The sequence below is a fragment of the Pogona vitticeps genome, chromosome 2 (genome assembly GCF_051106095.1).
Source record: "Pogona vitticeps strain Pit_001003342236 chromosome 2, PviZW2.1, whole genome shotgun sequence".
NCBI classification, from domain to species: Eukaryota; Metazoa; Chordata; class Lepidosauria; order Squamata; family Agamidae; genus Pogona; species Pogona vitticeps.
Window position 1 is genome coordinate 162,376,141 of NC_135784.1, and position 144,179 is coordinate 162,520,319.

At 42.5% G+C, this 144,179-nt stretch overlaps 4 protein-coding genes across 6 annotated transcripts; all 4 read left to right on the forward strand.

Annotated features, from left to right (window-relative positions):
• The first annotated feature begins 31,791 nt into the window (after positions 1-31,791).
• LOC110090298 (keratin, type II cytoskeletal 5) lies at positions 31,792-53,826 on the forward strand. The gene is made up of 9 exons (XM_020813921.3): positions 31,792-37,179; positions 39,684-39,895; positions 42,041-42,101; positions 43,422-43,517; positions 44,977-45,141; positions 45,601-45,726; positions 46,598-46,818; positions 47,877-47,911; positions 50,808-53,826. The coding sequence occupies exons 1-9, from the start codon at positions 36,661-36,663 to the stop codon at positions 51,008-51,010; spliced, it is 1,638 nt and encodes a 545-aa protein (XP_020669580.3). The 5' UTR covers positions 31,792-36,660; the 3' UTR covers positions 51,011-53,826.
• A 2,172-nt stretch (positions 53,827-55,998) lies between these two features.
• LOC110090297 (keratin, type II cytoskeletal cochleal) lies at positions 55,999-77,758 on the forward strand. Its single transcript, XM_020813920.3, has 9 exons — positions 55,999-65,722; positions 68,051-68,268; positions 69,036-69,096; positions 70,246-70,341; positions 71,270-71,434; positions 72,632-72,757; positions 74,131-74,351; positions 74,931-74,962; positions 75,059-77,758. The coding sequence occupies exons 1-9, from the start codon at positions 65,084-65,086 to the stop codon at positions 75,439-75,441; spliced, it is 1,941 nt and encodes a 646-aa protein (XP_020669579.3). The 5' UTR covers positions 55,999-65,083; the 3' UTR covers positions 75,442-77,758.
• On the forward strand, positions 76,478-94,455 carry LOC110090300 (keratin, type II cytoskeletal 75). The gene is made up of 9 exons (XM_020813926.3): positions 76,478-81,739; positions 84,598-84,812; positions 85,149-85,209; positions 86,026-86,121; positions 87,407-87,571; positions 89,096-89,221; positions 90,095-90,315; positions 92,619-92,653; positions 94,194-94,455. Exons 1-9 carry the CDS (start codon positions 81,092-81,094, stop codon positions 94,388-94,390), a joined length of 1,764 nt encoding a protein of 587 aa, XP_020669585.3. The 5' UTR covers positions 76,478-81,091; the 3' UTR covers positions 94,391-94,455.
• Positions 94,456-102,564: 8,109 nt separating this feature from the next.
• On the forward strand, positions 102,565-123,224 carry LOC110090299 (keratin, type II cytoskeletal 75). 3 transcript variants are annotated; one of them, XM_072991041.2, is made up of 10 exons: positions 102,565-103,161; positions 105,206-105,420; positions 108,131-108,191; positions 112,918-113,013; positions 113,322-113,486; positions 114,681-114,806; positions 116,034-116,254; positions 120,791-120,825; positions 121,982-122,131; positions 122,177-123,224. In XM_072991041.2, the coding sequence occupies exons 1-10, from the start codon at positions 102,604-102,606 to the stop codon at positions 122,359-122,361; spliced, it is 1,812 nt and encodes a 603-aa protein (XP_072847142.2). In that variant the 5' UTR covers positions 102,565-102,603; the 3' UTR covers positions 122,362-123,224. The 3 variants fall into 3 exon arrangements, with proteins under 3 accessions (XP_072847142.2, XP_078240731.1, XP_020669581.3); XM_078384605.1 differs by having other exon boundaries at positions 120,791-120,829; positions 122,115-123,224; XM_020813922.3 differs by having other exon boundaries at positions 121,982-123,224.
• The last annotated feature ends 20,955 nt before the right edge of the window (positions 123,225-144,179 follow it).

Below are 144,179 nucleotides of genomic sequence, written 5' to 3' on the forward strand. Positions count from 1 at the left end.
CCAGTCATCAACATTAATAGGTACAAGACTTTGAGGAACAAAACTTTCTGATGATTTTTCTTGTTTCGGTTTAAAACTTCAAACTGTAAGATTTAAAATTTGGACCTAGTCAACTGTATGTTTTATTCTCTTATGTTTTGTTCCTGTGTGGTTACACTTATTGTGTTTTTTCCCAGCCATATGACCATATAGCCATTATGATCTTGCTTGCCAGAGCAATATTGTGGAGGTAGAAAAGGAACTACCGTATTTGCCGGCATATAAGACAACTGGGCATATTAGATGACCCCCCCCAACATTTCCAATCAAAATATAGAGTTTGTTATATACTTGCTGTATAAGACTACCCCCTCTTCCACACATCTTCCACACACCAAATAAAAGGTGCTATTCATTGTCACCATTGTACGGCCACAGCACGACTGCAGCGCCTCTGGCCCGCCCCTGCATTTCCCTGTGACCAGCACTAGTGTGCAAGTGTGCATGTGTGAGCTCTGCGTAGACAAGGGGTGGGTCAGAGTGCCGCTGCTTCCTGCCAAGCAGAACGGGCCGGTCACGTCGAAAAGGCTGGCACCCCTGTCTCGCTGCTGATGCTTGCTGCGGCTGCGCTGGATACCGCCCAATACTGGACGGTATGTAGAATGAGGTGGGCAGGCATCAGGAGGCTACTATGGGCACTGGGCGAGCATTGGAAGGCCACTATGGGCAGCTATGTATTTCCCAACTGAAGTGCACCCAGCATATAAGATGACCCCCCCACTTGAAGGCATGTTTTTCAGGGCAAAAAAGTAGTCTTATACACCAGCAAATACAGTACTTTTTCCTAAGTCATGCTGGACTTACTTTAGCCAGGACATAATTAAAGGAAGATTTATTTTTTCCTCCTCTTTTCCCTTCTTTTTGGTTTTGAAAATGTCCATTCCTGTGTGCTGAATTATAAAGTGTGATGAGATGCAACAGGCAGAGGTAAAAAAACATTGGTGCACTGTTAACAGTCATGCAGGCAGAGGAACAGTCCAGCAGATATAAAATGAAATATTTGGATTTAATTCCAAATGGAAGCTAATGAACACGAGGATTTACATAGCACAAATCATTCATTGTATTCTCCTACCAATAATACTTGATTTGGAATAATCTTATGAAGTCATTAAAACAGAGGAGCCAATGGGATAGCATTTATCGCTCTTAATGCTTGTGTTAATGAATAGCTTAAGCCTTAAAATTATTCACTTGCCAGTGAAATGAATTTCCTTTTCATCTATCATTTTTTGCTTCTTGTTAATTTCATAATTGTTGTTCTTGTGCGCCAACAAGTTGGAACCGGCTTATAGAGACCCTAAAAGGCTTTCAAGATAAGTAAGATACTGTATTAAAGAAGTGGCTTTACCAGTACCATACCACCAGTGAGTTTCCATGCCTGAGTAGAGTGTTGAACCCAGACCTCCTGTGTCCTCACCCATCATTCAGCTCACTACACCAGACTGGGTATCACACTGGACAGTGGAGGCAATGCACGCCTCCAAGCCAACAGTATTGCCATTTTACTTTGGGGAAATAGAGAAGAGGCACATTTTCTTTCTTTCTTTCTTTCTTTCTTTCTTTCTTTCTTTCTTTCTTTCTTTCTTTCTTTCTTTCTTTCTTTCTTTCTTTCTTTCTTTCTTTCTTTCTTTCTTTCTTTCTTTCTTTCCAACTAGTTGGGCAGGACTGTCAGAGGGAAAGGACACTAGAAAGAGGATGGCTTGCTTGGATGGAGTAAACCTCCTGTTCTTTTTTACATGTCCGATTCTTGCATCCCTTTGTAGTTTGGAGAAGCCTTTAGTCATGTGTCCAAAAATTCTCTCATTCGAGGAGCTGCTTCTCAACTGTCGCACAGCTCAGGTGAACTGAGAAATGCATGCCCAAAGAACATGTTGTCAGGAGTCCTATCGACATACCAGAACTATAACTGGGTTAGTGAAAGTGGTGGGAGGATGAAACTTGCACAGAACCTACATCTGATAAACCTTTACTATATCTCTTGATGGGTATCTATTTAAAAACCAAACGAGACCTGAAGAGTCCTAGTTTTTAGCCTGCCTCTTACAGGAAAGCCATTCTATTCCTAAGGATGTAAAAATCTTGCATCGTTCGTTATGCTGCTTTTCTTGAAATCTCACTTACATTTGCTTCTCACTGTATGCATTTCTGGCACACCTCTCCCAGTGTGTACATCTGTTTATGTTTAACCTAATTTAAGCACCTCCTTAAACTGAAGTGTATTTGTATGCATTTTAGCTGTGCATATTTTAAAATGTGTACGTAGTTTTGTGTGTATATTGTATCTCTGAAACGCCTGTAAATCAGGCAGAGCTGCAAATCAAGACAGAAGATTAGTTTCTTCTCTCAATGAGTCTCAGGAGGTGCAAAAAGTCTCCTTCAGTTGAGACAAATGAATCCAACAGAATTCTTTCCTGGCTACACCTCTTACTCACCTCTACAACATCCCACAATATTAGATAGAATCATAAAATCATGGAATAATGAAATTGGAAGGGGCCTATAAGGCCATCAGATCCAAACCCCTGCTTGAATACAAATCAAAGGATATCTGCCAGTTGGTTGTCTAAATTTCTCTTGAATGCCTCCACTGTTTGAGCACTCACCACCTCTTGAGGTAATTGATTCCATTGCCGTACTGCTCTAACAGTTAGGAAGTTTTTCCTGATATTCAACTGAAATCTGGCTTCCTGTAATTTGAGCCCACTGTTGCAATCTGGGGTGATTGACAAGAGATCCTGCCCCTCCTCTGCATGACAGCCTTTCATGTAATTGAAAAGTGCTATCATATTTTTTCTCAGTCTTCTTTTTTTAAGGCTAAACACACACAGTTCTTTCAGTCTTTCCTCATCAGGCCTGGTTTCCAGCCCCCTGATCATCATTGTTACACTCCTCTCAACCTGTTGCAATTTGTCAGCATCCTTCTTGAAGTGCAGTGTCCAGAACTGAACACAGAACTCAAGATGAGGTCTAACCAGTGCTGAATAGAGGAGAACTAATACCTCACAGGAATTGGAGACTATACTTCCATTAAAGCATCCTTAAACTGCATTTGTCTTTTTTTGTAGCCACATCACACTGTTGGCTCATATTCAGCTTGTGATCTATGATAATTCCTAGGTCCTTCTTGCTTGCAATATTGCTGAGCCAGATATGTTCCATCTTGTAACTGTGTATTTGTTTTTTCCCCCAAGGTGCAGTACTTATTCCTGTTAATTTTAATTTTGTTGCTTTCAGCCCAGTGCTGAAGGCTATCAAGATCATTTTGAATTTTGTTTCTGTATTCCTGGGTATTAGCTGCTCCTTTGCATCATCTGGAAATTTGATTAGCATTCCCTGCACCCCCTGATCCGGTCATTAATAAAAACATTGAAGAGCACAGGGCCCAGGACTGAACCCTAGGGTACCCCACTTGTTTACTTCCACCATTTTGAAAAGGAGCTATTATTCATCACTCTCTGAGTACGATTTTGTAGCCAACTGTGTATCCACCAGTTGTTCTATCCAGCCCACACCTAGTTAACTTGTTAATCAGATTATCATGGGGACTTTGTCAAAAACTTTGCTTAAGTCAAGATATACTACGTCTACACCATTCCCTCTGTCTTTCAGGGAAGTTACCTGATCAAAAATTGAGATCAGGTTAGTCTGGCAGGAGTAGTTCTTGGCAAATCCATATTGGCTTCTAGTTATTACTGCATTGTTTCCTAAGTGCTTACATAGTGACCACTTTATGATCTGTTCCAGAATTTTCCCTGGGATTGATGTCAGGCTGACTGGTCTGTATTTTATTTATTTATTTATTTATTTATTTATTTATTTATTTATTTATTTATTTATTTATTTATTTTATTTCTATCCCGCCTATCTGATCATATTAGACCACTCTAGGCGGTAGTTCCCAGGTTCCTCCCTTTTGCCTTTTTTGAAGATAAGGACAACATTAGCTCTCCTCCAATCATCTGGCACCTCACCCACTTCCCATTATGCCCATTTATTACGGGCATCAGTTTCCTTGTTTGTGATCATATAACGTTAGACTTTTTTCAAATTACTTTTGCAATCACATGGGTGAAAAACCTTGCTTTAAATCTGAGAGGATTGGGGAGGAGTGGTTTTCTCAGGATCATAAGGACAAACTGTAGGGCATAGAAGGTTTCCATGTATGGAATCAATGCTGCCTAACCAAACAGCTGCTCTTAATATTGGGAAAAGCAATTTCTATTTTACAGGAGGCCACACTGCTCTCTGAGATTAGTTTATTGCTACAGTAAGTGGTTGAAATCCTGTTGCTTAGAACAGTAAGTAGCAACTAGAGTAGTCCCATGGAATCCGTGAGGTGAATCAACTCTCCATAAGATTAAATGGTTTAATGGGCCTACTCTGGTCCTGACTAGAGATGGTCACGAAGCCCAAAACAAGTCAGAAAATTTGTGAAAAATCACAATTTTGTTGCTTGGGACTATTTCAGCTTCATCCTATCCAGAGAACCCAAACTTTCCCGAAGCAATTAATTTTGGGGTGATTTATTAACTTCTTGGTTTGTTACCCCTCCACAGGGATTTGTGGCTGGGATTTCTGGGAATTGTAGTCTAAGAACACAAAGCAACAGAATTGCAGTCAATGGTATGAAAGTTTGCAGGTAGCAAACCTTTAATTGAGGAATATACATTGAAAATGTAACAAATGGGGGGAGGAGGTATGGAACTAAACTAATGCAACTAAAAATAAACTCTGTACAATCAGTAATACAGCCTATATTAACATATATATGTCAAACTCTAATAACAAGTGAAAAAGCCAATAGAGCTATATATTCTTAATTCTCAGTATGCAATGTACATAAACCATATACAGTTTATAGTTTATAGCATCAATATCACCTGTATGCTGTATATGTGTGTATATCAATATCAATATTGATATACACACATATCAATATAACAATATCAAAATTCAAATGTGTCTTCAGTGCGGCGACAGCAGAGGATATATAAACTTATCTCTAGGGAGTGCTCTAGAGTGGTGAACCAGGATTAACAGGGGAACGAAAGAGTTCCAGTTCCTTGAGATGGTTTGTAGAATTATTCAGTGGGTGGGGGTTGAGGTTATGTATTAATGCATGCAGGAAATTTTTGCTGTAATTTTTAGTTCCAGAGACCGATATATGAGAAGGATAGACTCTTGAAAAAGTGACAAACCATGAAATGAGCAAAGCGGAGTGGACCATATATTTGGAGCTCATTGAGTCTTTATTGTGTCAGGACTGACTCATGGACATTACTGACCTTACATGTTATGGCATTTTTCACCTGAACCTCTTCATGGACATTGAAAATGTAGGAAGAATATCTGAAGCACAGGAGAGGATGCATGACTGATGATTGAACCAAGAATGAAAATGCTGGTTATATCTGCGTTTTGTGCCATAACAACAGCAATAAACTAGCTTCACCCACTAGAATTTATATATTGCCCCAAGTGCCTATAAGTTATAGAGGCAATTCATAAAAGTGGTAAATGAATAATAGGAGAAAAGTACAGTAATCATTGCTTTAATGCTATGTTTTCACACATCTTAAATTGACCTGATTTACGAGTAGAAAGATGATGGCAGGAGTTAGATACTTGGACTCATGAGGATTGCTTTTATCTAACTCCTTGCATACATAACGGGCAAATGACTATTACTGAATATTTACATTTTGATGAAATTTCATTTCTCCCTGTTCATATTTTAATACAAATGTTTCTAATTTCAAATCTGGTCAGATTTTGCATATGGAGTCTCCCTTGTACATAAAATATTGGAAATAATGTTCTTATGATTGCAATTGTGGACTGCATTTTTAAGAGAAGTAACACAGTGCCAGCATATACATGAATACTTAAAAGTAAACTAAATTACTCTAAATAGGACTTACTCCCAGATAAATGTGTACTCAAGAGTCCATGGGCCAGGACTGAACTAAGGACTAGATACCACAGAATCTTTTAAGGGACACATCCCGCCCACATTTCTGAATTTTCTGCTACAGTAAAACAACTTTTTAAAATTAGCCAAAGCATGCTAATGCTGATTGCCTTCTTTTTTAAGAAGTCTTCAAGAAATACTATTCTTTAAAACAAGGTCTTCCAAGCATTCATTATTTACAATATTTAAATGTTCAGATTAGATGGTTTTGGCACTATGGCTGCGTCTACAGTAATGGTGGCAGAATCACTGCTGTTCTGTGTGTAGGCCAAGAGGCTACAGGCAGTGCCTCTTGTTCATAAGTGTCGTAGTCCAAGGACATGTGGGGACCTAATTTTGGGAACCACTGCTCTGGAGCAACAGAAAAGAAGCTCCATCTTCCATGTGGTTATGCTTCAAATGTTTGGTGATGGCTGTCTTATCACCTCTTAGTCTTCTCATCTCCAGGTTAAACATACCCAGCTCTTTATGTCAAATTTCAGAGGTGGAGTTTCATTTACTTTTAAAAAAATACTGTATATATCCAGATTTGAATTTATTCAGCTTTTGAGAGGAGCCAATAAAGCTGCTGTTCTAGCTCGCTCTGATCCTGGATCTGCTTAGGAAAAAAAAGAGATTACATATTGCTGAATAAACCTGGAAACAACATCTCAATGTATTCCCACTGCCCCAAGGAGTTCTTATGGGACAATGAGTGGCTTCACCCTTGTTGTCTTTGTCCTCTCCTTAACCTGCTTACTTGTGGGCATAATCTAATCTGTAGATTGTGTCCAAAACAGCTGCAGTCCTTCCATTTGACTTTCAGCATGATGACAACAACCTGCAGGTGGCATTGCTGGAAAATGAAGAATTCTCTTCATGCTGGCACATGTCAATTATTATACCACACTTAGCTAATAAATAAGGCTCTTTCCTTCTCCCTCTCCGCCCTCCAGACATACGCACAAGTGTAACCACATACAAATGGTCTCCAATTACAGGCCATACTCCACTCTTTGTTCCACGTACCACAGTGTAACAGCTCATGAATATTTACTCGCTTAATTTCTACCTTGGTCTGTGAGCCAGCTGATGCCTCAAGGTGGCTTACATAAACAGTAAAATAGAATTAAATGTCCATACCATTTCAGCCATCCAATTAAGACATAGTGTACATTTTTAAAAATATTTCACTCCTGCTTGATTATGTTCACAGTAAGCTCTCTGAGCATATTACAGCCACTTATACAGTTGATCTTTCCAAAAAGGTTGCTTTCTTTTCCTGATGCACTTCTCTCTTCAATCCCTATTTGGACCTTTCCTCATCTCTCTACCCACCCACCCCCACCCCCGTGGCCTTTTTTTTTTTTTGGAACCCACTTTATGTTTTACATATGTTGTCTGTGAAGAGCCCCACCTGCACATGTTAATTTACTCTCAGCTCAGCCTAGGGATGTAAGTGTAGAGGCCTGTCTTTCTGTTGTACCACCCTCAGAGGCAGGTACTGCTGCCAAGCTAGCTGTTACCCATCCAGTATTTATGCATTTGATTTTCCCTATCTAAATCTTTACATTTCCCCCCTGCTGAAACTTATTCTCTTTGTATTGGTCCAGCTTATTTGATCTGTTGAGGTCATCTTGAATCCTGATGTTATTTTCTGTAATACAGTATTAGATACTTGTCCAAGTTTGGTATCATTGGCAAATTGGATGAGCACCCCATCCAAGGCATTTATAAAGATATTGAATCACACTGGGTTGAGAACAAAACCTGGCATCTCACTTGTCACTCCTTTCCAGGACAACAGGGAGCCACAGGTAGAACCTGTCAGCCAGCTACAAATCCATGTAACAATAGCATTGTCTAGACCAGTGGTGGTGAACCTTTTTGGGCTTACATGGCCAAACTGGAAAAAGCAAAATAAACAGGGGGCGATGTGCAGTGGCAGAACTGGAAGTGGTGGTGGTGGAACCGGAAGTGGCAGCGGAAAGGGGAATCCCAGGCTCTGGATCCTGACCTGCCACCTGTCCGGGCACCAGCACTGCGGTTGCAGCTGCCTGCCCAGGTTTGGCTGCCGGGGGGGGGGAGTGGGGGAGTATGGCTAGCGTGCCAGTAGAAAGGGCTCTGCGCGCCAGCTGTGGCACATGTGCCATAGGTTTGCCATCGCTGGTCTAGACTATATATTGTTTAGAAAGGCACAAAAACCTTGTAACAAGCTCTGCTGAAATCAAGATACACTGCATACACACCATTCCCTTTATCTACCAAGCTTGTGACAGTATCAAAAGAGATATAAGATTTGTCTGGCATAGCCTGGTGAAGCATAGTTTTCCTTCTGGGAGGAGACAGAAGCAAAGTCGCCCGCTCCCCCCCAGTATTATAGCAATGGCAGAATGTACTGATTGCATGGTCCTGCTTTTGGTGCCAAAGGAAATTTCTCTTATGTGAAGTTTGAAACTGTCTTATGTGCATAGCATTTATACTCGATGTCGGAGTACATCTTCTAAACAGCTGTTTGATGACTAGAATGTCAGTTTGCTTATATTTTCTCCCTTTTCAATTTTGTTTATTGTGCTGAGTTTTACTGGTGTTCTGAACCTTCTAACTGAGAGCTAGATTTCCATTTATGTGACACTGAAATTTATAAATATCTGTGTTTTCTATATGAAAAATAACAGTGAAAGTATCTGTTTATATATAAGGAAGGTTGAAAGTTCCCTGTTTCTTTGTTGGGATCTATTAGATACCAAATAGCATGTAGTAAATCGACACCCCCATCCTTCCAGTCAGTGATCACAGATGCTTGTTGCCATTTGGAACATTGCTACTGCCATCATTTTTTCAACAGAGGGGCATGTGTTTACTGCTTCTGGTCTGCCCTTGCTTGATATTAAAGGAAGGCTCCCCAGAGCTTAGGAGACTTAATTTTAGGAGCTACAAATCCCAGCATACCGAAGACTAGAGTTGTATTTGAAGAGAGATAGAGTGCACACTTCTAGAAAAGTGTAAGCCCTGTGAATTCAGGAACATCCTTGTAATTTTCAAACTTCCTTTACTTTGTTCCTTACCTGCTGTTCTGTCCTTAACTGTTTAAGAGTGGCTTCTTCTCCCTTAGATCCTTACCGCTTTGGCTGTGCGTGTTTCTTTATTCTAAAAAATATTGGAGGGTATGGAATGTATGTGTGCATTCTGCACATGTGTAATTGATTTATGCATGCAAATTTAAGAAGGCTGATCATATCATCAAAGACTGGTTTCATCAGGTATCAGCATCACTTGGTTTAAGATAAACACCTCACCTGGCTTATCTGTTGATCTTTTTCGGTCGCAAAGTATGACAAGGTTGGGCCTGGCGTGATGTGCAATTTTGCAATTTCTCCTCTGCATTTCTTGATGTTTTGTTGTTTGAATGGTTTATTTTTCAGAGAACTAGATGTGACTTCAAACTGAGAGAGAGTGGTTTGAGGGAGAGAGCTTATTTTCATGGAAGCCTAGGAACCCTAGATAAGGATTTTTTTTTTTTGATCTGTTGCCATTTCAGACCAGTTAGTTGTAAATGGTGCTCTAAATAATCTTAATTCAGCAAAAGGAAAACTGACTTTAAACCTAATGCCTAAGGTGGTTGCACCAGAATATACAGACTGCAATGAAGGGCCTATGCTGAAGCACGTTCTGAATCATTTTCCTGCCTGCCCTCCCCCATTGTTTTCAGAAGGAGGAGCCCCTGTGCCTCTGGAACTCCATATACCTTAGGAGGGGTTATTTGAGGACATTTCGTGTCTGAAGTTTTACATAGCTTTTAAAATGTGACTACTTAGAATGTATAAGTAGTGACTGTTGATTAGTGTTAGTACTTTGTGAAATTTCTTTTCCTTCCCTAATTGTTATTGCCAGTTTAACTCATCTATTCTGGGATAGAAAATACGGTTACTGATTGTTTGGATAGCAACAGAAACCACAGCTACTTAATGATAATACCAGTAATGAACCATTAGGCAAATATGTTTAATGGCTTTTGCTATGAAGGCAAGTGCATTTTTTACAGGCAGCAGTTCTTCCGTTCTATAGCTGACGATCACTTGCAAGAGGAGGTGTCACATATTAATAATTTTAATTTTATTGTCTGGAGAAAATCCACATTCCAGGCCCAGGAGGACTCTCTTTATTGCATACAGCTATTAACAAACAATTGTCCTAGGTGGAGTCCTTATTTTAATCAGCTGTTTGCTTTGATCACCTTTTGCAATCCACCGCTTCGTGCGTCTTCATTTTGGACCAAGCCTGCAATTTACTTGCAATGTTAAGTGGCAACCTTCAGTTGTTGCTGTTTGGATGGGACATGGCTCCCTCTTCACAAAGCAGAAAGTTGTTTTTTTTTAAATGTAACCTTGCAGTTTTGCATTGTGTTTGTATCAATATGTGAACTGATAACCAAACACACAGCATCTAAGTAGCTGCTTTTTAAAATCCCACACACCACCACTGCTAAGGTTGTTTACAGATGTTGTCCAGGTGCAATGAAGGAGTAGATGGGAAAGACAACAGCCTAAATCTAATTTATTTATTTATTTATTTATTGGACTTATATACCGCCCCATAGCGCTACAAGCACTCTCCGGGCGGTTTACAATTTTAATTATAAAGGCTACACATTGCCCCCCCAGCAAGCTGGGTACTCATTTTACCGACCTCGACTAACTAATTGTTAGTTTGTGTCAGGACAAACCCATTGAATCAATGGGAACTTGATAGATCAACACTTATTTTCCTTTGCTTCAAGATATGGAAATGGTGACTGGAAGTAGGCCAAAACTATCAGGCTCTAAACTTCTGAGGGGTTATGTTTTAAGAGCTGAACAGGAGGCAGAATGCCGCTGAATAGTTTTCCCATCAGATTATTTTTATAATAAAGATATGCCATCTGGCTGGATAGCTCAGTGGTTTAGGCATCTGGCTGCGGAGCCAGAAGTTGGGAGTTCAATTCCACACTGAGCTTGCTAGGACAAGTGTCAACCTGTGTAGCCATGGGCAAGCTGCACAGACCCTATGGTGCCCCCAGAAGAAGGGAAGGGTAAACCACTTCGGAGTGTTCTCTACCTGGAAAACCCTGAAAAGCGTTGCCATAAGTCAGAATTGACTTGACAGCATATTATTATTATAAATATCCAGTATGGTGTAGTGCAGTGGTCCCCAACCTTTTTAAAGCCAGGGACCAGTTTTGTTGAAGACCATTCTTCCAAGGACCGGGGGGGGGGGCTGCCACCGCCAGTGTCCATGAATGGGGGTGGCGTGGGGGGCGTCCATGTGTAGGGGTACTTGTTATGCAGTAGTATGTTATGCCATCATTTAAAGTGCCTCTTAGGAATCCCAAATAAAGATCAGCTGTGCTAGTGGGTCTTTCCTGACATTTTTTAGTCACATCCTACACCAGAACCCATGGTCCTCAGAGAGCTTTCAAAGCATCAGAGGGATCTCATTGTTAAAAAAAAGGACCAGTCAGAAGAAGGATATAAAAGAATTTCCAAGGCATTAGATATACCATGGAACACAGTGAAGACAGTCATCATCAAGTGGAGAAAATATTGCACAACAGTGAGACTATCAAGAACTGGACCCCATGGACTGTCCCTGCAAAATTAATGAAAAGACTAGACGAAAATTGGTCAGGTCAGGGAGGCTGCCAAGAGGCCTACAGCAACATTAAAGGAGCTGCAGGAATATCTGGCAAGTACTGGCTGTGTGGTACATGTGACAACAATCTCCCGTATTCTTCATATGTCTGGGCTATGGGGTAGAGTGGCAAGATGGAAGCCTTTTCTTATGAAGAAAAACATCCAAGCCTGACTAATTTTTTCAAAAACACATCTGAAGTCTCCCAAAAGCATGTGAGAAAAAGTGATATGGTCTGATGAAACCAAGGTTGAACTTTTCGACCATAATTCCAAAAGATGTTTGGTGCAAAAACAACACTGCTCATCACCAAAAGAACAACATACCCACAGTGAAGCATGGTGGTGGCACCATTATGCTTTGGGGCTGCTTTTCTTCAGCTGGGACAGGGACCTTAGTCAAGCTGGAGGGAATTATGAACAGTTCCAAATACCAGGCAATATTGGCACAAAATCTTCAGGCTTCTGCTAGGAAGCTGAACATGAGGAGGAACTTCATCTTTCATCATGACAATGACCCAAAGCATACATCCAAATCAACAAAGGAATGGCTTCACCAGAAGAAAATTAACGTTTTGGAATGGCCCAGTCAGAGCCCAGACCTGAATCCGATTGAATATCTGTGGGGTGATCTGAAGAGGGCTGTGCACAGGAGATGTCCTTGCCATCTCACAGATTTGAAGCATGTTTGCAAAGGAGAGCGGGCAAATATTGCCAAAACAAGATGTGTCATACGGATAGACTCAAACCTAAGAAGGCTGAGTGCTGTAATAAAATCAAAAGGTGCTTCGACAAAGTATTAGTTTAAGGGTGTGCACACATATGCAACCATATTATTTCAGGTTTTTTATTTTTACTTCCCTCCACCTAAAAGATTTCAGTTTGTTGTTCAACTGAGTTGTACAGTTCATAGGTCTCATTAAAGGTGGAAAAAGTTCTGAAATGATTTATCTTTGTCTCATTTTTTTACATCACAGACAATTGCCATTTTAACAGGGGTGGATAAACTTTTTATATCCACTGTATTTGTTTGACCTTTTTTAGTATTTATGCTCACTTGGGTTAGCCTTAATTTTGTCTTTTAATGTTGTACGCTGCCTTAGTTCCTTTCAAGGAGAAAGATGTGCTAAAAATATTTTAAGTAAATAAATAAGTCCACATTAAGACTCATTAAGAACAGAAGCAGGCAACCTGATGCCCCCCCAGACATTTCAGACTACAATCTCCATCATTCCCAAATACTAGCCATGCCGTCTGGGGTACAATCTGGACCTATTAGTTTTACAAAAGACTTGCCTTGGGAGGAGAATCATCAAAGATACGTTAAAAAACCAACACCTTCACATGTTTTCAGAATGTGCACACCCATCTGCACCAGTGCCAAATTCTACATGAATGGAAGAATGCTTCCAGTAGTTTTTTATTGTGAATTCATTCTTCCTCAAACATTCAGTTTTACTAGGGAGAGGTCAGTGTTGAGGTCTCTCATTTGTAACCCTACCCTATTTTCTCACAGTTTCTTCTGTCTCATAGCCTAAAAACACTATATTTAAGAGAGAAAAATTAATACCTTGTCTTGTTGCAGGCAACCCAGAAGGCACGGGAGGTCAGGGGCAGGCAGGCAACTGGGATGGGGTGCGCACGTGTTTTGGAAAGGGAGAAGCCTGGAGTGGGGTCCCTGCCTTCCAGGCAAGCAACCTGGAAGGCAGGAAACTGGGGAGGGGGGGAGAAGGCTGGAACGGGGTCCCTGCCTTCCAGGCAAGCAACCTGGAAGGCAGGGGAAGCCAGGCAACTGGGGCAGGGAGGGTGCGCGCGCGCGCAGTTTGGAAAGGGGGAAGGCTGGAACGGGGTCCCTGCCTTCCAGGCAAGCAACCTGGAAGGCAGGGGAAGCCAGGCAACTGGGGCAGGGAGGGTGCGCGCGCGCGCAGTTTGGAAAGGGGGAAGGCTGGAACGGGGTCCCTGCCTTCCAGGCAAGCAACCTGGAAGGCAGGGGAAGCCAGGCAACTGGGGCAGGGAGGGTGCGCGCGCGCGCAGTTTGGAAAGGGGGAAGGCTGGAACGGGGTCCCTGCCTTCCAGGCAAGCAACCTGGAAGGCAGGGGAAGCCAGGCAACTGGGGCGGAGGAGAAGGCTGCAATGAAGTCCGTGCTTCCAGGCAGGCAACCCGGAAGGCACGGGAGGGCAGGGGAAGGCAGGCGATTGGGAGGGGTGCGCGCGCATGTTTGGGAAGGCGAGAAGGAGGCAATGGGGTCCATGCGAGGGAATGGAAAGCCAGGCGATTGGGCCGGCAGGTGTGTCTGTGTGTGTGTGTGTGTGTGTGTGCGCGCGCGTTTTGGAAGGGGAGAAGGCGGGCGGGCGGGTGAGGGGGGGCAGAGATCCATGTCCACGGCCCGGTTAAAGGAAGCCCAGGGACCGGCACCGGGCCGCGGACCGGGGGTTGGGGACCCCTGGTGTAGTGGACAAACTGATGAGCTAGGACTCTGGAGACCAGGGTTCAAATCCCTACTCAACCATGGAAACTCACTGGAGATGTGGAACTGGTAAAGCCACTCTTTAAATATTTCATTTACCTTGAAAGCTCTATTAAAGTCACTATACTATAAGTCAGTTCTGACTTGATGGCACATAAAAACAACAATGGCAAGATAGTACAGTCCAAACTTTGTCAGAACTTCATCTTTGTACCACCTGAGCCAACATACAGACCACAATATACTTCTGCACTGACATTTTCATTTCCCTGAATTTTTGTGACATTTTTTTTTTTAAAAAAAATGCCAATTTTAGGAAGAATTGGAAATTATACCTTAGGGAGAAACTGCTCATGAAAATATGGATATTAAGAAAAATAAATACATTTATATATTCATTAGGTGCAAACTGGAATTCGTATAGACTTTAAAATGTCTATGAAATTAGGTCACAATGAAGTACAATACAATAAATACAATTAAAAGTGTAGAAAAATATAAAAATATGGAGCATGGCAGTATGATAGAAGTTATATTACTGGGCACTATTGTATCAGAGTGTAGTTTGTTCAGGGAAGGCCTATCTAAATAGCCAGGTTTTTAGAAGCTTTTTGAATGTGTCCAGTGAAGGGGCCAAGCGGACGTAAGGCGGAAGAGATTTTCATAATTGTGGTGCTACTGCCAAGAAGGCCCAATTTCTAGTGGGTGTTTTCCGGGCCTCTCAGGGTCAGAACTCTCGTCTGCCGTGCCTGCGACAATCTTATAGGATGGGCAGATCTAACTGGAAGGAGGCACTCGGCCACATATCGAGGTCCCAATCCATTTAGGGCAGTGGTCCCCAACCTTTTCTGAACCATGGACTGGCTGGGGTGGGTGGGGGTCAATGCACAGGGGGGGTATTGTGGGGCACATTTATGAAGGGGAGGGGTATGCTTGCATGCATGTGCGGAGGGGAGGGGTGTGCTCGCACGCATGCACGGAGGGGCGGGGTGCAATCACAGAGGGGCAGGGCACGTTCATGTGCATGCATGGAGGGGAGGACCGTGCTTGCAGGTGGGTGGGGCACCCATGCATGTGGGTGGCAGGCTGTGTGGGTGGGTGCGTGGGGGAGTGTGTGTGGAGGCGGTGGCGAGAGATCTATCTCCGCGGCCCAGTCCTGCCATGGCCAAGGACCAGCATCGGGCCACGGACCAGGGGTTGGGAACCCCTGATTTAGGGCCTTATAGGTTAATACCACCACCTTGAAACTGTTACAGAAGCAGACAGGCAGCCAGTGTAAGGTGGCCAGGGTGGGGAATATATGTTGGTATTTTCTAACCCCACTCAGAGGTTTGGCCGCTGTTTTCTGGACCCGTTGCGGTCTCTGTAGCAGTCCCAAGGGCAGCCCCACGTAGGTAGAGGTTCCCCTTGACATTTACTCCGTTGTGTCCGACTCTAGGGGGCAGTGCTCATCCCCATTTCCAAGCTGTAGAGCCAGTGTTTGTCCATAGACAGTTTCCGTGGTCACATGGCCAGTGCGACTAGACACGGAATGCTATTACCTTCCCACCGTGGTGGTACCTATTTATCTACTCGCATTTACATGCTTGCAAACTGCTAGGTTGGCAGGAACTGGGACAAGCGACGGGAGCTCACTCTGTCACATGGATTCGAACTGCTGGTCTTTTGATCTTGCAGCCCAGAGGTTTTTGCGGTTTAACCTGCAGCGCCACCACATGACATTACAGTAGTCTAATTTCTAAACTACTAGCACCTGGACCAGTTTGGTGAGGGACCTGGTGTCAAGGTAGGGACATAGCTGGGTGATCCACTTTAGGTGGAAATAAGCACACTATAGTTGTGTTTTGACAGTATACTACAAGGATCACCTATTGAGCCTGTCTAAGATCAGGATTCAGCCCGGGTGCACTCCCTGTCTCCTGGAAGTCATGCCACAGCTAATTATCTGTATCATTTTCATCCCACACAGCTGCTGTAATGCATAGCCCCTTGCTTCATAATTGTCGCCTGGCTGGGATCAAAGGTGACAGTTGTGGGAAGGATCCTCTTGTGCTGCTGAGCTGTGGAGCATGGTGGCATCATTGATAAGCAGCTCCCACACTGTTGTTGTACGTAAGAAGGGTAGATGACATGGATCTCAATGTCTGGTTTCTTAATTTAGCGAAATCAGTATAGGAATTTGATATGGGAGAAAAAATAAGCACTAGTGCTTGGAAAAATATATGGCATATTAGAATTTTGAAATCCATGTCAAGAAGGTTAAAATCATTTTTTTATAAGTTAATTTGGAGATGGTAAAAGGGAACAAATGGCCTGACCGGTCCTTGTGCTTTCAATGAAATCTGATCAGCAGAAAAGATCTCAGGCTTCATAATTTGACAGAAATTTCCCACATCTATTCCATGCCCAATATTTTACTGAGCACATGACACTAACTGCTAATGGCACTAAAGTAACTGTTTAGAAGGTTACTAAACACAGAGCTGTTTAAGGAGGCCTTTGGCAACATTTAAGGCTATTTTTATGAGACCTGTGCACTATATTTGCAATTATGGCCACTGACAGTTTTTATTATGCTAACATATAGTTTGTTTATTTTGTTATGTTTTACGTAATTTGGTTTGATTCAAGGTATCAGGTAAAAATTGTAGGTCACCTTTTCTATTTCATTTGTGATATGATACTCTGCTATTTTATTATTTTAATTCATTGTATGCTTTACCTAATTATGTAAACTGCCCTGAGTCTTGTTTCCACTGAGTTGGGCAGTCTATAGATATATAAATAAAATAAATAAAATTGCTTGTGAGTTTATAACATTTTATTTCTCATCCAATTCCTATTGTGTAAAGAGAGAGTATGACTGATTGATCAAGTGAAATAAGTTTTTGAACATGAATGTATGAAAATGGCAAAATGGGCCCTATGTTTTACAAGCATTGTTGCTGCTTTCCTAGTGTTGAGTGATAAGATTTAATCGTTAGATACTAAACCAGATCGTTTTGTATAAATGTTCCAAAGATTGTTGGAAAAAAATGTAGAGGAGGGAGCAGGAATCTCCTACTAAAAGCTCGTGGCTGTCATGATTAGCTTTTAGGTGTCAAGCTAAGCCAATTCTGTTCACCAGCTGCTTCTGAAATCTATTAATTTGAACTTTTCTATCCCACTTTTCTCTTTCAAGGAGACATCTTCTTTTGTTGTCAAATCACAACAGAAAGGAAATAAGGCATAAAGCCAGGCCCCACAAATATAGCTCCCCTCAATAGAAAATAATAGCACGGCTGCAAATAGATCAGCAAAAACTCCTAGAAACCCTCAGCAAAAGGACATTTTTTTATGCTCTGGGAAACAGGACCCTGGACATCCGTACATTTTCAGTCTTATCCTGCAGGGTTCTTCTGCACTTCTTAAGGTCAAATGTTCTCTCGCTCTTTCTCTCTTTTCTATCTCATATTTCCTTTTAGCAGAGCAATAAACTAACCACAAGAAGTTAACTAGAATAAAATTAGCCAGATGTTACAACATCACTAACAGTAGCAAAAAAAAAAAGATGAAACATGGACAGCTTTCAAAGCAAGGAGAATTTCCTCTGTCAGCTGGATGTTGCACCACCACTAACAGTTAGATTAGGCATCCTTCCGTCTCGAGAGACTGTGGTAACGTGCTCTATATGGAGGACTTGGAACAACATCTAGTGTGGCTGAGAAGGCCAATTCGAGAGTGACAATCCCTTCCACACTGAAGACAAATACAAATACAATCAAAATAGAGGAAAGGTGGGCAGCTTTTAAAGCAAGGAGAATTTCCTCTACCAATGAAAACAATTCATGGTAGCAAGTTCAGACATAAATTAGTGCCAAGTCTCAATCATTTGCACCCAGAAAGGTCTCTTGAGCAGGAGGCTTTTGCCAATCAAGGGAAGGTCCTCCACGAGGACATTCCTGAGCCAGGGTGTAACACCTGAGAATGTTCTGCCCCATGTGCCCATTTGCGCTAAGCTGCAGAGCTGAGGAGCAAAGGGCTGTGTGGACGACCTGGAGGACAGGCAGGTTAAAGTTAGGCAAAGCGATTCTTGGGGACCTAAACCAGGGTTGGGGAACCCCCTCCAAATATTGTGACATTCCAGTTGCGATGATCCCCAATGTTCCAACAACATCTGGAGGATCAGAGGTTCCCCATTCCTGACTTAGGCTATTCTAGGGTCTAAAGCTTAATCACTAACACCTTGTGTTTCTGTTATGACTGACTATCATTGTCCAATTTATGTTGTTTATGTTTTTTTTTTAGCTGACTATTGCTATAGCTGGTTATTCCCCCTACTGTTTTTTAAGTCAACCGTTCTGTGGTGGAAAGGTAGGGAATCCTTTAAACTAACCAGCAAAATTCTTGGCTAACTTTTCCTGGTCCCTGTTGCTGCAAAAGTACAGTAGTCTCTTCAAAGAAGGGATGATGACCTCTAATAGTTTCCAAGATGGCTGTGCCCATGAAATCTTCTGGGTTCCTTCTGAGACTATGGGCTATGGAGTCTAATATGTATGGGCATGTATGGAATCTAACGCTTGAGCAATGGGCTTAACAATAGGCGTTGGAACAATCCTCTTCCGTCAATGGAGGTTTTGATTTGTTCTTGCATAGATTGCCAGGGACTTCCTGCGAAGGTCACGAAAGGATTAATGCAACCTGTAAATGGAATTATATTTCCTCCCTCTTTAGTTTGATTCAGGGTAATTGCACCGGAAAGAATGCAGTTTTCTGTTGCTAAGGGTTTCATGTAAATAATTATTAGAATTTTGCAAGCATGGTGCAAAAATATAAGAGACTAATTTAAAAAAATACACAAATGCTGAAGAAGCACGTCTCTGAGGCAAGGGAGGTGGATTCAGTTTCCTTGTGTGAACAGACTGTTGTTGTCATGGGCCATCAAGCTGCCTCTAACTTAAGGCAACCCTAACAACAGATTAACTTGTATAAATTGTTGACTCTTATTTGTAACTGTGAGACATTCAAAACCATTGTGATGGGGAAGTGAACCTTGCAGCTTCTCATGGTTGGCATGAAAAAGAAATCCCGTTCTTCTCCCTGATCTGAGATTTCTCTGTTTTTAGTTTTTTGTTCCTGAGAAATATTTTGCAGAAAACCTTGTCAGATTTCTTGGGAGGCTTTATGGTCATTTTCTCCCCTTGAAATAACACCAGTCTTGGCAGAATTATTGGGCGTCCTGTACAAAATGGCACCTCTCCTGTATAAGATACCCTAGAAGGGGAATTGGGTAGGACAGAATTTGGCAATTTCCTGAACAAAAGCCTGGGTGAAAATGAGGGCCCCAGGAATAGGGGAGACAGGAAAATCTTGCTGGCGCAGGGGAACAACTTGGTAAGGAGTCTCATTGTGGCAAGACTCAGAAAATAGCTGGGAATCTGAATCATTTTTTAGTACTCTACACATCCCTACTTCAGGAAAGGAGGCAAAGAGATTATTTTTTGCCTTGCGGCCACTTAGGTAAGTCCACCTGGCCCCAGATGCCCTTACCATATCTCACAATGAGTGGAGAAAAGTTTTTCTTTCTAACCTTTGTTACGAGAGAAAACTGTTTTCAGTTCTTAAGGGTCATAGGTAACTGAAACTTCTCATGTTTAGCCTGTTGTTCTACCTACCTACTGACCTATCTAGGATGCATGAAGCTACATCTTGAGAGCTCAGTGAGCTGGAGCAAGGGTTCAGGCACGTGCCTCCTTGAAAGGAGAGCTAGCCTATGTAATACTGAGCAAGCCGCACAGTCCCAGAAGTGCCCCACAGAAGAAGGGGATAGTAAACAACTTCAGAGCACTCTGTACCTAAAAAAGAGTTGCCACAAGTCAGAATTGACTTGACATTCTCTTAACAGACTGCAGACTACAGCTATCTCCATCTAAGAACAGACTGCATACTACAGCTATCACCATCACCATGCCCCTAACAGCAGCCATGAAACCTTTGGGACTTATAAACGTAATTTTGGAGCTGCTGACACAAACTTAGTGCACAACCTGAGAAAGATGAATTACAGTATTATCAAAAGCTTGCTTTATTTTTTGCTTTATTTTCTTAATCAACCAATAAAGATATCACTTATTCCTGCATTTGCATTGTTTTGAGGATCATAGGGCCTTGTCCTGATTTTTTCTTGACAGTACCTAAGCATTATAACTATATAGTTATAAACCAGCAGCTCCAAGGCAGATAGGCACTGTCTGCATATATTGAGCTTTTCTTGCAGGAGACAGTAGATCACACTGGACCAGCCCTAGTATTAGGCAGAGTGTGGCAGCTACTTCAGGGAGAAAATGCTCATGGGTGGAGCCTGGAAAAATGTGTGTATGTCAGTACTCCTTCAGTTAGACTGTTGCCTCAGGTATTGTGCAGGATACTATCCTGAAGTAAAATTCAACACTCAATCTGTCAGTGTACATGGAATAGATGGGGATGGCTCATCCTCATCTCAGGGGAAATGTTTGGGATTTGCCCTGAGATTATACTGATAAATTTCCAATATACTATATTTTTATTTATCTTGATCTTCCTCCTCCAGAGAGCTCAGGAGTCAGACATGATCCCTGCCCTCTCCCTTTCTGTGCACAATGACAGGTAAGGGATGGGATTGTTATGTTGAGACAGAGCTATAGAAACTTGAAGAAATTCCTTTCAAAAACAACATAATAATGTAATAACATACTTGTGTTTATGTGTGCCATGATGTTTAATCATTACTAATACTGTTTTACTCTTATTGCATTACTTTTACTTGCTATGCTTGGCATTTTAAGAGTACTTCTCTAAATTCTAGGCCATTTTCCAACTAAAAGGAATCAAAAACTACAAAAAACAACAAAGCAGGTAACTGAGCAATCTACTGTAATAAGTAATTGCAACAAGTCCTTTTTAATTAGAAGAAAGAAATATACTGGATGGCGGCTTCCATTCTCTAAAATAGAGAAATGACCACCAATATCAATCACCACTAGTTACAGAAATAATTAATAATATATTATTATCATCCAAGTTTGCCATTTGTTTTTAAAAGTCATGGTGGTATGAAGACAAAATCCAAAGGGGGGAAAAAACAAGACAAAAACATGTGGCACCTTAAAGGCAAACTATTATATTTTAATGTAAGCTTTCGTGGACATGTTCACTTTGGCAAACAGATTGAAAAGAATGGAATGTTGAACAAAATATCAGTTTCATAAATAGACAATTTAAAATATCCATTGGCTGTAGGAGTCTTGGGTGTATGGTGCATCTCACATGCAGTATATATGTGAAGATTCTCAGTCATCCAGGTGAGATTATCTGGAAGTTGAGTCATGGCAACTGGATTTCCTTATTAGTTTGAAATGTTTTGCTACTCATCCAAGTAGCTTCTTCAGTATGAGAATTGGTAGGAGACCCCCTGATAAATCCTCCATGTTGGTTTCACTTTCCCCAGAAAGATCAGGACCACACTCACCAGAAAGAACATTGTTAACGACTGTTAATATCCGATGACGGTGGGTGGAGGAGGACTGCAGAAGTGGGAATTTCACTCACCCCCCTTTCTTTGTCCATCTAATGAACCTATTCAGACTAGGGGGAAGTGAAATCAACATGGAGGATATATCAGGGGGTCTCCTACCAACTCTCCTCAGACTGAAGAAGCTACTTGGTGATTCGCAAAATGTTTCAACCTAATAAGAAAGAGGTCCAGTTGCTATGACTCAACTTCCAGACTCACATTTAGTAATTTATGGCCTATGGTGTTTTAGGGTACTGTTCTAAGCATTCTTCTGGAAGACAGAAAACAGACACCAGGCCTGAGCAAAGATGGGGTGGGGGGAAGAGAGAAGAGAGAGAAAGGGTATTTGCCTGTTTTTTTTGGAAGAATGGGGATTCATTTAAAACTCAAGAGAGGGGAAAATAATATATAAAAGTAAATATAAAAGTGAAAGAAGACAGTAGAGGAATAATATGTATTAATGTAGGGAACATTGACAGTTTTTACCTTTGAGCCTTTGATGAAAGATGGGGTTGGTAGTTATGAAGAAAATAACAGTGGTAGTAAATGACAGCAGATAATGACTTAAGAAACCTAGGCTTATAGTCAGTCCATTTATATGGGTGTCCAGCATGCATATAAATTTTATCTCAGGGGTTTCTCTCTGTATTCTTGATTTGTAATGATTCTGTCCTAAAATAGTGACTTTCAGATCTTTTACAGAGTGTCCCGGTAGATTGAAATGGTTTCTCTGTGATGTGGTTTCTGATGTCAAATTTGTGACGGTTGACCTGTTTCCGTAGAGGTTGTTCTGTTTGTCCTATGTAGAGTGCAGAAGGGCATTGTTGGCAAAAGATGGCATAGATCACATTAGCTGAACAACAGAAGAAGGTGCCTTTGATATTGTGTGTGGCATTGTTAGGGCCCGTAATCGTGTTGCCAGAATAGATGTGTGGGCAGAGTTGGAATCTGGGTCTGTGGCAGGGTTTAGATCCCCTGTCTGTTTTGTGGTCCATTGTGTGTTAGTATTTGCATGAGGTTGGGGGAGTTGTCTGTAGCCAAGTACAGTATAGGTCTCCCACCAAGGGTTTTGTAGAGTGAAATGTTCTTGTCAAGGATGGGCTGGAGATTGCTTAAGATATGAGAGAGTGGTCTCGGTTGTTGACTATAAGTGACTACTAACGGTGTTGTGTATTTTGTCATCTCGGTCTATCTTACTTCTGGTTGTGCTTCATGCTTTGTTCATTTGTTCCTTAATCATACCGGTGGTTCTTGTAGTCTGAAGAAGACATTTTGCAGATCCTTGAGTTTCGAATCTCTATCCTGTGGGTTGGAGCAGATACGTTTGTGTACCAAGGCTTGGCTGAACAAAATGGATTTTGCTATGGGTTCAGGATGCAAGCTGGAAGAGTGCAAGTAGGTATTTTGATCAGTGGGTTTCTGGTGCAGCGTGATGCTAAGATGCCCATGTTGTAGTCTCACAGTGGTGTCTAGAGATTGTCCTGCAAAGATTGTCCTAGGGTGAGGTTGATATTTGGGTGAACGTTATTGCAATCCTGGTGGAATTTTTCTAGGAATTCCTTTCCATGGGTCCAGATCAGAGAAATGTCATCAATGTACCTCAGATAGAGGAGTGGCTTTTGGGTGCAGCAGTTAAGAAGACATTGTTCCAGGTCACCTGTGAATATGTTTGCATATTGTGGGGCCATGTGACCACCCATTGCAGTTCTGTTGATAGGTTTTGTTGTCAAAGATGAAATAGTTGTGTGTGCATATAAAGTGACAGAGGGTGGTGATTCTATGGGCTTCTTCCTTGATTTGAATGATGTTTGTAATAGCATGTAGTCCATCTTTGTGTAGGATGTTAGTATAGGATGGTATGACGGGGGTAGTATAAACTGGTCAGGACCTGCTATAGAGCCATCTGAATGACTTGTGTTCTCTAACATAAATCTGAAAAATGGATGTAGGCATTTTATGCTGTGATGTTTTTATGTATTTCTTTAAAAATCCTCCCCTCAAATAGTCAAAGTTTATTTACCTGTAACTAGCCTATATCCAATTATCTTAATTCACAAACTTGGTTCCACTGGACTCCCACCATACAGAACGATTTTCAAAATCCATCCCATTCTGTACTAATTTTTGTTGTTTAGTTGTTAAGTCATGTCTGACTCTTTGTGGCCCCGTGGACCAGAGCACGCCTGGCCCTCCTGTTTTCCACTGCCTCCTGGAGTTGGGTCAAATACTTGGGGAAAATAACTGACCAGGAAAACAAACTAGATACAACAGAACAGAAGGAACGTGTTTCTTTGTCGATTGTAGTTGGAGTTGTTTATTCTTCTTCTGACACAAGAGGTTTGTGAAGGCAAGCAAGAAACTGGATCATGAATCTGCTGAGTAAGTTTATATTAATCTCATTCAAATTTGTCTTTCACGATGTTCCAGAAGATACCATCTCACCATGAGATTTCCCTGCTCCTTCGCTGAGGCAAACAGTATCTAACAGACTCATGCAGTGAATATTGCCATGACTAACGATTAAACAAAGTGAAGAAGTATTGGGCAACACACGGCCTATTAAAATTATGTGGCAGGTGACAGAAAATGGCAGTAAATTCATAAGTGGACACCGTGGGAACTCCCTTCTGCTATTCTTCTCATATTGGCCAACCAGGATCTAACAGGTTGATTCTGTTTCCTTTTAGACTGTGGCTTGTGCAAGAGGAGAGCTCCTTCTGCCCATCGGGAAAGGCAAATGGTAGCTCAGTGAAGAGATCACTTCCTTTTTTAGTAGTAGAATGGAATCAGCTGAGTTGGTTGTTTGCAAGGGTGTGGCTTCCATGGTTTTTTGACGACCAATTGTAGAAAACCTTTTGGCTAACTGCTACTGGGGCCATATTCCCCTCTCTTTCTGATTATACTGCTGCAAACCCATTGAACAGTAGGAGAGTTGCACAAATCAAATAATATGGCAAATATTTGTATCAGCTGGCATAGTTCAGTGGGTTGGAATATCTGGCCTCCTTAGAGTATGGAGTCAAGAAATTTAATGCCTATTGTGGCTGCTGGAAGAAGGGCCAGCTGAAATCACCTGGAGCATGTGGGGCTGATGGGGTAATATGGCCTTCCACCTTGTGGCCTTGGGCAAATTGAATAGTCTTGTAGCACCACTAGAAGGTTATAAATCAGGGCAACCCTGGCGTGTTGCCATGAATCAGAATTGACCCTATAGCACATGATTATTAATTGTTAATGTTTTTGTGCAGTCGTAGGAGTGGTTCAAGAAACCATTTATTCAAAAAAGAAAGGGGGGTGGATTTCATTTTCGTTTTAAAATTTTATCTTACTGATTTGTCCAGTAGTTCTTAGCCACTGCCCCTCTAGATGTTTTGGTCTTCCAGCACATGGCAACTTTAATCATGTTTACATTCCAGAATCACTGACCACTGAACATGCAGAGTGAGGCTTCTTGGCAGTGAAATGTCAAATATTTGGAAGTCCGAAACAGGACAAAAATATCAGGAAATTGTAAAGCAGTGGCAGGCTAATTTCAGCTTTGTGTGGTGTAGCATCCCTGTCATTCACCCATGTGTTTTTAATGCATAGAATGAATGAACAATTTTTTTTTCCAGATGATGGAGGCTGTTAACAACTGGCCTGTTGTCACCATCTGGATTTACATGGGTATGATTGGATCCATTGGGACTAATGCAGTATTGGGATATTCTAGATCAATTTCAATTGGGTTTCAGGCTGGACTTTGGTACAGAGACTGCCTTGGTCGCCCTGTATGATGACCTTTGCCGGGAGAGACACAGGGGAGTGTGACCCTATTGATACTCCTGGACCTCTCAGTGGCTTTCGACACCATCAACCATTGGTGTTCTTCTGGATAGACTGGCTGGGTTGGGAGTTGGGGGCACCGCTTTATGGTGGTTACACTCCTTCCTGGCTGACCGTGTCCAGAAGGTGGTGCTGGGGGATGGTTGCTCTGCCCCATGGCGTTTATGTCATGGGATTCCTCAGGGCTCGATACTGTCCCTCATGCTGTTTAACATCTGCATGGAACCGCTGGGAGAGGTCATCAGGAGGTTTGGGCTGAGGAGTCAGCAATATGCTGACAACACTCAGCTCTACCTCTCACTTTCCACCAATCCAGGTGAGGCAGTTTCTGTGCTGAACTCGTGTCTGGACCTGATAACAGACTGGATGAGGGTTAATAAATTGAAACTCAGTCCAGAGAAGACAGAAGTGCTCTTAGTGGGTGCTTCGCCGGACAGGCTAGAGCAGTGGTGGCAAACCTTTTTGGGCTCGCATGCCCAAACTGGGGGGGGGGGGGCGACAGCGGGCAGTGGCGGAACCGGAGGTGCCTCAAGACCCAACTCTGGATCCGCTGCCAGCACCAGCTGCTCTGTATCCGCCTGCCAAAGCACCAGCACTGTGGCTGCAGCCGCCTTCTCAGGTTTGGCTGCGTGGGGGGGGGGGAATAGCAATCTGGTGACTTATGGCTTGCGTGCCCACAGAAAGGGCTCCACATGCCAGCATGCCATAGGTTCGCCATCGCTGGCCTAGAGGGCCATTTCCCTGCCCTGAATAGGGTTGCACTCCCCCTAAGGGAAATTATACCAGCTACGGCTCTACCTGGACGAGCAGAGTCTCATGAAAGTTATGCATGCAGTGGTAACATCCCGTATAGATCACTGCAATGCACTGTACATGGGGCTGCCTTTGAAGATGGTCCAGCGACTGCAACTGGTTCAGAATCGAGCTACACAGCTGGTGAGTGGTGGGGCCGATAGGGAACACATCAGATCAATTCTGTTCAAATTATATTGGTTAGCAGTCACTGCCCGGGCCCAATTCAAAGTAAAGCCCTGAATGGCTTGGGCCCTGGAAAATGTATAGGACCGCCTCCTTCCGTATGAACCTACCTGGCAATTAAGATCTAGCCAGGGGGCCCTTTTGAAAGAGCTGTCCCTCAAGGAAGTAAGAGGGATGGATTGTAGACAAAGGGCCTTTTTGGCAGCTGCCCCCAGACTATGGAACGCCCTCCTGAGGGAGATTCGTCTGGTGCTAATGTTGATGACATTTCGGTGCCAGGTCAAAACGTCCTCCAGAAGGTTTTTAATTGAAATGATATCAACTGTGGGTCCTGATGGCAATTTTTAGAGCACTGTATTTTAAATTGCATTTTAATTGTTTTATCTTTTTATCTTTTTACTGTATTTAAATTGGTTTAAGCCACCCAGAGACCTTTGGGTAGTGTGGGCGGCATATAAGTTAAATAAATAATGCTGCTCAGTACATCTTTTATTTGCATAATATGTAAACTGATATGGATGCATTCATTTTATATAAATTAATCACATTAATGATTGGATTGTTTTTCTCCCAACATGTTTCAACCTTGCTAGCATGCATATTGTAACCACAGATCTTAAACAACTATTAGTTTAATGTAATGGTTAGGGTGATAGAAGATAAAATGAAAAAAGGAGACCCAGATTGAAATCCCTGATTAACCATAAAAATTACTTGGTATTCATGGGACAAGTTAGTACTTCTAAATCAAACCTACTTTATACTGTTATTTTTGGAATAAATAGGGATAGGATTTCCTAATCACATTTACTGAGGTATAGGATCCATTTAATTTAGTAGGATATATGTCATGGTAAGGGACGTGGTGGCGCTGCGGGCTAAACCGCAAAAGCCTGTGCTGCAGGGTCAGAAGACCAAGCAGTTGTAAGATTGAATCCACACAACGGAGTGAGCGCCCGTCGCTTGTCCCAGCTCCCGCCAACCTAGCGGTTTGAAAGCATGCAAATGCAAGTAGATCAATAGGGACCAACTCGGTGAGAAGGTAACAGCGTTCCGTGTCTAAGTTGCACTGGCCATGTGACCACGGAAGATTGTCTTTGGACAAAAAACGCTGGCTCTATGGCTTGGAAACGGGGATGAGCACCACCCCCTAGAGTCAAACACGACTGGACAAAAATTGTCAAGGGGAACCTTTACCTTTATGTCATGGTAAGTAGTGGAAAAACCCACACCAAGATATATTTATGAACAATTAGTTATTCTAAAACTATATATCTCCGTTATCATTGTCTGAAACCTCTTTCCAGAAATTTAAGACTCACAGGAACCATGAAGTCAACAACAGCAATGACAAGCAACAAGCTTTTAATAATTTACGCCCTCTTTCCATTTCCTACTTGTCTTCCTTTGTATGGCAACTTCTCCTTTCCTCCAGGCAACATCAAGCAAGGCTTCCAGAAGCCTATGGAAGATAAAATGAAACTTCTGGATAGCCGTAGAACCATAGACTTGCAGAATTGTAGAGCTTGAAGGTGCATAATATAGGATTGCTTTTGCTATTACGACTGAACATATACAGAATGTAGAAAGAGTTGTAAAGCACGGAATGGGAGTTTGGAGAAAGAATAAAGGTTAAACTCATGCTTCACAACAGAAGCAATTACATAGTCATCCTCATAAGACCGGTAAGTCCAGTTTCTAAAACCCCAGCTGCACCACAACCTAGAAGAAACCTGCCATGGGGCTCGGTAGCGTTTGGTTTACTGAGATTGTTGCATTACCAATAGCTGTATAGAATCTAAATAACTTCTCAGACAGAAACACTATACAGTGGTGCCTCGCAAGAAGAATTTAATTCGTTCCGCGGTTAATGTTATCTTGCGAAAAATTCCTCTTGCGAAATGTGTTTGCCCATAGGAATGCATTGAAATCTAATTAATGTGTTCCTATGGGCAAAAAAAGTCAGAACAAGGTCAAATTTGGCTTACGAAGGGTTTATTAAGTGCTCTTTAAAGCCATACATATTCTGCAGATGATTTTTAAAAAAATTCAGTCAAAACACTTTTTAACACCATAGAAAAACTTTTAAAAATCAGCAAACATGAGGGAGGAACAAAAAATGGAAAACATACATTTTGTGAAGCACAGCCATAGGAACATTTGTCTCGCGCGTCATCAACCCCATTGCCAAAACAATTTGTCTTGCAGGTTTTTGTCCTGCGAGGCATTTGTCTTGCGAGGCACTACTGTAGTACAATAACAGTGTGCCTCTATAAATGTCTGCTCAGATATGCCCCACTGAGTTCAGTGGAATTTGTTTGTGCGTTCTGTGCTGTCAAGTTGGAACCGACTTGTATCAACCCTAATAGGGCTATCAAGGTAGATGAGATATTTAAGGAGTGGTTTCAACAGTTCCACTTTCCCAGTCAGCTTCCATGGCCAAGTGGGGATTCAAACCCTATTCCCCAGAGTCCATCATTCCTGCTCCATCACTCTATCCACTACACCACACTGGGAATTGCCAATGGAATTCACCTTAAGCTAAATGGCTATACGATCTAGCCCATGTCCTTTAGATAGCAAGTTCTCTTTCCTCCCCCCTGCACTGCATGAAATATGTGAAGTTGCTTACTAACATTGCTGTTAACAGAATCATCATGTACAATGTTTAAGTTATTTTTTTTTTAAAAAATGAACATTCCCCATTAATCCTGTTTGTTCTTGTAATTAAAATGAATGGAAATTGAAATCCAAACGGAAAAATAACCCAAGTGAAATCTGCTTTGTTTTATTTTGTTTTGTTTTATTGCTTATTTTCAGTTGCTTTGCAGTGCAAACATTACTTTGATTTGGAAAAATAATCAGCAATATGACATATAGTTCACAGAAAGATAAAGGAATGTGAAGAAGACGGAGAGCGGTGGAATTAATAGATGGGACAAGTCTTGTTTAGGGAACTGTTGGGCTGTGTCTGTATACCTTTTAAAACTGCCTGTAAAACAAAGAACTTTTGCCCTCCTATCCTTCTGATATCTGATGCTCTGGGATGTGGCTGCGTAATAGGTAGTAATAGTAGTATTAGAAGCTACAGTTATGACTGTGGCAGTGGTAAAGTCTTTTGAAACACCATTCTTGGTTAAGTAATAGCTTTACTGGGTCATTAAAAACTTAAACAAGGTGAACTTTCAAGTGCTTCAGGTCTTCTCATTCAGCAAAGATGGGGTTAGGGGAAGCAACCTGTTAAACACGATTTTTTGCTTATGTGGTGTTACAACTGTCCTCTGAAGATGCCGGGCACAGAGGCTGGTGAAACGTTAGGAAGAACAACCTTCAGAACATGGCCAAAGAGCCCGAAAAACCCACAACAACTTCCAAAGTTTCCTTTGTACTGTGTTTAATGTTTTAAAAATTAATTTTTAATTTTAATTAATTTAAATAAATATTATTTTTTTAAAAAATTAAATGGCTTTAAAATTTGCTTTATGCTTTCTCGAAAGCATGGGGATAATTTTGATGCTTTAAAAAGGGTATTGGCCACTGAAAGTGTAAGGGGCCTTTTCAGTTTATCTGAGAATTGCAGAGCTGGAAGGGATTCTGTGGATCATCAAGTCCAGCCCATGTCAAGGATGTACAAGTGGGGAATCAAGCTCCTGACCTCTGGCTCCGCAGCCAGATGCCCAAACCACAGAGCCATTCAAAGGAATTTTAAAAATGGGGTGGGGGGACTGGAGCAGATATGGCAGTTCAAGATGCAGGAACAGAAATCCTCGGCCTCTGGAGGTTCTCCGCTCCTGCTTGCACATTAACCCTGCTGTAAAAAGCACCCACTCCGTAGACAGCCTGCCAAGGATTCACATCAACCCTCTGTGGAAGCTCCACATCCTGTGGTAAAGCAACACACTGCATAGCTCTCCCTTCATTGCTGGGTTGCAAAAACAGCACCACAGTTGGTATTTTACGAGAAGCTTATGGTAGATCTGAGAGCATGTGTAGCGATCACCCTGCTTTGGCTCAGGTAGAAGATTATTGGCATGTGCCAATAATGGGAGCTGCTGGGAGGTGGAGCCAGAGAAACTAGAAGGGAGGGGGTGAGTCAGAGTTCAGTGAGAGACAGAGTTTTGGAAAGAGTTTGGAGTTTGAGGCAGAGAGAGTGTGTGTGTGTGTGTGTTTAAGGAGTGATTAGTCAGAGTGTGACCTGTATTAATTAAGATAGAAGAGGTTAAAGTAAAATACAGAAGCTTTGTGTAACTTTAAGAATGTGCTTAAGAATTATTCCCAAAACAACTTGTAATCAATAAATCTTTTAAAAAGTTCAGTACTGGATGGACCTCAGTCTTTCATAGGAAATATAGTCAGTAAAGAGATCAACTGCTGGCAGCCAGGTAAAGGGTGTGTTGGGATACCTTTGTGAGCTCTGTATTTGGTGAAACAAGCAGGGGCCATGGGGCAAACGCCACAACATGTTTGACAAGGGGTAATTAAAATGTACATCATAAGGGAAACAAGCAATTAGTCTTTCTTTCTCTCTCTTTGCTTTTTTGAAGAATGACACAACTGCTTACTGGAGTTTGTGAACTCACCTTGAAGGCTGTCTGGAAATGTACAGAAGCCTTCGAGCACTCTTTGAAGGGTATCCAGCAGCCGGAGCCTCCAAGCTGTTGTAGGGCAGCAGTTAAGGCTCAAACTATGGGCTTTCTGCACAACTGCAACTAAATAACCGCCTCCTTTGCATTCTGGGGAACGACTTGCAGTGGAGACCCTGGTATGCATAACTCAGTCTATCTGGGTGGAAGAATGTGAGAACTTGATCCCACTAATAATAAGAAACTGTTGTACTGTGTTCTGCTTTTTCTTAAAAAACAAAACAAAAACAGTTTAAAATAAAGTGCCTCCATGATGTAAACGGAAACACAGATTACTTTTCCATGGAAGCAGGCTACCTAGTTGGAAAGTGATGTTAAACACTGTTCAGCTGGAGGGTCATTTATTTTAGTACACATTTGAAAACATGATTTATTTCAATGCTTTCCACATATCTGAACGCTTTTGTAGCTACCCAAAGAACCACTTTGGGTAACCAGCAGAAAGAGGGGGAGATGGCAGCAGCAAGAAGAGTTGCAGGGAGTGAGGAAGGAAAGAGGGGTGGATGAGCATAGGGAGTCTGAGGGTAAGGGGTGGGCACAGCCAGTCCATTGCAGGGTTGGAGAGGCAAAAAGCTGTTTTTGGGCAGGAAAAGAAAAAAAAGAAAAGAAAAAAAAAAAAAAGGGGAATCAGAGGTACAGATCTTCGTGGATCCACGTGATTTTTATGTAGGATCACATCTCCATCATAGGCACCATCTCTGCCTATTTATTTATTTATTTATTTATTTATTTATTTATTTATTTATTTATTTATTTATTTATTTATTTATTTATATCCCGCCTATCTGGTCAAGCGAGGACCACTCTAGGCGGCTAACAACCTTAAAAATAATACGATGTAAATAAACAGTTCTAAATCATAAAAACACTACATCCCATGCTTGGATCAATGTTTTTGCAAATTGTCCCTTCGGGTAAGCAGCAGAGGTGGGCAGGATTCAGCAGCAGCAGCAGCAACAAGAGCTGCAGAGGAAGGAGGGAGGGATGGGCACAGGGCGCCTAAGAGGAAGGCAAGGATGCAACTAGTCCAATGCAGGGTTGGGGAAGGGAGAGTTGTCTTTGGGCAAAAAAAAGGGGTCAGAGCCACAGATCCTCATGGATCCACATGATTTTTTTAATGTAGGATTATCCCCCAAACAATCTCAATCATAAGCACTGTCTCTGGCCACAGATTGGACATAGGTTTAGGGATGATCCCATGTTAAAATCATGTGGATCTATGAGGAACCATGCTAATAACTTTCTTATAATTAACCCATTTTTACAGTATCACCTTGTTATAATTAAGTCATTTTTTACTGTAACAAAAGGCTTGTTGAGATGGAGCATTTGCTCTTGAAACAGAACCCAATTTGTTGCTGATGGTTTTGGAATTTGTCTTGCATGTTAGCCAATGTAAGTCTAATTCTGGCTGATCTGTGATTTCCTCCATGAGCTTCTGTGCTTTTTTTTTTTGTACTTGCCCACTTTTGTTCTGAGCATCATACCAGGGAGAGGAGGCTAGCACTACAGCACTTCCAATTGTCATGTCAAAAGCTCCCAGTCAATTTTCTCCTTTAATTAGTTGCAAACATTTAAAAAAGGAAAAAAGGTCCTAAGGAAATGATCCATCAAGGAAGTAGATTTATGAAGATTATTTCTCAGGATCTGACAAACACTTCCTGAGGAGAAGCAGTTCTTAAGGGACTTCTTTCTGTGGATTCTGTGAGATCTCTTCAGCCCCTTTTAGAAGGAACCACATCCAACCACAGTCATTTGGACAAAACTTTTGTCGTGTCTGGATAAGCCTACATTGCATAACACCAATAATGTAATGACAGTAGTTCCCAGCCATGGATAACTCAAGTGTTCTTGGACTATACAACTCTCAGAAATCCCCATCAGCACAACTGATGATAAAAGCTTCTGAGAATTACAGTCCAAGAATGCCTGAGTTACCCAGGGTTGGGTACCACTGTAACAAGAAATAACTTCGTTCCTTTTATAGTGCAACTACAGTATAACTCATCATTCTGGACTACTCTCTCTCTCTCTCTCTCTCTCTCTCTCTCTCTCTCTCTCTCTCTCTCTCTCTCTGTGTGTGTGTGTGTGTGTGTGTGTGTGTGTGTGTGTGAGAGAGAGAGAGAGAGAGAGAGAGGGCAGTTGCAAGTGAGTTATCTTGTAACATTCTGATGTTCTTTTTTAAAACAATAGAAGTAATTAGTTTAGTTTGTTTGAATCATATGTAAATAAAGATGTTGTCCAGTACCTCATTGGACTTCCACTGAGCAAAAAGCCCCATTAGTGTAGTAATGTGGGATCTTACTACTTGCATAAGCATTGCAGTTGTAGAAGATGTTGGCAGCTCATCTTCAACCTGAAAATCTCCCAAGCCCTAGGAATCTTAAGACTTATTATATAAAGTTGTGTGTATGTAGCCATAGAAAGTATGTTACTGTTTCAGTGCTGTGAGACTAGTATCGAAATGGATCACAGGTTCTCATCTCAGTTTTTGTATCTCTGTTATGTGACCTATTTTATTGCTGGTAATTAACTGTTTGAGGTGGGAGGGTGTCTGTGAACAAGGACAGGCCTATCACTTAACATCTATGAGAGTGATGCATTATTATAAGCAGGATGCAATGGTCATCATGGATGAGTGAGATAATATATTAAGAGTGATTTTACTGGGTAAAACAACAAGAGATTTTTCAGTCACCATTTACAGTTCAGTTTAAGAATAAAGGCTCTACTACAACAACAATACAGTTGTGCCCCGCTTTACGATTACCTCATTAAATGACTAAATCACTTCACGATGATGTTTTTGCGATCACTATTGCGATCGCAAAACGATGTTTCAAAGGGTGATTTTCGTTTGACGATGATTGGTTCCCTCTTTGGGAATTGATTCTTCGCATTACGATGATCTAAAACAGCTGATCATTGGGTTTCAAAATGGCCACCCGCTGTGCAAAATGGCTCCACGCTGTTTTTAGGATGGATTTTTCGCTTAACAGGGATCGGAAAATGGCCACCCTATGGAGGATCTTCGCTGAACACTGACGTATTTCACCCATTGGAATGCACTGAATCGGTTTTCAATGCGTTTCAATGGTTTTTTTTCCTCGCTTGATGACGATTTCACTCTACAGCGATTTCGCTGGAACGGATTATCCTCGTCAAGTGAGGCACCACTGTAATGGAAAGCATGATCATAATTCAACATGGGCATGGATAAATTGAGATCTCTAAAGAAAGAAACTGAAGGCTTGATTCTTGCTGCACAAGAACAAGCACTCCAAACCAATGTGATGAAAGCTAAGATCCAAGGAGTTAGTTATAACAGGAAATGTCGACTCCGCCAAGAAAAAGGTGAAATGTGTCACACCTCATCTGTGAATGTCCAAAGATTGCACGAACAGATTACAAAGTCAGACATGATGGAGTGGCAAAGTTAATACACTGGTTATTATGCAATATATTTAGCCTCCAAAAACTCATGGGAACATCAGGTAGAGAAGGTGTTAGAAAATGAAGAAGTCAAGATCTTGTGGGCTTTCTGGATCCAAATTGATAGATACCTTGAACATAACACAACAGACATCGTAGCAATAGAAAGAAGAAATGTCTGGACCACTGACATTGTAATTTTAGAGGATGCCAGAGTTGAAAAATAAAGAATTGGAAAAACTAACAAAGTACAGAGACCTGGGAATCAAAACATCTCGCCTCTGGAAGAAACATACTTCAGTGGTCCCCTTAGTCATTGGGGCTTTGGGAACAATAGCAAGAAATTTCACACAGTACTACTGTGTTTCCCTGAAAATAAGACATGGTCTTATATTAAATTTTGCTCCAAAAATGCATTAGGGCTTATTTTCAGGGGATGTTTTATTTTTTTTTTTTCATGTACAACAATTTATATTTATTCAAATGCAGTCATGTCATCTTCTGGTTGCTGTGCAATGATGGAAGGTGGGGTTTCACTTAACTGGAGCTTATTTTTGGGGTAGGGCTTATATTATGAGCATCCTGAAAAATCATACTAGGGCTTATTTTCAGGTTAGGTCTTATTTTCAGGGAAACAGGGTATAAGTAGTTGCAGATCTCAGAAATCACACGATCAGAGCTACAAAAACCGTCAATATTAGGAACAGCATACATAGCATTGATATTTAACAGATACTTAGGTTTTTGGTTAAAACATGTTATCTGCTATATAATACCAGTCAATGTTTTTATAATTTTTACTGTGTCTGGGGTTTTTAAATGAATGAATGAATGAATAAATTAAATTAATACTACCATTACTATTACTATTACTTCTTCTACTACTAACAATACTACTACTACTACTACTACTACTACTACTACTACTACTGATGATGATGATGATGATGATGATGATGATGATGATGATGATGATGCAGCATTTGGGGAAAAGAATATTTGTTTGCTTTTTGAGAGTGTAGAACAGTGATTCCCAGCCTTGGGTCCCTAGATGTTCTTGGACTAAAACCCCCAGAAATCCTGGCCAGCACAGCTAGTGGCGAAGGCTTCTGGGAGTTTTAGTCCAAGAACTTCTGGGGACCCAAGGTTGGGAACTGCTAGTGTAGAGAGTGTGGGTCCCTATGGTTCAGGAGGGGGCAGAGGTCATTTCCAGACTCATAAAAGTTATCCACCTGGGACCAAGAGCCTTCCAATTTTACAATGTATGACTATAAATAGCTGTAGTGACAATAAAAGCTCTCTCTCCCCCCTCTTTCTCTGTGTGTGTTGAGATCCATGTATGCCACCTGATGTTTCTTGGAGGAAGGGCATGATAAAAATGCAATATATCCCACGCTAATCTTTCCAGTTGAGACAAACTTGAGTAGATATTGTCATGGATTTAAGAGTTAAGACTGTGCTTCTGCTGCCCCCCTTAACTTGGCCTCCACCCTAGGAAATCTAATTGTCAGATTTCATGCTGGATTTATTTCTTTTGCTCCAAGAAAGAAAAATGCTGAACTTTGTGGTGAGATGGTGGGTGTGGAGAGATACCTGTTCTTTCGTTTGAACAATGCATGTCAGAGGGTTACCTTTTGGATCCCTCTGAAAAGACCCATCTGCCAGCAACCTTTTTTAAAAAGGGAGGGATGGGGATGTACCTGAGCCAGGGGATTATTTTTCCTGGCAGGCCTGGGGAATGTCAAGAGTACTTGTCATGCAAGGCTTGTAGCAAAACCAATCAGTTGACAGAAGGGTGATGCAGGTAATCTGGGGTTGTCAAGAGTTCACTGTCATATTGCGGGTTTTTCGGCACTTCAGGGTGTGTTTCAGGGAAGGTCAGTTTCTGGCACAGAGTCAGAGGGAGGGTGCCAAGCACACCTAGGCTCAGGAATATTATAATAACAATAAAAAAGTAAGCACTTTATTTTCCACTCCCCTGTCAGCTAGCCAACCCTCCGAACGGATAAAAAGGTTGATATTTTTACCCTGCTGTCAGAGGGCCTCAGTGTCATTCATTACTGGGAACTCTTCCTTGGAAACTCCACTGCCGTCAAGACAAACTCGCTTGCAATCAGCTACCATGTCTCGTCAGTCCTATGCCCGAAGCATTGGAGGAGGGAACAGGGGCTTCAGTTCCAGTTCTGTTTCCTTAGGGGGTGGAAACAGAGTCAGTTTCAGCACCACGTCCACATCCCGTGGATGCTCCGCTCGTGGTGGAGCTATTGGTGGTTTTGGCAGCAAGAGCCTGTATAACCTAGGTGGCAGCAAGAGAATCTCCATGGGTGGATTTGGTGGCAGTGGCTTTGGTGGGGGCATTGGTTCTTGTGGCCAGGGAGGTGGCGGAGGCTTTGGAATTGGTGGTGGCTTCGGTGGAGATGTTGGTTATGGCTTTGGTGGAGGGCTCGGTGGTGGCTTTAATGGTACCGGTGGTCCCTGGTTACCAGTATGCCCACCTGGTGGGATCAAGGAAGTGACCATCAACCAGCACCTCCTGCAGCCCCTCCACATAGAGATTGACCCACAGATCCAAAAAGTACGTGAAGAAGAGCGGGCGCAGATGATGACCCTCAACAACAAATTTGCCTCCTTCATTGACAAGGTGAGATGATTGCGAGAGTATGAACTTCTAGGACTGTTTCTTTTCTCTTGTGCTATATTTTCTGTCCTTCTTGTTATGAGAATGTTTCAAGAGCACTGTGTGTAGGATCTGGACTGATTATGATTTTACAATGAATGTCAAGGCTGGTAAAGTTTGAAGTTATTGAAAAGTTTTGATTTATAGCTTTAAACTGAATCTCAAATTGAGGATCAGATGTGACTCCCAGGGAGACCAAAAGTGGTTCCCAAGAAATTTTCATAAGTAGGAAAAGAACTGAAACCTTTGGATGGGTATTGCTTACTTTACAAAATCTACGCAATTGTAACTCTCGTGGTTCTTGCAAGGAATCCTGGGAAATAATGGAGGCCCCAGACAGTCTGAAGTCCTTCTCCACTAATCTCTGCTTCCCAGAATGCCCTGGGAAAAGGCTCGAGAGTGGAACGACTTCTGTGTTATGGATTTATCCTTTGTTGATATCACATACCATTACCAGTTTCTCAGGGGGACATAGAAGGAGCCTCTCCAAAGAGTGGAAAAGGATTGCGAGTACACGCAGGTGTCTCCTGGGCAACGTTTTGCAGCCAACCAATCCTCCATTTCCAGAAGCAGTGCACTGCAAACGTGCTTCTCCTATGAATAAACAATGGCCCATTTTTCATGCTAGCAATACTAAAAATTGCAAACTGAGATATATGCTGGAAAAGGTGGACAACTCTTTCTTCTCTCAGGAAAGTCCTGTGCCCAAATCCAGAGAAATCAGGTGTGTTGGTTCTATAATGAACCTTTTCTTTGGGGCAGATAGACAAGAATAGAACCTGGTATGTTTCCCATCAGACTATGACTGTTTAATGCACACTGTGTTTAGCACACCTAATCCTTCTGTGCAGTACAGTATTATTGTCCCCAAGGAGAGTGTTTGCATTGGTGATGCAACCAATAGATCCGCCCCTTTTGGTCTACAAAGATTTTGAGGAGGAGTAAATGATGGTGGGTTTCTTAAAGATTTTGACAGTGCAGAGGGAGTTGTGGAATGAATGGCAGTGTCTGGATGGACAGAGGTACCCAAGTGGGGGTTAGAAGAAGCTCTTAGTGTAATACTATGGCTCAGAAAGAGCAGTAAGCAAAGCTGGGTTGATAGTCATATTCAGTGCCTCTTTCAGAAGCCGCTGGCCAGACTGGAGCTCTTGTTGATGTTAAATTCTCCAAAAATGGTGGTACCATTTATCATAAGACAGGCATTGGCTATGTTTTCATTTTCAGGAAACAGATTGGCTATTAACAAAACATTATTTTTACTGCAGATTGAAAGGTCAAGAAAGCAGACTGGGCAGTGTAATCAAGAGTGTCTTTGACATGGCAGCCACAACGCTGTGCATATGGAGCCCTGACCTCTGACCTTCAGAAGGCTGAAGGTCCAACTAGACAGGGGACACAGTTCACATTTAGGATTTCCTCAGGGTTGTGTGCCTTAGACTTGCAAATGAAACCTGTGCTTACATCATAATGACCAGTTGCAAAGTAACTTGCAGGAACAAAAATATCTTTCCTTACTATTTAAGCAAGCTCCATCTCTAATGGCATGCTAAGCATTTTGTCTTATTTTACCTTTAGTTTCCCAGGGCTGCCCTAACAGGAAGGGCAGCTTTGAGGCAAAAACTCAGCTGGAGGAAGGCCCTGGTGACGTCTCTGGATCCTGGTAGTGAAGGGAGGGTTCCTTGATATTTTTTTTTGCTCTGAGATACCTTAATTCTTCTCAAAAGTCTTCTACATTTTATGGATGAAAACAAGATTTTTATTGTTTTTTTATCACATGTGTCTTGCCATCTCTAAAACCATTGCCAAAACTGACCACTGTGTCTTCTTTGCTGCTTCTTTCTTGCTGGAGGCTGCATACTTCCACGCAGTCTGACGCAAAGAAGCTGCTTGTTCACTTGCTAAAGGATATGCTAGGAGAAAAATAAACTTGCCTCCTGTACTACCAATGACAGTCTTTGGATACTTGACTCGTTGGAAAAATAGGCTTCACACATCTTGCCATTGCGTTAATGAGCTAATAAAAGATAAGATATACACACACCAACCTTTCTGCTGACATTTGATATCTGGATGAAGGAATGGCAACCTGCAGATGTTCAGATGCTGTTGAACAACTCTCATTGCTCCTGACCATTGGGCATGCTGGTTAGAACTGATGGGAGTTGCAATTTAACAACATCTGGAAGGCCACCGATTGTCCACTTTCATTCTAGAGATAGAGGGGAAGAGTCAAACAGGATGCAAGGGGACTCCAGAAATTGACACTAAAAGCATTTTACAAACGTTATCTCTCTGACTCTCTCCTAGAGGTCAGTACAGAATCAAAATAAGAGTAGTGACACATTAGGGGCAGGTACTAGAAAATATATGGACTATTTCTGCTTCCTAAGGATCACTGAAACAAAAGTAAACACTTTTTCTGATTGACCACTCTTCACGGTTTCTTCCCCCCCCCCCGTCCCATTTAGGTTCGCTTCCTAGAGCAACAGAACCAAGTGCTGGAGACCAAGTGGAAACTTTTGCAGGAACAAGGCACTGGGAGGCAAAAGAATTTTGACCAGCTCTATGAGATATATATCAACAACCTCAGGAAACAGCTAGAAGGCCTCCAGAATGAAAGGAGAGGACTGGATTTGGAACTTAAAAACTTCCAAGACCTTGTGGAGGACTACAAGAACAAGTAAGAGAATAGTTTAGCCCACCCAAATTCCAGAGATTTCAACTTTTTCCCCAATGTAGATCCCCACCCCACACCCCATGGGAAGAACAGGAAGAACTTTGCATATGTTATAAATCAAGGACCAAAGATGGAGAGGTGGGATGTTGCCTAGTCCTCTATGATGAGGGCCTTTTTTGAATGTCACAATACTGACTCTGGAGAAAGTACTTCACTGGAAGAAATGACACACATCATGACATGCAACAACTAAATTGCATTAAGTGATTCAATGTAGGGAAAATGTTGTAATAAAACAAGCATTGTTAGAATGAATCCTGTCATGGAACAGCAAGGAGTTAGTAATGGGGACCCTGTCCAGTTAAAGATGGTAAGGATCGTTTAGGTAAAAATTGGGTTGGTTGAAATGGGATTATCCAACTGTCCATAAGGTATATTAAAGTGAACTTGATGAAGGCTGACATTGGAAGATCAGTTTGTTATATTTGAGGTATCCTGGGATAGGATATGGTTCGTCTTGTCTGAAGGTCAGTGTAACTGTTTTCAGAGAGTCAACAAAACTGCATTTTCTATATGGTTGAAATTTTGTTAAGCTTTTGGTGGTTGTTTCTTTAATTTATATGCTTCCCTTATCTCAAGATGGAGAATGAAGGATGTGTAATTTTAAAATTGTTTTAGGGAAAACTTATAAAATGGTTGAGTTCCAAGAACTCTTAACTTTGAAATGTGAGATCTTGCAAAACGTGCAGGAATATGAAGGTGCTAAATTACAGATATGGGCTGAGAAGCCCTTGGCCCTTTAGATATAATGGTCTACAAACCCCGCCATCCATGGTGCTGACTCTGTCAACACATGGTGGTCAAAAGGGCAGAAGGGACATTGGAGAAGGTCTGATCTGCCCATCTTCTCCTTTCCTTTTCATCCTTAATGCAGAAGCAAATCCTGTGCTTTACTAGATACCTTTATCAGGGATGCTTGTGATGGGGAAGTGGATTATAATCAGAAATGCTCATAATGAAATAAATCTGTTGGTCTTGAAGGTGCCATGACCTGACTCATTTGTTTTAAGCTTTGTTGTATGAGCATTGTGACCCTGGTTAATGATCTCAACAAATCTGCAAGTACATTTTATCAAAAGCATTTATAGAACCCTTGGCAGCCTTTTGTGCTCAGCTTACAAATGTCTAAGAAGCAGTTGCTTGTGGAAAGACACAGGAGGTGGAGGTTTATATCAGCCCCTTGTCTGGCTCCTCTCTTTAAGCTCACACATGAGCAGGAGATGGCCTGCTTTGGCTGATCATGTTCTGTCAGTCACAAAGATCCATGTGGGAGATATGGGATACCCATTTGCTGGCCTGCCCCATACCAAAACAGGTATTGTTATGCAATGCTGTGCAATAGATAAATACACCTGCAAACCATGTTAATCAGAATGGTATTTTTTTTAAAAAAAAATCTTTGGCTGATGTCAAAAGATGTGGAATGCTTCTGGCAGAGAAGAGAGTCAAAAGAATGGAAAGAACAATGTATGAGTCATAAACCTGAGAATGCTTCAGAAACCACAGAATGAATGGGATTAGATTTTTCTCTCTCTTTCTCTTGCATGACAAGCAAATACAAAAAGGCTTTTGACTGTTAGGGCAATTTAGAAAGTAAGGACTGGATTTTGCTAAGTGCCATCAGTCTGTCCTTATCAAAATAAAAGAAAAGTCTGGGTCATGGTATTGAAATCCCTATAGATGAAAGAAAGACAAACAATTGCTAAGCAGCTAAGGATTTGCATATATATTGTTTAGATTTTTAAAAGTATTGGTTTTCTTGCTCAAAATTCAAGTCCTCAAAGAATTTCAAATAGTTTGACTAGGATAGGAGGAATCTAGATCTGTCCTTAGGTAATCCAGGTGTTCTTAGACTGCAGTTCCCATGAGCTCTTGCTATCACAGCTGGTGGTGAAGGCTTCTGGGCATTGCAGTCCAAGAACACCGGGGTTACCTAAGGTTGAGAACCACTGGTGTAGAGAATGGAAGGGTAATTTGGAGTTTATGTGTAGAAGGCACACAAAGGTGTAACCACCATGGAGAAGGAAGCATACAGATGGAGAAGCAAATGTACTGAAACATAACACAAACTTCTCTTGCATTCACCAGATATGAAGAAGAAATTAACAAGCGCACTTCAGCCGAGAATGACTTTGTTCTCTTGAAAAAGGTCAGTGCCTCAGTATTTTTTGTGATTGCTTTGTGTAAAAAGATGATGATGATGATAATAACAACAACTTGTATTTGATATGCAAGGTTATTTTCTAATTACTGCCTCCCCCAAATAATCAGCTCAATATGAAACAGGAAGTGCTTTTCCATACTAGAACCATTGCTTACTTTGGGATGCTAATGATAAGAGTATAGTTTGGGCTAACCAAGTGGCCATCTTCTACATAAGAAGTATGGAAGCTCTGGTCTGGTATTATGAACAGGAAGTGTACTAAATACTCAAGGAGAGAGTGTGTGTGCTAGCTCTTCCCCCTCTGGTGCAGCTTCCATTGCTCTTCTCGTGGGGACATGTTTCTAAACATGGAAACTCTGGAAGCCACAGAGAACACAGATTTTTTTTCCAGACTTATGGATCCTATGGACAGCCACTGTGCATAGAGTAGGCTTTACTCTTCAACAGAGGAAAGCAATGGAAATACACAAGGAAGGAGGAGGGCCTAGCACATCAGCACCACCTTCCTCTTGTGTTCATAATGCCTGAATAGGAATACTGTCACGGTAACGCTGATTTTTATGATGTGTAACCAAATTAACCAACACACATGGAGACACACATATGTGAAACACAGTCCACCATGTTTATGACATCACAGATGTCATTTTTCTGATGGAGGGGAAAAATTCTGGAGGCAAAAGAGAGTATTATTAAAACTCTGGGCTGAATGCCTATAAAGTCTCAGTGCCTTGTCCCATTGCTCTCATGTCCACCAATAGAATTAATTTCAGCCCACAGCAACCTTCATTGCATGCATTACCCTCTTCTGTGATTGAGGAAAGAGCTCTCAAGATGGCACAAACTTCCTACAGTGTCCATGTCAAACTGGACACTCCAGAACTGTGGCACCATTTTAGAGGATTTTACAAAATTGTATCAACAGACAGACTTTCTCTGTGATCTAGGTAGCTGGCTGTATTTACCTTTTGAAAGAGGATAGGAAGCAATACGATAGTGTTACCTGATACAGATAAAGTTTTTATCCGCCAATGGAGTCTAATGAGACTCAAGAAATGGCTTTCTCCTCAAACTAAGAGCTGAGTCTTGGTGGAAAAGAATGTGGAGATCTCTGTTGCCATCATCCTCCAGTTGGCCCATGACATTTTACAGGCATGTAGCTATGAGGAATAACAAAAAGCATTCTTTGCTTCTTTGCTGTGGTTTCAGCAAAGGTACAAGATGCTGTTCAAGTTGGCTTTTAGCAGAACTAGTGGACTCATTTAAAGGAAATCATTAAATCTATCATTCTGGTCTTTCCTTCAGGATGTGGACGCTGCTTATATGAACAAAACAGAACTGCAGGCAAAGCTGGATAACTTGGTGGATGAAATTAACTTCTTGAAATGTCTCTATGAAGCTGTAAGTCATCTTGCTGTTTGCTTTTGGGCATTTGCAATGACCTATATGGATAAAATCATAGAATAATGGCATTGGAAGGGGCCTATAAGTCCACAGATGTAGGAATCCACATCGAAGCAGTTCTGACAGATGGTTGTCCAATTTTCTCTTGAATGCCTCCAGCGTCGGAGCACCTCCCAAGATAATTGGTTCCATTGTTGTACTTCTCTAACAGTTAGGAAGTATGGGGGAAGGCATTTTTGTTGTAGGGTAGGAGAGTGGAGGAATTCTCAAGCCAGTTCTTCTCCCATGTTGAATTTCCTTGTAAAAGTGAATGGCCACATCAGGATAAATGAAAAGAGCATTGTGAACATGGTTGAGATTTTCCTGCAAGATTTTAACACCCTTTACAGCTTTTAAGAATTGACAAAGAATTATATTGGACATGCATGTGTGAGTAAGTTGTCTTAACAGCGAACTCAAGTAATATCTTGGCACTTATCTATTGATTTAGTCACCTATTTTTCAGAGTTATATTCTACCTTTTCTCCAAGGAGCCCAGGGCAACATGCATAGTTCCTCCTTGATTTTATTTTTACTACCCTGTGCAGTACCCTCTGAGACAAAAAAAAAAAAAAAAAGAGAGAGAGAGAGATGCCTTTTCAAGATTGCTCAGAAAACTTCATGGCTGGGCAGAGGCTTAAAGTTGGGTTTTCAACAGCCCTCAGCTAGAAGTTGGGAGTTTGATTCTTCACTGTACCCCCCACAAGAAGAGCTGGCCCATGTGGTCCTGGGGCATGCTGCACAGTCCAAAGGGTGCCCCCAGAAGAAGGGAATGGTAAACCATCTCTGAGTATCCTCTAACTTGGACACCCTGAAAAGGGTCACCATAGCTTGGAATAGACTTGACAGCCCACAGTTAACCTGGAATTCAGAAGCAATTTGATGCCAGCATCTGGAGACAATAGAAGGAAGAAAACTATTTAAGCCTCTGTATGTCTAAAGCCCCTTCAATCCCTCCCATCTACATGCTAGTTATTCTCCCTGCTGAAATTGGAGCAAAAAAAGAGTCTTTCCTCCACTCCAAGTCTGAATGGCCTTGCTGTTATTGATAGGGGCTCCATAACTTGGGGATAGGGGAGCAGAGAATATTGCTCTGCCTGTAAAGCATGCACCGATCCTTTGTGCTCTCTCTGCAATGTGTAGCTTCACATGTGAATGACACCATATGCCATTAAGATTTATCTATTTTATTAGTGTCTAATAACAGCAGCTTTTGTGGATTTTTTTTTAATTTAAATTTTTTATTATTGGCATGCCGAAAAAGAACGGAGCATAACATGACAATTAGACCTTTATCTGTTGAAAATACAGATAGAGGGCTCTCTAGGAAGACTGGAAGAGGTGAATCCAGAGAGGAAGATACACAGAGGGGAAGGATGGCATGTTTAACCTACCATCTGGATTTCTTTCTTCTTAGGAACTCAGCCAGGTACAGCAGACCGTCTCTGACACTTCTGTCGTCCTCCAAATGGATAACAACCGTAACCTGGACCTGGACAGCATCATTGCTGATGTCAAGGCTCAGTATGAAGAGATTGCCCAGAAGAGCCGATTGGAAGCAGAGTCGTGGTACCAGAGTAAGGTGAGCCTTCCAGGTGCTTGGTTTCTATCAAAGCTTGCTAATCTAAAATCAGATGTGTGGACAAAGTCCTCCTGGCATGAATGCCCATTATGGGGGGGGGGGGGAACATGGTGTTCATAACTGGGGGAAGCCAAAGGCACACAGGGCCTTGTATTGATTTAGAGATGGGTGGGCCTCATTCTGGTGTGTACAAGATATAAACCAGAATTCTCAAGGTCCATCGATTGAATGTGTTTCAAATGGACAAATTCAAAGGGCGAGCTGAGGATCTTTTCTTTAGAAGCATAGTTTTCCTGTGGGAGCTGAACCTGTGTAAGCAGAGTCTTGGTGTGTGTGGGGGGGTGGGGGAGGGTGGAATGGCTTTTTCGGACTGCTGAACTATCACTCAGTTAGGGCCTGTTGCAAATGACCCTCTTGTCAGACCTAATCTCTGACCCTTCCTTTCTTCCTGAATGGCAGTATGAAGAGCTGCAGCTAACAGCTGGAAAACATGGTGACAACCTCCGAGACACCAAGGCTGAGATCTCTGAGCTGAACCGGATGATTCAGAGGATACGTGCAGAAATAGATAATGTGAAGAAGCAGGTAAAGGGAAGATGTTTTTGCAGGATCGATCCAGGATTAAGCAGGGGTGGTGATAGAGTTCTCCTTGGAATTTCTCTGTGTTCAACATAGGGAAATTCCTTAGGTCAGTCATCAGCATCTTAACTGCCATGATGCAATCTGAAGCACACTTTAAAATATGGTGGTTTCAATGGATAAATCCTCAGACCTCCAGAACATGGAAAAGTTAGGGCTTGGGGGTAGCTGATCCAGCATTCCTGCCAGCATCATGGCCAGTATTTGTAAGCAGTGCAACAATATTTTAGTGGCTTCTACTGCATCTTCTGCTGTCTGAACAGCTTAGTGGTTTAAGTGCATGACTGTGGGGCCAGAGGCTGGAGTTCAGTTCCCCTCTGCACCTCCTGCAAGGACAGCCAATCCGTGTGGCCTTGCGCAAAATGCATAGTCCCAGGACGCCCCATAACTTTGAAGTCACAAAGGCAAGAAACTTGCTTAGAAAAGAAAAGAAGAAAAGAAGAAAAAGAGGGGGGAAAGTAGAAATAAGAGTCAGAGGAACTGGGATCTAGGCCTAATAATGTATTCAGTGGAAATTTTATCTTGAAGTTGTTATGTCATTTAATAGAAGACAGAAAATACAAGGGCCTGTTATGTAATCTTGTTAATGACTGTGTGTTACCCCTGAAGTCAAATTCATAAGAACCAAATGGAATTCATAAATGGTTCCTTTGAATCTGGGGTGTCACTACACCAAGGAAACATATTTATTTATTCATTCCATATCATTTCTTTGGTGCCTTTCTCCCAGAATTGGGTGACAAGGTGGTTTATAAAACAGTTTAAAACAATAGAAGAATGTTGTTGTTATTGTCATCTGTTCTGTCTTGCTTTTCAGTGTGAGAAGCTGCAGGCTTCCATTTCAGAAGCTGAGGAACGTGGTGAGCTGGCTCTCAAGGATGCTCGGGGGAAACTGGCCGAACTGGAAGAGGCTCTGCAAAAGGCCAAGGAAGAAATGACCCGTCTCTTGAGGGAGTATCAGGAGCTGATGAACGGCAAGATGGCCCTGGATATTGAGATTGCCACCTACAGGAAACTGCTGGAGGGAGAGGAGAGCAGGTAAGCACAAAGGGAAAGAGGCATATATTCGGCTCTCGCTGAAGAGATTAGGATGATGGTGAGCCCTCTGCCCTGGCCTCTGGGAAAGTGTTGGGAAGGACTGGATGTTCAGTAGATAAAAGCTAATTGGTGAGGGACTGAGCTTCGAGCCCATGAGTGAAGGCCTGCCTGCTGGAATGGAAATGGCAAGGTAGGCAATGCTTACTCAATGCCGAAAGGAGGAACATTTATGTAGCTTATTTATTGAATTTCAACCCACCTTTCTCCCCTATCAAAAAATGGTCCTGCCAAAGACTGAGACCTGGTTAATCTTGCTGGCATTATATGAGATAAAGTGCAACTGGAGAGGCACTGGAGGAGAGTTTTATGAAATGTTTTTTCAAAATTGTCTTATTTGTGAATAACAAAGAGAGAGAAAGAGAGAAGAACAAGAGAATAAAAGTGGCTTTTAAAACTATAACAATGGTAATTAAATGCTTTGTGGGTTTTTGAACTGTAGGGTAACTAATTTAACTACTTTTGGGGAGTTCAAAACTGTAACTGCAAGTAACTAATTTCTAAAAATAATTTAGAAAGTTCTAGTACATTCACATCCACTATGCAGATTACTCAATTTTAGAAATTACTGAAAATCATGATGACAGGCTGAAGTGTCATGCCTGTCCAGGTTGTAAGGGCCAGAAGTCTTGAAGCTGTGTCCTAGATTTTTAAATTAAGGCCATGCTGACATGTTCAAAGAATTGTCTTCTGAAGCTGAACAAATGAAAAGATCCAAGCTGAGCTTTTATGCACCAGGCACTTTTCCCACGGCACGACACTGAGATCTACAGTGGTAGATCTTACTGTGCTTTCTCTATTTATTATTTATTTTATTTTTTAGTTTTTTTATTTTACTAGATTTCTATTCCGCCCATCTACACCAAAGGTCTACTCTACTGAAAGCAAGACAACTTCAAGGGATGAGTTCCTCTTGATGGAATATTGCTTGCCTTCTCTATGTGAACAAGTCTGCTTGGATCTGGTCCATTACTTAAATATCTGTTGTTGTTTTTCCCCAGGATGTCCGGAGAATGCCAAAGCGCTGTGAACGTCTGTAAGTAACAACTCTGTCTCGTCCACCTCTGGTGAATTCTGGGAACCCCTACCCACCCACCACCTATAACTTTTCCAATCATTGCCAGGACCATGCGCTGCTGGTACAGCCATGTGGCAACATCAGTGTTACAGTGGCAGCCATCACAGTTGCGTGCCTGGTGGAAGTGATGCACGGAGGCTCTGAGTATGGTAGAAATCAACATTAACAGAATGTGGAGGAAGTGGAATGTGATTCCACCGTCAAGCGTGGGGAGGGTGACTTTATGCATCATCCTGAGATATACTTTTAGGCAACCACAAAGTGTTGATGCAGCTCGGAATAGTGCGATAGCAAAGCATGTGAAAGAGATGGAAGTTTCTGAAAGGCTGTTTTATCTATTTTCCAAAGACAGCATGAAAGCTACTACAAGGAACTGTATCATTTATCTGTACCATGCCCGTCTAATAGTTTACCTTGGACTGTAGAGGTGGGGTGCGCTGCTCATGTATTTATCCTGTGTGCAACTTGCCTAGAGCAAATCAAGAAAAGTTCCTAGTTGAATGGGGTTAATTTTGAAGACAGATCCATACTTGTTGTATTCAGCTCTTGGGCCCCTATGCCACAATCCCTCTCAACTGAGCTTCACCACTTCATGGATTATCCCTCTCACGTGGTGGCTCCATGCCAGCCAGTGTCATCCAGAAGGTATCTAGCTGTCGTAGGGAGGCTCCATTTTATTTTATTTTTTAAAAATACCTCAATAAGTAATATAACAACTACTAAAACAAATCAATTAGATTCAGCTAAACACAATGTAAGACCAAGAGCAGGAAGAAGCAGAAAAATATATGTTTTTGTCTTTTTTATCTGTCTTTTTAAAATTTTGTTTTAACTTGTAATGCTTGCACAGACTAACATGGCTACCTCTTCTACAACTACAAGCAGAACTGTATATTTATTGATTTATTTAATCTAATCAGTTTCTGTATCTGAAAGCGGAATTTAAAATAATGAATATTTGAAACAATGAATATTTCAAACTAGTGAAGATCTCTGGCTTTGCTTGGATTAAAAAAAACCCTTAGTGCCCTCCCCTAGTCTAGCATCTATTTGTCTTCACACTCTGCCCCCATTTCCCCCCTGGAGCTTGTCTTTTTTCTCCTTATTATTCCCATACCACCTAGTACTCACTTCCACCTCTGCAGAAATTGAGCTTTCTATTTTTAACATTGTGGGTATTGATTTCACAATGGCATTCAACCAATTGTTCACTTAGAAGGACATTGTTAGATGTTTTCTCCTCCCATTATAATGTTCCATTGCCTAAGCCAGTTTCTTTGAAATACCAATTATGAAGCACATTTTTGTATGATGAAATTTAAAAAGAATGGACAGAACCCTAGCTGACAACAGATAAATTACTAAGGGTGTGATCCGAGGGCTGCAAAGACATGCACCTCATTGCACCAGAAAGGCTCCTTTGCTTGAAGCTACCTCCCTTAAAGCAACTCTCCTGTCTGCTTTAGCATAGCTTGGAGTCAGGCTGGAGCACAATCCCTTGTATATTATGCAATTTCTGGGAAATAGATTCCGCTGGACTGCTCCACAAGTGGTCCATAGCAGTCTATTTCCCTCTGTGATCTTGCCCTATGTTTGTGGCCAGAGAGAAGATAGCTCCTAGCGTAACATCCCTAAGATGGAGGGACGTAACATCCCTAAGACGACAATCCCCCCAATTCAGGTGCTACTTAAATGTGATTACTAATAGGAACAATCAGGATCCATGGGAAATCAGTAGGAGCCAAAGAGTCATATCCAACAGTATGCAAATATTCACATTTCTCACTCTTACCATTTCAGCAATCTCTGGAGAGAAACAAAAACTTTCCAACATAGTTCACAGGCAGAGAGAATGGATGACAGAGTTGCAGTTTGTCCCATACACTTTACACAAAAGACTCCTTGCTAAACATTTAAAATCTGTCAAAATCATTCAATATTTTTGCAACAGGATGTCTCAATGTTTGGAAGAGACAGGTAGCTGGAAGGAAAAAGGGAAGACAAGAGTCCCGCAAATAGTTATGACCAAGGCCTAACTATGAAGTCATGCTCAGCTGGGGAACCAGTTCTCAGATATAACCTACCCAGTGATTTAAGCTGGGAAATCAGTGCTACCCTGTAAGAAATTGTGTTTCTTAGTGGGGCAGTGGAGGACATTCTCCTTCCTAGGGTCACCACAATTCGGAGGTGACTTGACGACATGTAACAACAACAAGCAGCTCTGACCATGCCCGAAGTCTTGCAAGCAAAGGAACTTCTGAAAATATTTATGAGATACTTTTAAAGGAACAGCTAAATCATCCGTTGAATGACTTTGCAATAATGATGGGTCTTACAGAATAGGATGTATGTGTGGATGGTTACTGTGTTTTTGAAAACGCAAGGGGGAGGCCCCAGCCGGTACTGCTTTTGGAGGCATTTTAAAAAAGAAAATTCAAAACCTTGTTTCAAAAATGGTGGTCTCATTTAAACAATATGATTGTATAATACAATTTGACGCCTCCCATGATTGTGAAGCCTGAGGTCTACTGGCCCCCTATAATAGGCCGTTTTTAGATCTTACCTTTGAATATGAGATAGCTATGGTTTCTTTCTTTTTAAAAAACATAACAAAACGGCTTTGCTGCTGCTTTGACCATTCAGTTGACCCTGCTTGTGTTGTGTACTTGGGGCAATATGCTGAGGGACAGACATGATTAAGTGTTATTCCTAGAGATGCTGGGGTGAGCGGAGGAACAGCACCCTGGCATTATGGCTCAACACTTAAAAAAACACAACCCTGAGACCTAGGCCTTAGTTAAAAATATTAGATGAGTGTGAACAATTCGTAACGATGATTGTTTTCCTTTCCCAGCCATGGTAGGTTCTACCACCCACATTTCTGGTGGTGGATATGGGGGCGGATATGGAGGAGGCTTGTCCTATGGAGGAGGATCTGCCAGCTTCGGTGGTTTCAGCTCTGGAAGTGGCCGAATTGGTGGAGGATATGGCTCTGGGAGCACCATTGTGAAGAAAACCACAACGTCATCCATCAGGTCTACAACAAAGAACCATTAAGGAACCAACTCAGCGACCACTTTAACCCTGGATTCTTCTGATGATCTCTCCTAAGTCACACTGGATCCAACCTTAGCAACCTTTCAGAAGGAAAGAAAAAAGGCCATTGTCCCTTATGACCACTAGGCCTTCTCTCCCAGAAGACCACTAGGCCTTCTCTCCCAGAATATTTTTTTTGTATTCTTTGACCTTAACTAAATCCAGGTGTAAGTTTTATACCTTCAGCTGTAGATCAGAAGATGCAAGTCAATTGAACACACACTACTACTTACTAAGGTTGTGTTTGCATGAACAAAGGTAAATAGGACGGGTGTGTATGTGTCTCACCTCTATGCTTTTCATACTCTTTAGTGATAGAAATACAGTGGAGAGGGTGAAGTTTGTCTTAGATACTGCAGAGCTTTGAAGTACTAGAAATGGTCTTTGTATGGTGGAGAATACAGCCTGGAAAAGCATTAGTTTTAGTAATGGAGAAGAAACGGCAAGGCTAAGGGCAACTTGATTCATATGATATTGAAAAGCATGCTCTGAACTTTAGTTTGTATATTTTAAGATGACTGAACGGTAAATCATGTGACTGTGGACCATACCCAAGTTACTGTTCATGTGGACGCAGCCTTTCAATTCCAGTTCTTTTATTACCATCAACAGATCATGTGACTTGTATTTCGCTCACATATTCATCTGGTACATTTCTATGGTGACCAGCCTGCAGTTGTACTGACTGCTCAGACGGTTTCAAAATAATATGATAAATAATGGCAGCTAAAAATTTGTGACACAGGATCAGGTCAAATGTAAACTTTTGTTATTCTGGCACATTTTGATGGGAGAGTTTAAGCACTTGTTCCAATTACTGCTTTTGAAATCAATGAGCTTTATACAAATGTCTATACATCCTCTGGCTGTTTGTTCTCACACTTGGTAATGGCCTGGAAATCTTTCTTTTGCTCATTTTAAGTTCTGGTGATTAGTCCTTTTCTGGGGTGTAACACTCTGCATCGCATTAAACTCTTACAAAAAAGAGAATTTTGGTTTCTTTTGGATTTTTCTTATGATGTTGTTGTTATTTAGTCCTTAAGTCTTGTCCGACTCTTTGTAACCCCATGGACCAGAGCACACCAGGCCCTCCTGTCTTCCACTGCCTCCCAGAGTTGAGTCAAATTCATGTTGGTCGCTTCGATGACACTGCCCAACCATCTCATCCTCTGTCGTCCCCTTCTCCTCTTGCCTTCACACTTTCCCAACATCAAGGTCTTTTCCAGGGAGTCCTCTCTTCTCATGAGATGGCCAAAGTATTGGAGCCTCAGCTTCAGGATCTGCCCTTCCAGTGGTATTTCTAGCTAATTTCTAGCTTTCTCATGATATTTCTAGCTAATAGTAGCATAAGCAGCTATAAGAACAATCTCATGAGTTGTTTTGTTAAAACAAAATCTGTGGTGCTCCCAAATGCACAATTGTTCTTTGTGAATATTTATTTTCCTCAAGAAAGTTTGTTTTCCTAAAATGTCTGAACCTGAACAAGAGATGGAATTGCATTTTAAAAAATAATTCAAAACGGTTTAAGATGTCAAATATCATGTTTTGAAACTGACTCCAAAGACAAAGGCTACTTAAACAAGTGGAGTATTAAGCCTTCTATAACTTTATTCCAGAGGTGGACAGCTTTAGTGGGCCTGGGGCCACATGTTCACCATATGATGGCAACATCTGACCTGGAAGTGGCCAAAATAGTCTCCTAAATAAAATGAAGAAGTAAACATAGGTCCACTTCTGCTTTTGATTTGAGGAAGTGTTGTGGGCTTAGGTGGCACTGCAAGCAGCAAAGCTGGAGGCTGGCTGTTCAATTCCCCACTGTGCCTCCTGTGAAGCAGAGCCAGCCTGTGTGACCTTGGGCAACCTGCACAGTCCCAGAATGCCAACTGAAGAAAGGAATGGTAAACTACTTCTGGGTAGTCTTCTCTTCTCATGGGATGGCCAAAGTATTGGAGCCTCAGCTTCAGGATCTGTCCCTCCAGTGAGCACTCAGGCTTGATTTCCTGCAAAATGGATAGGTTTGTTCTCTTTGCAGTCAAGGGGACTCTCAAAAGTCTCCTCCAGCACCACAATTCGAAAGCATCAATTCTTCGGCGGTCTGCTTTCTTTATGGTCCGGCTCTCACTTCCATACATCACTATTGAAAGATAGTTAAAACTAAATAACTTTAAACTTCGCAATTAAAATACTAATGATAAATTACTAAGCAAATCACACACCCACTTTATCTCCATACGCACCACACATATAAGCCAGCACATCAACTAAAACTTTGTTTATTGGAAGACTGTACTGTATCACGAATGGTCACAAGCAATGGGCATTTTAGTTCAACGACCCATAAGAGTTCCCTGCCTCTGGTGTAGTCCCTAAGGATGCAGCAGTACCACAGGGATGGGCTTGAGTTTTGTGCATAAGCAGGTAAAAGCTTCCCTGAGATGGGATAGTGATGCTGCGCTCTCCATGATGATTCACCATCTGCTGAGACTGCTAAATGATGGGCTAGTTATTCATCCTCATCTTGTCACTTGATGCCTAGCAACTGCTTAATCATCCATGAGGAAATGGGAAAGATGGGTTGCTTCCCTCAAGGAAATCCGCCCATGCCATCAGTTTTGCAAACTTGAATTCCTCTGACATCAGAGTGGCTCCAGTATTAAATCCAGCCTTGTAAGATGTAGGGAGGGAAACTGACACTATAAAAATGGAACTGGCCATTTATCTCAGAAGGACTGCGAAGCTTAAAATAAAATCAGAGCAAATGCTCTTGTAAAAAAAAATACAGTATGTTAGAAGACCCATGATGAAGAACATGCATGTCCTTGTGTGCTTTGCATAATTTACACAATGTCCCTGCTAGTTATGATTAAAAATAAATGAGAAATTCATTTCCAACTGTTTTTACCAATCTTTACCCAATTGGTGGACCCAAATGTCATCATGAGATATTTCTAAACTTAGGGATTCATTCTACATGGATCAACACCACCTTTAAAAAACGCATTGCAACAATATGCATGAAACTGCACACAATTAATATGTGCCTATTGGAAAATGGGTACCCATTGCGGTGTAGTGGACAGGGTGATGGACTAGGATTTAGGAGACCTGGGTTAGAATCTCCTCTTGGCCATAGAAACTCAGGGATGGGTGGGTTGGCACTGGTAAAACCAGTCCTTAAGTGTGTGAACCTGAAGACAATGGTTTCCAGCACAGAATGTGAAAGGAGCATATCGACTTGCCCCCTATCTGTGCTATCCTGCCACAAATGATTTCTCATCAATGGTTTTTCTCCTGTTGTGTTTTCTTCCAGGCACATCCAAGGAGAAAAAAATATCCGGAGAAGCAACTCTAGGGTAAAAAGCATAGGCAGAATTTGTCCTAGCCCATAACTCCTGAGAAGTGGGAACCTGTGGCCTCTCAGGTGGTGGTGCACTGCAATTCCCATCCTCCATTACCATTGACTAGACTTACTAAGGCTTCTGGGAGTTGTGGTCCACCTAGAGGGGTCCCTAGAGGACCCTAATGTGCTTGCTTCTAATTTTGAAACCATGCAGTTTTGTCACAGGCTATCAGGTCTGGTTGGGCTGCTTTTTGTGATGATCCTCAGAAAGGAAAAACGTTTTGAAAGCGAAAGCTTTGGCCGTTGCTCCATCGGCCAATTTTAGTAAGAGAATGCCTGAGATAATATAAGTTTTCACACCAAGGCATTAATTTCAGCAGTTGCCCCAATCTGAAGATGGGAAGAAGGTTAGAAAGGGATTAGGATCATGTTTTGTTCAGTATTACATTGTGGCCTAGTTAGCAAGCCTGAATCATGGCCAAATGAAAGCTGAGAACCAGAGTAAATGTATGGCCCAGGTGGGTTAAACATGAGGCAACCTTAGCTAGGATCCTAATTTTGTGGAATTAGGACTATTGTATTCAGATGTCTCACACACAGAGATGATACTGAGGTGACTAATTTACTGTATTTTCCATGTATAAGACTATACTTTTGTCTAAAATCTTTAGACTAAAAATTGAGGGTTGTCTTATACACAGAAGTAAGCTGAGGAGAGAACAGAAACAAGTGGAGGGGAAAGCAGGGATCAAAGCGATCCTGCAGTGCTTTGATCCCTTTCCCCCTACACTTGCTAAGCCCCACTTAAGATTTCTTAATTTTGATTAGAAAAGTGGAGTGTTTTATACATGGGGGCGTCTTATACACGGAAAAAATACGGTATTCAATCAAATGTTCTGGGGAATCTTCTGGTGGCCAGAGCTGGCCATCCTACCAAGTCCTTGGTTTCTTTACACACAGAAGGGGAAGACATGGCAGGCCATTAACAAAAGATGTCTCTAGTGTGACCTCTAATGATGCAGAGTTTTCGGGAGGGGGGAACTGTGGAGCCTCATTTCCTAGTGTGCTCTGGGGAATGAAACATTAGAGAAGAAAATGAGTTTGAGAACATAGTGGGATTATCAGTGTGAAGATCAACTTTGATTTGGCATGTTTTGTACAAACCAGTGTTACTGACTATACCAGGGGTCCCCAATCCCCGGCCTGGTGCAAGTTCGTGGGCTTCCTTGAACTGGGCTGGTGGACATGGATCTCTGCCCCCCCCACGCACGGTGGGCATGTCGCACTTGCGGGTTGACATGTCACGCTCGCGGAGAGGCGTGTTGTGCTTGTGGGTGGATGGGTCATGCTCGCGGGCCTCTGCAAGCACAACTCACCCACCCGCGAGTGTGACACGCCCCTCCATGAGTGCAGGGGTGCCCCCGTGCACGAAGCTCGCCCTCCAATTGGTCCAAGGTCCAATTGGACTATACTATACAAATGCACTATAGAAATTCACAACCACAAGGAAAGTCATGTGCAGTGCCATCAGAAGTGGCAAAAGACTCGAGGTGGAGTCTATCAGACTTAAATATCAGTGAACACAACTGATGGTGGCAGTGGAGGCTTATTCCTTCTGTCATTCTTAAGTAGCCATCTTAAGTAGCTATTCCCAGTGGCCCAAGATATGTTGTTGATACCTTCTCCAGTAAAAGGGAAGCCTGCTAGAAGCTTCTTAGGCGGTGGCCATTTTTGTTAGGCCCTTTGAGGACAGAATTTCTTGCATCCATAGCTATTTGAATGATGCTGTCACCCCAGTGCCACATGAAATTTTCTACTTCACCATCCTGCCAAGATTTGTGGGGATGGTTTCATTTTTATGACCTCTTGATCTGGACAAAGCACTTGCAGCTGTTGAACCTATAACATGTAAAATGTGGCTTATTCAGCCCCCCCCCCTCGAGCAGAGATCTTGTTGTGGTGATCAATGGTTGAATCCACTGTGCCTAAAACACAGCACAGTTTGAATAAGGTACAAGGAAGGTAAGAAATAGTGATGAATTTATGCAGAAGATAGGTAGGCTGCCCCTTTAGGCCTCATATTATTATGGGCCTGTAAATAATAATTTGGGTTTATTTCTCACTGAAATTTGAATTTAGAGTAATTTTCAATATAATACATATTTTGGAAGACAATGCTGTGGTGCCGCTGAAAGCTGAACATATCTTGGGGCCTCAAGATTCAGCCCTTAGTACCAAGACTAAGAAGGTACTAAGATACTAAGAAGTTTGAAACATATCTGCATGTACAGCTGAAGAAACAGCATCTGATCAGGCTTTTAGCTGGAGGGAGGCACTTGCTTCAGGAATTAGAATGCTTGGGGTGCTGGCATAGCCATTGGACCAATGGTTTCCAACCTTGGGTAAGCCACATGTTCTTGGACTACAACTCCCAGAAATCTTGGCCAGCACAGCTAGTGGTCAAGGCTTTCGGGAGTTTTAGTCACAAGAATATCTGGAGATCGAAGGTTGGGAACTATTGCACTATATATACCTGACCCCCTTCTGTCAATGCACACTGTTGTCTATGAACACAGGGGGATAAGGGGTAGATGGGAAAAAGAGGAAGAGGAGCACAATGGTGGTGACAGCAGCAGCAGCGGTGGTGGTTTTGAATCATTGCCGGCTGCCAGGCTGCCTTTGGAGCGACATCACTGTGTATCCAGTCATTTGACTCAGGTTTGGGTTTTTGGGGCCAAGATATTGTGAGAGGGACGGCCTCCCATAATGCCTTGCCCCTTAGGATGGAGCAACAAAGCAGTCACACTCCGGAGAGAACTAACCATCAATGGTCCAAACTCACCTGCTGCCACCTTTCATCACCCTCTTCTTCCTCCCCCTGCTTCTCCCTGTGTTTCTATGTCAGCAAGGGGGCATGGGCTTGCTGGGAAAGAGTGGAAAGTAGTTCAGTGGCATGAGGGTGGGCGTAGCATTTCTCCTCGTGCCTCAGACAGCAAGAGAGCTTGTGATGGCACTGCATGTTACTTTCCTTGTAGTTGTGCATTTGTATAGTGGTCAGTGATATTGGTTAGTATCAAACATCCCAAATTCAAAATTGATCCTTTCACTGATAATTAATTCTACTATTATGTTCTCAGACTTGTCTGGAGTTACTCGCTGTGTCTGAAAAAAACACTTTGGGTGCAACTAGAAAGGGATTTTGTCCTCTGGAGATGGGGCGGTTCATTCCTTTTCACGGTGATCACATGATGTACAGGACATTGTGGACCAGCCTGTCCCTGTTCCATGCTGACCTGAACCTTCTTGGTTTCCTGTCAGGGGCTAGTGCCCCCCCCACCTCCCTTGGTGTGGATACGATCACCCTGTTTTGGTTCCAAGGAAAAGTTTTTGTTAAAGCCTTTGAAAGGCAGCGCTGATGCAATATGCCACTTAGAAAAAAAATTGAAAGCTTCCCCTCTCTCCTCTTTCATGGAAGAGCAAGAGGAAGCTTTCAGTTTTCCAAAATCAGTAAAGTGGTTTCAGCAAAGTGCGGGAGAGGAGAAGAGGAGGGGACAAGAAACAGGATTTTTTCCCTTTTCCTTTAAAGAGAAAGAAGGGTCAAATGGGGTCACTTGGAATGCGGTCTGGTTCATCTTTGTGTGTGGATGCAAGGATTGCCCCAAATGACATACCACACCTCAGAGGAAGCCTGGTTAGCCTATCCTAGCTCCATCCATCCCAGGATAATTTGGCTGTCTAGCTACACCCTTTATCTCTTAGTCTAATCATTGGTTGCACTTACGACACTTGTTTTCTATGCTGACTTAACAGCTTTGGTGTTCTTCAAGGTGACGGGCCTGGAAAAAGGGGTGATGATATTGTTTTACTTTCTTGGAAGTGAATCACCACCAGCCATTAGTTGGAATGAGAACCATATTCCCGTGTTGCTTTCACTTCTGTATTTGGGTGTGTCAGTATTGCAGCACTTCTTCCTTTGCTGTTTCCAGAATCGTAATGGAAATTCGGGATGATAAATTAGGTTGTATGAAAACAGTTCTCATCTCTCTCTCTCTTTTATTGAAAAGAAAAAGCTGGCTGTGTATTTTGCAGGGAAAGAGTCCACAGTTGAAGTACTTTCGTTTTCTAAGTATTGCCGCAGAGGTGTGTCCAGTTGGGCAGAAGATAGGAAAGGACAACTCTGCGCCTTCAGTTGTCATTTTATCACTCTCTCCATCACATTCTGCACTGTGGGACATCCTCTGTGCCAGTTTCAGGGTACAATCCCCCCCACATGTTCTGAAAATATTCGCTTGAGAGAAATAAGGCTGCCTGGAACTGGAAGACCCACAACTTTTTTCATGTGTTATATATTAAGGTGCCTTTCGAAAAGGTCTGGTAACCAGTTAATCTAAAGCAGGCCAGGCAGATTGATTTTAACTACGACCAGTCACTACTGTCCTATTGACCCTGTTACTTTGCCGTTTGAACTGGTGGCCAATTCATTCCAGTCCCAATTCAAACCACTGCTCTTTATTTTTAAAGACCGAATGGCCAAGATTAGGTAAAGAAGCACATCCTCCAAAATTTACCTTGTTGTTGTTGTTGTTGTTTAGTCGTTTAGTCATGTCCGACTCTTCGTGACCCCATGGACCAGAGCACGCCAGGCCAACCTGTCTTCCACTGCCTCCCGGAGCTGGGCCAAATTCATGTTGGTCGCTTCAATGACACTGTCCAACCATCTCATCCTCTGTCGTCCCCTTCTCCTCTTGCCATCACACTTTCCTAACATCAAGGTTTTTTCCAGGGAGTCTTCTCTTCTCATGAGATGGCCAAAGTACTAGAGTCTCAGCTTCAGGACCTGTCCTTCCAGTGAGCACTCAGGCTTGATTTCCTTTAGAATGGATAGGTTTGTTCTCCTTGCAGTCCAGGGGACTCTCAAGAGTCTCCTCCAGCACCACAATTTAAAGGCATCAATTCTTCGGCGGTCTGCTTTCTTTATGGTCCAGCTCTCACTTCCATACATCACTACAGGAAAAACCATAGCTTTGACTATTCGGACTTTTGTCGGCAAGGTGATGTCTCTGCTTTTTAAGATGCTGTCAAGGTTTGTCATTGCTTTCCTCCCAAGAAGCAGGCGTCTTTTAATTTTGTGGCTGCTGTCCCCATCTGCAGTGATCATGGAGCCCAAGAAAGTAAAATCTGTCACTACCTCCATATCTTCCCCTTCTATTTGCCAGGACGTGATGGGACCAGTGGCCATGATCTTAGTTTTTTTGATGTTCAGCTTCAGACCATTTTTTGCGCTCTCCTCTTTCACCCTCATTACAAGGTTCCTTAATTCCTCCTCACTTTCTGCCATCAGAGTGATATCATCTGCATATCTGAGGTTGTTGATATTTCTTCTGGCAATCTTAATTCCAGTTTGGGATTCCTCCAGTCCTGCCTTTCGCTTGATGTATTCTGCATATAAGTTAAATAAGCAGGGGACAATATACAGCCTTGTCATACTCCTTTCCCAATTTTGAACCAATCAGTGTTTCTGTATCCAGTTCTAACTGTTGCTTCCTGTCCCACGTATAGGTTTCTCAGGAGATAGATAAGGTGGTCAGGCACTCCCATTTCTTTAAGGACTTGCCACAGTTTGTTGTGGTCGACACAGTCAAAGGCTTTTGCATAGTCAATGAAACAGAAGTAGATTTTTTCTGGAATTCTCTGGCTTTCTCCATAATCCAGTGCATGTTAGCAATTTGGTCTCGAGTTCCTCTGCCCCTTCAAAATCCAGCTTGCACTTCTGGGAGTTCTCGGTCCACTACCTTGGAGGATTTTGAGCATAGCCTTGCTAGCGTGGGAAATGAGTGCAATTGTATGGTAGTTGGAACATTCTTTGGCACTGCCCTTCTTTGGGATTGGGATGTAGACTGATCTTTTCCAGTCCTCTGGCCACTGTTGAGTTTTCCAAACTTGCTGGCATATTGAATGTAGCACCTTAACAGCGTCATCTTTCAAGATTTTAAATAGTTCCACTGGAATGCCATCACCTGTTGTTAGACAAGCTTTCTAAGGCCCACTTGACTTCACTCTCCAGGATGTCTGGCTCAAGGTCAGCAACCACACTATCTGGGTTGTAAGGGATATCCAAGTCTTTCTGGTATAGTTCCTCTGTGTATTCTTGCCACCTCTTCTTGATGACTTCTGCTTCTGTGAGGTCTCTCCCATTTTTGTCCTTTATCATGTTCATCTTTGCACAAAATGTTCCTTTAATATCTCCAATTTTCCTAAACAGATCTCTGGTTTTTCCTTTTCTATTATTTTCCTCTATTTCTTTGCATTGTTCATTTAAGAAGGCCCTCTTGTCTGTCCTTGCTATTTTTTGGAAGTCTGCATTCAATTTTCTGTAAGTTTCCCTATCTCCCTTGCATTTTGTTTTCCTTCTCTTCTCTGCTATTTTTATACCTACACAGGCCCAAAGATCATTGCCTGAGGATCTCCTTGAGAGGGAGGCAACAGAGAGAGGCTTTTCAGGGGTGAAGCCCTGTCTTTGGAACAGCCTTTCCAGGGACTAAAGCAGTGGTTCCCAACTTTGGGTCCCTAGATGTTGTTCTTGGACTAAAACTCCCAGAAGCCTTCACCATTAGCTGTAGTGGCCAGGACTTCTGGGAGTTGTCGTCCAAGAACATCTGAGGACCCAAGGCTCAGAACAACTGGATTAGAAGAATAGTTTTCGTGGTTTTATTTTGGTTCTATGGTGCAAAGACAATGGTGTGTTGCATAATATTTTCTCTCTTCTTGTTGCATTTCCCTACTCGGAGTTGTAATTTGAAACCATCATCAGTTTCTCAAAAATGAAAATAAACACTGTGTGCAGGCTCACAATGTAGAACAACACAAGACAAAAGTAGGAGAGAACTGGAAAGAAAATGTAAACAACTGGCAACAGGACTAGCAATTAAAATTGTTTTGAAGCCTCTACCCTAAAGAATGTACTGTATTATGCCTTTGATTCACCAGGATGTCATCCAAGAGAATAGCACAGAAAGGAATGAACCTAGTTAGTAGATATCAGGGCAGGGTGGGGTCAGTGAAATCACTTCAGAAACAATCTGAGACAATTTGAGTAATATAAGTAGTTCCAATAAGGTAAACATTTTCTAAAAGGAAAGAAAACTTGGAATCTAACAGACCAAAAGCCATTTTCTCATGAGGTCCCAGTGCTCAGAAGAATAGCCAGGTTTTAACTTGGCACTGAAATAAGGGCAATGTTGACATTACTTGGTCTTTCAGGACTGAGGGCTACAATTGAAAATCACTTCTCTTACCTCTCCATCATCATCATCATCATCATCATCTTAGAACTGCAGAGTTGGAAGGAACCCTATGGATCATTGAGTCCTACTCCTGTCACGGAGACAAATGTGGGGAATCCGACTCCCAACCTCTGGCTCCTCAGCCAGATGTCTCAGCCACCGAGATACCGAGCAGTTGCCTGTTCTCATTGGGGGACTGATAAGAGTTACTTGCCTTTTTGTGATAATGAAAGCAAAACTACCTTACAACTGTAGCTTAATGAGGGACAACACCACTCCTCTCACCACTGTTTCCGTTTCTCTTGTCATTACAAGCAATGTTACCCCCACTGCTTTAAGTATGTTTTTGTACCACATCCAAATTGTCTGTAGCAGTTCTGATGCTTTCTATAAGGAAAAAAGAAGAAGAAAAGAAGTTATTTTGCTTCTGTTTGATTAACAGGATGCCAAATATTTTGCTTTTAGAGAGTGCGTTTCTATAGCAGCAAGTAACGATTTGGGGAGGGGGGGTCAATTATAGCTAAAAGAAGTAATGTTCCTTTCTAGTTGCACCGAAAGTGTTTCTTCCAGACACAGTGAGTAACTCCAGACAAGTCTGAGAACATAATAGTAGAATTAATTATCAGTGAAAGAATCAATTTTGAATTTGGGATGTTTCGTACCAACCAATATCACTGACCACTATACAAATGCACAACCACAAGGAAAGTCACATGCAGTGCCATCACAAGCTCTCTTGCTGTCTGAGGCACGAGGAGAAATGCTACCCCCACTCTCATGGTACTGAACTCCTTCCCACTCCTTCCCAGCAAGCCCATGCCCCCTTGCTGACACAGAAACACAGGGAGAAGCAGGTATTCGCTAGAGTTCACATCACGTTCTATGGTTTCTCTGCTTACGGGTCCAGCTGTTGTCTTGCTCGGAAGAAGTCTACATTTATATTCCTATGCATAGCATCACTCACATGGCAAGTCAAATAGAGCTCCTATATATCTCCATAAGCCTAGGGTTTGGCAAAATTCTTGTACTGTATCTGGGATGGCATCATATATGCATATGAAATTGTTGGCACCTACAAGAAAAGAATGGAATAGAAATTCTTGAGCATGGTGGGATTAGGAAAGTAAAGTGTGCTGCTTATATACCACCCCATAGCACTTAAAGCACTCTCAGGGGGGCTTATAATTTAATTATGAAGCCTACCCATTGTGCCCCCCCCGCCAAACTAGGTACTGACCTCAGAAGATGGAAGGCTGAGTCAACCTTGAGCTGGCTACCTGAGCCCATCAGGATCAAACTCAGGTTGTGAGCAGAGTCTTCATTGCAGTAATGCGGTTTAAAGACTCCTAGTAGATTTATCTCTAAGTAGATTTATTTGTTCAGCACAAACAGTTTTCAAACAGTCTGACTCAAAAACAGTAACCATTCCCATTGCTGTTGGTAATTATGATGATGATGAAAACAGAACTTTTTTTTAAAGAAGGGGGGCAGGAGGAGAGTGCAAATTAAGTCATACCAAGACCACTAGGATATGCCTTCAGAAAAACAAATAATCAGATGACACAATATGTATGGGTTATTCTTTTCCAAAACGATAGATAGATAGATAGATAGATAGATAGATAGATAGATAGATAGATAGATAGATAGATAGATAGACAGACAGACAGACAGACAGACAGACAGACAGACAGACAGACAGACAGACAGATAGATAGATAGATAGATAGATAGATAGATAGATAGATAGATAGATAGATAGATAGATAGATAGATAGATAGATAAGAGAAAGTATGCATCATCATCTTGATACAGTAAATGATAATTTTATCTTTCTACAGCCTGGATAACACTTTTACATTAAGTGAATTTCCTAATTATAAGCAATTCGTGCTCTTTTTCTTCACGCTCCTTTCCTGTTTGGCATAGTCAGCTAGGTGGCTGCTAGGTCCTGTTCCCTTGCAACCAAATATCAATTGTCATAACATTTACTGTGCAGGTTGCCTTTCTGTCTGTCTTTCTGCCTGCTTGTTCCTCATTCACTTGTCCACCCATGGACTGCCCAGTCTTTCTAATCTACCTCCATGTCTTCCTTTGTCTTTCTGTTTCTGATGCAGAGACACTTTGCACTCAGATACACCCGGAGGGCATCTTTCTATTTATTTACCTTTGCAAGAACAAAAGTAAAGCAAAAGAAGAAGGTGGGGGAGATTGGTTTGTTTACTGCTAGTTACATGGAAAGTTCATGCCACAATTAACGGGCCATTCTCTAAGATGGAGCACCACATGGGGCCCTATTGATCCATCTGTTTAGCAGATCTTCTTGAGCTTTTCAAACCACCATCATTTTGGTCCATGAACTAGAGCTGAAGGTTGCAAGTGCTCCTCTTTTGCCTCTTTGCCATCTTATCTTCATCACCTACAGCAGTGGTCCCCAACCTTGGGCCTCCAGATGTTCTTGGACTTCAACTCCCAGAAATCCTGGCCAGCAAAGGTGGTGGTGAAGGCTTCTCGGAGTTGTAGTCCAAGAACATCTGGAGGCCCAAGGTTGGGAACCACTGACCTAGAGGATAAGGAGAATAAATATCAACCACTGTTTGTTCTTCTGTTCTAGCAGGTGATCTTCATCTTTGGTTAGCCAGTGTTTGCAGCCTATGATTAATATTGTGCTGAATATTTGCCTTCAAGACAAAGTTTATGAATGTCCTTGTGAAAAGAGCCCAGGTATATCCTCGCCAAGTGTTCCCTTTTTAAAAAAGGAAAATGATCCAGATACTCTGTGAACGGCAAGTTGAGTAATTACTCCCAATGAGCCAAAGGCAATTTACCACATCTAGGACAATTTAGGGTGTAGTTGCGGGTGTGCTTTTGAATTGTGAAAGCTGGGCTATTGCTTAGCATTCAGCAAAGCGGCCGCCTGCTGTGGCGCTTGACAATTAGGAATGCAGATGAAGATCCTGATAGATAGGACCTCCATTGAGAATAGAGGGTGATGCACGGTGTCGATTAGACAGTCTCCTCCCCAGACACAATAGCCAAGCTTTAAACCTCTTAGTCACTGAAAGGCTATTGCATGATCATTGGTCTTCTTTTTCTTCATCCTCCCCTTCTTCTCTTTTCTACTGGCACCGAAAGGGTGTGCTAAAGGGTAGGGTCAGTATTTGGTAAACTGAAGATGAAGATCTGTCAACCACACCAAGGCTACGAACACAATAAAATGTTATCCTCCTTCCCGCCCATGCAAAATCAAACTCAACACCTCCCTCAAACAGATAAAAGGGAGCTCTTCCCAACACCTGATTCAGAGGGATTTGCTTCCCTTGGGCTCTGCATCCACCCTTCCTTTTTTGCATTGCAATTGCTTGGCTTGATCATCTTCTCTGCTATCCATTTGTCTTCGACACACAGGGATGTCTCTCCAGACCGGATTCCAAAGCTCCAAGGGGAGCAGAAGGGGCTACAGTTCATGTTCTGCTATAGGTGGCTTTGGTGGAGGAGGAAGCAGAGGTAGCTACACTTCAGGCAGAGGATTTGGTGGTGGTATAAGAGGCCAGTATGGCAGCAGGAGCCTCCATAACTATGGCGGAGGCACGAGGATTTCTTATGGAAGAGGCTATGGACGATGCATCAGTGGAGGCTATGGGGGATATGGCGGCGGCTATGGAATGGGTGGCCTTGGAGGTGGCTATGGTGGTGAAGGAATGGGTGGACTAGGTGGTGGTTTTGGACATGGAGGAATTAGTGTTGGCGGAGGTTATGGACCTGGAGGAATTGGTTTTGGCGGAGGTTATGGACCTGGAGGAATTGGTGTTGGCGGTGGTTTTGGACCTGGAGGAATTGGTGTTGGTGGTGGTTTTGGACCTGGAGGAATTGGTGGTGGCTTTGGAAGACCGGTTGGTGGTTCTGGTGGCATTGGCAGTGTCCAAATAGACCCAAATCTTCTGCGCCCAGTCCGCGTAGAGATTGACCCCCATATCCAACAAGTGAAAAATCAGGAGAAAGAGCAGATCAAGTTCCTCAATAACCAATTTGCCTCCTTCATTGACAAGGTAAGTGACTAAAAAAACAGGCACTGTACTTTTTTTGAAATTCATTTTATCTTTTACAAAAGCATGATCATTCTGAAAATCAAGATGTTTCATTTTGTCTCTACCTTTATTTTTCTGTATTTCACAAACAACTGCGTGGAACAGCTTCTCCATCAATGCCTCCTTGTGATTATAAAATTAAGACCTCATACTATTCACAGACTGGATAAAAGCCTCCTTGTTAACATTTAAAATCTGTCAAAATCATCCAATATTTTTGCAACAGGATGTCTCAATGTTTGGAAGAGGCAGGTAGCTGAAAGGAAAAAGGGAAGGAACAAACCATTAAAAGCAATTTGCATTTCTAGGTAAATCCTCAGAGTGGGCCAAGAAAATCAACAGGCGTTTAAATACAAAACAAAAACAAAAAACAAACAAACAAAGAACACAAGATAAAACCGATTTTAGAAGAAGCATAATTGGACTTTGTTAACATAAATGTAATTAACGGTTACGGATGCATGAATATATTTCTATACCTGAATCTGTTGCTTTTTTGAAAAATAATTTTAAAAAGCATTTTACAAAGGCTGAAAAGTTTTTTTTTCCAAAAAGGGAAATAGGTACAGATGAATTATGCAATTCAAAACCCATACAGAATTGCCCTGGGTGGAATGCTTTAAAGATTGAAATCTAAAACAATTTCTGGGTGAAAATGTCTATTAATTAAAAGGGCTATTTCCATTTTCACTTTGCCTCCTGTAGCTTTCAGAAGGAATTGGGGGAGGGAGGCAGCTTCACTTTTGAAACATCAGCTGTGATTTTAAAGAGTGTTGGAAACATTTTGGCGTGACGGGCAATGTTTGGGCTGTGTTTATGAGCTGTTGCCAAAGCACCCCTAGCAAGTGACTCCATATGCATTCGGGCAGCAGATTTGCTGTAGACTTTAGCTCACACTTTAAAGGAGCTCTCTAAAGTGCTGAACCTCTTCTGGGAATAAAGTTCAGCACTCTGGATAGCTCCCGGGAAGTTCAGACAAAAACCCAGTGTGGAATCACCATCCCATGAAATCTAAGTGACCAGCTCCACTGAACTGTCAGCAACTCCAGGCACGGTAGCTAATATTCAGGGTTGATGGAAGAAAGTTGGCCTGCCTTCATTGGCCTCAGCTACTCATGGACCTTTACCAGCCATTCTCTGCTGAGGTCCTTTAACTAGAGTTGCCCAGGACTGACACTAAGAGTGTGTAGAGGGAAAACATGGGCTCTCCCATTGTTCTCTGGGTCTTCTCCAAAGGCCACAAACATGGCTAACACCTCTCTCGCACACAAACGGTCATCAGCCAAGTTAACAACATCTCACTCCATGAGGCTGCATTTAAAAAATGGAGACCTTGTGGAGTGTCCTAATGATGCCAGCAACAAAGGACAGACTCTGCAGCACTGATTCCAAAATGATGTGGTGTGTGTGAGAGAGGTGGGGAGATAGTGTGGAGAATTTGCAGTAGTACTGTCAAGGGCCTAGGTCCTAGAGCCTGTTGGGACAGATTTGGAAAATGAAGAGTATAATACATAAAAAGAATACTGTGTTCTAATCTAAAGTCAGGACAAGATGAAATCTGGATCTATGTAGATTTCTCAGTGATCTGCAATATGCCAAACAGATTAGGAATGCTCAATTCCCAGTGCTTTCAAGGACGAGGCCTGTGAACTCCAAATGCTGAGTTTCAGGGCCAAAACTTGAGATTTGCTCCCCCTCTCTTTCTCCTCCTCCTTTTGCTCTCTCGTGGACACACACAAACATAGAGCCAATCTGACCAGGAATGCCTACATTGGTCATGGAAGCTCCTCCCCTCCCTCCCTCCCCCTCTCTCTCTCTCTCTCTCTCTCTCAACAACAGTAGCTACACAGTTTCCCTGCTAAGTTTCTTAGAGGAAATTCTTAGTCACCTCAGGTGATCACGTGAGCAGGCGTTTATAAGTCTCACTTCAGTGGTAGTTTAAGGAAATGTGAAGGGTCCCCCTGAATCTTCTGGTGATTTTAATTGAAAGTCAAAGCAAATTGAAAGTTTGAGTGCATTGAAATTCTCAGAGGGAAGGTGTCCATGTATCCCTGAACGACTACCCATAAACTTATCAGCTTTCCAAATTCTACAGTTTTCCATCCAAGGTAAACATAAATAAAGTAATAAATGAGGGAAAGGGACATGGCTGTCGCCCCATTGACCTCCACATGCAATTCAGTTCTCTGTCTAAAAGCTATGCTTGCTGCTAATGATGTCCAGTATCATCTCAATGGGCGATGAGGTGGGGCCTATCTAATGGCTTGTGCCTCTGTTTCTTGATTTCAGGTCCGGTTTCTCGAGCAACAAAACAAGGTTCTGCAAACCAAATGGCAAATCTTGCAGCAACGCACTCAAGGACGAGGCCCAAGGCAGAATCTGGATGGCGAATTTCAGCTTTTCATAAATGGCCTGAGAAACCAAATCGAGCAAATCCGCAGCCAAAAGGGGCAGCTTGTGTCAGAACTTCAGAACATGCAGAGGCTTGTGGAAGATTTCAAGAACAGGTGGGGAGCAAAGGAAGGAAAGGGAGGGAAACCTTAACAGGACAGAAAAATAAACAGGGTGCCCTTCTTCACATTCTAGTGCTTCTCTGGGCAATTTGGTAATGGTCAGTGTTTGTGGTTTATTTCAATGCCACTGTGTTCTTCTTGGGATGGCTGGCTAGCCCTGTAAGTTGGGCACCTGGCTACGGAGCCAGAGGTTGGGAGTTTGATTCACCACTGGGCCTCCTGGGAGTAGAGCCAACCTGTGTAGCCTTGGGCAAGCTGTAGATTCCCAGGGTGGCCCTAGAAGAAGAAGGGAATAGTAAACTACTTCTAAGCATTCTTTACCTAGGAAACCCTGAAAAAGGTTACTATAAGTCTGAATTGATTTGGTGACACACCATTATATATATTCTTCTTGTCATCCTATAAAGAAAAAAAGAAAGCAAAGTGTGCTGCCCGTATAATGCATCATAGTGCTTAAAGCAGTCTCGGAGCAGATTACAACACAATTAAGCACCGCCCCTGCCCCCAAGCTGGGTACTCAGTTTAACAACCTCAGAAAAACTGAGAGCTGAATCAATCCTGAGCTGGCTATCTGAGCCTGTCGTGAGCAGTGTCTTGGCTGCAGTACTGCAATTTAACCACTACACTATTGGGCTCCTGCAATACACTTGCTTCTTGCATTCTAATGTGTGCATACTGGGTGTGTGCATGCTTGTGTGTGTGTGTGTGAAATAGTAGGCACAGACATGGATTCAATGGATCTTTATTTTTTCCTTGAAAAGGTATGAAGACGAGATCAATAAGCGCACAACAGCAGAAAATGAATTTGTGGTGTTGAAAAAGGTGAGAACTGGAATTTGGCACCACACTATAACTAGAGAAGGCTTGATCAAGTGGTTGAATGGAATCAGGCATTGAAATGTTTTGGGACTTTCAAGAATGGCTTCAAATGTCCCTATTTTCCTCTCCAGATCTATCAAAAGGAATAGCTACATAACTGGGATTAAGATCCCTAACTTAGAATTGACTGAAAATGTACCATATGAATCTATTATAGGATTATAATTCTTCAGAAACCATGTTTGGAATCTTTGTCTAAATATGGTCCACGTCAACATTTTCCTTTCTGCATGGAAAATTAGGTGACTAGAGGAAACATCGAGCTATGCACCTCCTTCTCCACACATACCATGCAGATGACTCAGGGAGATACATGGGTTGGGTTAGGGTGGATTCCTCCTGTGTTTGGAACTCATAGGGGACCCTTGTGTGCCTGCCGGCATCAATGGGAGGGCACTTGATCCTAGCAAGAGAAACTCAACACATTTGTAAGTCACGCTGGAACTGTAGTCGTAGCCTGCATGAGAAAGTGTAAAGTGTGGCAGAGGAATTTTAGGAGTTCCATTCACAAGGGTGAAAAATGTATAGAACCCCTTTTGAGGATAGCTCCTTCTGTTAAAGTACTCCTCCTGTACAAGAGCTTCCTGCTTCCTGGTGTGACGTCCATGGCTTCATTTTTTAGAATGGAAAGCACCAGGAAGTTCAAAACAATCTTAGCCATCCTGGCAGTCCTAGAAAGCTGACCTTCAGGTTTCTTTTTCCAGTCTCAGCCTTGATGGGTGAGTGAGTATTCTTTACGTAGAAAGCGGGAAAATATCAACCTCTACACATTGAAATGGACTCTCAAAAGGCACATTATGTCTTAATGTGTTCCCTGGGTTAATACTAGGGAGCAGGTTCTTAAGATGAGTCTTGTTGCATAATTATTTGTTTATTTAAAATATTTTCACCCCATGTTTCTCCTTAAAAAAAAACCTGGAGGTAGCTTACATCATTATAAAGGCAATATTTAAAAGCTAAGAACAGTAAGTACAAATGTCAGAACAGCCCCAAGGACAAGATGGAATGTCCTATCCATGGACTTTCCACAGTGTTTTTGTGGACATTACAGTCAAAACTTACCTTTGTATTTTTTTTAAATCTTTCTTCCAGGATGTGGATGGTGCCTACATGACCAAGGTTGACTTGGAAGCTAAAGTTGGTGCTATAGCTGAAGAGATCACCTTCCTGAGACGTATCTTTAACCTTGTAAGGAAGGGAGTGATGAGGGATGTGGCTTCTTCCCTTACCCCCCCCCACAACCATATTTTAGAACTTCAGTACAACATGTGGCTTTGAAGTAACCCACATTCTGTCCTTAAAACACACAACGGCACCCATATTCAGTGGACTGAGATGCGTCAGTCCACAAAGTACGGGGGAAGGCAAGAATTCAGAGAAAGAGGGGTTGTAGTTGCTGAGGCATCAGGAGAAGGCCTAAGCTCTATGGAGACACTTTGACCTGTGTAGAACATGGAAGATGCGCTCCTGAGTCTCCCTACTGAAAACTCTGGACATATTTAGGTGCTCTAATTTTTGCAGTTGCCTTTTCCACACTGTAGTTCCCTGCCTGCCATCTAATCCAGCTGGTTTTTGGAATACAGTCTTCCTACTGTATTTGGGATGTAACAAATGATTAGGTCAGGATGACTGCATACTGGTTTTTAATTTTTTTCCTTCTTCCTTCCTGAGGTCTAGAGACTTGTCTTTTCATTAAAATAAGCATCAGGGACCAAACTCTGTCCTAGAGTCAATGTGTCAAAAATTCTTCATTTTAGTTTTTGCTACACAGGCTTTTTGTTATAAAAATGAAATCTGCTTTTTCCTCAAACTTTTCCAGATGATCTTTAGGTTAAAAAATGTGGACCTCCACATCTGTTATAGTTCTTTACAAAAAAAAAAAAAAATTACATACAAGATGTACTGAGAGGGTGACATTTACAGGTGTAGGCAGGGTGTTCTGAGCTTTAATAGATACTGTATAACAACTCAAAAATAAACTCAGTGCCTTACTCAAACAGAATTAGTCCAGCAGATATCAAAATGTTATGTTTTGGTGAACTGTAGACTGAGACGGAAATGGCAGACAGGAGGCAGACCACAATCACACAACTGATTGCTTTTTGGTTCCTTACAGGAGTTGTCTCAGGTTGAAACAGGTGGTCAAGACACCTCAGTGGTAGTGAACATGGATGACAATACCCACTTCGACTTGGAATCAATTCTGGACGAAGTGAGAAGTGAATATGAGACGATTGCCCGCAGTAGCCGAGCTGAGGCTGAAGCTTGGTATCAAAGCCAGGTAGGTCCTCATGTAGAGATGAAAAGAGGAAAAACAAACCCTGACGTGTGGAGTTCCTGAGCTGCTTTTCCCTCTGTACTATAAGGATGATCAAAAGAAGATGAGGCTTAGAGCTTCTCAGTCGTCACTCATTCAAAGAGCTGTATTTCCTGCAAAGGATTTGAGGGCACGTCCTTGCTACATCCAAACAGATTAACCAATCATACTCAATAGATACCCCAGATTGTAATTCTGGAAGAGGAGAAATGTCACTTTGAGTCTCTTGACAGCTCTTCAACAAAAGAGCTAAGAATTCCCAAGTTTCTTTAAGCGAGGTCAGGGCAGTTCAAACTCTGATAATAATAATCATCTTAGAACTGAGGGACCCTATGGATCACTGTCTGGCTCCTGTCAAAAAGGCACGGGGGGGGGGGGAGGGAATTGAATTCCCAGCCTCTGGCTCTGCAGTCACACACCTCAACCATGGAGCTATCCGACTGTTAGAATCTGGTCCTGTAGACCCAAGGTTAAGAACCACTGCTGTAGATAAAGCCTTAGTGGGTGGCCAAATCAATAGTTGAAGCTGAGCTTGCCATTTCCAGCCTTACAAGTAAAGCAGCCACATAGCTCAGGCACTGGTGTGTTTAGTCAGTCATGGAGAATCTTTTAAGACCCTACCCTTTCTCAACCACACTTTCAGTCTCAATTCTTTACACCAGTTATTTCCCCCAATGTTGTCATTGCAAGCTACTTTTGCAGGCACTGTTCAAAGGCCTCAGGGATCATACTAAAAATGTGGCTTTTTGGAGGAAGGAATCCATAAAAGCTGATTTATCTTAAACTATCCTTGACTGATGTTGCTATGTGGTGGTGGTGGTATTAAAAAAAATTGCCTGCAACACACAACCAAGTCTGGTACAGGTTTAGACTGGGTTAATGAAGATTTTTATTCTAAAGGAATAGGAATTGTTGCTTGTGCAGGGGACATTCCGGTACCAACTCCAGCTAAAAACTCAAGCCATTCTTTGGAGGAAAGCTAAGTGACGTGACAAAATGTGGCTTCGTGAAATATGTGAACTACATTATGTTCTGAGATCTTGACCGTTTCCGTTGTGGACTATGTATTTCGATTAATGTGATGCCATCAGAAGGACTTCTGGATGCTTTCTTTTTAGGCCATTTTATTTTTTTTAACATATGGTTTCTGCTGCCTAACAGTATGAAGCTCTGCAGAACACAGCAGGGAGACACGGACAGAACCTGAACACGACCAGGCAAGAGATACAAGAACTGACCAGGAACATCCAGAGACTGCGCGGTGAAATTGAGCATGCCAAGAAGCAGGTATGACCTCATGGAAAGTCTGACTCCAGACATCTGAACAACTTCCTTTAAAATTATTTCATTTTATTTAAGGCAGCCTTCCCTAACCTGCTGGCTAGAGGAGGTGAAAGCTGACAAATTTGGAGGGTATCAAATTGAGGAGAGGTGAGCTAAGGATTTTTGGGGGGAACCATTGGATTTTGGAACAAACAGCCCCCTCAGCAGTGCCATTAATTGGTCTTGGGAAGCTGCTAAAGCTAGCTTGTCTGCTTCTCAACAGCCTTTTCAGTCTCTCAGCACTTTGCAGTGCATTAGGAAAAGAAAATGCTTGGTCTCACTGTTGCATCATAGCAAGCTGGGACTCTTGCACACATGACGAATTGCATGGCTTGCATGTAAATTCAGGCGTGACACTGTTTGAAATTTCGTTTCACTAAGAAGCCTGGGTGGTTTGATGGATGCTGTGTTGCAACTTGAGCATGGGAGGTTTCAGGGTGGAATCCTTTGAGCCTTGAAACGAAGAGCTCAAGGAAAGGCTGAGGTGTGCTGGAAGGAGCACCTGCTTGGCACACCCTGGGTCCCAAATTCAACTCCTTGTATCTCTTCAGGTGGGCCTGGAAAAGACCCCTGTAAAAATAAGGAGAGAGACATGGCTGGTCATGGACTAGAGGGACAAGCGGTCTCATCCAAAGGTGTTTTGACTCCATGTTTCCTGTACTCCTTAAAGCCTGAATGTGGAGGATTGCTGGTCTGTTGAGTAAGGAACAAGGAACCCAGGGCCTACCAGCTACTTTAGACTTTGAACTCCCATCAGCCCCACCCAACAGAGGCCATATCAGGGTTCAGCCTTGAAACATGGGATTAATACCAAAATACAGCCAGAGTAGAGTGTAAGTTCCTCTTTGCAAAAATATGCAGTTTTGTGATTATCTGAGATGGTGAAAGCAGGGAGGGATGTTTCCTGGTGAACTCTGGCTCAGATGAAGGCTTGATGGAATATTTCATTCTTGGTGAAACTCTGTCAAGTGTTCACCAAGTACAGGTTTCCCCAGGCAAATGCCTTTCTAGAAGTGCTGGACTACAGTCACCTTGGCCCAACATGCTTGTCTGGAGATAATGTAGACTATATTACCACCCCTCTGGAAGGGTGTCAGCCCAGGAAAGACACACAATGTCTCAAAAGATTTTGTACCCCAGTTCAAAATGTTCACCCTAGGGAACCTGCTCAATGTCCAGGAGATCTAGCAAGGCTGGGGGACTATGGTAAGCAAGCTCAGAAAAGCCCACACTTGAACCTGGTGCAATGATGCCCATGGAAGAAAAGAAGGATGCTTTTTTTAAAAAAAAACGGATGCCCCTTATCTACCCACCCACCCCTCCCTTGCCTCTTGCAGTGTGCTCAGCTGCAGTCAGCTATTGCTGAAGCGGAAGAGCGTGGGGAGATGGCCCTCCGGGATGCTAAGCAGAAATTGGAAGAACTGGAAAATGCCCTGATGAAGGACAAGGAGGAGTTGGCTAACCTCCTGAAACAGTACCAAGACCTGTTGAATGTCAAGGTTGCTCTGGACATTGAGATCGCCATGTACAGGAAAATGTTGGAAGGAGAGGAGTCCAGGTGTGTCTTTTTATACCTCTCACATAAGGACCTGTGTTTTCATTTTTCCTTTGTAGGCTGGTTTTAACTAGACCAAGTTGCTTTGAAATACTATTGGATATCAGGTGTGGTGGAAAATGAGATCCAGCAAATAAGAGAATATTGAAAAGAATGTCCTCCAAATGTTTAACGTCCAAAATTAGAGTAAATTTGGTTCTAGATTTCTTTGAGAAATGCTAGGCCTTCCCTTGTGCTCTATGCATTCCTTGCCTTCTTTAGAGACTTAACCACAGTGCAATCTTCTCTGACTGTATCCCATTGATTTTGACTGTGTGGGCTGATCTGAATGGAGGGGGGGGGTCAGGATTAGCAGCTGGAGGGACCAGATTTACAATGTGGAGTTGTAGATGACTTTTTGACCTCTTGAATGTTTATGAACCACAAAACTCACAAAACTCACAGTTTTGTGGTTTCATAAACATTTGATGAGGAAAGGATGTCATCTAGAGCTATTGCTGTGACTTGTGAGTGACCATGTCCTTAGTGGGACATGACATGTCCATTTCAGGGAATAATCCATGTTCCCTTGCTTCAAAACAGGTTATCTGGCCTTGGATCCCAAGTCCATGTCTGTAAGTAGTTTCTGCCTCCACTTTAATGAATTTCAAAAGTCACTTTTAAGTCATGAGAATGGGATGGACTGAACTTGTGCTTCTTCTTTTTTGCAGCTGTGAGAAGCAGTGGTGGTTATGGTGGAATCGGCGGCATCGGCGGAGGCATGGGTGGAGGAATGGGTGGAATCGGCGGTGGAATCGGCGGTGGAGGCATCGGCATTGGTGGTGGTGGAATGGGCGGTGGCCTTGGCAGCGGAATCGGCGGTGGCCTTGGCAGCGGAATCGGCGGCGGCCTGGGTGGTGGCAGTGGAATCGGCGGGGGCCTTGGTGGCCTTGGCAGTGGTGGCCTTGGTGGCGGCTATGGAGGAGTTATCTCTGGAGGAGGCTCAGGAGGCTCGTGCTATGGAGGAGGTGGATACGGTTCTGGCGGCAGCTCCAGCACAATCATCAGGAGAACCACCACATCCAGCTCGTCCATCAAAGGCGGGAGGAATTAAGTGTCCCTAAAAGGTCTCCTAAAGGCAAGAAACACCTTTCAGCGTCTAGTGAGAACAGCACGAAACCTTCAGGCCCATCCTGGTAATCTAGAAAAGAACAGACTGTGCCCTTTAAAGCAAACGATCTCTTATCTATTCTGCTCCCCAAAGAAAATCCGCAACAAGATGGACATCTTTCATTTATGGCTTAAATAGCAAATGGTGGAACAGACCAGTAGAGAATGATCATGAACGTGTTGATGGTATTGCGTGTTATAATATCATTTAGCTGAGAGTTGTCTGAAATGGGAAGGGGAGATCAGTAGATCATAAATATGGGCTGTGTTCCTTTCAGTCTGCTGTATATTTTTTGGCTCTTCTGGTGGCTGCCACATGGCAATATGTATGAAAAATGACCTTTCCTTCTCTTTCTTGAGGCTTCTGCTTCTAATGGAGTGTTCTCTTTAGGTGTTGTTCCCTGATTCATAGAAAACATCACTAGTTTTCACCGTATTTGTCTATGCTTATGCTGAAGAGGTCCAAACCTATATGGCTGAGTTAACATCATTCCTGCCTGGCTAGAATTATATAGACAAGCAGAACATCTTTCTTAATTAAAGCCATTTAAAAAAACTACCATCATACTACTAACATGGTACGGTAGAAGGACCATTAATCTTATCTACATCATTTAGAAAGCCATGTCATCATAGAAATAATACTGTGAAAAACATCCACTCTTGTGCCAGTTTTGTGGATCACAATGCACCTATCTTTATTTTCATGGTTTGATTCTCATTTCCTTGGGAGGTGACCATTTTCAATAAATTGCAGTGAAAGTCAGATGTGGTGTTGATTTCTTATTTTATGCGTACAGTTCTTGTTACATGAGGTTATTCCTTCCTTCCTTCCTTCCTTCCTTCCTTCCTTCCTTCCTTCCTTCCTTCCTTCCTTCCTTCCTTCCTTCCTTCCTTCCTTCCTTCCTTCCTTCCTTCCTTCCTTCCTTCCTTCCTTCCTTCCTTCCTTCCTTCCTTCATTCATTCATTCATTCATTCATTCATTCATTATTTCACTTTTATACCTCCCCACTTAGTGAGAATCCACTCCTCTGGGCAGTTATACAAAGAATAAACTCATCATAACCACCCTCATCCCTCAAAGCCAATATCAAAACACAAACCAAAATATAAGGTTCAACAAACCCAAACTAGCAACTAAGAGATGGTGTGTATCCCCTAAAACAAACACTAAGCCATGGATCCAACCTACTGAAATGAAAGGACACCTTTAAAGGCTTCTTTGAACAGTCTAGTTTTTACCAGCTTCTTAAAAGTCTGGAGGGAGGGGACCTGTCAAATCTCCAATGGGAGACCATTCCAAAGTGAAAAGGCCACTACCAAGCAGCCACAGTTCCTAGTTCCCTTTTTAACTCTCTCAGCATAGCAGCTGATAACAATGCCTGGGAGGATTATATGGGATGAGCAGCAATTATTTGGAAGATTTAAAAAATGGGGGGGGGGGGAATACTGATACACACTGTTTTGTCAAACTAACTTCCAAAAACTTTTGAAATCCTCATGAAATACTATGCATGTTTACTTGGAATTGCAAGGAATTTATGATCTACTATGTTCTCTGGTATTGATTTATTTGTTTACATATGTCATTTATATCCTGCCTTTTTCATAAGACGAAACCTAAAATGGCTTATAAAATGGTGAAAAAACATGCAACAACAAGCCCAAAAAGTTATTATACTAAAAGGCAATTAAGCAAAGTGGTGCTTCGGCTTACAAACTTATTTCATATCGGAATGGTGTTCCTAAGTTGAAACGTTCGTAAGTCGAATCAGCATTTCCCATAGGAATGCATTGAAAACTGATTAATCTGGCTCTTTTTTGTTCTTATGTCGAGGCACCATTCTTAAGTCAAAGTATTCGTTCCCATAAAACTAGTGCAAAGCCAGTTAATCTGTCCTCTACCACTAAGGGGCGAAATTTTTTTAACCTAAGATGAACTTAGGTTTAAAAAAAGGGCAAGAAAGGAGGCAGGGAACAATGGGGAAAAGAGGAAAGAAAGAAGGTCATCACTGGGGCAGACAGATCCCTCAGACAAAGATTTGTGCTTTTAAAAGAAAGAAGACAGAGAGAGAGAAAAGACAATTGGGGGGGGGAGAGACTTGAGTCTAAACTCCATTTTAGAGCCCAGCAGCTAGCACAGACCTTTGCAAAATGTTTTCTGATTTTAAATCCAAAAGACTAAAATGCCACAGTACACAAACCCTAGGACCCACAGAATCCAGCAACCATTATTCCAGCAAACAGACTTAGCACAAAAAGAGAAAGGATCTGCAAGACCCATCAGAGCACAGGAACATAACCCCCCAACCTAGCCCAAACTCAACCTGTAAAACCCCTGTACAGTAAATACAGTGTACTCACCCAGAATAGGCAGTCTCTCTGTTTTAAAAAAGCAAGTAACACATTCAAAAATAAAAAAGCAAAAAAACCAAAACAAAACGCAGTCTGTACAGTACAGTACAAGGCAGTACCAGGCAGTAGGCAGTCTGAAGTCTCTGTCAGTATCCACACTCTCTAACTGCTAGGGTGAGTGAGATAGCAGACAAATAGCCTCTTTGCTGGCCAACGGTTAACAGAAAGTTCAAATTTCACACTTTCCCCACCTTCCCTGCAGTTTTTTTTGTTTGTAAGTCAAAGCTCCGTTCGCAAGTCAAAGCAAAATTTTGTGAATGGAGCTGTTCGTGAGTCGAAATGTTTGTAAGTAGGGACGTTCATAAATCGAGGCAGCACTGTAATAATATTTAAAAGATCACTGATGAAATATTTAAAACACTTTAAAAACACATCAGAAAAGTGTGAAAAGTGGTGCTGGACCATCCTATGGCATAGGTCAGGGACTGCAAGATGAGCCCAATGGATGCCTCTTTGTTATCATCCATGTAATATACTATAGGTTCAGCTGTGACCCTAGAGAAGCAAGTCAGGACATCATAGTTATCTGTCCAAAAGAAACAGCATGGCATAGCAACCCCTGAGCTAGTTCCTAGAGCAGCCATTTGCACACACTTCAGGCACCCTATACACGGAAGAAAGGGCTTGAACTACCTGGGCACCAGCAACATGCTTCACCATCTTAAGTGGTAGTGCAAAGCTATACCGAAGTTCACCAGATCACAACTGAGGCCCACCAGAGGGCCAAGATGATGAGGAAGATGAGTATTAGAAAATCAGCCTTTCTCTGTGGAAGACAATTAATGCTTGACAGAAGAGCTCATGCAGTACCAGAAACTCACTTCAACCCCACCTGAGTCACATTTTTATGTTAGGAAGATTGGGCTCTTCCTTTTGGAGATGACAAGACAGCCTTCGATAAAACACAATGAAACAAAAACAATACACAAAGCAGACTCCTCCGCTTAAGAAATTCCACAGCAAGGTAGCTGTTTCCCCCAAGCCCAGCAAATTCCGTCCCCTTTGCAGTGATTTCCAACCTTGGATAATCCCGGTATTTTTTTGGGGGGGGTAATTAGACACTTCTTCTACCCTGCAGCTTCTCTGACTGACATGTTAATCCCTTTCATTGCACAGAAGTCATGGGGACTGCCAGATGGAAGGGAGAAGATGCTAATTACAGAAAACTCCTTCCTGGCATTGACGTCATCATCCATGTGCAAGCACAGGTGGCGCAACAGGATCTCAGCCATGGGATCTGTATTCTCCTTTAGATGAAAAGACAGGTAAGCCAGCTTTAAATAATGAGTCTATATCTGTCTGAAGCCAATATTTATGTCTACCTTTTCCTCATTGCATGTTAATGGGAATGTTTTTCACTGCCTTGCTTGCAGGTTATTATAGATGACACACAAGTGAGTAAAAACGAGGGACTAAAATTAGCAAGGGAGGAAGAAAGAGAGAGAAAATATGTGCGCTCACATGGGAGTGGCATTCTTTAACATTCCTTGCAATAAAGGTTAATGCTCCTCTGGGCTGAGGGCCATGCCTACATGTGCTCAGTCGGATGCAGGTGGAGGCACTATGTGCTTCATTGATTCTGAAAATCTTCTCCTATAGGACACTGCAAAGACACACTTCATATGGGGAAACAGACACCCTCCATTCCTTCATCCTTACACATGAAGGTCTTGGGGGGGCTGTGACAGCTGAAGCCCCCAATCTCAAATGACAGTATAAGGATATCGACAATGATAATACAGCTGATAAACAACAGGCAAGTGACTGGCACCCCACTTATTGCCACATGTTTAGAAACTGCATGAAAGGGTTCTATGGGCATAAAGATTTATGCACTTTATTTATTTACTTCCTGAACGCTTAAACCCCTGAAAATTGCTTTATTGTGTTGGTGTAAAAACATAGACCAGTATTCTATTGCCTAAACATGGAGCGGAGGGGAAATTGTATACATCTAAATCCTGCCCCCACCCCACCCCTATAGCTATGGTAGGCTCCCCCTTGTGTGACCAGTTGTGTGACCGATCTTACAACCATAGAAAAAATAAGCATATGAGAAAAACGCCTGCTGGAACAAGGGGGATGTTCACACAATTTCCTTTTTACTCTGTGTGTAGCCATCAAGATATTAATCCTGGTGTATGGTCAGTGATTAGAACTGTAAAACAAATTTAAAAACAATTGTTTCAGGCAGACGTTGTAGAGGTTGCTGTTATGGGCCACAGACTCAGTTCCGATTTAAGATAATGCTATGAATCAGTGACCCCCCAAAGCTTCCTTTTGTCGAGGGTTCTTGCTTCTTTTATCATGTCAGCCCACCTCTGATTTAGTTTCCTTCTTTTCCTCTTGTGGTCATCATTCCCCACGACTATTGCCCTTTTCCCAGTGGATCTCATCTTCTCATGCTGTGCCCAAAGTAATGTAGTCATTTTTGCCTCTAGGGAAAACGCAGGCTTCATTTGCTCTGCAACTCACTTGGTCATCTTTCTGTAAAGCTCTCCTCCAAAGCCATGTTTCAGAGGCTTTCCTGTTGGTTTTCTTCTAGGTGTTATACATAGAAGAAGAAAATCCTCAAAGGCTGATCGTGGATTGGCACAACAAAAGAATCTCTCACCAGCCTGAGAACTTTAGTCTTCATCTGTCAGAAGCACCTTTCTCCTTTCACATCTGGTTTCTGAACCACGAAAGACTGTCATATCTCTCTGACAGTAATGTGACTGGCGCTCTAATTACAAGTGATCAATAGGTATCTGTCTCCGCCCTTGGAAAATCCACAATTTTTTTGCTGTCTAAGGGAGAAAGAAGAGGACAAAGTATATCACGATTTGTCTATCAGTGCCATAAAGCAGCTGTCAGACTTGGACAGATCTACCTGACTGCAGAAAACAATAAAAATAAACCAAAATAAAACAGAAATGAGAAGGAACATTCAAAGCTTTGCCGACCGTATATAGCAGACAGTTTAATACCTGTGTCAGTCATGACTGACAACTATGATGAAATACAAGTTTCTGGAGATAAATGCGAGTCTGCTAATTATATAGGGTAGATTCTTGATGTTAAAATATTTGCAGGGGGCTAGGTAGGAACAATTGTTACATTAATCCCAACGAAAGTCATTCTCCCCCTATGTTGGACTTATGAGGTGCGAACACATAATTTCGTGGGTTCCATAAAGGATGGGCTGGTGCCGCACTAACCAAGCCCAATGCATAGTTGGAATGTCTTTCGTTTCCTTCGTCCAACCCAGTCTAGTTTGTGAAAGCCATATAAATGAAGAGCTCCCCATGTGGGTGTTAGATCCTCTGTCTCTCTCCCGGTGGGCAACATCTCACCACACTACAATGAGTCGACAGCTAAATGCAAAAGCTTTTGGCGGAGGGAGGGGCTTTAGTGCTCGCTCTGCTGTTGTTTATGGAGGGGGCCGGAGCAATGTGTCCACGCCAAGTCGAAGGAGCCCAGCAGGAGGAGGAAGTGGAAGCGGTGGCTTTCGCAGCCGAAGCCTCTACAATCTTGGGGGGACGAAAAGAATTTCCCAGAGTGTGGTTCCAGGAAGTGCCCGACGTGGAGGTGTATTTGGTGGCAGTGCCGGGCTGTATTTTGGAGGATTTGCTGGAGGTGTGTGGGCCAATGGCAACTTTGGCAATGGAAGATATGGCCCTGGCGTGCCTTCCTACCCCCCGGGTGGTATCCAGGAAGTGATCATTAACCAGACCCTCCTGGCCCCGCTCAACCTGGAAATTGATCCAGAAATTGAGAGAGTGCGTAAAGAAGAGAGAGAACAGATCAAGAATCTCAATAACAAATTTGCCTGCTTTATTGACAAGGTGGGGTTTTGAACTCTTCTAAGTAGTTATTTTCATTATTAGATTAATAATAGCTATTCACTTGCCCAGAAAGAAATTATTAACAGTACTATCAGCTGAGGTGTCATGAATTGTGTTTTATGTGTTTTCAAATATAAATGTATATATTTGGTATTAGCCATGTTTCTGGATCTCCATTCCAACCCCCAACCCCAGGAGGGCACAAATCACTATTCCATGTTTAGCTAGTCCCAGAAGAGATTCTTCTTCTTCTTCTTCTTCTTCTTCTTCTTCTTCTTCTTCTTCTTCTTCTTCTTCTTCTTCTTCTTCTTCTTCTTCTTCTTCTTCTTCTTCTTCTTCTTCTTCTTCTTCTTCTTCTTCTTCTTCTTCTTCTTCTTCTTCTTCTTCTTTCTTTGGTACAGTTGGTAATCTGTATATGTTGCAGGTGGTTCAGATCTCTCATATTGTCTTTGCTTATAGGCAGGGTGAAATAAAAAGAAATGGTCACATATGTGAACTGTTCCAGTGACTCTTAATCTGCAATTTAAAATGACAGCAGGTGGATGAGAGAATCCTCATTCCTCTTCAGGTTAGGTTGGGAATCTTTTAATGAAGATTGTTTTCATGAGGGGACTCAAGTTAAGGAAATGTAATCTTGTTGAAGTAGTCTTTAATTCTGTAAGAAATTTCCTAGTGGCAAGTTATTCTGGGCACACTCTCCTCTAGGTGGCCCTGAGAGAGTACTGCATGGGCCAGCGACAATGTGGTGATGTATCTGTGCTGAACTTACTCCTATTCAGTTATTATGACCAAACAGGGCCACATGATAGCATAAAAGAGATATAGGGGTTGTGTGTACTAAGTCCAATATCCATTATCATCCCATACTGAAGTGCTGGAGAATACCTGATATCCCCATATTGAACATGAAAGTTGCAGCTTCCGCACAAGGGAGGAACTCTGCTCTCTTAGGAAGAAATGATAGCCAAGTGGCACATGATTTGCTGTTTTTTTAAAAAAAATCAATGGCCTCAATCCTACTGAAGATTTTTGCGTATGGAAAGGAAATTTTGTTAAGTCTTGAGACCAATTCGCCATTCATTAACACGGTGCCTGTTGAGTTCCTGTACATATGCCCAATTGCAGAATGGGATGTGAGTACAGGAATGCAACCAGTATCTTGTTAAGGATCAGCAATTTTTGCCATCAGCACTTCTGTGATTTCCTTTATGCAGCTGTCACTTAGCAACAAGATTCTGCCCTGTGCTTGGATCATACATTGGGTCAGGCCAGCCAAAGATACAGCACAAAGGTGAGACCTCTCACATTTCCCAGGTCTCTTTTTAGGATAGATAGTATGACAAGTTAAAAAGCCGATGGAAAAGCAGAAAAGCCTGAAATCGAGGCCTTGCATTGTGGTCAAGAGGTCTGCTTCTCAACTCAATCTCAAGATGAAGATGGCAGCTTGAATGAACAACTGGTAGGTCTATAGGTTTCAGGTTACACTGACCTCTGCATACTTTTGTTGTTGTTTAGTCGTTAAGTCATGTCCAACTCTTCGTGACCCCATGGACCAGAGCACGCCAGGCCCTCCTGTCTTCCACTGCCTTCTGGAGTTGGGTGAAATTCATGCTGCTGGCTTCGATGACACCGTCCAACCATCTCATCCTCTGTCGTTCCCTCTCCTGTTGCATACTAGGGTGGAAAAAATAACATTTCAAAGCTCTGATTGTATACATTCTTCTAAAAATAACTTTTCAAGATGTGCTCACCCACTCCAGGGTTTAGTGTCTTTGTGTCTGTGTACATTTGTGAATACATATGTCTGCCGATGGGTAGAGGGGAAAATGTTAGTCCTACCACCTTCGTTTCCAATTTGCCACCTTCCGACATTTCAAGGGTGACAAGTCTGAAAAGGGAGAGCTATGCTACCCACAGGGGCTCTCCACACAATTCCCGATCCTAAAATATCAGAGACTCAAGTCACTTGGAGAGTGTCCATGGACAGCAGAGGATCTTTGCTCCAGAGACTCATTGCCACCCACTTACAGGAAAGTGATGAAATCAGAAATGTAGAGGGGCAGGGGTAGAGTGCTCTTGTCTACCCATGGTGACTATTTTTAATGCCTGACATTGTGGGTTATTTCTGTAAACATTTCTGTACAAGGTATTCTCCAGGCTGCTTATTGCTTCCTCATGTGCATGATGGTGCTATTTCTGGCTACGTAAAGATCCATATTCACAGAATAAGACAAAGTGTTATTGTATATATAGCAGAAACATAGAAAACATGCATTGCCTGAAAATCTGGTTTGAAACCTGAAACTTGACAATTCTGGAATTAACATTTTCAGACTTCAAAATGTCAGAAATACAAATGCAAAAACAGTAATGAGAAAGGTCATTTCCTTTGCTCAGATTTCCAGTGGTGACTATCCGCCACTTGTCTTAAGTATTAGTCCTGAGCTCTTGAAGTTGCTCTCCAGTGCTCTAATGGGTGCTTGCAGAGAAACTCAATCATAATTTTAACTGAGTCTCAGAAAGAAATATGGGGCCTCTGTGTGTGCCTATGTGTGTGCAAAACCAGGCATACATTTTAAATGTACTCAACTAACAATATGTACAAAAAGTGCAAAGAAACCATACTTTAGTCAATGGCAAACAATGTTTAAATGCATATGTTAGAAAAACGCATGTAAACATGGGCACATGTTGAATAACTGTGTATAGCACATCTTGATGAATTTTGAAGAATCTTCCAACCCAATCCAGAAGTGGAAACAAAATGGGAGTTTTGCTGAGAAATTAAGAAATTGACGGACAGATTTACCGTACATGGCCCTAATATTTATTTCATTTTATTTCACTTCTATTCCCAGGTTCGGTTCCTGGAGCAACAGAATAAAATCCTGGAGACAAAATGGAACCTTTTGCAGCAGCAACCAGCCTCCCACGCGAAAAACAGCATGGGACTTCTCTTTGAGGCCTACGTCAACAGCCTGAGGAAGCACCTAGATTCCCTAACAAGTGAAAGAGGGAGGCTGGGTTCAGAACTGAAGAACATGCAGGAGCTGGTGGAAGATTTTAAGCAAAGGTACACATGGACCTAAAATGGCAAGGCTTAGTTCTTCAAGCCTAGAAATCCATTTCCCTTTTCAATGAGGGAATTAGGTTTCATTTTAGCAAGGTGTAATGGTGCATTCTTAAAAATACAGTCTGGATTAAAGGGCATATAACTAGTGCATTACTTCCAACACTATTACTGTATTAGATGTTCTTATCTGCCTGGGGACTGGAAAACTATTTATATAGCGGGTAGAGTTTCTTCGATGTCTCAAGTCCTGGCAGTTTTATTCTTCAAAGAAATTGACAGCACATAGCCTGTGCATGCGCCCGTTGTAATCACTGCTCCATGTTTCATTCCCCAAAGGTACGAAGAGGAAATCAACAAGCGCACAACTGCTGAGAATGAATTTGTGCTGCTTAAAAAGGCAAGTGTTGAAATGCACTTCAAATAAAAAGGGTATCTGTGTAGGCTCAGACATGAGGAATGTGGGAGTCTAGAGACAGGTAGTTCTCTCAGTATAGGGTCAGTTCCAGGTTTGGACAGGCTCCTTACAAAGGGCCTTTCAAAGAGGTACTCCTAGTCAGCTCACCTGCTGGTGGTGAGCAGGAGTAGAAGGCCTTCACCTGAGCAATGCCGGTGGCAGTTAGCAGCACTGCAAGCTAAGCTGTGAGTGACCCACAATTCAAATTCCAAACAATGTCTCAGATACAGACTATGTCAAAGATGTTGCAAATTATTAAAATGTGTGTGTGTGTGCGTCTAAACATATGAGAGAGAAAAATCTATGTCCATCTCAGTGGATATCAGTTTCAGTCACCAGTATCCTGCTTAATTTACTAAGTCAAAATGAACTATGTGCATAATAAAAAGACCATGACTGATTAGCATTTTTTAAGTTGTTGAATGTTTTGCTCTTCAGGCACTGGAAATGCACATTCCAACAGATTCATAAGCAAAATCAGCAAGGAGTCCTGCAGCACCTTAAAAACAAAGAAACTTTATTTGCCACATAAGCTTTGGGGGCTACTTTATCACAGTAAGTTGTAATTAGGGTAGGCCCATTGGATTCAGTAGAACGTATGGCACAGTTGACTCAATAAATCTCCACTTATTCAACAGGCCTATGCTAGTTATGACTTAGTGTGTTAAGCAATAGAATTTCAGCTGTAGAAACACTACTATAGCCTATTATGACTTTATGAAACATTTCCATTGCATGTCTGGTTTGTTTTCTCCTCAGGATGTCGATACAGCCTACATAAATAAGGTGGAGGAGGATGCGAGGGTAGCTTCTCTGACTGAGGAAGTCAGTTTCATGAGAGCCCTGTTTGAAGCGGTAAGGATTTACCCTGGTCCTCTAAACACCCCCTGAAATTCTCAACTAGCTTCTTAAGAACCATTCACAAGATTCTAAACCAGGAGTGGAGAACTTAAAGCCTTCCAGATGCAACTGGACTCCATCATTACCAGCCAACATGGCCAATGGTCAGGGATCTTAGAGGATGCTGTGGTCCCCTGTCAAGGAGGCACAGGGGAGAATCGAACCCCCAACCTCTGGCTCCACAGCCGGAGACCTAAATCACTGGCATAGCCAGCAGTTTTGCGAGGAGTTAAACATTTACAGTATTTAAAATATTTTTACCCCACCTTTTTATTTAAAAAGAACATACGGCAGCTTACATTATTAAAATACTATATTTAAGAACTAAACACAATAAGTTTACAAATATTTTAAAACATTATATTAAAATTAATAAATAAAATCAATACTAAAAATATAGTTAAAAGCAACAAGATACAACAACCCATTCAAAAACCCCTCTCAGCTAGTCAGTAAGAGAAAGCTTGCCTGAAGAGAAAGGTCTTTCCCTGCTTGTGGAAGGACAGCAAAGATGGGGCTAGCCTGGCCTCCTGTGGGAAGGAGTTCCAGAGTCTAGGAGCAACCACAGAGAACACCCTCTCCTGTGTCCACACCAAATACACTTGTGAAGCATGTTTGGGGGGCTTCTGCACACCCCAAAATATTTATGTTGAGAGGAAATGTTTTTAGAAATCCATTCATAGAAAAAAATGCCCTCATTTACATTTCAGTTCAAATTTTTGCATGTGTTTGGGTGTGGGAGTAAAAATTACTAATTCATACGAACTGAGAAAGAATGAATGGAATTAATGAGTATAGGGATACCTGTGGCACAGACTAGAAAAAATACGTCATGTGACATTTTAAAGACTGGCAGATTTTATTTAGCCAACTTTTTCACTGCCTGTAGTTCACTTCATCAGAAGCATCTACAACCCATGAAAGCTTACATCACATAGAAACCATTAGTCTTCAAGGTGCCATGCAGGTCTTGTAAAGAAGACGAAAAAGGTTGTGTGGATCTTGTACACAATCCAAGAGAAAGTTACTAGAGCACTAAAAATTACCAAATTAAGCTAGCTTTCGACCTCATGTAGGTCTTCATCGGTCTTCTTTTGCTGCAACAGACTGGCCCAGCTACCCTGCAGGTAATGGACTACAAATAAATGAATTCAGCTGCCTCCTCCCATTTGTTACACAAACTGACATGCAACAAAGGATGTCCTTTGATCATTTTTTTTTTGGTGTGTGTGACTTTCAGGAACTGGCACAAATGCAAGGACAGCTAAGCGACACCAGTATTGTCCTTTCAATGGACAACAATCGGGATCTGGATGTGGATGTGATTATTGCTGAAGTGAAAGCTCAGTATGAAGACATGGTGACCAGGAGCCGAGCTGAAGCTGATGCCATGTACCAAAGCAAGGTCTGTTTCATTCCAGGGATGCTCCAAAACAAACAGACAGACAGACAGACAAAACCAACCAATCAACAACAAAAAACTAAACATATGACAGTATTTTGGGTTTTTGGTTTTGAAATTTGAAAGATTCAAAACGAGAATGGGGCAAATTTCTAAATGGTTCTAATTTGCTAAAATCATTGCAGCAATTAAAATATGAATGCACTTTTGAAGTTTCATAGTTCCTCATCAAGAGGACTAATTCAAAACATCATACGTTTTAGTACCATCATACGTATTGGCAAAACAGCTACCATGTTCTCTAGACTCACAAAGAGAGTATGGCTTAATAAGAAGCTGACGGCATATACCAATATTCAGGTCTATAGAGCTCCTGTCGTGCAGTGAGTCCTGGACCCTTCATGCATGGCAGGAGAGGAAGCTGAACACATCCCATATGCGTTGTCTCTGACTCATTTTTGGTATCACCTGGCAGGACAAAGTTCCAAATTGAGTAGTCCTAGAATGAGCTGGAATTTTTAGCAGGTATACATTACTGAAACAGTGACGTCTACGTTGGCTTGGGCATGTTGTGAGAAAGGCTGATGGTTGGATTGTTTGATAGTCACAGAATTGAGGGAGCTTCCTTATGCCAGATTAGACTGTAGAGTAAATCCAGTATTAATCCTAAAAGCCATTGAAAGCAGTGGGACTTGGGTTAGTTGTGACTAAAAGTCTCATTCAAACAGATCCGGTTTAAATAGGATTAACATTGGATGTTGCCCCATTGGTTCTTTCAGGCTAGTATTGTCAGTATTTTGAAAGGCAACAGCTTTTTTTTTTTTTTTGATACCAACTCCCAGAATTCCCCAGGCAGAATTCAGAGAGCTCCTGACCACAGACACACACCTACATTGCCCACACTTGAAACAGAGCCTGTTCTGTTTCAGGCTATCTTGGGCCCACTACCTGTACCAAAGGAAACTGCCTCTCCCCATGTATCTTGGGGTGGGGCTCAGTCTTTGTGGGTGGTTCAGTTCTTTGGGGATGCTCTATATCGAGCCTAATGGGCAGTGAGACTGTGCCGCCAACAAAAGACTAGGCCACCTGGGAAGCATGGGGTGCAGTTCCTGTTTTGTCCAAGAAAAAGGCCCAGGACAGCCTGGAAGACAGGCCTTGTTCCAGGTGAGTGAAATGTAGGTGCGTGCCTGTGGACAAGAACCCTGCATTCCATCTGGGGAGTTCTTGAAGAGTTTTGGGATTTGAAATCAACAACAACAACAAGAACACACACACACGCATGCACATGCACACACATGCACGCGCACATACGCACGTGCGCACACAAACTAACAGAATGGCACACCTCTACTATGGCCAGAAAGGAAGCCACCTCTTGATTTTGGGACCACTGGCGCCTCCCACCAAATGCCTTTCACCTCCTGTTATTGGGTGGTCAGAAGGTTTCCTTCAGCTAGCTGGATTCGACCAGAGACACAGCCTAAATAAAGACTGGCAGTGATTAATTCCATCTGTTAACAAAATTAGTTTCAGGAACTTCAGCTCACAGCTGGGAAGCATGATGATGTCCTGAAAAGCTCCAAAGTGGAGATTTCTGAGCTCAACCGACTGATCCACAGACTGAGAGCGGAAATTGAAAATGTTAAGAAGCAGGTATGCTGTGCTGCTTATATGAGCGGGATTTCTTCAATGTGTTATGAATGCGGGGTTCTCGCTATGCAGTCCCTTCGCTGTGAAGAGAAAAGGCAGGAAACAAATGTTATTGTTTCCAATACACTGATTTTTAACCTTTTAAAAACAAAATTTAATTCACAATAATAGCTGTCCAAATAGCCCTGGGTTTGTTCTGGAGCTTTTGAATACCAATGTTCATATTCTCATTTCACATTTTTTACTAGCTGCTGGCAGCTCTTTATCATGAAAAGCACAAGACCTCCATTATTTCAGCAACTTTCTTAAAATGTTCCAGCCAGGGATGAGCAAGAGAAACTGTGTAGGAGGAATGAAATAAGCGTACAATATGGCAAAAATAAAATACAAAGCAAAAAAAAAAAAAACATTATAGCAAACTATGGCACATCAAACCATGCCATTACCTGTAGAATTACTAGAAGTGCTGAACAGATATGTGTGTGTCAGTGTGTCTGTGGGTGGGTGCTCGGGGCTAAATCAATTTGCTATGGATATCTTTTAAATATTTAGTGTTCTACTAGGTATTTTAATTTGTTCTTTCTTCATTAGAAGGTCTACATCAGGAGTGGAACACTGTGGGCCTTGGAGATGTTTGGCTTACAAATCTTCCAAATGGCCAGTACAGTAGGATCCCTTTATCTGCGGGATCAGTATCTGCTGATTCGCATATCCACAATCTGAAAATGTTAAAAAACCCATAATACGTTTGCAAATATAAGGACGCTCTTAAAACACAGGTGGCACTTTCTCCCGTGGCATCTCTCACTGTCATAATTCTCTGGCCATGTGAAATCTGAGCTGATTCCTGTTTTTGTTTGTTTGTTTTCATGGCAGTGTGGCCTTCTTCAGTCAGGCATTGCTGAGGCAGAAGAACGGGGCGAGATAGCCCTCAAGGATGCGAGGGAGAAACTGGCGGAACTGGAAATTGCCCTGCAAAAAGCTAAGGAGGAGCTGGCCCGTCTTTTGTGGGATTACCAGGAGCTGCTGAACGTTAAGCTAACTCTTGATATTGAGATTGCCACCTACAGGACACTCTTGGAAGGGGAGGAATGCAGGTGGGTGTCATGGAGCCCAGGGATTCCTCAGTTGTTAAACTGAACTATCCATTATGCTTACCTGTTGATGGTCCTTCTCCATATAGACTTTAAACAAAAAATCATCATGATTCTAGAACGATCTTTTCATGTGTGAAGGGATTAGAGCCTTACTGCCTTATGTGGAACTGAGGAGTGAAGTGACAGCAATGCTGGCCCTACCATTCGGCACAGTGAGGCAATCACTTCAGGCAGCAGCATGTGAGGGGCAGCAATGACTGCTAATCTTCCTTCCAGTTTTTGAAGCAAATAATGACTGTAATCCCACCACCACCACCAAAATCGTAGTCAACTGCACTGACTAAATTCAAGAGAAACCTCATAGACGAGATTGTGTCAGACACATGTATTATGCAAGAGAAATAGAGGCAACCCTACTTTAATGCCACTGACATGGTTGAACACACAGGATGTTTGCTTCTGTCATAAGACTGAGACAGTGAGCAGTGATCAGGTCCTTTCCCCCTAGTGGTTTGAACAAGTAGTGTACCCTGGGCCTCTTTTCCCTTTGTGAAGTAAAACACACCCAGGGCAAGCAGAAAAGGATAGTCTGACTTCTCAGAGAGATACAAACAACCCATTCAGTTTCTGCTTGTTAATAATCCAAGCAACAAAGCAGGAGTTGTTGTAGTCCTTAAGCTTTAAATCAGTCAAGGATGATCAAAAAAGGGCTGAGTTCTTTTCCTCCGTCTCTACTTTCAAGTCTGAGGCCCAAAGAGGAAGCCGATCAGGTTTCATATTCCTATTGAAATGTATGGGAAATTAAACCCAGCCTTTTGCAGAACTTTTAATCCACCTTCCCATATCTGTTGTTGAAATTAGTCAGGGACTGTATTGAGTGTAAACAAAGAAATCAAGTCTAGTAATTCTCACAGATGGCATAAATCTGTGATATCTGAAATTTGCAATAATTTATTTATTTATTTATTTATTTATTGGACTTATATACCGCCCCATAGCGCTACAAGCACTCTCCGGGCAGTTTACAATTTTTAATTATACAGGCTACACATTGCCCCCCCCCCAGCAAGCTGGGTACTCATTTTACCGACCTTGGAAGGATGGAAGGCTGAGTCAACCTTGAGCCAGCTACCTGGGATTTGAATCCCAGGTCGTGAGCACAGTTTTTAGCTGCAGTACAGCGTTTTAACCACTGTGCCACGAGGCTCCTATGGAATGTTGGGTTAGAACTTCAGGCTACCACCCTATATCTAATTCCATGGAAAGGAGGGAGGTAGACATGCATAAAACTGCACTGAAAGGGGACATAATGCAATTACAGCAGTGCCTCGCAAGACGATGTTAATTCGTTCCGCAAAAATTGCTGTCTTACGAAAACTTCATCTTGCAAAACAAAAAAGCCCATTGAAATGCATTGAACCCGGTTCAATGTGTTCCGATGGGCTGAAACTCACCATCCAGCGATCCTCGATAGGGGTGGCCATTTTCGCTGCCTGTAAAGCGGGGAATCCATCCTGAAAACACAGCGGGGAGTCATTTTGCACAGCGGACGACCATTTTAGAACCACCAATCAGCTGTTTCTAAATCATCATTTAGCGAAAAATTGGTTCCCGAAGCAGGGAAGCGATCATTATTAAGCAAATTTTCCCCATAGGAACATTGTTTTGCGATCGCAAAAGTGATCACAAAACTTCATCGTCAAGCGGTTTTGTTGTTTAACGAGGCAATCATTAAGCGAGGCACCACTGTGTACAGTTCACAAGGTACCTAGGAAAGGAGGAAAAGGAGGATTTTGTGGTTATTAAGGCCAGTGCCTTCCTATCCCCCACTGAGTTCATATCATAAATTTGCAGTCACATGATACATGGCCATTAGTGAATCATTAACCTGGCAAGTGTGCTCATTGTGGATCATTTCTTGTTCAGCTAGAGGCTTCTACTTTTTGTTGCAGATCTTTTATTAAGTTGTGTTGTACGTGTGAATGGACTTAACACAACTTTTGTGAACTACTGTCACTGCTCATGTCCTTTAAAAATGTTTTTAGTTTTTTTAAAAAAATATTTGCGGTGTTTGTGTCGATACTTCAGTTAGCTTCTGTCAAATGGTGTCAAAAATAAGATCTAGGCACTTAGTGAATTGGAAGGAAAGGACTCGGTAACCCAAAAACACATTGGGATGCACATAAATACCACAGGACCCCAAAACATGACAGGAACACAATTAAAAGTCATACAACTAAAGGGGGACATTTCACTAGTGTGACCATGGACTAACTTGGGTTATTCTTTCATTTTTCCAACAGGATGTTAGGAGAATGTGGTGGCGCTGTGAACATCTGTAAGTAAGATTTTCTGTGTATACTTAGTATTAGAATGTTTCTAAAGCCTCCATGTTCTAAAGAAATACAGAATATTTAATTCCTATAAGAACTAGAAAACAGATACTGAACTGCTGGTTTATTTAGAACAGGACTGAGGAACATGTAGACCTCCAGATGTTACCAGACTATAGCTCCCATCATTCTTCTCTCTCGGCTATCCTGGACAAAGCTGGACATGTTCCCCAGCCCTCGTCTAATGAATGCAGATGCAGGTTGTGATGTTTGGGTAGGAACAAGTCATTAAAACTCAGAAATCACAAATAAACACTTCTGTTTCTGTTACCTTTTATCACTTCAAAGACAGAGGAGCATAGGCTAACTTCATATAGTCAGGTGAATAAATAAGTGATATGTATGTCCAGTTTACTTATTTTTTTTTCCATTTAATTATACCCAGCCTTCCAGGATAAACATCTTTCAAGTGAGGCTTACAAGGAAGAGAGCATTACAAAAACCACATAAACCTAAAAGAGCAACTCATAACAATCACACCCGGGGCGGGGAGAGCTGAATACTTTTGGGAAAAGGGGTCTGGAGCAATTTTGCTAGGTGTCTATTTGACTGCTTCTTTAGCAGATGTACAGGCCACCTCTCAGAGTGCAGATTTTTCTCGAGGCAGAATCCAGAAAAGAATAAAATCAGTTAAAAACTATGAACAAAATGAGAAAGAAGAAGAAGAAGAAGAGGGAAAAGCAGGGGAAAATAAAATCAGTGTATTTCAACGGGCTTAAATATCAACCTTAAAAATCTGACAGTTGGTCTTTGGCAATTGTGCAGTATATGTAGAAGGGAAATAGAATTGGAAAATACCTTTTAGTGTGATTTAGTCTGCCTATACAGTAGCACTCCTATCCATTGGACCAGCCTCTGTGGATTCATTTACCTACTGCCTGAAAATATGAAATAAAACCCTGCAGAAATATATATTTCATTTCTCTGTATTCCCACGATGTATTTACCAGAACTAGGCAGTGGAGGAGCCAGAGACAATGCTATGTACAGCATTTGTGATTTCTGACATTTTTAAAAGTCTACTGGGGGGAGGGGGGAGGGAATTTATCCCCTGTGGTACTACAGTCCTTCTGTATTGTGAACCGCGCAGAGAGTGCTTCTGCTATGGGGTGGCATATAAACTGAAGAAACAAGCAAACAAACAAATAAATGATGAAAAGGGTGGGGCTGTCTGGAATTGAAAACAAGAGTCATTCTTACTGCAGTTTTTATCCTCTACCACAAAACTTCACAGAAGCAATAGCCCACTTGTGATTCTCTCTGAAATCAAAGTACTGTACCAATGAAGAAGAATTACAACCCTCTCTCTCTGTCTCTCTCTCTTTCCTTCCTTCCTTCCTTCCTTCTTTCCTTCCTTCCTTCCTTCCTTCCTTCCTTCCTTCCTTCCTTCCTTCCTTCCTTCCTTCCTTCCTTCCTTCCTTCCTTCCTTCCTTCCTTCCTTCCTTCCTTCCTTCCTTCCTTCCTTCCTTCCTTCTTTCTTGGCAGCGGTGGTGAGCAACAATGGCACGGTCGGTGGGAACGGACTGAGCCGCGGAGGAGGGCTTAGTACTGGAGGAGGAGGTTCGACTTCGGGCAGCAGCAGAGGCGCCATAGGGTATAGTTCTGGAGGTGGAGGAGGCTATCCTGGCCTGAGAATTATATCATCAACAACCTCTACAAGCAAAAGGACCACCATCAGATGAGCCATTGTTCTCTGTCCTCCGTGAAGACGCTTGTCAGCACTAAACCTTTGTTGTGGAGAAACTTGCCCTTAGTGTGCAGCAATTCTGTTTGTCATTGTCTTAGGACCAGACATGGGCAGCTGTGACTCTCCAGATGTTTTTAGACTGCAACACCCATCAGCACTCATCATTGGCTATGCAGGCTAGGTCTGAAGGGAACTGTAGGCCAAAATGTATCTGGGTGGGCATAGTTGCCTGCCTTGGCTTTAGAGAAATGGTATTCTTTGAGCAAGGATTTGGATTTAGGAGTTCTTTGTGGAACACAGTGACAACAATTCTAGTGCGGAGGCTCAAGGTATAACCAATAATGCAGTATTTACGCCACTTGAATGGTCATGTCTCTTGATCACCATTTTGCAAACCTTGTGAACTGTACTATAGCAAAGCAGGATGCCAAGAAACCCATTAGACTGCCTCCCACAGAAATTCAAATTCCCAGAGGTTCCCCTGGAAGAAGGGGTGGCAGTTTAACCAATAGGTCTCTGACAGACTGGACTGTAGATAATGCAGTTTCCCCTTATTCCATGCTGTCACGATGACACAACGGCTTGTGACCCAGCAGTTGAACACAGTGTCCTATCGCATAGTCAGCTGCTACCAAGGCTGTACAGAGCCAGGTATTTTTAAAAATAACCTCCCCCAAAGCAACCACACTAGAGATACATTGTGTAGCATCAGGACCTTCTTCTCCCTCTGTGGCATGCGTGTGTGTATGTACTTTCTTCTCCTTTTCCAAAGCTACCTCCATTCAGTCACAAAGTCCTTTCAGGTCCTCGTGGCAAGTGGCTCTAGCTATAGGTGGTGACTGGCAGGCTTTGCCCTCTCTGCCAGAGCATCTTTATCCAAGGCAATGGCCTCACCAGCTTCCAGGTGTAAGGAGGAGGGGCTGGGTGAGAGCTAGTAGGGACATGGGCTTGGGTTCATTGTGTCATTTGGAGAAAAATAGGAAGAAGCATGCCAGCATCACAACTTGAGGGCTTTCTTATTGCACAAGACTTGGCAAAAGCATTGGAAGGCCTGGATAAAAACTCCCTGATTGGTCCTGGGCAGCCTCCCATATGAGTCAGGATGGGCATAGAACCTGGGAAGCCCCCAAATGTCGTCTGTGCCGGCTATCTCTTGCCATCAATCAAGCTGCCAAAAAAGATGCCCCACCCCTATTTTGTGTCAAGATTCCGATCCTGATGCTCTTCGTGCCCTTTTCTGTAATTGCCTGTTCTAGAAGCAGTTACACACACACGTGACCTTGCCTGAGACATCACTGGGACCTACCCATCCCCCTCCCATCTCAAATTTTGGCCCTGAAATCTTAACTGTCCAAGCATGGTGCCCAAACACATGTCAGGTGTATACAGAGCTACAAGGAAGGTGCTTGTCCTTCCCCTCAGAACAGTTCAAGGAACTTGGGACAAAGTTCTGTAGTGAGGAAAGGAATAGGGAGGACACCCCTGTCTCAGCCATAATTGTTTTGGCAAATATAGCAAATATTTGGGGGTGGGGGTGGGGAATATGTTCTTTTTTTTTTACACTGGTGTCCTTGTTTTCAATCAGTTTATACGTTTCTCTTCTTAGCTTAGCTGGGAAACCACAGTTCGAACATCAACGGACAACATTCTGTATCCCTGTACAGTTGGCAAGTCTTTGGGTCCAAGTCCCAAATTTGAGTTCAAGTCTTTGGTACTAAGCCCCAAGTCCCTATTAAAAACAAGGTTCCCCCCCCCAGAAAAAAGGGAGGAATGAGCGGGTTCTGAGTTGTGAGTTGAGTCTAAGTCATTGGGGGAAAAAACCCTAGTTGAGTCACCAGTGCAACTTGTATCCAACTTGACAGCACGTCCTGTCACTCAAGTCCCCATCCCAGATACTGTAGACTGAGGCACGGAGGGCCCTGTGCTCTGCACCTGGCTGCAACCCCTGCCTACACAGGGACAGGACTGTAGCTTGGGTGGGGTGGGGGTAGAGTATTTGCCCTACAAGCAGAAAGAGCCAAGTTCAACCCATCTCATCTCTGGTTGTAAAAAGAAGTTGAATCAGGGGACAGCTGCTGTGGACAACATGGGCTTGAGGAGCCCTTGAGCCACTGGAATGAGAAACTGATGCTCACCTAGATGAACAAATAACGGGACTTTCCACAATGTGGCTTCTCATGTTCTTATACAGTGTGGTGTGAAACCCATATGATTATAATCCTTTCAGTCCTTTGGCAGAGAGATACATAGATGCGCTCATTCAAGAACATGGAGAGGAACACTCCTTAGACATTATGCTTCACAGGAACCTAACCATGCTTGGGTTCTGTGTCTGCCAGGCCTATCAGTTACTCATTGTTGTCATTTGAAATCCTTAACACAGCTCCAGTCAGACTCAAATTCAAATATTGGCTGAAATCCTATTATTCAGTGTAGTAAGTGGTATTAAAGTGGGCCCACAGAATGGGGATTTGGTAAGTCAGCTTCTCTGTAAGTCCCATTGATTAAAATGGGCCTACTCTACTTATGACTTACTTTAACATAGTAAGTTGCAGCTAGAGTAGGCCTATTTGAAACAATGAAACTTGTGGAAGAGTTTACTCAACAAATCTCTACTGATTCAGCAGGCCTGCTCCAGTGTGACTTACTGTGCTAAACAACAAGATTTCAGCCATAGGATGTGGCATAGCAATTCTTCTGATGTATTCTCACTCCTGTTCTGTATGTCTCATTAGGGAACAAGCTGTTGCACGACCAGCTTGAAGTTTGTAGACCTTTCAGAAGGAGATACCTAGTAGGGAAATGTAAGGTTAGTTGTTTTAAATCAGTGCTTCCTAACTTTGGGTCCTCAGATGTCCTTGGACTACAACTCCCAGAAATCCTGGCCAACACAGCTGGTGGTGAAGGTTTCTGGGAATTTTAATCTGAGAACATCTGGGGACCCAAAGTTGGAAACTCCTGTTTTAAATGGACAGTATCCACAATCTCTGCTTCCTCAAAAGAGATCAGGAAGACCCACAACACATTATGCTCCACTGGCATTCAATCGTATTCTGCACAACCATTCTTCATTCATTCTTATACAAAGCATGAAATGTCCAGAATGATCACAAGAACCCCCTCTCTATAAAGGCTGAAAGGTGATGACTCTGGCACAGAAACGTAACATATTCTGCATAAGGCAGATAATGTTATCAGACACTCTGGTTTTTTGGAAATAAAAAATTTCAGATCCTCCCAAAGATATGGAATCTCCCTCCATTTCATCATGGGGAAAGTGTTAGGAGTCGTGGGATGGAGAAACTCTTAAATTTTAAAAACTGGACACCACCAGTAAAATCATCTGAGAAGCAGGGATGTTCAGAAATTAAATACTTCCCCCTTCTCCTGGGCCCCACACAGGCTTCCTCATGACAAAAGAAAATCCCAACAGAACCACAAAAATTTATAAAACTTTTAAAAAACAGCATTTGCAATCATATGCAGCAGTTATACTATTGGATTTCAGCCATTGAATCTTATTGAAAAAGAGGAAGCATTTACAGTTGGCCCCTCCATCCATGGGATCACGATCCAATGATTCATTTACCCACTGCCTGAGAATATTAAATAAAAAAACCTCAGAAATACATATTTATACACATTTCCAGATTGTATTTACCAGAACTGACCACTAGAGGAAGCCATAGACAATGCAATGAAGAGTGTTGTTGTTGTTTAGTCATTAAGTTGTGTTTGACTCTTCGTAATCCCATGGACCAGAGCACACCAGGCCCTCCTGTCTTCCACTGCCTCCCAGAGTTTGGTCAATTTCACGTTGGTGGCTTCGGTGACACTATCCAACCATCTCGTCCTCTGTCGTCCCCTTCTCCTTTTGCCTTCAATTTTTCCCAACATCAGGGTCTTTTCTAGGGAGTCTTCTCTTCTCATGAGATGGCCAAAGTATTGGAGCCTCAGCTTCAGGGTCTGTCCTGTCAATTCTTCGGCGGTCAGCCTTCTTTATGGTCCAATTCTCACTTCCACGCATCTGAAGTGGGGTGGGCTTGGGATTGATTCCTCAACAGATGCTGCAATCCTCCCATATTTAAAAATTATTCCAAGGATGCAGAATGCTTCTATTGCTTTATGACCTGAATGAGCTCCTCACCTGTTAGCTTGATATCTTACTATTTTCCACTGAATAAAAATGAATGAGATAAGTCCGATATCAGACCCCAGTAGACTAATCCCACCTCAAGGAGTGAAGCTTGTTACAGACAAGCTGGAAGTGTCCCTATTTGTGTTTTTGGACCACAACTCCCAAAATTCTCCATGTAGCATGACCAGTAGCTATTCTGGGAGCTGTTGGGGAAAAAAAAACTCACCAAGAACCAAATACACAAAGCACTGGTCACAAGCAACTCAAGTTGCTTTGACTGTAGTGAGCCAGCATCAACATGACCTGATTCTAAGTGAGCTGCAACTTCAGGTCCACTCAGAGAGACTCAGACACAGAAGCTGCCTCTGTTCCCAATCATATTGCACACACGTGCAAGTGAATGGTAGAAACGGCAGGAAAGGAAAAGAAAGATTGGCCCATGAAGCAACAAAGGCCTCCTGCCTCCGCTGCACTCCTTTATAGGAATTTTTAATAAGCTCTTCTCTCCTGGCCAGAGAAATGAAAGTTTGAAACAACTCCAGCTTGAATCGTATGACACCTCTGGGCATAGTATTTGAAAGGGCCCACCTGGCGCATGTATTCAGCTGTTTCTGATGGTCATGTGCCAGGCTATGGCCCTACTGCCTACTCAGATAATGCCTTGCTTCGGGCCAGGGTGGAATTCCCCTGTAAGGTGATCAGTTTCCCAAAATCTAGCTTTCAAAGACAAGGTTTCTTGCCAGTTCTTGTTTTGTTCTTGTTTTTTTTTTAAACTATCTGGCATGGCAGCATTTGCTTTCTGGGGAAGGAAGACCCACAGCTGTCAGTGTGTGGCATCAGATGCCATACACGGGGATGATTCAGGGCTAATTGTGGATTGCAGCACACACGGTATGTAAATGGGAGGTGGGCTAATTAAAGTTGTGACCCAACAACTCCTGGAAGACAACATTGGGCCTTCCCCTGAGTTCCGTGAAGAGCAAACTTAATAAGCTATGATTCTGTTCAGCAGGGAGGAAGGGGAGCTTTTCTGAATCCTGCCCCCATCCCAGGCAGCTCTTACACCAGTAAAGTTTCAGGTGTGCGTTTACAAGGGAAGGCCACAAAGTGGAACACTTCTTGTCCAAATGATTTTGAGTGGTTCACAGCTGGCAGAGAAAGCTTAAGCACCCCTCTCCTTCAACACGACTCCATTCAAATGTTTAGCTCCATTTTCATTTAAAAAACTAAATAAATAAATGAAGTGTTCTGTCTTACTTTTGCCTAAAGCAACATGCGCTTTGACCCTGGAGACTATGTGTTAAAGTTTGATCAAGCTTCCAAAGGCTAGTTTCTACCTTGTTGGATGCTGAGCTGCGTACCATTAACTCTGCAGCAGTGATGGCGGGGGGGGGGGGGGAACGGGACTTCACCTCCTGGAGCCCAGCTGATCTTCAAGATTGGAACAGGGGATTCCTCTGAACAAGGAGGGACCTCTGAGCAACACCGACATGCTTCAGCTCTAATGATACACCTCAGACAGCTCCAGATCCTAGTCCCCAAGGTCACTGTTCACATTCCCTGATCTATCTCTTATTAGCGCTTCAAGAGCTGTCTGCCTCTTATCAACGAATAACCCTTTTTTGAATTCTCTCAGATCCACAGCCTCTGACCTTGGGAATAATTTTTTTAAAATTATAACTCCATCCATTGCAATCTCATCAACAAAAGCATAATTGTGCGAAAGCAGGAGAGCAAGGCTTGTATGCACAGGCTCAGCCTCCTCCCTCACCCAAACATGTGTCGGGGGCACTTCTGTAAAAGGGAGTGGGCTTCACTGGACAAAGAGCTTGAATCATTGAAGTAAAGGTAAAGGTTCCCCTTGACAATTTTTGTCCAGTCGTGTTCGACTCTAGGGGGCGGTGCTCATCCCCGTTTCCAAGCCATAGAGCCAGCGTTTTGTCCGAAGACAATCTTCCGTGGTCACATGGCCAGTGCAACTTAGACACGGAATGCTGTTACCTTCCCACCAAGGTGGTCCCTATTTATCTACTCGCATTTGCATGCTTTCGAACAGCTAGGTTGGCGGGAGCTGGGACAGGCGACAGGAGCTCGCTCCGTCACGTGGATTCAATCTTACGACTGCTGGTCTTCTGACCCTGCAGCACAGGCTTCTGCGGTTTAGTCCGCAGCGCCACCACGTGCCTTGAATCATTGAGGTTGACCACAATAGGAAGAATAGTGCTGAATGGGACAGTAGGGTCCATCACACCTGCAGGCAGCAGGCTAGTTTCCTGAGTGCAAGGCAGGCCACATCACAAGGATAATTCTGTCTTTCAGCATTGTTGTTGTTCTATTGTTCCCCAGCCTCCACCGCCCGAGGTGGCTTCCTCACTTTGCCCACAAGCGCCAGTGCCATGGGTATAGAACATCTGTGCCATCAGGATTGGACCTCATGGGAAGAGGCTGAGCATCAGCTTCCCTTCTGCAGATGGGCCTCCTTAAGAGCTTGGTGCTAGGGCTTGGAAAATAGGTGAGGTGGCACCCACAATGACCCAGCTCTCCATGTGATGACACTCATGTCTGGGGCAGAACTAAAACATCTTGCAGAGGAATTTGGATCATTCGCGGCCATGCTGTTGGTTCCGGACACAGTCGCTGAGGAAGAGTGTTGGCCCTCTGTGAAGTGACTCTGCATTCTGGGATAGACACTGTTCTCTCCTGTGGCTGTGGCTGTTGGCATAGAAATGGATGGAGGGAATCTCACGATTTCTGGAAGGATTTTGTCTGTGGTGGTTTATCTTCTCATCGTCAAAATTCCTGTGCCTTCTACCTAGAGTGATTGTTGGGTCCGACTTTACTGAGAGCAATGCTCTGTTTGAAGGTACCGTGCAAGTCAAAGCGCTACCCAGTCCACACTCTGTTTAACACTTAAGGAGTCTTAAGTAGGGACAGCCTTGAATTAGCGTGTTACTAGTAAAACTAAGCAGCCAAATGGGTCACTTGGTCACAGTGCTCAATGCTATAGTACGATGCATTCTATATTATTTCTATTTCTGTGTTAATACGTATTTCTCAGTGGCTGAAATCCAGCAGCAAGTCAAGACTAGAGTAGTCTTCACTGAATCAGTGAAACTTACGGAGGAATTGACTCCCCAACTCAATTAGTCTACTCTGTTTGTAATTTACTGCTGGATTTCAGCCAACATATACATATAAATGAGCACAAGTATTTTCTAAGCAAAGTTCTGCCCCTTCCTCCTCTTCCTCATCCTCCTCTTTTCTTGAGAAGCGTAAGTGACTATGTGTTTACAGGATAATAAGCTTTCCTTTGACTTTTAGTGTTCTTCATAAGCAGAAGAAGAATGTATGTGTCTGAAAATAATTCTGGGAAAAGCTATCAGCTATGGTGACAGAAGCAGGGAATGATTTTGTCCAAGGCCGTTGCTGAGACCACCCAACCTAGGGCTAAGAAATGTACTATTTGTCCTCACCCCAGAAAAGAGGCGAGTGCTTTTCCCTCCCTGTCTTGAAATGGGATGAGCAAGTGGACTTAGTTCAAATTAACCTTGAGGGTTATTTGTGATCCACCAGATCTCTAAATCCCGGTGAATGCCAAGCCTGTGGCAAAAGAGGATGGGGAGGCAGGGAATGTACCTCCCATATGCAGCTTTGAATTAAGATAGTGAAGTACAATCCTTCACCTAAAGACTTCTGAAAAAATAGTTTGTTGGTGATAATTATTTTTGATTGGCATGTGAAGGCATTGATGAGAAAATTATTTTCTTGGTATGCATCGTTTTAGTGCCATCAAAGCTTGCCAACCAAGCAATTTTGTTTGTGTGTGTTGTTTCACTTCAAAGCAACACTTTCAGATGTTAAAAAGAGGATTTTATTCCTGCCAGACATAACCCAGCCCAGTAATGAACTTCTCAATTTATTACCTTAATCCTGCCAAGCCCATCTCCACACATATATGTATATATAGAGAAGGGGGATTCCGTTTCCACCTCAGAAAAGAGTCTCTCTCTTCTGCTCTCCCTCTTATAACCTTTGCTAAACTTTCTCCTATATTCTTTGAATCGGGCACAATGAATAGGCAATTCAGTTCCAAGTCTGGTGGTGGAGTCAGGACTTCCCGTGGCCATAGTTCTTCCAGTGTTGTCAGTCCTGGTGTGATGAAAGGCAGCTTCAGTTCATTTTCTTTAACCCGAGGAGGGAGAGGAAGTGTAGGCATAGGGCTAGGTGGTGGGTTTGGTAGTAGGAGCCTCTACAGCTTGGGAGGGTCCAAGAGAACCTCCGTTGGTGTTGGGAATGGTGGTGGTGGTATAGGCTTTTGGAGTGGTGGAGTCAGTAGCAGAGGTGGCTTTGGTGGTGGTGATGGCTTTGGTGGTGGTGGATTTGGAGGAGGAGGAGGAGGATACGGAGCTGGAGGTTATGGCCTTGCATTAGGTATGGGGGGATATGGTGGTGGTAGTGGAAGAATGGGCCCGGTAGTTCCCCCTGGGGGCATCCAGCCAGTGACTGTCAACCCCAATCTCCTGTCACCACTCAACTTAGAGATTGATCCAGAAATCCAAAAAGTACGTGTGCAAGAAAGGGAGCAGATAAAGACTCTCAACAACAAATTTGCATCCTTCATTGACAAGGTGAGTCTGTTAAACCTATGCTCATTGTGTGGAGTCTCAAAAAGCTCTGGGGATTTGTGAGGGAACTTACAGGGAAGAGATTAACTTCACAGTGCATTTTGGATGGAAGCAAATTTGATATCTTTCTTCCTGGACAAACCTTTAACTGGTGATTCGATGGCTTCCCTCAATGAACATTTCAGCCTCCTGTTTGTGAGACAACCCTGGCCTGTTTCACAAAACTACAATTCCCAGAGTTCCATAGGAAGAATGAAATATTAATAGTGCAGTTCCTGTTGTTCATTTTAGTACTGCAGTTGTTATACCCTATTCCCAGATTTTTTTCAGCAAGTTCTTAGGATAAAGTCCTAGTAACAGTCAGAAACTTGAGTCATTCAACTATATATATGTGGAGAATATATGTTTGTGTTCATAGATGTTATCAATAACGAGTGATAAACGGAGCAGGCCTGAACATTAGGCCAAGTGTGATGTTGTTCAGGTTTCAGGTTTTGGGCATCATCGACAGCGAGGAAAATATTAGTTACACAAATTGCTACTACATTTTTATTTCCAAGGAGGGTATAGAGCTTCTTATGGAATTTTTCTCTCTTACCTGTCAAAATAACCTCACCAGCTTTGAGTACTATTCCCTGTGACTCAGTGGTAAAGGGGGAGATATTTGCAGTTCCACTTCAAGCAGTAAAATGGTGGTGGCCAGCCTTCATAGAGATCATGTGTGTCACACAGACCAGGGTTTTTTTGCGGCAGACCTGGAATACAAGAAGGACGGTCTGGGAGATGAAAGCCTTGAGTGCTGCTGCTCAGCTCTCCCATGCTGTACTTCCTGGATTGCAGCGCAGAAGAGAATGTATTGCACCAAGATTTTTGTACTGCTTAAATTTGAGATGTTGCTATAGTCAATAATTTTTCAACTGGCCATTCCAGTGGTATATAACAGGACTTTGATATGAAACTTTAGCATATTGGCGAGCCCAATGGCCCACTTGGACAATAAACGTAGTGATAAGCATTCTTGGTCCTTCTTATGACGTGCGGAGACATAAGCTGGCATGATCATAGCAGTCACTGTTCTTTTAACAGTGCCATTGCAGAATGGCAGATAGTAATGCACTTCTCCTTTGAACTGCATGGGTTTGAGCAGCATAGTTTTGGCTACACATTTTTTCCAATAAATAAATAAACAAATAAACAAATGTTTGAATAAATATTAGAATAAATAAATATTCAAAACATACTTTGCTGATACTCTTCTCCAAGAAGTGGCCTGAGGAAAATGGGTCTCAAACTTACTGGGGCCCCTGTTGGTGGTGGTGCAGCAGTCCCTGGTCCGATAGTGGTGGCCGGACTGGTCCCCTCTCTTAGCATGGTGGCCAGAGAGGGTGCTGGGGCATTCTGGGAGGCTGACATGGGTCATGGAAAGTCATGGTGATGTGCTTCTCTCTCTCTCTCTCTCTCTCTCTCTCTCTCTCTCTCTCTCTGTATGAATCAGCTATTTATGCTTTTTAGTTAAGTTTTGGGGGGGCATAAGAGCTATGTATAGATTTTGAACTACATGGGAGTTCTAGACCCCTAACCCCCACATTGTTGAAGAGAGAAGTGTATAGGGGTACCTTCCAAAGATGCTTCCAAGGCTACTTAGCTCATGCCAGAGCTCAAGAAACATTTAAGAATGCAACTCTAAAGAATGTAGCTCCTGGCTTCTTTTCACTGAGTGATGTATTTCCACTTTATCTTCATCTTCTGGATCTGATACAAAAGGTATTATGCTGAAGTCTGAGCATTTTACTTCTTGCCAATGCATCTGGAGTGGCTAATTCCAGCATGTGCCCATTTCTGTTCTAATCCATTTGAGAAGATTAAGATACGTGGTACCACGATGAGATACCCTGTTTCCTTGCCTCAGCACAGCAATGCTCCAGTGAGCCTGATAAGCCATTGTCTTGAGTGCATCTAGTTCTCGCTGCCCACTCTGTATGTGAAATGGCCTCTGGTTTCAAAGCATTAATTGCTTAGCAGAACCGTGTCCCTTGCTGGATTTCAGGTACGGTTTCTGGAGCAACAGAATAAAGTTCTGGAGACCAAATGGAACCTCCTGCAGCAACATGGCAGCATGACCACAAAAGTCGACACTGACCCACTGTTCGAGATTTACATCTCTAATCTCAGAAGCCAGTTGGACTGTCTGGTGGGTGATCGTGGAAAACTGGATGCAGAGCTAAGAAACACTCAGGATCTTGTGGAAGATTATAGAAGGAAGTAAGTGGACCTCAGTGCCTGAATGTGTGTGTGTGTGTGTGGCATTCAGGTTGTAGACAGCATCCCAGTGAGGCCATACAGCTGATAAGGCTGGCCCTTCCATTAGGCACAGTGTGATGGTTGATTCTGGTGGCATACAACAGGGTGCCAAGGTGCAAAACTGGAAGACTGAACAGTATGTGCCACTCAGCCTGAAATGTGTTCTGTAGCCCACAGGTACAGTGCATGATTGTTAGCCCTATTTGGGTATTTTAAACTGTGTAAAATATTCACATATGGAAAGAAGCATTCCAACTCTTCCTCTTCTTTGTCCCTTCTGTCACCTTCCTACACACAGAAGACAATACGTGTGATGAGGGAGAGCCTTTGCTATCCACTGCAAATCCATGTGTGAATCAAGACCTCTTACGCAGGGTTCTAATTCACATGAACAGTCTTTACAGATGGCATAGGAGTCCCCACTTAGAACCTGATGTCTTCTATGGGAAGGATGATGATGATGATGATGAAAGTCGGGAGAGAGGGAAGAAGGGAAGGAGGGTCCAAAGGGACAGAGCACTCTTCTCTGTATGCTGCATCATTTATTATGACACAGTGGGCATTTTCCCCCATTACCAGTGTTGTAATAAAGGCCCAGTGTTAGCAATTTCACTTCCATAAGGGAGATAGTGCCATCATGTCCTGCTCTTCACTTAGCAAAATCACTTGGGGTGGTTCAGACAACAGAATGAGTGAGTACAATCCAGAGGCCAAGACCTTGAACAAGTTACACTTTTGGACTATAGATGTTAGAAACCAGAATGACCACAGGTAGGCACGGGGATTTTTTCCTCTCCTGGGTGGGGAGTTCTGAGAATTATAATCCAAAAAAGCAATTTTTCCTAGCTCTGTTGAAGTCATAGCATAAACTGTGCCATTTCATACTGTAATTGGAGGAGGTACTTAAAAAAAAACCTTGGTGTTTAGCAAGACTATCAGCAGGAAGAAAATTCATCTGGTCCTCCGTCAGAAGAAGCTGTAGTTCATCTGCATGCATGTTCTACTTGCAAAGGGGTTTCTATTTCTTTCAATCTAATGGTTAGGAAGTGGTCCAAAATGTAATCCTTCCACCTCCTGTGTAGGCCATTCTACCATCGTAGGACACTTGCCCCCTCATTGTACAGCCAAGTGTAACCCACCATTATAAACATAGGACTGGAAATCTAGTCTTAATTTGGCATCGTTTATGATGCAGTTTACGATGGAATTTTTTTATTGCACATTAAAGAAATTGGGATATTTAAGCAAGCATTTACTAGATCATAAAAATGTATCTTGGCTTGCAGAACAACAGCTGTGAAAATTTCATTAACAACTGTATGTAGGTATGCACGTATGTGCTTATGCATGTATGTTATTTATATGCCTTCTTTCTCCATGCAGGGGATCAAACAATTAAAACTATACAATGATCACAGTTAAAACCTCTGCAAGAGTTATACCCCCCCAACAAACATTTTATCAATATTAAAACCATCATTTTTAAGCACATGTTGGGAAAATGCTATGTTTGAGAACATAGCAAAACTGCAGAAACGGAGGAGGCCAGGATCAATAAAGTCAGATTAAAACACTTAAGACTTTGAAGAGGTGGTTTTTTAAAAAAAAATAGATTTCATACCATTGGATAGTCATCACCAAGTAACTTGGAAGGGAATATCATCATAAACACTATCATTATCATCATCATCACATACTTAATTCCCCTATCAGGAGAAGGATGTTAGTACTATTGGTAGGATTTCAATAGCAGAGAATACAAAGAATGAAATTCAGGAGGTCCCATGCAAATGAAATTTCCACAGAACAAAAAAGCCACATATTACAAATTTATTCCTGTTGAACATACACTAGTATCCATGGTACACTCATATAGGCCAGTCATCGGTCACTGAATTAGTGCTCATAATTTGGCGTGGATGGCATGAATTAGTTTAGACTTTTATTTTCAGTTTGGTTTTGATTACCAAAACTCAAACACAGGAGGAAGGGAAGATGACTGATTTCCCCATCTGTCATGAAGGCTGCAAAAGTGTGCTTTGAAATGTTGTGTAAATCCCACCAAATTGTTCATAGTATAGAAGACTAGCCAGACACAGAGCTTCCACCTTAAATGTTAAATAATATCAGGAGAATGCCTTGGTCCTGCACTGAGGATTGGAACAAATTACATGGACATTCAAATAATACCCATTCACTCTTCTCAGCCTAAGTTCTGCTGACCCTGAATATGATCTTTTTTGCAAATCAGAGAATTCTTCCCACTAGCCACAAATGATTTTTGTGATGGGCAGATCATCATCATCATCATCATCATCATCATCATCATCATCATCATCATCATCATAGAACTGAAGAGCTGGAAGGGATCCTAGGGATCATCAGGTCCAACCCCTGTCAAGGAGGCACAGTGGGTTATTGAACTCCCGGCCCCTAGCTCTGCAGCCAGATGCCCGAATATATGTGATCATGTACATTATCTTATTTTTTTTCCCTGGGTCAGGAACAGTTGTGGATTTATTGGCAAAACAAGCTGTCAAATGGTATGTCTTTGATACAGAGGATGACTGAAAAGTTTAGTGACGATTCTCACAGAGGAAGAAGCTGGCTACTCTTTCTTTTCCTTTGAACTTTGGATAAGAACAGGAATCTGTGTTTCTCCCCCTTACAGATATGAAGATGAAATCAACAAGCGCACTGCTACTGAAAATGACTTTGTTACTGTTAAGAAGGTAATTTTTTTAAAGTGTGGATCGTTAAGTCAGGAAATCTAGTAATTAATAGACTTTTTTTCAGTGCACCTGGGCTTTTAGAAGGTGCTGTGGGATCAAAATGCCAGATCTTCTAATTATTGTCAAAATACTTGCCTATTGGTCTCTGTCTCTGGAGGGGTCTTTGCTGTTATTCAGACATCTCATCTTGCAGCTGCGACCAAGCAACCAGTGTGGAAAAGAACCTAACCATTATCTTTGGGCACAGAACGTAGTGATTTAAGGCTGCACTCATATATCCAGTTACCACAAGCAAGCCCTACCATTCTTAAGTGACATTTACTTGTGTTGTGTGTTTAGTCGTTTAGTCGTGTCCGACTCTTCGTGACCCCATGGACCAGAGCACGCCAGGCCCTCCTGTCTTCTACTGCCTCCCGGAGTTGTGTCAGGTTCATGTTGGTTGCTTCGCAGACACTGTCCAGCCATCTCATCCTCGGTCGTCCCCTTCTCCTCTTGCCATCACACTTTCCCAACATCAGGGTCTTTTCCAGGGAGTCTTTTCTTCTCATTAGATGGCCAAAGTACTGGAGCCTCAGCTTCAGGATCTGTCCTTCCAGTGAGCACTCAGGGTTGATTTCCTTTACAACTGATAGGTTTGTTCTCCTTGCAGTCCAGGGGATTCTCAAGAGCCTCCTCCAGCACCACAATTCAAAGGCATCAATTCTTCGGCGGTCTGCTTTCTTTATGGTCCAGCTCTCACTTCCATACATCACGACAGGAAAAACCATAGCTTTGACTATTCGGACTTTTGTTGGCAAGGTGATGTCTCTGCTTTTCAAGATGCTGTCCAGATTTGTCATCGCTTTCCTCCCAAGAAGAAGGCGCCTTTTAATTTCAGGGCTGCTGTCTCCATCTGCAGTGATCATGGAGCCCAGGAAGATAAAATTTGACACTGCCTCCATATCTTCCCCTTCTATTTCCCAGGAGGTGATGGGACCAGTGGCCATGATCTTAGTTTTTTTGATGTTGAGTTTCAGACCGTTTTTTGCACTCTCCTCTTTCACTCTCATTACAAGGTTCTTTAATTCCTCCTCACTTTCTGCCATCAGAGTGGTATCATCTGCATATCGGAGGTTGTTGATATTTCTTCCGGCAATCTTAATTCCGGCTTGGGTTTCTTCCAGTCCAGCCTTCCGCATGATGTATTCTGCATATAAGTTAAATAAGCTGGGGGACAATATACAGCCTTGCCGTACTCCTTTCCCAATTTTGAACCACTCAGTTGTTCCATGACCAGTTCTAACTGTTGCTTCCTGTCCCACATATAGGTTTCTCAGGAGACAGATAAAGTGGTCAGGCACTCCCATTTCTTTAAGAACTTGCCATAGTTTGCTGTGGTCCACACAGTCAAAGGCTTTCGCATAGTCAATGAAGCAGAAGTAGATATTTTTCTGGAACTCTCTGGCTTTCTCCATAATCCAGCGCAAGTTAGCAATTTGGTCTCGAGTTCCTCTGCCTCTTCGGAATCCAGCTTGTACTTCTGGGAGTTCTCGGTCCACATACTGCTGAAGCCTACCTTGTAGGATTTTGAGCATAACCTTGCTAGCGTGCGAAATGAGTGCAATTGTACGGTAGTTGGAGCATTCTTTGGCACTGCCTTTCTTTGGGATTGGGATGTAGACTGATCTTTTCCAGTCCTCTGGCCACTGTTGAGTTTTCCAAACTTGCTGGCATATTGAATGTAGCACCTTAACAGCATCATCTTTCAAGCTTTTAAATAGTTCAACTGGAATGCCATCACCTCCACTGGCCTTGTTGTTAGCCAGGCTTTCTAAGGCCCACTTGACTTCGCTCTCCAGGATGTCTGGCTCAAGGTCAGCTACTACATTGTCTGGGTTGTCCGGGATATCCACATCTTCCTGATATAATTCCTCTGTGTATTCTTGCCACCTCTTCTTGACGTCTTCTGCTTCTGTTAGGTCCCTCCCATTTTTGTCTTTTATCATGTTCATCTTTGCGCAAAATGTTCCTCTAATATGTCCAATTTTCCTGAACAGATCTCTGGTCTTTCCTTTTCTGTTATCTTCCTCTATTTCTTTGCATTGTTCATTTAAGAAGGCCCTCTTGTCTCTCCTTGCTATTCTTTGGAAGTCTGAATTCAAGTTTCTGTAACTTTCCCTATCTCCCTTGCATTTTGCTTCCCTTCTCCTCTCTGCTATTTCTAAGGCCTCGTTGGACAGCCACTTTGCTTTCTTGCATTTCCTTTTCTTTGGGATGGTTTTCGTTGCTGCCTCCTGGACAATGTTACGAGCCTCTATCCAAAGTTCTTCAGGCACTCTGTCCACCAAATCGAGTTCCTTAAATCTGTTCTTTACTTCCACTGTGTATTCATAAGGGATTTGGTTTAGATTATACCTGAGTGGCCCAGTGGTTTTTCCTAATCTCTTCAGTCTAAGCTTGAATTTTGCTATGAGAAGCTGATGATCAGAACCGCAGTCAGCTCCAGGTCTTGTTTTTGCTGACTGTATAGAGCTTCTCCATCTTTGGCTGCAGAGAATATAATCAATCTGATTTCGATATTGCCCATCTGGTGATTTCCATGTATAGAGTCGCCTCTTGTGTTGTTGGAAAAGAGTGTTTGTGATGACCAGCTTATTCTCTTGACAAAACTCTATTAGCCTTTGTCCTGCTTCGTTCTGAACTCCAAGGCCAAACTTCCCTGTTGTTCCTTTTATCTCTTGGCTCCCTACTTTAGCATTCCAGTCCCCTAGAATGAGAAGAACATCTTTCTTTGGTGTCAGTTCTAGAAGGTGTTGTAAATCTTCATAGAATTGTTCAATTTCAGTCTCCTCAGCAATGCTGGTTGGTGCATAAACTTGGATTATTGTGATGTTGAATGGTCTGCCTTGGATTCGTATTGACATCATTCTATCATTTTTGAGATTGTATCCCATTACAGCTCTTCCCACTCTTTTGTTGACTATGAGGGCTACTCCATTCCTTCTACGGGATTCTTGTCCACAATAGTAGATATGATAATCATCTGAGCTGAATTCGCCCATTCCTGTCCATTTTAGTTCACTGATGCCCAGGATGTCGATGTTTATTCTTGCCATCTCCTGTTTGACCACCTCCAGCTTCCCAGTGTTCATAGATCTTACATTCCAGGTTCCTACGCAGTATTTTTCTTTGCAGCATTGGATTTTCCTTTCACTTCCAGGCACGTCCACAGCTGAGCGTCCTTTCGGCTTTGGCCCAACCACTTCATTAGCTCTGGAGCTACTTGTACTTGTCCTCCGCTCTTCCTCAGTACATGTCCTGAGGACATTTACTTAAGGGCAGATATATAATCAGGGAACATTGAATTGATCTGACTAAGAACCTGGAGACTGTCTCTGTCAACAATCAGAGTACAGTATGTTACTGTTAAAAACAAATTGGTTGCATTTATAGTCCCAAGCGTTTAAAGCTGAACTTCACTGAGAAGAATGGCTTCTTCTTGTATGTTGGTTCAGTGGATTTCCACATTATCATATTTGATAGCATGACTGTCATACTCTGCTGGGCAGAAACATGTGGCTTCCATCACTTTTTTTAGTCACCAGGTCAGGCAGGGTGACGTCCCACTAACTGATGTGGGCCAGAGAGTTGAGAGATAGAAGCAGAGGGAGGAGAAGAAAGAAGTCTGTTAGATAATTATGAGCTTTATTTTGACTGAGAATAAACATAGATGGTAATAGAGAGACAGTTTATAATCTAGAAATAGTGTATATACTAATATGTTATGTGAGGAAGATAAAGATTGTTAATGCCATTAGACAATATCTCTTCAACTAATACCTTATGCCTGTAGTATAACAATATAATGTTTGGTCTGTGTAAAGCACAAGTAATGCATGTTTACTACCTATTAGAGTGCATATAAATTGAATAATCAGAATGTGATCATATGGGAAAATAGATTGTAATTTGGACCTCTTGGGGAGCAGTCCAGGGCAATATATTTCCTGGCGATCCCATGATGCACAAGGAAGTGAACTCCAGCTGAACTCAAGTCATGCTCAGTTTTGACGTCTGTGGTCCAGCTGTAGGGTTTTTAATTTTAGGAGCTGGGCTAGAATGATTCCCTGCCAGACAGAAGGGTCACTTTAAGGAAGGGCACTCCCATTAAAGTAGCACTTTCCAGTGTAACTGGGCACTTGCCTTTACAGCTGCCATCCAATGCCCCCCCCCCCGTTAACCTAATAAATATTTTGTGTGCCCTTGTGAAGGTTGGATTGAAAACCTGAGGGAAAAGTCCAGGTGGCAGCTTAATATTTAAAGTAACAGCCAATGGTAGCTGCTCAGAATGATGAAAAGAGCCCAGAATTTACCCCTCAAGGGGAAGAGGAATAATATGGCTTAAGGGTAGTAACTACTACAAGGTAATGGCAAAACCATCACAAATGTCTTTCAACTAAAGGCCCTGGAGAGCTGCTCCGGTTAATGTGGACGATATTGGGCTCAGACAATTACTAAGACAATTGGTAGACAATTTGTTGCCTTCCTGATGGTTCGAAGTCCCAAAATCCCTGGCTATAGCCATTCTAGCTGAAGCTTCTTGGAGTCAGAATCCCCATCATCCGAAGTGCACCTAGCCCTTGTTAAGAACCAATAATGTAATCTGGTATAATGCAGCTGTCTATAGACATTTTAGTCTCCACTCCATGGGTTTAAGAGAATATTGGTATTCAATGCTTTCTTTCAGGATGTAGACAATTCCTTCAAGGACAAACTAGAGCTTCAAGCAAAAGCAAATGGCTTGACTGATGAAGTAAATTTCCTGAGAGCCCTCTATGAAGCTGTAAGTGTTTAACCTTTCTAATCCATAGAAATCAGAGAGTATAATAAGAAATCCATCCAAGGTTGTAATCTGAGTCACTCTAGTATGAAAATGGTATTGTTCTTCTGCAAAAATGGATAGCACATAGTCCCCGAAAACCACAACACATATGATATGATGTGTGCCTTTGACAGGCTTCTGAGCTGCCATTCAGATAATATTTCTTATGTCTGCTGGCCAGGATGTTGACCAATGATGCATGATCATAATTTGGAATTATAGTATGTGTTCGTAGGCAAATGTATAACAAAATTTTGTTTCTCCTGAAGGAACTGGCTGAGATCCAAGGACAGATCAGTGACACCAATGTTGTCCTACAAATGGACAACAACCGAGATCTAGACCTCAACAGCATCATTGCTGAAGTGAAAGCTCAATATGAAGACATTGCTAATAGGAGCCGGGCAGAGGCAGAAGCTTGGTACCAAAGCAAGGTGAGCCACCATATTTGCTGTCCCCAAGTCTACTAGCTATATATTTCTTAATAAATCATTTAACTCAAGTGAACTTTGGCAAACTTATTGAAGACCCCATTATAACTGTCTGTAATGAAGATCATCTTTGGCATGGCTAGAATAGAATGGGTCCAGACATTATGTTAGAGGCTTCCCTTCCTTTTCTTCCATTCAGGAATGGGGGGGGGGTATAAGAAGGCTCTCTGATTATTACATTGTGAACAACCTGAAATAATCTGTGGATTTCTCCATGGAAGAGCCAAGAGAGAGAGAATGAATTGGCATAGTCTATATGTAGCGGTCGCTCTGAAGCCTCTGTCTACTCAGGCCTCCAGGAGTGCTCACTACTCTTCCCCTTCAACTACTGCCACCATTTATAATCAATGTTAAAAGAAACAAGTGTTTCTTCCAAAACAAAACTTGTTTATTGGTATAACAAAATAAAATAAGAAAATCACAGGTAAATAATCACGGTTTCTCAATCACTAAATCACACACAGATTTTTCCTCACTGACTATTTTGGCTCACATGCCTACATACATGCTAATCACTAACTCACCAGCTCTCAATCTCAATCACAATCTTTCTCTCCCACCTCACACACCCCTTTTATATCTCAGGTCCTCCCCCTTCTGCACCACCCTCCGTCCCCTCATTGGCTGATGTTCCACTGCCCAGCTGTGACGGACAGGTGAGAGCAGGGCTGAATGGTACAGGGGTGATTTGAGTAACCCGACAAAAAGAGGGCAACAAAGGCAAGTGGCAAGAGGTCTGACAGGGGCTTATTAAGAAATGTGACCTGGAATGAAAAATAAATTGCACTCTTAATAAGCAATGATTTTTTTAAAAACAAGAGCTTCATCCCAATGTGACATTTTGCACCAACTGGCTCCTGGCTCCTCTTTTGAAATCAGCCATGGATTCAAATATTAGTAAGTCCAGTCACTTGGGTCAAAGTCTAAGGATAGGCAGAGACACTCCACCCCTCCAAGAACACAGCAGTTGCCATGCTGTTTTCACTTGACTTTCAAACACCCAACTGAATATTCTCCCTTTCCCTTTCCAAGTCATGCACTGAAGCCATTTTACCTATTCCTCCCCTTCCCCAAATCTTAGACCAGCTCAATCCTATAAACAGCTCCACTACTAAGGATCATGTTTTTGCATTGCAGTTTCATGAACTTCAGACCACAGCTCTTGGTCACGGCGATGACTTGAAAAATACCAAGAATGAAATTGCGGAGCTCAATCGGCTCATCCAGAGGCTGAGAGCAGAGACTGATCATGTGAAGAAACAGGTGGGGACAGACTCGGTGTCTCAATTCCTGCCTTCTTGTCATCATGTGGGTTTATGTTTGTATGTTGCACAGTTGGCAGCCCATCATAGTTTCTTGAATGAAGACCAGGAATGAATTTTATGTGCGGGCGGGCGGACGGACGGACGGACAGACAGATGGATAGATAGATCAGTGTATAGCCCTAAAATAATAAGGAAGAGAAACATGAACATTCCCATGAGAACTTTATGAGTTGCATCTTAACAGTTTTTAAATTCCAATTAGTCTGGATTTCTGGGTAGATGACAATATTCATCTTGAATTTTTAGCTTGCCCTCTGAAGCATTTGAAATTCCTACTAATGTTGTGTCATCCATCAAATCCTTCAGTCCAAGTCAACACTACCAATCAATCAATCAATCAATCAATCAATCAATCAATCAATCAATCAATCAATCAATCAATCAATCAAACAAACAAACAAACAAACAAACAAACAAACAAACAAACAAAAAACAAAGAAAAGCCAAACAAACCTGAACAGCGACTTGTGCACCACCAATTCCTGCCAAGCACCAGTTCTTTCTTTGCAATCTTGTGTCAAAATAAGAGACAGCTTTTGACAATGTGACCGTAGCAGGGATAATGTCACTTTGTAAAAAACCTGATCAAAGAGCCCTGCCTTCAGGTGTGTGAAAGGGCTGGTTCTTGGCCAAGGGGCTACTTGAACAATTCATATGCAATATTTACAGAGTAATATTACATATCATGACTGATGTAATATAAATACAGTGGTGCCTCGCTTAATGGGCTCCTCGTTTAATGACGGATCCGCATAACGACATTTTTTGCGATCGTTTGTGCGATCGCATAACGATGTTTCTAATGGCAAAATATTGCTTTGCGATGATCGGTAACGATGATTTCTGAACAGCTGATCGCCGGTTCCAAAATGGCCACTGGGTAAAAAAATGGCCGCCTGCTGTGTTTTCGCGCCCATTCCTCGCTTACCGGGCAGCGAAAATGGCAGCCGTATGGAGGATTTTCGCATAAAGGTAAGCTTTTTGCCCATAGGAACACATTAAATGGGTTTTAATGCATTCCTATGGGCTTTTTTATTTCGCATAGCAACGAATCCGTATAGCGACGATTTTTGCTGCATGGATTATCGTCGCTATGTGGGGCACCACTTGTACTTGTGCAATAAGAAGCCTACTGAATACTTGACTGTTTTGTAACCTGCTACAGATCACCAGTCTCCAGGCAACTATTGCTGATGCTGAACAACGAGGGGAGTTGGCACTGAAAGATGCCCGAGTGAAACTCAAGGATCTGCAGCATGCCTTACAAAGTGCCAAGGATGAACTGGCACGTCAGCTGCGGGACTATCAGGAGCTGATGAATGTCAAACTGGCCCTGGATCTTGAGATTGCTACCTACAGGACTCTGCTAGAGGGCGAGGAGTGCAGGTGGGTTTCCCCCTGCACTGTTTTTGTTGCATAGCATGCACTATGTGGTTGAGTAAAATATGCACTTTTAATTTTATATAGGCATGACCTGGTTTATGTGTTTACTTATACAGTACTCAAATTTCTATACACATTTCTCCCTACTCTGGCCAGTATCTTGTTATCAACAGGACAGCAGAGCTGTAGAATCAATGTTACTGAATAATGAGTCAACATCATTGTAATGGGTCTACTCTAGTTGAGAATATGTAGCTATAGAATACTGGCTCATATCTCTAATGATATTTGTTATGTTTTTGTTGCATTATCTAAAGAATTATTTCACTTACTGGTTTACATCACCTTGCAAAGCGTACTCAGTAGACTGGATTACCAGTGCCTCCTTTTCCTTTTGCTTAATCCCATCATCTCAGCCTCCACAATTCTCTTGTTTGCCCAGTATTTTCTAATGCATTACAAGGATATTTTACCATATATCTGGATGGACTCCTATCTTTTAGCTCCTCCTTCCATTGCTTCTTCCTCTGTTTGTGCTCAGCCAAAGTCTCTGTTTCCTCCACTCCTTGTTCCATCATGCTTGTCTTCCTTGGCATAGCTTTCTTCCTTGAGCCCTCCCAATTGAACTGCTTCTCAATTGTATTAGATGATGGGCTGTTCATTTGATCTTCCCTCTTCTTCCACATGAATGACAACCAATTCCTCCTGTCTAAGACAATCAGATCCAGAGCAGACCAAGGACAGAGATCCTGTGTGTTTATTTCAGCAGATGAGATGACAGTTAATGTCAACCTGGTAGATAAGCCAACAGTGACAGGGAGTGTCCAATTAATAGCAACAGCCAGTTTATACATATATTATATACCAATAAAATAAAATAATGTGAAGGAGATCACCCAGCTTGGATATGTTGAAGGGAAAGACACTTTATTGAGTTGTTACCTCTTCAGTTGTCAACATGCATAGAGACGAAGAATTAGATCCCCCCCTCTCCATTTAGGCTTTCTCAATGCAGACAGTAGCATGTCTAAAGAGGAGCGGTTCCTTCATGTGTGAAAGCTCTACACTGGAGCAAGAAGTCTGAAAAATCTAGGTTCTTGCTTTTGTGAAGAATTTATATGCGGCAGGATTTTTTTCTCTTCAGATCTGTCACTGTGCACATGGCAGAAAGAGCTAGTCATTCCTCTCTGGATGTTTTGATAACAAATATGGACGTAGCTACTGAGCAGGGTTTCAGACAGGTGATAATATCTGTTGGGCCATCTTCAACTCTATTTATTCATGGGAGCATTTGCCCCCACAAATATACGTCATGCAAACATATTTGCATGACGTATATTTGATACTGTGGAAATTTCTCAGTACTTGATGGGTTGCGTGAGAACTGGTAAAGAATTGCTAGTATCTATATGCATATTTAGGAAATGGTTTGTTTGCTGTTTCACGTAATAAGTAACCTTGTTTATACAGTATATCACAGAAGTGAGTACGCCCCCTCACATTTCATAAATAATTTAGCATATCTTTTCATGCGACAACACTGAAGAAATGACACTTGGCTACAATGTAAAGCAGTGAGCGTACAGCTTGTATAATAGTGGGTAAATGTGCTTTCCCCTCAAAATAATGCAACACACAGCCATTAATGTCTACACCACTGGCAACAAAAGTGAGTTCACCTCTAAGTAACAATGTCCAAACTGGGCACAGAGTGTCAATATTTAGTGTGGCCACCATTATTTTCCAGCACTGCCTTAACCCTCTTTGGCATAGAATTCACCAGAGCTTCATAGGTTGCCACTGGATTCTTCCACTCCAACATGAGGCTCTCACAAAGCTGGTGGATGTTAGAGGATGCCCCATAGATGCTCAATAGGGTTTAGTTCTGGAGACATGCTTGGCCAGTCCATCACCTTTACCCTCAGCTTTTTTAGCAAGGCAGTGGTCATTTTGGAGATGTGTTCAGGGTCGTTATCATGCTGCAATAATGCCCTGCAGCCCAGTCTCTGAAGGGAGGGGATCATGCTCTGCTTCAGTATGTCATGGTTGGTATTCATGGTTCCCTCAATGAACTGTAGTTCCTCAGTGCTGGCAGCACTCATGCAGCCCCAGACCATGACACTCCCACCACCATGCTTGACTGTGGGCATGACACACTTGTCTGTGTACTCCTCACCTGGCTGCCACCCCAGACGTCTGACACTATCTGAACCAAATAAGTTTATCTTGGCCTCACCAAACCACAGGACATGGTTCCAGAAATCCATGTCCTTATTCTGCTTGTCTGCAGCAAATTGTATGTGGGCTTTCTTTTGCATCATCTTTAGAAGAGGAACGACAGCCCTGGAGACCAGTTTGATGCAGTGTGTGGAATATGGTCTGAGCACTGACAGGCTTACCCCCACCCCACCCCTTCAACCTCTGCAGCAATGCTGGCAGCACTCATACATCTATTTCCCAAAGCCAACCTCTGGACATGACGCTGAGCACGGGCACTCAGCTTCTTTGGTCGACCATGGTGAGGCCTGTTCTGAATGGAACCTGTCCTGTTAAACCATTGTATGGTCTTGACCACCATGCTGCAGTTCAGTTTCAGGGTTTTGGAAATCTTCTTATAGCCTAGGCCATCTTTATGTAGAGCAACAATTTTTCAGATCCTCAGATAGTTCATTACCCTGAGGTGCCATGTGGAACTTCCAGTGACCAGTCTGAGAGAGTGAGAGCGATAACACCTGCTCCCGCTTCACAGTCTGTCTCTGATTTTCACAACAAAGAGTTTTGTGGCGCCTTTAATAAAATATGCCACAAGGTTCTTTCTCTTCTCTTTGCGGCAACAGGGTTAACACAACTGCTTCACTGAAAAGTGTCTTTGATTTAAGGTGTTCATTAAAGAGGACGGGAAAATTTATCAAACTGCTTTCTCCTGCATTTGCTTCTTAGAGTTCCAAATCCTTTCTATCCTGCACATGAAGGAAAGTGGATTTTTATGGTATATTGTTTTTAAAAAGAATGCACACCAAGAGATAGAAGCAGCTATGATCTATGTTGCGCCTGCCTTCTGTATACCTCTAATTCAGCATCATTGTGGTCAGGTTCACAGGACAATCTAGCCCCTGGGTATGGATGGCTAAAATGCTACAGTGGCTAGAATTCCGTTCACTTACACAATTGTGCTAAGAGCAATCATGTCAGCATTACCTCTCCTCCAGCAGGCTGTCTGTCTTTTATGTAAACAAGCAAGTGTTGATTATGAAATCAGTCATGGTACCAGCTGCACAATTGATTGTGTGAAGAGCAGTGCAAGAACAGTGGAGGGAGAAAACCTCTTTGTGCCCATGTAAAAACTTGATAAGATTTGGTCATTTAAAAAAGAAAATCTCACATTTATGAATGCATTTGTTAATTTTATCAAATTCTTGTCAACAATGAGCAGAAATCCAGTTCTCACCCATTTTATTCCCATTTTCCTATGTGCCTTCCCCTCATAAATCTAAGCTAAACCTATTGAGAAGTCAGAAATGTTGCGTTTTTGGGTAAAGGGGCACTGAGACACCAAGTGAGAAACTTCCTCTTTGCACAAAACGTATTCATTTTGGGGTTTTCTTGTGAATTCACTGAACTGTTTAAAACAAAGAAGAAGAAAAATCTGCTTTAACTGCCATTAAAGAAGAAATGAACCAGTGTAATAACTAGTGGGTTTTTTGTTTTTTGGGGGCCGGGGGAAAGAGAACAGTTTCTTCCTGTGTTCTGAAGAGCAGAGAGGAAAGGCTCAGTAAGTGAAGGTGATTCGCTGAACTTTGCAGTTGAAGGAAGAAGCGCTGTGTCATTTTGAGATTGGCTCAAGCCCAGAAAAGCCGCAGCTGTAACCTCAAGGGCACTGGCCACCCTTGAGATGCTTGGCCACAGGCATGTCAGAGATAATGGGCTTCACTTGCGCTCTTAGTATAATAGGGCAGACTGAAATCTTACGCTGCATTAGCAGTCCTCCTGTCTCAGAAGACCACATCCAAAGGAAATCTGGGCTGCTTGGTAAATCAGGAAAGCTGTGGGAGAAGGGCCAGCATTTACTGCACCCTGTATGTCACGTTCCACCTCACGCAAAGCCTTGCTATCTACAAAATGTCTACATAAGTCTTGTAGGTGGCAGTGAGATTGGTTTTCTTCCTGTCTGGTCACAGTTCTGAGTTTTTTAATGGTCTCAGGTGTCTTTCTTTAAGGTCTTCATGTTATATAATTTGGATAGCATGTCATAGACATCTCGTTTATCATCGTAAAAGAACATATTCAATGCTGCATATTTTCCCGTTTCCCCCCCCCCAGAAAACAAAAAAAAAAAGGCTTTGAAAAAAACACTGTTTTTACCCCAATTTTTCTGTCCCCCCTACCCCCGGCCTTCCCATCTCTAGTCTTACCCAACATCTTTGGTTACTAGTCCCATAGGATTGTGCTATAAGGAGAATCATCCTTTTGCCCATAAACACTTTCTTTTGGATTTGCTGACTTGTGTCCAATTTTTCCTCTCTCTCTTTCTCTTTCTAGGATGTCGGGTGAACTGACAAGCCCTGTGAGTATGTGTAAGTATTTCAAAGGAGCTACTCAAGCATGAATATCTGTACAATATTCTTTCACATAGGACCGAGTTGAAGAACCCTTTCTCTTTTTTCTACTATGAGTCATGTATATTCCTCAGGAGTAACTGTGGTAGATGGGACAAATCCAAAAACGGGGAGGATCATCCCTCCCATTTTTTTGTTTCTACTACACCTTTTGTCACTGTATCTAGCAGCTGCACAACTTTACTGTGGATGGATGTACAGTATATTATTGCCACTACTTTCCAGCTCAGACCAAAATATAAGTGATTTCAGCTGCCCTCAAAGTGACACCGAAACTGATTCCGAATCAGAATTCAGCGAGTATTTTGCTATACTGGAAAAACTCTGCTTACGCTCTTAGGATCAACATCTGAGGGATTTTTAAAAATGTTTCCTCCTATGAGAAGCGTGAACGTTAGGGTCACCTTTTTAATTGTAACACTTCAGCAAGGCCTGCCTGGCCTGACATTATTATTCCTTTACCATTAGTTTAAGGTATTTCTCTTCTCCGAGGCTGGAGAACATCCATGGGGACCCTCTAAGGACCATTTTTTGTCTTCGCCAGATTTTGGAGGGCCAAAATGCCTTGTGGCCCCCCACAATCTCCTGTATACCAGAGCAGAAAATCACTGGATTTGTTATACACCTTTAAAGGCCTCTCCCCCTTTTCCTACATTTGATTTCAAAACAAGAAACTTACCGGTATAATAAAGAAAAAAACAGTACCTTGTTTTCAAGAGAGCTGAGTCTCTCTCTCTCTCTCTCTCTCTCTCTCTCTCCCTCTCCCCCCCGCCTTTCTCCTTAAAAAGGACCCAAGGCGACTTACACCATTAAAAGCCAACATTTAAAGCTAAAAATATTAAGTATACAAATATAACGTCAAGTATACTAATATTAAACATTAAACATTAAGTATATCAACATGAATTGGACCCAACTCCGGGAGGCAGAAGGGCCTGGCATGCTCTGGTCGATGGGGTCATGAAGAGAGAGAAATGAATTCTTAGTCTGGTCCAGATATTCTTTCCCAATGCCCCAATTCTTTCCCATTTGACCATGTTCTGTGATCAGGAGGAGGCATGAATTGGAGATTGGCTTGGAACCTGCTTCAGTAACAACTGTCCTTTCCTTGCAGCCGTGGTCAGTAGCTCTTCTACCATAGCTGGAAGCGCTCTTGGCTTTGGACGCAGTGGTGGAGGTCGAGAGAGCAGTGGAGGATTCAGCCTGACGGGCGGCACTGGAGGAGGAGGAGGAGGAGGAGGAAGAAGAGCTGGCGGCAGCAGCAGTCTGAGTCTTGGAGTGGGTGGTGGAGACATTGGTGGTTCTGGAGGTGCTGGTGGTTTTGGTCTGAGTAGTGGGATCACGACTGGTGGAAGTCACTATAGTTCTGGAGGGTTTGCAGGGGGACTGGGTTTTGGAGGAGGAGGAGGAGGAGGAGGAGGAGCAGGCAGGAGCTCCTCAAGCACAAAATATGTCTCGACATCCGTCTCATCAAGCAGGAAAGTGGTCAGCTAAGAAAGGAAATACACTCAATCAGGCTCAGCCAATTTTGGAAAAGCTCAGTTCTAATTGCCAGCAGCAACCTCCAACTGCCAAGTGAATTGTGTTTCTTATTCCTGAGAAGTTATTTGATGATGGAAATCATACCCCAATGCCAAATGATAGCATGAGGGTGTAAGGTGACTATTTATGAGAACTCCCTGTATACCAGCCTTTCCAGCATCCTCCCAATGTATTGGATAATAACTCCCATCATCACTATTTATGGGATTACGGACACTGGGGATAGTAACACTTGTAGTCCATCACATTAGGAGGATGTCCACTTGATATACTACTTGATCACTCCCAAACCGTAGCAAGCAGCTTCTGTGTTGAAGTCCATCCTTCACTATGCTTAGTGTAATATACCTTAATGCCCCATTGATTTCAATAGGAAATTTAAGCCCCTCATCTGCTGAAGTCAGCAAGATTGAACAAACTAATCCTTTCTGTATCTCTGTTCTGTTCTTCTGGAGCACTCAGAAGGGTGAGGGGATGTAGTGTTTTCCATCTTCCTCCTAGATGATATTTGAAAATGCAATTTGTATACAAGGTGTGGAAAGAACTTGCTCCAATAGGCATTCAGAATCCTGAACAGGCATAGAGGAGAGGGCGTTTTGATGCTCTTTGAATGGAATCAAATTACATCTGACATCATGGAAGTCAGAACATCAAGTTCTTCAGCAGAAGGCTCAAGATTTAGAAGAGTGTTCTTACCTGTTGGCTTTTTTTGTGGTTCTCTTATGATCTCCTCCGGCAATCAGAACAATAATTGTGTCAACTCAGAGCTAATTTATATGCGACTTTGCAATAAAAAGGAAAAGCAAAGCAAAAAATCTCAGCTGCTTCTTGTGTGTTTTATATAGCATGTAATTTAGCCTTCAGTCAACCACACAACATTTAGTCCAGTGGAAAATTCTTTTAAATCTGGTAGTACCCATGTTGGGGTGATGTGTGGCCCTTCAAGGTTGTTTTTACAGGCCCTGCCCCTCCCTTAGCTCCCCCTTGTTTCTGTCAAAAAAATGAACTGCAGCTCTATGGTTCATCTTTAAATAGGTCATGGGAAGACATTCCAAAATGCTGATTTTTCAAAAATTGATGTTTTTAAATTTGTTAATGGGACGTGGTGGCGCTGTGGAAGGGACGTGGTGGCGCTGCTGGCTAAACCGCAGAAGCCTGTGCTGCAGGGTCAGGAAACCAAGCAGTCGTAAGATCGGATCCATGTGACGGAGTGAGCGCCCGTCGCTTGTCCCAGCTCCCGCCAACCTAGTGGTTCGAAACATGCAAATGCAAGTAGATCAATAGGGACCACTTCGGTGGGAAGGTAACAGCGTTCCGTGTCTAAGTCACACTGGCCATGTGACCACGGAAGATTGTCTTCGGACAAACACTGGCTCTATGGCTTGGAAACGGGGATGAGCACCGCCCCCTAGAGTCAAACACGACTGGACAAAAATTGTCAAGGGGAACCTTTACCTTTACTTAATGCTTTTTGCTTTTTTGCAGTCAAGGCATCCCCGGGGCAGAATATTAGTCCCCGGACCTGCCAAAATTGTCCTTGCCTGGCTTAAGTAGTGCATATGCTGTCTTCTTGCTGGAAAACAGTGCATTTTATCTATTTTGGCTAGAACTGAAAAGTGCTTAAGACTGTTTTTTTTAAAAAAAAAAATTCAACACACTCACCTTGCTTGTTTTCTAAAATGTTCACTGCTACTTACTGTAAATAATATTGCATTCATCCAGCCCTTCCTTGCTATTTCTTGCTCTGTATCTTTTAAATGTTTTTGTTACCAACAAAATGCAGTGTAATTTGTCTATGAGATTGGTGTTTCCTTTGTTTTTAAACTATGATTATTCACTATAGCTAAAATGAGATTTCATACAGGTTCCATTTTGCTTCAGTGTAACGAAGATCTTAGCCATCAATAAATATGTGGAGAATAAGGCAGCGATCTTTTATCATACTGACTGGAAGCAAAATCCAATGAATCCAATTAGATATTCCCCAGGGTAAGCATGTAAGGAAGAGCATATTAACAGACTCGGTTTTTAACTAGGAGCCAAATCCTGCCTCTGTCAATAAGTCATCAGCTGGCCATACACAACTTGTGCTCTCTGACTCTTTACTATCGCTTCATTGGCGACACAAAAAATAAAAATAGTGATCTACCTTGCCAGTATGTAGTAGAGTTCATTGAGGCAATATATGTAAAGTACAGTATGTATAAATACTGGCCAGAATCAAAATAAAGAATTATGCCAGTGTCAAGTCCATTTGTGTAAATTTCAGCAGCAAACTGCTTATAGCCTCATAGTCAGCATAGGCGTTTGTTATCATGTGATGAATCAGAAAACTGGTATGTGGCACCAAACATCTGTATTGACTTCTTAATCAGTGGCAATTTGCCACAAAGACTTGTGCTAGTGGGTTTATTTGGCAGGCATTCAATAACATGATCCTGGCCATCATCTCAGACATGGGCTGTGCAACAGCTGATTGGAGGCTCCACAAACTGTGGGGGGAGCATCCAGATATTTATTGAATCTTGGGGAGAAACAAGGAAAGCTAATTGCCTGTGTGCAGTTATTTATGACATTGAGAAAGCAGGTGAGGAAAAAGATGCTAGACTAGAAGGGGGTCATAGTTTGGCGGGAAACCACCTGCTTTGCATCCTGTGGGACTGGAACCTTTCCCCTCCCCCCAGCCCTGGGGCTGAATTCCAATGTGGGAAGGGACACATTTCAGAAGTGAATGGGGCTTAGGGCATGGGAATCTACCAAAACAAACTGTCAGGATTAACGTATATGTCAGGGGTACATGTAATTGTTAAACAATTTCAATAATTTTCCACTAAGAATACAAAACACAACTCAATTCTTTGTACCTCCACCCCAGGATAAGCCTTAGCAAAATGACTTTCTGGGTTGCCAAGCACAGCTTATTTCCATGCAACATTTCCCATGATTTAAAAAGCCTTCCTTTTATTTCCAGTCAGTGATCAGAGACAACAACAGAAGCCATTTCAGCTGGATGGAAAACCCACTTTGGCTAGAGGCTGCTCTTCTCTGATACAGAAGGTTTTAGCTGTGATCTTAGCATCTTTAGCTGAAACACCTTTTTTTCCTAGAAGTCTTCCGTAGGGGTTGACATGGAACACCTTTCCTTTTTTAAGGACCAGGAAAGCTAGTGCCAATAACCATACACAGTACAAGATTACAGCATATTGGTCAGGAATTGGCAACTTGGTGCCCTGCTACTCCAGTATAACAAACTACAACTCTCAGAGTCTCTGGTTTATGGCTATGCTGAGTGATGATTATGGGAACTCAAAAGCACCAGATTATGGGCAGCACCAGATTGGCTACCCCAGATATAGATTTATCCTGTAATTTGGTGTGAGGCAGCTGTCTGTGGGCCCTCGAGCTGTTCACCTTGTGTTTAGTGCAGTGTACAGTAGGAGTTCCTCATACTGTCAAGTTTCTTCCATGCTGTGCCAACTGCATCACTACAAGTCAAAATCTCCCAGTATTTGGCAGCAGCATGGAGATGTAAGAAGCAGAAGGATTAGCCTTTTCAACTACAAAAGACAAAACAGAACAGAGGTAGTTCCCATGTTCATATGGGAAATGTGTCTCATTCAACTGCTTCTTATATTTTCATCTTGCAGCAATATTTTATTCCTCATAATACGAATGTGTGGATGAACGTATGGGATGACAGGATCTTGTTTTCCTAGGAAGGCACCCAGACAGTTCCAAGAAAAGTTGGGGATACTGATGTTGCCTGAAAGATGGACATCAACTGAGGCCTGGATTAGAGCAGTTGCATTGAAATGAAAACACAGCCTCCATCCTGTGTTAACAGGACTAAACTTGAGGACACAGCTTGATACCAAAACAAGTCAAGAAACCATGTTAAAGGATAACTCAATTGTTAATAACATGCATATTGCGCAGGATTTGGCACTATTAGATTCAATGCTTTCCCCCGATAACTACATGACAGACAGCTAAATGCAACCCCATCTGGCCTTTTCCCTCTCCTCAAGCATTGCTTTTTTGCTCCATCAACAGGACCTTTGACTGTTTGGAAGTGAATTGATTCTCATTGGCTTCAGGTATCTAGGACAGTCCTTGTTGATATAGAACAGCTTGTCATGGGGTTGCGTTGAAGGTGATGCCTTCACCAGGTGTTCTGCTGCTAAATGGGGAACACCTTCAGCAATGAGTTCTCCTTTGTCACCTCCCAAAATAATGTTTTGATTTTTTAAAAAATGCTCTCTTACTCTAGAGCCAGGGCATAAGTAAAGGAAAATAAGCATATTTTTTTCACCATGGCCTGGCAAGAAGCTAAGTCCAGGAGAACTGTTTCTGGGATAGCACAAGTGTGACAGCTTGTTATAGCCAACCAGCATGGAAGCCTTTGAAGTAAAATTGTTTTAAGACCCACGAAGAATTGAATCAAAGTGTTTTCTGCAGGATTTTCAGCTCAGCAGTGTGGACTCTTTATCTGATTCTCTCTGGCACCATTATATGTTTTCATGTGAATGGTAACAACGATTTATGGGCCAGGGGAGTTGCAAATCAAACCAATTCCAAAACAGATCAAACCGATTTGGTTCCCTGATGTAATTGCATATTTATTCTCTCAGTACTGTACTGTGTGCAGAGTAAGGAGAGTAAATGCTGCGAGTCCAATGTTATTTTTTTAGTCTTGTGCCAGCATGGGAGAAATATAGTCATCTTGTAGAAACCTGGTCACAGAGCAATACTTTGTACTGCAGATGTTTGAAAGTGCTGATTCTTGACCAGGGAATACCTAAACAAGATAATTACATCAGGTAGTACATGCATATCATGACTGATATAATATAAACACTTGTGCAATGAGAAGCCTGCTGAATACTTGATTCTTCTGCAACCTGCTACAGATTGCCAGTCTCCAGGCAACTATTGCTGATACTGAACAACGAGGGAAGTTGGCGCTGAAAGATGCTCGAGTGAAAGATCTGCAGCATGCCTTAGAAAGTGCCAAGGATGAGCTGGCATGTCAGCTGCGGGACTATCCGGAGCTGATGAATGTCAAACTGGCCCTAGATATTGAGACTGCCATCTATAGGGCTCTACCAGAGGGTGGAGCGCAGGTGGGTGTCCCCTTGTGTTGTTTTTATTGCATAGCATGCACTGCATTATCAAGTAAAATAGGCACATTTAGTTCTATATAGGCATCATACGTGTATTTGTATTCAAATCTCTATATGTTTTTATGAAACATATCATGCTATTTCTATGACTGTCCAATGCCTGCAGCAACACATTTATTTAATCTATTTGTTTATTAATGTTATTTGTTTGTTTGTTTATAACTAAGACTCCCACATTTCTCTAAAGCTGGGTGGCCTTATCAGCATAGTAATTGCATTGTCATGCAAATCACCATATTATGCCAATTAAGCACATCAGTAATTGCATTGATTTTCCACCATGTGGTTTGCACTGTCTGCATTTCATGTCCTCCCATCTCGCTGATTACACCATCCCACCCAGGTGTGTTCATTAAAAACCAGCCGTCTGATGAAGAGGGCTGCAATCCACAGGCGCTTCAGCCAAATGAAAGGAGTGAATGTTCAAGGTCACCGTTTTTGCTGCAACAAACTAACACAAATACCTCCCTGAAGCTGTTGACACATATTCCTTGGTGCCACAAAAATATCCATTTCAAAGCAACTGCCAATCCCATGTGACAGATAACCTCACCTAACATATTCTTCCATATTAATGTCTGTGTTGCATTAGTAAAAATTCTTTCTACACCACTGCTTCTTGCTATTTTTCTCTGCTTCAACTCTAGTAAGGAATGTGATCCCTAATAAATATACAGTGGTACCTTGACTTACCAACGCCTCCACTTACAAACATTTTGAGTTACGAATGGCTCCGTTTGCAAAATATTGCTTTGACTTGAGAACAGAGCCTCGACTTACGAATGGAAAAAAAAAACCTTTCATGCCCTTTTTTGACCTAAGTTCATTTTAGGTCAACAGAAGAAAAAAATAAAAAAATTCTCCCCCTAGTGGTAGAGTACGGATTAACCAGCTTTGCATTAGTTCCTATGGGAAATAATGCCTCTACTTACGAACAGCACCTCGACATAAGAACGAAAAACAGCTGGTCCGGATTAAATGGTTTTCAATGCATTCCTATGGAAAAGTTTGCCTCGACTGATGAATCTTTTGACGTATGAACGCCGTTCCAATATGGATTAAGTTCGTAAGTCGAGGTACCACTGTAAATGTATTACTCCTATGCACATTATTTAAGGATACGATCACTTTAACTCAGTAGACCATGTATGTTATGTGCTGCCATATCACATCTGACTTATGGTGGTCTTATCAGAGTTTTCAGTGACTCCCAGTGTGGTATAATGGACAGAGTGACGGACTTAGGCTGAGGAGGCCTGGGTTTGAATCCTTGCTCAGCCATGGAAACTGACTGGGGGTATGGAACTGGTGAAACCACTTCTTAAATCTCATTTACCTTGAAAGTCCTGTTGGGTTGCTATAAGTCAGTTTCAACTTGACAACATGTAACAAAAATAGGTTTTCGAGGTATGTGAGATATTTAAGAAGTGGTTTTACCAGTTCCATACCCTCAGTCAATTTCCATGGCTGAGTATGGATTTGAAACCAGGTCACCTAGTCCAACACTACACCATAGTGGCTTATACCACCGAGTTCCCTAAGGAAGTGGAAAGCAAGCCATTAGGCTTGGAGTCAGCCATACATCTAAATAAATACAGTGGTGCCTCGCTTAATGAGTGCACCGTTTAATGACAAATCCGCATAGTGATGCGGATTTTGGGATCATTTCTGCAATCGCATTGTGATGTTTTAATAGGTAAAACATCGCATTGCGGTTATTGGTAAGCGTTTCGCTTACCGATCTTCGCATTGCGATGTTTGGGAAACAGCTGAACGGCGGTTCCAAAATGGCTACCGCATCAAGAAAATGGCCGCCCACAGCGTTTTCGCGCCGATTCCTCACTTACCGAGGTGGCGAAAATGATGGCCCTATGGAGGATTCCCGCTTAGCGGTGAGTTTATCCCCAATAGGAACGCATTAAACAGAGTTTAATGCGTTCCTATGGGGTTTTTTGCCCTGGATAGCGACGTTTCCGGATAGCGATGATTTATCTGGAACGGATTATCGTCGCTATGCAAGGCACCACAGTTCAAAGGGCCATACTACCCTCCTGATGTCAATGTCGTTTTAAATCCTTCCAAAGGGACTTTATCATTTCCTAAACACTGTTTGAAACAACTGCTTAGAAGTCTGAAGAGTCACATGAAGCACTTACCACAGTTATAACCTATCTTTCCAGGGTAAGACCAGCTCAGCTTTCAGAAGTCTATTGAAAATATAATGGAGGCTACATTTTTCAATTTTGAACACTGATTGGTTCAAAATTGGGAAAGGAGTACGACAAGGCTGTATATTGTCCCCCTGCTTATTTAACTTATATGCAGAATACATCTTGCGAAAGGCAGGACTGGAGGAATCCCAAACCGGAATTAAGATTACTGGAAGAAATATCAACAACCTCCGATATGCAGATGATACCACTCTGATGGCAGAAAGTGAGGAAGAATTAAAGAACCTTGTAATGAGGGTGAAAGAGGAGAGTGGAAGAAATGGTCTGAAGCTCAATATCAAAAAAACTAAGATCATGGCCACTGGTCCCATCACGTCCTGGGAAATAGAAGGGGAGGATATGGAGGTAGTGACAGATTTTACTTTCTTGGTCTCCATGATCACTGCAGATGGTGACACCAGCCACGAAATTAAAAGACGCCTGCTTCTTGGGAGGAAATGACAAACCTCAACAGCATCTTAAAAAGCAGAGACATCACCTTGCCGACAAAAGTCAGAATAGTCAAAGCTATGGTTTTTCCTGTAGTGATATACGGAAGTGAGAGCTGGACCATAAGGAAGGCTGACCGCCGAAGAATTGATGCTTTTGAATTGTGGTGCTGGAGGAGGCTCTTGAGAGTCTCCTGGACTGCAAGTAGAACAAACCTATCCATTCTAAAGGAAATCAAGCCTGAGTGCTCCCTGGAAGGACAGATCCTGAAGCTGAGGCTCCAGTACTTTGGCCATCTCATGAGAAGAGAAGACTCCCTGGAAAAGACCCTGATGTTAGGAAAGTGTGAGGACAAGAGAAGAAGGGGACGACAGAGGATGAGATGGTTGGACAGGGTCATCGAAGCCACCAACATGAATTTGGCCCAGCTCCGGGAGGCAGTGGAAGACAGGAGGGCCTGGCGTGCTCTGGTCCATCAGGTCACGAAGAGTCGGATACGACTAGTTGACTAAACAACAACAACATTTTTCAAAAGCCCAGAAAGGTTGTGTATTATTGCCATATTGAGATTAGCAGCAAAAGCAAATGCATGTGCCATGTTCAATACTCATCTTTCTATTCAGATTTCTGGATTGAATAATACTTTCACTGAATAACTTATTGTGATACCAGCAGCTTTTAACCTGTTTTGCACACATTTATTATGTTGCATTCTCCCCTTCATTAATTTTACTGTTTTCTGTGCATCATTTGCAGCCAGAGGACTGGCAAGGCTTTTCCCCAAACTGGCAACTATTAGATACCATATTTTTCCGTGTATAAAACAACACTTTTTTCTTAACACTGGGAATTTTATTTATTTATTTATTTAGTTGATTTGTATCCCGCCCATCTGGTCTATACGACCACTCTAGGCGGCTCTAGGAACACCACGCAAGACTCTAGGAACACCACATAAGACTTGACATTTTGCATATACTCTGACCTAGCCGTCTAACCATCACTGTTCCATTCTTGTCAGAGTCATTGAGATCTTTTCACTTGCCCATATTTCCTGCTGCCAACATATGCAATTCAAGCACTGACTGTTCATTTGCTGCCTAATATATCCAACAGGTGTCATTGTAATGATATAATCAATGCTATTCACTTCACCTGTCGGTGGTTTTAATGTTGTGACTGATCAGTGTCTATTTGCATGGCATGCATCTGATTATGTAGAAATGACTAAATATTTAATGAATTGGGCATTATTACATCTAGAACAGCCAGTGTCTATGTGTATATTTAGGACGTTTTGCTTGCTATATTGCTTGTAGGTAACATTGCATGCATATATGTATACAATTAGGTGTTTCTACATATCTTTTATTTGCATTCATATTAACTGAAGAATCTTGCAAGATAGGGTGGGATTGTGAAAAGTGTAAATAAATAATCCATGCATCAATATTGTACAGGCATGCAGGTAAGTCCATGTTAGTCCATGTATACTATTGGGAAATTTTGGTTATTCTCTTTTAGTCAGCAAAGTTTGTGGAGAGATCAGCCCAGTCTCATCGCTACGACACTCACACACATGGATTGGCACCTTTTTGTGTGTGTAGAATCACTCTAGAAACATTTAAAGTGGAAAAGGTATTTTTACTTCCAGTTGCTATTTATAGTTACAGTCAGAAAGATAAAAAGGGGGGGGAAAAGACGTGGATCTCAGTCATGTGGGAAATGGACTTTCCATGCGGGCTACATGGTTGAAGCTCAGGAGCAGAGAGATACTTACAAAGAGAAGAAACTGAAGCAAAAAACAAACAAAAACAGGAAGAGAGAAGGGGCCGGGGTCAGGAAAAGGAACTTTAACAACAGGTTAGAGAAAAAAAAAACTATTGCTAAAGTTCCTTTTCCTTTTCCTGACCCCTTCTCTCTGACACATACACACAGTTTATGTTATTATTCCTTCATAACTGACTTATAAACTAAATGGATGTTGAGTTTTTTTTTCTGGTATGGAATGCAATTGAGTTCTGCCAGATACTAAGCAAAGAGGCAGTGGGTATTTAAACTTAAGACATACCATGAACAAAACAGTCGGCACAAGGCTGAGATACTACTGAGTAGGAGGCAGAGCCTCAGCCAGTGCGAGGTGGAGCTAGGCATTCTGGGGGTGTCACCCCCCCCTTCTCTATTACAGGAGCAGCTGGGCTTAAGCACTGCAGAAGAATTTCTTAAAATGTAACTGAATGTTAAAAAAATGTTTCAAGGGGCACCCTCTATGAGAGTATCCACCTCCTGTTCTATTACCATTTTGGAATCTGGAAAGCCAGAGGATTCTGCTCTGTTATTTAGCGGCCATGGCCAGAGGGACAGCTCTAGTTGTTACAGTGCAAACAATTGCAACATTTCCAAATACTGAACCTCGTCAGAGCCAACATATGAATGAGGTCAGAGTTCTGGGACTAGTGATTAGTGGTTTCCCACTCCCTGATCTCCAAAAAGCAGCCAATTTAGACTGAAGCCATCAACTGAAGAGAGAAGGTTGAAGCCTTTGTCTCCAGGCCAAAGCTGTTTTTGCAAGCCACATAAGTTGCTGTGCCTAATTGACAAGGTGCCTGGTATGTGATAGGCATGCAATGGGGACCATAATGGGTGTGTGACCAGCAGGTGTCCAGGAAACACCCAGTTAGATGGGGCAGCTTGGATGATCTCACTTGAATGCATGTAAAATCCCAGTCGGAGCTTGCCCACTGATCGCCTAACCCTGCAGCAAAATGAGCACCTAGGAACATGCTGTCAACCTCAAATGGAAATAATAATGATAATGATCTTAGAACTGCAGAGCTTGAAGGGACCCTATGAATCACTCAGTCCAGCCCCTGTCAAGGAGGCACAAGTGGGGAATCGAACTCCCAATGTCTGGCTCAACAGCCAGATGCCTAAACCACTGAGCTCTCCAGCAGTAGGCATCATCTAACTTACCTTCTAAGAGCCTGAATGCAAACCAGTGCCTCTGGTCCCAGGGCTGTTTTTTGTTTTGTTTTGAAAAAAGAAGTTGGCAGATCCCACAGTAGTTGCATCAAGTTGCCAAATGATACATTACTGATAGCCAGCCCATAGTCAGAAAGAGGGAAATTCTTAAGTGCCGAGAACATCTTCATTGTTACAACAAGCGTCTTTCTTTCTTTTTCTTTCCCCACCCTCTGTCTCTCTGTGTGTTTATGTACACATATATGTGCCTTTAAGGGATAGCTCAGTGGGTTAGGTCTCTGGCTGCGGAATCTGAGGTTCGGAGTTCAATTCCCCACTTGTGCTTCCTTTTCAGGGGCTAGATTCCATGATCCATAGGGTCCCTTCCAGCCCTGCAGTTTTAAGATGATGATGATGATGAATCTCAGCACTGAAACTGCTACTGATGGCTAATCAGTGTTTTTTTTTTTTTTTTTTTAAAGAAAACAAGTATTCTGAGCTCTGGTGCAAACTTTTCTCTGCTATCATTTATTTATGTAGCAAGTCAACTGTTGGCAATAAATAAAAAGAGATCCCAAGGCTGATTCCTGTTTCAATCATGATCAGCCTAAAGGGAAGGAAGGATCAGGCTGACTTCCCTGTCATCGGGTCTGGAATGGAAGGATCCAATCTGTCCCCTGTGTAGAGAAGCAGGCTTACCAGGTGAGGGTGCTCTTGGATGACAACAGAACCAAGCTTAGTTCTTGGGGCTCAGCAGCCCCCGAAGGCAGGTTTTGCCACTGGGAAAAGGAGAGATGGAGGGGTTGAGTGGGTGTTGGGCTGGTTTCCCCACCCTTGTTGCCACACAGTCACAGCTAATTAGCACACTACGTTCTCCTTTGAGCTTCAGGCTTAAACGACCCAGCATCAGCCACCATGTAATGCCAGCTATTTCAGAAGCAACACACAGGTTCCAACAGCACAGTTGTATGCACCTTTCTCCCTTTCCTGCTGTTGTAGGGACGGCTGGAACCTACATTTGGCAATCAGCCCAAGGAATCAGTATTCTGTAATTGGTAACCGAGATTTCTAGAATTGCCAGAGGCAGAGATTGAGAACTGCTAGTTTGGCTTGGTGCCCTCCACTCATGTTGGACTACAATCTCCATTCTCCCCAAGGGCCAATCTGATTGGGGTTAGCAGGAATTGTAGGCAACACCTCTGGAGGACATAACATAGAAGAAGGCTGTGGTAGAACTGTGGAGACTGGGAGAAAGAATTCCCCTGTTTCCTCATGGTAAGACGTAGGAAAGCCTTCTGTTTGATATACTGGATCGAACTGGAACATATTTGTCTGTCCAGCATTAGTGGGGCCACAAACAACTCAATAGAGTTCAACCTACTGGTTGGCAGCCTCAGCAATCTGTTTGATGTTATATGCTTTCTTCACAGCTTTTACAAGACAGTCTGGATGACTTCCCACCTGCAGGTAGATTACAATCTGAGGCTGCTTTCCTCCAGTTGCTCTCTAGCCTTCTCCTAATTTGCTTCATCACTCATCCATAAACCAGGGTGAGGGTCAAGCTTTGCAATGGTGATCATGCCAACTGCCCAGGTCCCTTGAGTATACCGCTTGGTGATCTGGGCTTTGACAGAAGCCACCCACCAGTTTAGCTGGGATAACCTTCTATGGTATCTTGGAAGCCAAATGGGCAGACCATTCTAACAGTTTGGGGTGCTGCAGGTATATGTCCAAACTTCAGGAGATAATGATCTGACCATGACAGAGCAGAATGCTGCATGTCTTTCTCCTTGAACACAAGTTCAAACGTTTGCCCTGCCACACGTGTAGAGCTATTTAGATGTTGGAATATCCCCATGGACATCATGGTGTCCATGAACTTCAAGATGGTGCACCCCAACAACTGCTTCTTGGCATAGATGTTGAAATCACCCAGGACCGCCTGGGGGAACTAACATCACACCAGAGAAAAAGTCTGTCAGCCCCGATAGGAAGAGTGCTGGATAACAGTGAGAGGTCTCAGTTATGCATGCCAGGTCAACTTTTTCATCCACTATTAGATCATAAATTTGTTTGGACTTGCTTTGAATTGACCTGGCAGGAAAAATCTGGAGGGTCCAATTGGAGGATAAGTTGAACTGGTTACCTCATACATGCTGGGTGGAAAGAGAGCGAGAGTTGGAGTAGATAAAATACATATAGAGCAAGATCTCCTGCAATGGCCAGCTCTCCTTCCAGCATCATACCTCCCCCTCCTGTTAACACAGGGCTAGCGCCAATGGTACAATCCTCCATGTCCTGATTGAAAACCATGTTCTTCCTCCTTCCCATTGGCGGAGCTGGTAGCCTAGTCCTCTGAGATAAAATGGAACAGAACAAAACCTCCCTCACTAATGGCTTCGCTTTCCCATGCTGAGCTGAATCTAGAAAGAGCCTGAAGCAATTCACTAAAACCCAAATAAAAGTGAATTATAACAAATATCTAATGAACAAATTAAGGCTTAAAGCCCTACCTAAAAGAAGATAATAATAACTAACAAATGAGAAAATGAAAGCCACCAAAAATCTGCAAATCAGCAAATCTAAATAATAAAGACAATTTAAATCTTGCAGAAACTCACTAAACCCTCCACAAACAACAATAAATAGACTAGGTTCCAGGAAAATAACAACGGTAAAGTAAATAAATAATAGTTAAATAAAATAAATAAAAAGCCAAAATAAACAAGTGAATAAACAAACCAACAATAAACAAAAAGTGAACTCAAAATTAACTATCAACATTAAAACCAACATATTGTGGTTCCAATCTAAAAGGCAGCGACGCTTTTGTAGATGTATAATGTTGTATCAGGCAAAGCAAATACTGACATCAATCACCATTTCCCAGCCAGAACAGGCAACAGCATCCATGGCCAATGGAATCAATTTCAATCTACATTCTCTCTGTAGTCCCATCACTTAGTTGCATAAACCATCCAACCCCAAATCAAGAAAATCAGGGAGCTGCTATCCAAATCTGAAAAATCTCTCTTCCACCTCTCTTCCCCATCATCCACACATACACAAAAAATCCATCTTCTCTTTAACTCCATCTGCTCTACAATTCTGTCCATTTTTCCTCCAGTCACAACCACACCCCAACTCCACCCATCAGGCAACCAAGACTGCTACTGTCCAGGAGGCAGAAACTCCATTATGCTCAATTCATCCGTGGTGGGGAACAGTCTCTCTCTCTCTCTCTCTCTCTCTTTCTCTCTCTCTCTCTCTCTCTCTCTGTGTGTACTTCCCTAAATGCAGCAGTGTTCTCACTGTCGCTGATGCTGCCATGCAATCTTGGAATGTCTTGGGATCCACTCAGTCCCTCAGGCCAGAGCCAATGAAAGAGCTTAAAATGGCAGTTAAAAGATTCAGATAACATCAAGAACCCATCAGGAATCAGCCTCACAACTAGATGCTGCTGATTGGGTTGCACAATGTGAGTAGAAATTAAATAAAGTACAAACCCAAACCTAAAACTCACGACCCATAACAATAAAATCTCCTAACGTCTCCATCTTTGTGTGCTCCCCAAAAGTTTCCCCAAAGAAACAGGAACTAGAAAGATTTAGCCGAGAATTTTCTCATGAAAACTTGTGTTAGCTGTATAGCGGACTATAGGGCTAGCCCTGCCACTTGGCCAAGTGGGTTGGTTGCCTCAGCTGGGAGATGCTAAGAGGCAGCAACAAGCTGTTGGAGGAGTGATTTATTTCCCAAGTGGGTGAAAGCTGTGCCCCAAGGCCTATTAACTGCTATACTGGCTTCCAGGATTCCCTGTGGTCCTTCACTAGAACTAAAATAAAATTGTATGCACCTTCCCAATTCAGCAACATATTTGATAGAAGGACTGGGGATGCTGGATGAAGGAGTTGATACACAAGTTGTTCAAATAATGATGATATACATCTCAGTTTTTATAAGCACACAGAAACTCTTGGCCAAGGTCCCAACTAGCACCATCAAAAGGGAAATGGCATTACCAGACTGGCACTAGTTAATGAGTCCCTACTTCAGTTCCTCATTGCTTAAAATTAATAACAACGTGTGTGGGTCAGATTGCCTCATGCATAACCCAGAATCAATGCAGGGATTCTCTGATTAGCACTTTATGCAAGAAGTCCATGCAATAAATTAGAACTGCTACTCTTTAAACAGCCCCTGCTTTGATTTCAGTTCATTTACAAAGCTACCCCAATTGTGCACAATGAGCTTAACTTTAAGCAACAAAGAGTCAAAACAGCATCTCTTTAAAAGATGACAATCTGCTGCTTCACCTTTTGCTATTTTGCTTGTGCTGGTTCAGGTCATCATTTCTGATCCCCCCCCCCCCCCCCCCCGTGGATATATGGCTTTAGCGACAGGCATGACTGCATGAACTGGTAGTTGTGGCATTTGTCTTATAGCCGCTTTTGGTCTCTGTTCTGAACCTTAGGATGTTCTTAAAATGTTCTAAGAAGGGGAGGAATTGGCTTCCAAACTGTATGCTAGCCAGAGAGCTGCAGATCATGTCTGTTCACACTGGGATATGCTGAATATCCCAACACTCCAGTACTACTAAATGAATCCATATTTCAAAAGATTGCATGGTGCAGAACACTTTCTTTGCTCCTGCCCTGACCTACATGCATGCCAATTTTCTGTGAGAGTCTCCTGGGAGAAAGAGGATTGTGGTAAGAAATCTTTTCCAGCAAAACATACACACCCACAGGAGGATTTGGACATATTGACTTTGAAGTCGAAGCCTGACATATTAATTACCAGGTTTCATGATGCCACAGCCATTAGCATGGTTCTTGTCGATGATACACAATGCAAGGGCCCCCAAGACAACCGTTCCATTTTGCTGGAGTGAGAACTTCCCTGGGACAGCCATTGAAACAGTCTTGGGGGGCGGTGTGTGGGGGTCTTCTCTATATTTTCTCACTGTGAACCTGAAAACTGCTGAAACCCAAAGACTCAACACTCAACTAGTAGCCTAGGGGCTCATGAGATAGGAGATCATAAGGAATCCATGCCTAACATCTGTCTCTTTAAGGCTGAAATGGACAAGTTGTGCCCCTTCAAAGATGGTCAGATGGCATAGAAGGCAACAGAGTATTCATCCCTGATTTCCAGCCTGCAATGTGAGCTGGAGGGAAGCTCCACACTGCCAAGCAAGGATGCATCACTCATTGTGTACCTGGTCTGTATCATTGCTGCAATGTACACTCACAGGTGTTCCTCCTCTTGTTTCTGCATTAATCTGCAACCTCTTTCAAAACAGGCTTTAAAATTCTTCTTTAAATAGGTATATAGATTCTTATTTACCATACTGAATCTGTGTTTTCCCATAAAGCATGCACTTCTAATTGTATTTTCAGTATGCATGGCAGTTGTGTTGTGATACTGCATCAATAGATGGAGGAAGTACTAATGTCACTGGATGAGTAAGCGCCATCTTGTTCATTCATCCAAAAGTTATCGGGCAGAGGAGGGCAACTCTACGTGCTCTGCTATGTGCTTAAGTGGGTGCCTTGGCTTGGCTAAATCTACGGTATAGCTTTATGGTCTGACAGCATGCTGGAGGCAGCAAACCATAAGACCATGCTGGTGTAACGCTCTGTGCTATCTCCAGCTTGCTGTTATGCAAGCCAGAGATAACCTTGCAGAAACAAGCAGGTCTTTATGCTTGCCCAGAGAGGTTGTAGATACCTTATTGGGTCAGAAAAAAATGAACATTCAAGCAAAAGATTTCCACCAGCAAAATCTGACAAAACTGGCTTCTGGCTGAAGGATACCATCTCTGTGTTGTTGTTTTAAATGACACAATCCAGAACTAAATATAACACCAATTCTGTATCTTGGTTTGGAATGTCTGATTTCAAAACCACATTAATTTCCCCCATGATGCATCTTACAAAGCGATTTGCCACCCCAACCCCGGAATAAAGACATGAGACAGTAAATTGGATTAAATGCGGGCCACACTTTATTTAAATAATGAATTTAGGAAAATTGCCTTACGGCCAGTAAAAGAATATGGGGGCCTGCTGTAGTGCGGAAAGCCGGTTAACTGGGGGTATTCCCATAACCTCTGATCAATAAATGGGCGAGTCCCCTGCCCCCAAGCTCCGGCGGTCCCAAGACCACAGAATCCTGGCCAGCCGCTAATAAACACCCCCAGACCTCAAGACATCTTTGACTGATGACTGTTGGTCCGGAAGTGGCCCAATGCATCCTCCCCCCACAGGCACTGTAATCGCACGATCCGCAATGCCGGAAGGTCAGATGCGCTGTTGGCTTACCTGATTTTACAAATTGGGACACACCAAAATACCGGTTATTTCCGCACTACCTTCCAGTGCGACCAATTAGTTTCCACCAAAAGCCAACAACCCTCATCCAGTGTGGGATAGGCAAAAAATCCCCCCATCCAAGGCCAATCAGGATGAAGGTCAGAGGCAAACAACGCCTGCTTGCTCAAAGTCTGCAGACTTGGCAGCGAGCTAAATCATCTCCCCGGAACCTGCAACCTCACTTCTCAGTTTCTCACCACAGACAGAAGCAGCAAAGTGTTGGGAAGTCTAACAGTAGAAATACACTGGTGAGTTGATTCACAACCTGCATTACATTTGAAATCGCACTCAGTGCTCACACAGGCAAAGGTGAGCAAGTGAGAGGAGAGAGAGAATGAACGAACAGGTGGGTGGGCAGGTGCCTACCTCTCCCTCCTGCTATCTGGTATAGCACTGTATCAGATAGCAGGAACTTTTTAAAAAGCAAATGGAGTAATTACATATGCAGAATCAATTCCAAAGAATTAATTCCACATCTGCTTCAAAATTAACCTCTGGTGGAGAAGCAGAAAAGCTCGCTCCCCTGCCACAGTGCTACAACTATGCACGTACCTTGTGTGTACACTAAAAATTTGATTGCATTTTAAAAAGGAGAAGCCATTACAACAGTGGGTTTTATTGTCAGTGAAACTGAGCCCTTAGCTAACTAAACACTGCTGAAATATTATGTACAGATAATATCACAGATTGAGCAATGGTGCCAGTTGGGGTGTCTCTTAGAGCATTGGTCCCCAAGCTTGGGCCTCCAGATGTTATTGGCCTACAATTCCCAGAAGCCTTCACCACCACCTCTGCTGGCCAGGATTTCTGGGAGTTGAAGTCCAAGAACATCTGGAGGCCCAAGGTTGGGGGCCACTGTCTTAGAGGACACCAGGTATGTTGGCCCCGGTCTGCTTGCACTTTATGCAGAAGAAAAGAGCAATGGGAGACTTCTTCATATTTCTACTAAATACTTTTAAAGCTTAGTGCCCTTGTTCCAGCTTCTCCTTTCATTTTGAGTTGTTCACGGGGGTGGGTGGGTGAGATAGCAACCCTCCAAAGGACGTTGCTGCAGGGGCTGGGTTCAAAAATTTTATCATATGATGCTGCAACTTGTGAGACCAGTACATTTGACCACCTTGTTGCTTTTGATCTCTGATGAGGCAATCTGTGTATGCCAACTGTTGCTGTTGCTCAGAGGTCATTCTGGGAGAGATGCTTGCCTAGGGTTTTCCACCTAGCCAGGATTCAGGGAGCATAGCAGTTAACATGTGGTGTGTGTGAGAGAGAACAACAGCGTGGTAAACACTGATTAAAATGCTGTAAATAATAGGGGAAAATATTTTGATCTACTTTCTGGGAAAAGCTTTTGAGAGCAGCACTCTACTGCTAGAGGGTACCAGCAGCTTCTAGTTTTGTCAACATATCATGGTAGTACAATGTCTGCCTTTTGTAGTTTAACTTTCACCCCCACCATCCTTTTCAGCGTGCAATTTGAAAACAATTAACCGACTAAAGATTGAATTTTTCCACTGCCATCTGGGTTTGTCCCAATCTACACTGGAATTAGATTAAGCTTGTTTGACTTGATCTGGGGCATGTACAAATAGCCCTAATTCAACTTGGAACTTGGCATTCAGCTGAATTCTAGGCACATCACTAATAACTGTCTTGTTCAAATATTCCCAAGGCTATTCCCAAGCGTATTCAAACAAATGTTCTCAAATAAGAGCATGCGTTTAAAATACTTGCACATTTAAGAAAGCTTAGCAAGGGGGTTCTTCCATGTTTGGATGGTTTTCGTCTGCTGACCCTAGTAGGAAGCAATCCCACTCTACTCCCTCCCCATGTTGATATTTTCAAAAGAATATCTTTCTGTTCATCCGTTTGAATAAATCATTAAGTGTCTTATTTACCATCACTTGTATTGGGACATAAAGTAGAATGGTCACCTTGTAAATCAGCCTCTGTAACTGTCTAACTATGTGGGCATTAGCTCAGCACTTGATGACTGCTATGCTTCCTTTCCTCACATACAGCTAGATAACGTTGGGGCCAAACCAGATGTAAAAGGGAAAGAATAAACCCTGCAAATTAGATGCCTTCCCTCACAATGGGGTTCCTTCAACGATACATCCTTTAGTCATCAGACCTGCCATTTACTTTCTAAAAACCAATCAGAAAATGGAACATCTTCTGGCTAAGAAAAGCTTTCCCAAGCTTTCATGTTAAAGACATGCCAGCACATCCTGGTTGAAAGCAAATCTAACATTACATGACAGTTTGAATGGAAGCTCTGGTCCTATGGCCACATCTGTATCCTGGCTGTTCCAAGAGAAAAACAGCAGGTTAGCAACCAGGAAGAGAACAGACCAGCAAGGAGATTGCTTGTTTCTGTTTCCCACAAAATACTGTAAAAGGCTATGCCATACATTTGTGGATGTTAATGGGGTTGATTATTACGGCAAGAGCAATGGTTAATTGCGGTTTGTTGTTCTACCTTTGTTTTCAGACTGCTACTGGCAAGCAGGGAGCTCTCCGATGGGACTTGTAAAGTACTGTGGAAAATGCCTGAGGAACATTCTGGGTGAGCGCTGCCAGGCCATTCAGCAGAATGCAGGTCCCATCTGCTCCTTGTCTTAGTATATACAGAAATCACCCCTCTTTCATGATCTCCTGGTCCCATCGCTTCTTCTCAGAAGAACTATGGAAGCAGCCACAGATGGGCGAGGAGAGACAGGGAGAAGGCTGAGGGATACTTTATCTTATACATAGGGTCTCAGGTGCACCCAATGATCAGAAGCCAGTGAAACTCCGGTATGCCAGATTTTGCTAAATAACACCAGGTACAGAGAAGGCCTGCCAGGAAACCCCAAATGTTTATGAATAGGACTGTATGAAGCTGCCTTATTCTGTAGGTGAGTGCTGCGTCAGCCCCCCCCCCAAAATCTCTCCTTGCCTCTCTGTGAGAGGTGTTTTATTCCATCTTTCAGAGGGATAAGGAAACTATCTCAAAATGTGGGGCTGGAATGTTGTGTCGCTTCAGGGCTTAGCATAATTAAATGGCTGAAGGGTGGGTGTGGATGTGTCTATATATAGCAGTACATACAGTACCCTTTATTTTATCATCTCTATAACCTTCTCCTGTCCTAGTTGCTCATACTTAATGAGAACAACTGTTGTTGTTCCATTAAAAAAATAATTTCTGTGTCAACAAAGAATAAAATCCTCACTCCGTTTTCAGGCACCAACACACTGGAATGCCATGAAACAGGAGATAACTGGATTACGTCCTTGTGGGGCAGGTTGGTGGTCAAGAAGGGTGGCACATAAGTTGTAAATGTATACAAATGTACACTTATACACACCCTACAGGAACCTCATTACAAGGAAGGAGGCTGTGGTAGTTTCAAAACTGCAGGTGTGAACTTTACAGACTCAAACGTACTTTGTTTTCTAAGTAATTTTTATTGAAAGATAGGGTTTTACAGGGATTTCTCAGGCTGTGGCCTCCATCTCCTTAAATCAGAGTCAGTAGGCAGTGATTTGGGCTAGTTCTTCAGTGGTCTAAGGAAGTCCCATCCATTTAGGATGCATCAAGGAGTTAGTCCTCACTGTTACTACCCTCACAGAAGCTTCAGCACAGCCTTCCATTCTGATAAATTTCTGAGAGGATTCTCATCCTTTCTCAGGATGTTTGCACGCAACCTCTTTTCTCATCCGAGAGCTCAGTGGGTTAGGTCTCTGGCTGTGGAGCCAAAGGTGGAGAGTTTCATTCCCACTGTGCCTCCAGGGAGAAGAACCATCCTGTGTGGCCTTGGGCAAGCGGTACAGTCCCGGGGCTGCCCCAGAAGACCACTTCTGAGTATTCTGTACCCAGGAAACCCAGGAAAGGTTCACCAAAAGTCAGAATTGACTTGATGGCACATGATGATGATGATGATGATGATGATGATGATGATGATGATGATGATGATGATGATGATGGTGATGGTGATGGTGATGGTGATGGTGATGGTGATTTTTTCATCTGAAAATGGAAAGCATAGTCACTGAACAGTCAGTATTAAATGGAAAGAAAATTGTCTGCACAGTGTGAGGTGCTTAGCCCCCCTGCCCAGCCCATTATGATGTTATATGACTGTGGAGTTCTCCATCACCTACTTCCTTACCCTTTTAACTTCAAATTCCTGAGATAGAAATTGAGGACTTCCTGAGGCAAAATAGGTGCTCCCCACCCCCCATAACTTCCCTCCTGTTACAGAGAACTTCTCACTCTAAGCTGGTCCAAGATATGAACCTGGGATCACTTGCATTCTCAACAGAAACCTACTCCCTAGACTAATACACCTCACAATAGCTGTTCCTCACTGAGCCTTTCACCCCCTGACAGCCTGCCACAGTGTCCCTTTCCCTTCTTTGGGCTCCTAAAGAAAAAAATACCTTGAATTTTGGATTCTCCTTGGCAGCAACCTGACATTCAGTATCTCTCTTGGAGTCAAACATGCCTGGGCATGATTACAAAGGACTTTCTGTGTTTATGAGATGATGTTATCAAGGCATCCTTTTATTCTCCATCTCATGCTCAATCCTGTATCATGAAGTAGTGGGCT

Excerpts from the sequence above, each read along its gene's own strand:
- LOC110090298 (XM_020813921.3), top strand. The coding sequence starts at position 36,661 with ATGTCTCGTCAGTCCTATGCCCGAAGCATTGGAGGAGGGAACAGGGGC. Across the intron at positions 42,102-43,421 it reads ACTTTGTTCTCTTGAAAAAG|GATGTGGACGCTGCTTATAT; the intron begins GTCAGTGCCTCA and ends TCTTTCCTTCAG. Across the intron at positions 45,727-46,597 it reads TAGATAATGTGAAGAAGCAG|TGTGAGAAGCTGCAGGCTTC; the intron begins GTAAAGGGAAGA and ends CTTGCTTTTCAG.
- LOC110090297 (XM_020813920.3), top strand. The coding sequence starts at position 65,084 with ATGTCTCTCCAGACCGGATTCCAAAGCTCCAAGGGGAGCAGAAGGGGC. Across the intron at positions 68,269-69,035 it reads GTGGAAGATTTCAAGAACAG|GTATGAAGACGAGATCAATA; the intron begins GTGGGGAGCAAA and ends TTCCTTGAAAAG. Across the intron at positions 74,963-75,058 it reads TGGATCCCAAGTCCATGTCT|CTGTGAGAAGCAGTGGTGGT; the intron begins GTAAGTAGTTTC and ends TCTTTTTTGCAG.
- LOC110090300 (XM_020813926.3), top strand. The coding sequence starts at position 81,092 with ATGGGCTGGTGCCGCACTAACCAAGCCCAATGCATAGTTGGAATGTCT. Across the intron at positions 84,813-85,148 it reads GTGGAAGATTTTAAGCAAAG|GTACGAAGAGGAAATCAACA; the intron begins GTACACATGGAC and ends CATTCCCCAAAG. Across the intron at positions 92,654-94,193 it reads TGGTGGCGCTGTGAACATCT|CGGTGGTGAGCAACAATGGC; the intron begins GTAAGTAAGATT and ends CTTTCTTGGCAG.
- LOC110090299 (XM_020813922.3), top strand. The coding sequence starts at position 102,604 with ATGAATAGGCAATTCAGTTCCAAGTCTGGTGGTGGAGTCAGGACTTCC. Across the intron at positions 113,487-114,680 it reads AAGCTTGGTACCAAAGCAAG|TTTCATGAACTTCAGACCAC; the intron begins GTGAGCCACCAT and ends TTTGCATTGCAG. Across the intron at positions 116,255-120,790 it reads CTAGAGGGCGAGGAGTGCAG|GATGTCGGGTGAACTGACAA; the intron begins GTGGGTTTCCCC and ends TTCTCTTTCTAG.